The 142,613-nt window shown below is 40.8% G+C and overlaps 9 protein-coding genes across 21 annotated transcripts in view; 5 read left to right on the forward strand and 4 right to left on the reverse strand.

Annotated features, from left to right (window-relative positions):
• rab4a (RAB4a, member RAS oncogene family) overlaps positions 1 to 95 on the forward strand; it is a 2,917-nt gene extending 2,822 nt beyond the window's left edge. Inside the window, exon 7 of the mRNA XM_003969467.3 lies at positions 1 to 95. This exon is cut by the window's left edge and continues 787 nt beyond it. The gene's annotated coding sequence lies outside the window, so the exon portion shown is untranslated.
• ccsapb (centriole, cilia and spindle-associated protein b) lies at positions 96 to 4,689 on the reverse strand. Of its 6 annotated transcripts, none has more exons than XM_011609608.2 (6): positions 2,617 to 3,258; positions 1,996 to 2,057; positions 1,852 to 1,919; positions 1,653 to 1,766; positions 998 to 1,059; positions 96 to 290 (listed from the first exon to the last, which is right to left on the reverse strand). In XM_011609608.2, exons 1-6 carry the CDS (start codon positions 3,029 to 3,031, stop codon positions 214 to 216), a joined length of 798 nt encoding a protein of 265 aa, XP_011607910.1. In that variant the 5' UTR covers positions 3,032 to 3,258; the 3' UTR covers positions 96 to 213. The 6 variants fall into 6 exon arrangements, 5 of the variants coding, with proteins under 5 accessions (XP_011607910.1, XP_011607908.1, XP_011607909.1 ...); XR_003890479.1 differs by having other exon boundaries at positions 275 to 290; positions 1,599 to 1,766; positions 2,617 to 3,254; XM_011609606.2 differs by having other exon boundaries at positions 1,599 to 1,766; positions 1,852 to 2,057; positions 2,617 to 3,255.
• Positions 4,690 to 4,968: 279 nt separating this feature from the next.
• acta1b (actin alpha 1, skeletal muscle b) lies at positions 4,969 to 8,222 on the reverse strand. Its single transcript, XM_011609611.2, has 7 exons — positions 8,066 to 8,222; positions 7,342 to 7,478; positions 6,621 to 6,945; positions 6,083 to 6,244; positions 5,814 to 6,005; positions 5,543 to 5,724; positions 4,969 to 5,458 (listed from the first exon to the last, which is right to left on the reverse strand). The coding sequence occupies exons 2-7, from the start codon at positions 7,468 to 7,470 to the stop codon at positions 5,315 to 5,317; spliced, it is 1,134 nt and encodes a 377-aa protein (XP_011607913.1). The 5' UTR covers positions 7,471 to 7,478; positions 8,066 to 8,222; the 3' UTR covers positions 4,969 to 5,314.
• Positions 8,223 to 11,135: 2,913 nt separating this feature from the next.
• Positions 11,136 to 16,786, reverse strand: abcb10 (ATP-binding cassette, sub-family B (MDR/TAP), member 10). Its single transcript, XM_003969491.3, has 14 exons — positions 16,083 to 16,786; positions 15,789 to 15,995; positions 15,302 to 15,504; positions 14,837 to 14,971; positions 14,420 to 14,566; positions 14,040 to 14,175; positions 13,857 to 13,952; positions 13,359 to 13,568; positions 13,214 to 13,293; positions 12,928 to 13,108; positions 12,703 to 12,746; positions 12,581 to 12,615; positions 12,436 to 12,494; positions 11,136 to 12,344 (listed from the first exon to the last, which is right to left on the reverse strand). Exons 1-14 carry the CDS (start codon positions 16,489 to 16,491, stop codon positions 12,151 to 12,153), a joined length of 2,136 nt encoding a protein of 711 aa, XP_003969540.2. The 5' UTR covers positions 16,492 to 16,786; the 3' UTR covers positions 11,136 to 12,150.
• A 1,172-nt stretch (positions 16,787 to 17,958) lies between these two features.
• urb2 (URB2 ribosome biogenesis homolog) lies at positions 17,959 to 33,448 on the forward strand. 4 transcript variants are annotated; one of them, XM_029845661.1, is made up of 13 exons: positions 17,964 to 18,198; positions 18,574 to 18,727; positions 19,131 to 19,307; positions 20,914 to 22,031; positions 22,125 to 22,263; positions 22,373 to 24,818; positions 24,998 to 25,158; positions 25,623 to 25,733; positions 26,386 to 26,628; positions 27,594 to 27,690; positions 30,154 to 30,246; positions 30,324 to 30,457; positions 32,274 to 33,448. In XM_029845661.1, exons 2-13 carry the CDS (start codon positions 18,602 to 18,604, stop codon positions 32,469 to 32,471), a joined length of 5,043 nt encoding a protein of 1,680 aa, XP_029701521.1. In that variant the 5' UTR covers positions 17,964 to 18,198; positions 18,574 to 18,601; the 3' UTR covers positions 32,472 to 33,448. The 4 variants fall into 4 exon arrangements, with proteins under 4 accessions (XP_029701522.1, XP_029701521.1, XP_029701520.1 ...); XM_029845660.1 differs by having other exon boundaries at positions 17,964 to 18,179; XM_011609613.2 differs by lacking the exon at positions 30,154 to 30,246 and having other exon boundaries at positions 17,966 to 18,179.
• A 1,713-nt stretch (positions 33,449 to 35,161) lies between these two features.
• On the forward strand, positions 35,162 to 71,354 carry galnt2 (UDP-N-acetyl-alpha-D-galactosamine:polypeptide N-acetylgalactosaminyltransferase 2). The gene is made up of 16 exons (XM_003969493.3): positions 35,162 to 35,412; positions 59,117 to 59,201; positions 61,050 to 61,203; positions 63,525 to 63,623; positions 63,708 to 63,775; positions 63,862 to 63,927; positions 64,010 to 64,131; positions 64,700 to 64,787; positions 65,046 to 65,133; positions 65,227 to 65,330; positions 66,013 to 66,139; positions 66,734 to 66,826; positions 67,352 to 67,435; positions 67,599 to 67,725; positions 67,967 to 68,086; positions 68,210 to 71,354. The coding sequence occupies exons 1-16, from the start codon at positions 35,317 to 35,319 to the stop codon at positions 68,363 to 68,365; spliced, it is 1,677 nt and encodes a 558-aa protein (XP_003969542.1). The 5' UTR covers positions 35,162 to 35,316; the 3' UTR covers positions 68,366 to 71,354.
• A 3,766-nt stretch (positions 71,355 to 75,120) lies between these two features.
• Positions 75,121 to 81,149, forward strand: smyd2a (SET and MYND domain containing 2a; the record flags this gene model as incomplete). Its single annotated transcript, NM_001280051.1, is given in 11 exon segments — positions 75,121 to 75,312; positions 76,250 to 76,313; positions 76,447 to 76,557; positions 76,715 to 76,775; positions 77,598 to 77,725; positions 78,588 to 78,655; positions 78,801 to 78,903; positions 79,018 to 79,128; positions 79,353 to 79,470; positions 80,961 to 81,138; positions 81,140 to 81,149. Coding segments are annotated over 11 exon segments (1,125 nt in total), but the record flags the coding sequence as incomplete, so codon positions are not given.
• A 3,896-nt stretch (positions 81,150 to 85,045) lies between these two features.
• Positions 85,046 to 100,809, forward strand: cenpf (centromere protein F). 5 transcript variants are annotated; one of them, XM_011609618.2, is made up of 37 exons: positions 85,046 to 85,150; positions 85,779 to 85,950; positions 86,056 to 86,181; positions 86,391 to 86,461; positions 86,615 to 86,745; positions 86,881 to 86,972; positions 87,038 to 87,299; positions 87,452 to 87,633; positions 87,741 to 87,866; positions 87,953 to 88,081; positions 88,378 to 88,500; positions 88,652 to 88,787; positions 88,906 to 89,035; positions 89,121 to 89,400; positions 89,680 to 89,886; positions 90,040 to 90,248; positions 90,364 to 90,493; positions 90,695 to 90,961; positions 91,047 to 91,634; positions 91,794 to 91,967; positions 92,124 to 93,010; positions 93,093 to 93,304; positions 93,381 to 93,504; positions 93,576 to 93,775; positions 94,224 to 94,483; positions 95,282 to 95,390; positions 95,481 to 95,686; positions 95,774 to 95,992; positions 96,076 to 96,219; positions 96,306 to 96,495; positions 96,558 to 96,655; positions 96,776 to 96,817; positions 96,969 to 97,943; positions 98,040 to 98,169; positions 98,480 to 99,154; positions 99,347 to 99,462; positions 99,721 to 100,809. In XM_011609618.2, exons 2-37 carry the CDS (start codon positions 85,789 to 85,791, stop codon positions 99,862 to 99,864), a joined length of 8,256 nt encoding a protein of 2,751 aa, XP_011607920.1. In that variant the 5' UTR covers positions 85,046 to 85,150; positions 85,779 to 85,788; the 3' UTR covers positions 99,865 to 100,809. The 5 variants fall into 5 exon arrangements, with proteins under 5 accessions (XP_011607920.1, XP_029702005.1, XP_011607922.1 ...); XM_029846145.1 differs by having other exon boundaries at positions 96,561 to 96,655; XM_011609620.2 differs by having other exon boundaries at positions 93,384 to 93,504.
• A 3,938-nt stretch (positions 100,810 to 104,747) lies between these two features.
• kcnk2a (potassium channel, subfamily K, member 2a) lies at positions 104,748 to 112,109 on the reverse strand. Its single transcript, XM_029846146.1, has 8 exons — positions 112,008 to 112,109; positions 111,741 to 111,853; positions 111,294 to 111,384; positions 109,473 to 109,590; positions 109,049 to 109,209; positions 107,592 to 107,778; positions 107,371 to 107,510; positions 104,748 to 106,584 (listed from the first exon to the last, which is right to left on the reverse strand). The coding sequence occupies exons 2-8, from the start codon at positions 111,836 to 111,838 to the stop codon at positions 106,261 to 106,263; spliced, it is 1,119 nt and encodes a 372-aa protein (XP_029702006.1). The 5' UTR covers positions 111,839 to 111,853; positions 112,008 to 112,109; the 3' UTR covers positions 104,748 to 106,260.
• Positions 112,110 to 142,613: the final 30,504 nt, after the last annotated feature.

Consider the following 142,613-nt stretch of genomic DNA (forward strand, 5'->3'; position numbering starts at 1 on the left):
GTATATCAGTTTCTGTCTTAATTACTAACATGGATTTTTAGGTTATCGTGTATGATAAAAGCATATGTTTTTAAAATAAAGAAGAATACATACAGCAGCTTCTTCAAACATGTTTGTGTAAGGTGTGATACAGTTTTTACAGTCAGAGATTTAACAGTTAAAACACACTATGATGTTTAACCTCTTTCCTCCGCTGTTACACCTGTTAAACCATCAGTACAGGTGACTAAAGCAGCACACTTGAAACAACCCTAATGTGTCTTTTTGCTGATGCTTTTGTCCAAAGCGACCTACAGTGAGACAGCACAGTTTAATGAGAGGTAGGCAGAGAGACTTTCAATTAATGATTGGTATCAGTTACTGAAAAAATATTAAAGAATGAGTTCACAGATCACTATAGTTCCACCATGGTAACTTTTCAAATTTTAAGAGTAATATTGCACATTAATTCACATCCACGGACTGAACTGTTGAAACAATCAGAAATCAGTTTTAATTCTGAAATAAAAGGCCAAGTTGGAACATTAAAAAAAAGAAATAAGTCATTAAATAAAATTTCATTTAGGAAAAACAGTATATAAACACCAAAAACTCATTGTGGTACACATGTAGTTAGAAGTGGAACTAATAAAAGCCTGATTGATCTATAGCATGAGTGAAATTCAGACTAGTGAAACAAAAGCACCATTTATGTTCACATAAATTACACAGGAACTGTTGAACATTAAGCCTCATGTTGCATAATCAGCTTTAACCAAAAAGCTTAAACCACAGTTCAGCAAAATAAGCACAGATCCCAAGTTAGTATGATGGAAAAATATTGAAAAGTGCCCCTAAAATGTAAATCTTCACAGTCAAAATCACACCTTTTCACTAATTTCACACATTCATATCACCAGAATGATGAATGATGGCAAACACACACAGCAATGATAAATGTGGTGACTTCTCTACTTTAAGCCAATAATACATAAAAGTATTTAAGGTGAAAACATACCGTAGTTTGTACAGATTTTCCCTGTTGGTGTAAACCTCACTTCAGTGTTGCAGTCCTCCACCCTTAAAAACAGATGCTTACATAAACATTTAAACAGGATTCCAGACGCTAAATTGGCTAAAAAGCCTCTCAATTTCACAAAGGGCATCGATGAACGTTATCAACAAAAGTTGTGATCATTTCCTGTTAAATATATGAGCAAACTGCACTGCTCAGTGTTCATATTTGGTCATTATTAATCAGAATTGCCCATAAGAAAACAGCTACATGTATTCACACATGCTATTCTGTATTGTGGGATTCCATGGTGACTTAGTGTGAATACATGTTACATTCCATGTGGCCTCTCTTTAAAGGGACAATGTTGGTTCCATTACACTTTATTCACATTTATTTTCTCTATCCCGTAAAATGAGTATTCATGTGGTTAAAGTTTTTTTTTTTGTCAGTTAATGTGTTGAATGAGAGAATGATGCACAGTTGGAGCACAAGGCTGTACTCCATACCAGCACCTTCTGTGTTTTACAGAAAATGATGGCTTAACCTTTACATTTTTAAACAGTAAACCTGCTTCTGTGTTTGTGTCCTAACGAGAACGTACAGAGAAGCAGCGCATGTACTCCGTCAGCCAGGGGTTAAATTCTGGCTGCACCACCTTTCTTGCTTTGACCAGATCAGCAGATTTGGCTCTCCGGCACTCCGCCCTCTGAATTTGGATCTGACGTTCCACTTCCCGTCTGGTCTTGGCACGAAGAGCAGATTCGTGGATCTACCAGGGGGAGAAGGAGATGAATAACCATAAGATTCAGCCACAACGCCACTTTGTCACACAGTGGTACGCCCAGGGAGCTTACCTCGCGGGTTGAAGCTGCAGGGCAAACGTTATGTGTCTTTCTACCTGCCATGCTTGCGTCCTTCTCCCCTGAACCATAGAGAGCAAAAGGATGTCTTCTGTGCATACTCTCCTCCCTGCGCTGCTGTGTGGATGCAGCACTTACCCGCCAGGAGCGCTTTGAGAACTTTGAGGGTTGAGTCTGTTTGGTTTGACCTGCTTCTTTTTCTACAATGAGAACAGATAAAATACTAAAATTTTCTGCTGTTGCATTTCCCTGTGTGGGACAAATAAAGGAATCTGAATCTGAAAATATCAAAATTAAATCGAAACTCTGCATGATGGAAAGATGATTAAAATATCAATTTAAATGAAAATGGGATTTTACTTTGTCATTTTGAAAGTTTATAGGATTTGATAAAGCACAAGTTTGGAAAACATTTAAGTCCTTAAATGTAAATGATGCATCCTATTTCTTTTTTTTCCAGAATTATTTGGGCTTTGTTTTGGTTTATCCTTGAGTTCAGGTCCATATTCAAATTTCAACTGAGAAATTCTGAGATAAAAAATATATATCTGCATACACATTTATATACCCTCAATAACTCTCTTTTCATTTGCAGAAAATAATGGAGAAAAAAAACAATACAGTAATCTTTCAATTACCTTATAAAAACAAAATATCTGTCAAAATTGTAATGCAGGAAATTTCTGGTGGCATAAAAACAAAATTTCTTAAAAACTACATCAGAAGCTCTAAATAAATGTGTAGAATTTCTGGAATTACCTTTTTGATTTTTAGTCATCGTTAACTGTTTGCCTCCGTTGCAGACTCTCTCCTCTTGCGCTTGTGTCCCTCTGGCACCGGTTTCACCATTAATTACCAAATGGGGAGCTGACATTTGGACCTCTTCTAACTCATCTTGAAGGGGAAGCCTTGGTACCATTGGGTCAGGCCCCAGTCGGTCGCCACACGCCTCCGTGTGGGCCTCTGGTCTCACTTTCGAGAGAGACAGGGGGCTTCTTCCTCCGGAATCTGAGTCAGTATCGGAGCCTCTCCAGAACCAGGGGTTGTGGGTTTGCTCAAGCAGCCTGCGGGTCAGTCTGTATTTCAACGTATCCTCATAACACTTGTTGTAGGTCTCCCATTTGGGGTCTTTAAATTTCTTCATGTACTCCGAACGGAGTCTTCTGGTAACCATGTTGTCGCCTAATCAGAAAAAAACGGTTAGGAATGTACCGTAAAAGGCCACGTTGCTAAGCACAATAACTGGTAGGTGAACAGGTCATCAATTTTTGGTTTTAATCGTCTTTTAGACAAATATAAGGCATAAGATCATCTCAAAAAATTGGTTGTTATCGCCGCCAGATATTTAAATATAACGTAAAAGAGTTTGGACCAATGGAACATCTGGGGGCGTCGCCCTCCAACCAGGACACTTCCACTTCCGCTTTACTTCAACCAATAACATCCGGTTAGCTTAGTCTGGCTTCTGAGCGCCGAGCTTGACGAAAAAAAATCGCCGTTTGTCTGACTGAACGCAGAACTTCATTAACTCTAAATCAAAACAACAATTTTCTGTTGAATTTCAGAACGGTTTATTGACTCGTGAACAGCAGAAACTTCACGAGAATGTTGACACTGACATCTCGTCATCTGATAGGTTCTCGCGATGTAAACGTCCGTTTACTACCACTACAAAATAAAGGTCGGCTATAATGCATTAAAAGAGTAACTGTTTGTTGGCTGCAAATAACCAACCCACCATTATATTAACATATTACTCCAAAACATGGCCTACCCACAGGTGCATTTGAATGTCCGTACAATTAACGTAGGCTATCAAACGTAGGCATCGTATTATATTACAAAAACCCGACTGGCTACTAAATCGAAAACTGTTCCTGTGTTGTGCAGAATCATTGTAAAATTTGTTGTACCATTTAATTCATAAATGTTTATCATCGTGAACTTATGTAATATTAAGAATCGCCGGTCGGTATTGGCTAATATAAACCACAGCCTTAAAGTCTCTCTGACAATCAATCAAATTCTGGCAGCACTAGACAACCCCTCTAAGAATCTAAATTTAAATACAGTAAATATACTTACTCTGGGATCGTATTACACCCGAAGCTGGTGCTGAACAGATGGCAATCGAGTTGCTGCCTTACACGCTGGTTACGTCATTTAGCTCCGCCCACTTGGAGAAGCAGTCAGTAATACGGTCAGCGTGATGATGAACTTTAGGTTGCAAATAACCACGTAAATAAAGAAATTGTAAGTGCTTTCTTGTATACGAGACAGACAATAGGCTAAATTGCATGATACGTTCTTCTTGTGGAAGGCAATCTTCACATTTGTTTCGTACAACTGATCCACCTCAAACGTCACATTGATTGACACATTGCGGCATTCTTGTATCTGGGTTCGACAAACTTAAATGCATCACATGTGTCCTTGTAAAAATATCCAAGGTTATTCATTATAGCCACATGACAGTTCAGTCCGCTCTGAATGATCTGGAACGGCGCTTCTCGACGCACGCTGCAGGCGCATGGATCTTCTGCAACTCAAATGCAAACTCAAATCCGACAACTTGCTGTGTCTCTATGCATATAAGGCTGTGCTGCGGAGATGCCCCCTGGGTCTGGTTTTGTCCAAAGATGGTCTGCGGGCCGGTCTTACATTCATAGACGCGCAGCGGTATACAGAGCCAGGTGTCGGATGTCGCAAGTGACAGATTTGATGGGTCTAAAGCGGGGTTGCTGTTGCTCGAACACATTCTCGGTAAGTCAAATTGCTGGACCTTGACGGCATGCCTAACCCTGTCATCAAGCAGCCTCCAATCAACAGACCGATCAAGAATCCCATCTCAAACTCATCCTGCACGAACGTCGAGAGGGGGGGGGGGGGGGGGGGGGGGGTGTAGCCGATTCTTTGGTCCGGCACTGACCAGGTCCACAACCACTCAGGGCTCTTCTCGTAAATGCTTTATGAGTAGAAATGTGTCGAAGAAATTATTACTTTTGTATATTGATTATTTTATATTTACATATCTAGAATTCTTTGCTCGTCGTCACAGTCATTTCTAGATCAGCTGATACCCTTCCTTTGATAGAAAACAGGGCCAGGGGCTGATATACCAAATAATGGACTTTAATTAATTAGTAATATGTATATACAGTTATACATTACCATGTGTTGGGCAACATGTTGTTGTTATTTTTTTTATTTATTTTTTGTGGTGTATGCATGGTTCAGTTTTGGTTTTTCACAGCCTCTCTCTGTACAACACAGTCAACAGACAGCTACAAAATATGCACATTTTAAAGGATAAGAATGCATATGAATGTCAATAGCAGAGACAAAAAGTCCATTAAGAGCAGAGTGTTGCTGTGCCGCATAGGTTGATCCTTCTCGACTGGTCTCAAGACAGCTGGTGGTGCAAAAGATGAAGAAGCTGGACAAGAAGGTGGGGGATTTAGAAGCACTTCCTGTGGACAATGCTGGGGCCTGCCTCGTCGTACTCCTGCTTGGAGATCCACATCTGCTGGAAGGTGGACAGGGAAGCCAGGATAGAGCCACCGATCCAGACGGAGTACTTCCTCTCGGGAGGGGCAATGATCTAAGTGAGAGATAATGAGGAAAATCCGTCAATATTCCCGCGGTTTTAATTTACTTTAGTTTATTTTTGTATCTTAATTTTGACCTTGATCTTCATGGTGCTGGGGGCCAGAGCAGTGATTTCCTTCTGCATACGGTCAGCAATACCAGGGTACATGGTGGTACCACCGGAGAGCACATTGTTGGCGTACAGATCCTTACGGATATCGATGTCGCACTTCATGATGCTGTTGTAGGCGGTCTCGTGGATACCAGCGGACTCCATACCTGATCAGGTAAAATAACTGCCGTTAACACGAGGACAGGTAACCGGGACTGATCGGTATTTATCGTGGTCTAAATTCACAGGCAATTACCAATGAAGGATGGCTGGAAGAGGGTCTCGGGGCAACGGAACCTCTCGTTACCGATGGTGATGACCTGCCCGTCGGGAAGCTCGTAGCTCTTCTCGAGGGAGGAGGAGGAGGCAGCGGTGGCCATCTCGTTCTCAAAGTCCAGAGCCACGTAGCACAGCTTCTCCTTGATGTCACGCACGATCTCACGCTCGGCTGTAAAGGGGCAAATTGATCAGAGAATATTCAAGGCTCAAAGCGCAGTGTATTGTGGGCGGCGTTAAAATTTTTACCAGTGGTCACGAAGGAGTAGCCACGCTCAGTCAGGATCTTCATCAGGTAGTCGGTCAGATCGCGACCAGCCAGGTCCAGACGCATGATGGCGTGGGGCAGAGCGTAACCCTCATAGACTGGGACATTGTGGGTCACACCATCACCAGCATCCAGCACAATACCTTAATGAGGGCAGCCGATTGTTTAGTCAACTCACCCTTACACCAGATCCACACATCGATTTTGAGCGTAAATATGTGAAACACGAATGAAATGGAATCATAAATATGCACATAAGCTGAGAGTACAAGGGATAAGCTTAACACGGCCCTAAAGCGCTGGCCGTTCGTGCGTAAAAGCTATGCGCAAAAAGGCCACAATGACCTAATGGGAATTATTTGCTCAGTCAGTGCGTTTCTACAAGTTGATCTGATCTATTTGTAACGGTTTAGAATTTAATTGTAATAATGAAGCCAGGTGTGTTTTGTTTACTGCGTGTAATAGTTCGTGTCTCTGTTATAACGCTGATATGCAGCAGTATGCAGCTGTCAGTCTTACCAGTAGTACGGCCGGAAGCGTACAGGGACAGCACAGCCTGGATGGCCACATACATGGCGGGGACGTTGAAGGTCTCAAACATGATCTGGGTCATCTTCTCCCTGTTAGCCTTGGGGTTCAGGGGGGCCTCTGTGAGCAGGGTGGGGTGCTCCTCGGGGGCCACTCTCAGCTCGTTGTAGAAGGTGTGGTGCCAGATCTTCTCCATGTCGTCCCAGTTGGTGATGATGCCATGCTCAATGGGGTACTTCAGAGTCAGAATACCTCTCTTGCTCTGAGCCTCGTCGCCGACGTAGGAATCCTTTTGACCCATACCGACCATGACACCCTGAAGGGAGAGGAAAATAGGAGGTGACGGAAACGTTAGAGCGACGTTAAAAATAGCCAAAACGTCATATCATTTGCCTGTCCCAAATTGCGTAAAAAGCCCCAATCACTAATGCGCCAATTCCTAGCAGGAGTGTAGGGATTGTTTCTCTTCGTCTAAAGGTTGCTGATAAAAATATATACCAAAATGGCATGACTAGTGTCATATTATTGATTGTCCAATAATGTGACGAAAATGTTACTTTTGGGTTAGCTATATACATGTATTTTGTTTTCAAATGTATATGTTATGATACTCCCTTTACAAGCTATTGTGATTTTTTTTTTTTGCCCTCTTTCTTATTCACTGCATACAAGAAAATCTTCCAGTCAGCTATAAATATTGTCGGAGGTTTACCTGGTGACGGGGACGGCCGACGATAGAGGGGAACACGGCCCTGGGGGCATCGTCTCCGGCGAAGCCAGCCTTCACCAGCCCGGAGCCGTTGTCGCACACAAGGGCGGTAGTCTCATCGTCGTCACACATGGTGGCTTCTATAAAAGAGGGGAAGATGAAGAGTTCAGCCTAGTCACACAGAAATATTGTGTAAATGACACAAGTAATTTCCCCGATAAATCCTTATTTATCCTTAAGGTCACTCTTACCTGTCTACATATCAAGTTAGGTGTATTTATTGCATGTATTAACTAATAAAATAACTGCCATTGCTTGTGTACTGAACATTTTTAATATAACATGTCCTTCGCCCTAATTGCTTCCACGGCACATTTATGCGCAAGTCTTTACGCATGACGCTTGAGTTAAACATCCATTATAGGTGTAAAGAATACATTGATGATGATAAAAGTCACATCAGATTACCATACAATCTGACAATTTAGGTGCAAAATCACAAGTGAATTAAATATATGAAAACAGCACGTATCTAGTAAAGTAAAGTAAAAATCTCCGTCTGTCTCTCTCTCAACCCCCCCCCCCCCCCCCCCCTAAATAAGAAACTAAACCAATAACTAAACGGGAAAAAAAACCCCAAAACTAAACAGGAAAGCTCTGTTACGGCTCAGTCTGAGCTACCAGACTGGATGAGAAGCTTCAGAAGCGGGCTGTTCCAGGGTCTTACCTTAGGAGTGTTTCTGCGGCTCGGAGAGAAAGACCCAACCAGTGCTGCTGCTGAACCAGCTACGGCTCTTTGTGTTGCTGGTTCATCTTTTATACCCTACCTCCACCATTCACAAACCTCAGCACTGGACCCATCCCGGCCCTCTGCCATATTAGGACGCCACCCGGTCGGGGAATTGGGGGAGGAGAGGGGCGCAGCAAGAAGGAGGGAGGACGGGCAAGAGGGGTGCCATCCATCGAGATTCAGGGGATGTCCGTGAGTGACGGGGTGCGCCCCCGACGCAGAGAGAACAGGTGCCATAAATGGAACTGTCGTTCTGGCCTCCCATGGAGCCCCGCGGTCCCACCTCGAGGGCCGTATAAGGAGCGTGTTGGCCACTGGAGGTTTCGAGGATAGACGCCAGTTGCTACCAACCAGGGTTGTAGATTTACAGTTAGTGGGACTCCACTGGCCTTAAAATGGAAAAATGCTGAGGTCATCAGATTTAGAAGAGAGTGTGCAGAAAACGATTGACTGACAGCTCAACCAGGGACTGGCCTCCAGCTGACAGTTCAATTTATTTTTATGTTCATAAATACCGATTGGAACGCTGTTCACCAATAACTAAACAATTCACACTAACAGAAGCATTATATTATCAATGCATTACATATTGTAATCTCTTTCGCCACCGTTTGCATGCCTGTAACATTTACATACTGACAGAATACAACAACTGACAATAAAAGTCACTTATCTGAAAAATGGTTATGCTGAAAATGGACATCTGATATTGAAAGAGGACTAGAAAAATAATTTAATTGCAATAAATGAAAGGAAATGAATGGAGATAGAAGCTTTGGGAATAGTTTAAAAGAAAAGCACTAATGTAGGTTTAATTTGTTGAATTGAATGAGGCTCAGAAGTCATCAAAAGACAGCTGAGGATTCCTGCTGAAAATAGCTAAAAGGTGCAGACATTGTACTGCACATGGCGAATGCATGCAAATAAGGCAATTGAACACATGGTTTTTTAATTTTCTAGCTTTATAAACTTTACTTTGAATGACATATTTGGTGCTTTAAAGCTTGATTTATACAGTGGCAGTATTTGTGACTTGGATTATTAGAAGCCACAGAAGGCTTCAGTATGTATTTCAAATTCTGAGACATGACATGGGAAGGTGTGTGAGTGTACATAGTAATTTTCACAATCTGCTGTTATTTCTAGGTTTAACAACAATTTATGCACTTATAATCTATATTTCACTTTTTTTTATTAGTGTAATTAACTAAATGGGATCAACGCTAGGAGTGTATGTGTGTGGCTGTGCACGCATGCACACGCCCACGTGTTCATGACCAGGAGTCAGGTAGGGGAGGGGGCTGCAGTGAAGGTAGAGCTACTTTTATGCACTTGTGGTGAGGCATTTTGGAATTACACCTAAAATGTAAAAGGGACTGCAGTTGGCAGGGAGTGAGAGGAGGAGATTAGGGGACTGAGTAAGGAGGAGGAAGGGGAGGACCTGCAAGCGGTTGTCTCTTGTATGGACTCAAGGAAGGGGAGGAGATTGAAGAAGGTGAAAGGGTGTGTGGGGCAGGTGGCAGAAAAATGAATGCCGTTTGTTTCAATGTTTGTAGCCAAGCCAGCAGAAGGAAGAACTTTGGACAAGGGATTTTTTTTGTTTTAAAATTGTGAGTGTTTGCATGCTATTCTTTCAGCCAGAAAAATAAAAGTGGCACGAGTTCTTGGTCAGAGCATGATTGTTCAAGATGATTTCAAGTTTTCTTATCAATTCACTCACGTTTTAACTAAACTCTGCTTCTGTTTTTGACACAGAGGGTGAAAGTGTCAGAAAAAGTAAGATTAGTTCAAGTCTGGGCATTGATTCCCCAGAACAATATACCCAAGTGCCCTGCTTTTTACAGATTTGCTCTAGAGTAGATTTTAATGAGTTTCTCAGGTTAGGATCCGAGGCTCTCATTCTACTGAAAATATTGTGTTCACTTTAGTTAGCCTTCGACCATGCTGCATCGTATAAAAACATATATGATATTAATTACATATTGTTCTTTACCTGAAAACATGACTGTACTCATTAAAATATTCTTTTATGAAAAACAGCAGATCATGTCTCTCTTGAATTCCTCCAATCAGCCATGTCAGAGTAAAAATGAGATTCAAACAAAACCCTTGAATTGAAAGAACGATTCTATTTTTGCCACCCGTTCTCATGAACCTCAGTTCCACTAGTTCCTCAAATAGCCCAGGGTCAATACATAGAAAAGTGAGAGGAGCTGAGGCACACGGAGCTGATATTAGAAACCCATAGTTAGCCAACTATATTAGCCAGCTGAGAAACCCTCTACACACAACAACTGCTGCCTCTGTTGGAGGGGTTAATTTAAACTCACACATGTCTTCACTGCTTATACAAACATTAGGAGCAACCATCTATTAGCATGTCCAAACATTTTATCATTTCAGTGTTATTTCCAACACAACTGCCTCCCGAGACTGTACCTTTTACAAAATTCAACACCAGAAAATGCAACTTTTTTTGTTGATTCAGTTGGTATAAATGTAATCATAAAAGACTTTATAAACCGGCAACAAGGATCGATCATAGATCGATCACATGTTCTGCTCTGATTACCATTAGGTTTTCTGTGGGTATAATGATCTGGATTGATATGAAACTTAGTAAAGACCTATGCAGCAGTCCCACGAATAGAGAGGCAATCTCATTACCTGTTGATTCCATAATGCACTGCATCCATTTATATCAAATACCCGGGAAATTTAAGAAAAAGAAATGTTCATGTTCATGTTAAGGTAGTAATCTATATTTTATTTGTATATTTTGTCTCATCTTTGTTAACTGTTGGTTTATTTTAACATGTAAAGTGTCCTTGAGTCATAGAAATGCACTTATTAAAAAAGGTTTATATAAGGCAATTTACCCAAGTGTAAAATAAGTTTTACGGACATATATAACAAAATAATTAAAACATTCCAATTTTATAAAATGCAGTGTGCATCTCAGCAGTATAAAGTCAGACAACTGTAAAGAAAAACTACCGTAATCATATTTTATTTAGAGAGAAATTTATTAATTTATTTACCACAAAAATATGTATGAATGTACATTACATATTCTGATCAGAGTATTTCTATCTCTTAACAAATACAAATCAAAACAATGGTAATAAAAAAAGAACAGATTTAAGGTTTGTTATGCTAAAACATCAAAATTTCTATGACCACGACTGATTTTGTGTGTAGAAAAATATGTCTGACATTTAGTGAAATATCTCTAAAAATTATAAAGAGATTTCAGTAAAACATTCAAGAAATGTTGATCTTGGGACAAAGAAGAGCTGATTAAATTTTGTTGACATTCTGGATTTTGATGGGACTTTAAACATTGATTTTCCATATATCAAAGCCAACGGGGTTTGATCATAAAGCAACCTGTGATATATATATACTAGTATCACCACTGCTGCTCTCTATATACTGTTCTATAGGTGTAGGTCACAATATGTGGGGAAATGACCTGCTCGGTGGAGGTCTGCACGCTCCAGGTAGCACCTCTGAAACCTTCAGCAAAACCTTGAGACATGTTTTAACAACACACACTGAAAACTCTGGCTTATTGAAAGTTAAATTACTCTAAAAAGGTTCTACAGACAAGTTTCAAGTTTAAAATAAATGTTGCATTGTGCCCGTCATACCAGAATGATGCTGTTTTAGTAATAAAAATGGTGGAACACTTTCGTGTCACTACAACTTGATCCTGTCACAGCCAATAGTGAAGCCAATAGTGAAGCCTCTTACACCAGTGATTAAAACAAAACATTCTCTTTTCCAATATCCACTTGGCAACTTTCAGAACAATTTTTCATATTTTCCATGAATTTCCAATCAAGTGTCTTCATTGTTAATCTATTATCCTATGATTATTTCTGCTCTTCTTAACCATTTGTCAGCCATCTCTACTTTCATAACTGTCTAAATTGGCATACTTCTTTTCTACCAGCCACTGACCTCATCACATAATCTCACTTTTATCATTGTAGGAACTACTACTAGAACCACACCTCTCAGCGAAGTGCCTGTTTCTGTTCTTCTTGAAGGAATGCCTGTTTCTCCATTAGTTTTCTGAACAGGCCTTGTCTGTTGGCCAGCAGCTCTCTGTGCTGCCCTACCTCTGCTATATGCTGCTGGTCCAGCACAGCAACAGCATGAGCATTCTGGATTGTGGTCAGGCGGTGAGCAATAACCATAACTGTTCTTCCTGAGGGTATAAGAAATAGCAAACATGTGAACAATAAACTCAAAAGACTTTTCAGAGCAAATCAAACAAAAGCTGTCATAAAATAATTTACCATCCATCAGACGCTCCAAGGCTTCCTGCACCAGTAGCTCATTCTCAGCATCCAGAGCACTGAGGATTGATGAACGGTCAAACAAATCTGCTTAACTGTACTATGTAGTTCTAGTTACTGAATTCTGAAACAATTCCTTAATCACCTGGTAGCTTCATCTAAAAGCAAGATCCTGGGATTCTGAAGAGATAACAGAGGAGAACATTATTTCACAAACAGTTCAAATCCAAGATTTGATGAGCTTCCAGAACCAGCATGTTATGTTACCTTGAGTAGCGCTCTGGCTATGGCTATCCTCTGCTTCTGACCACCTGAAAAGTAAAGTACAAGTAACAATGGTAACAGAATTTCAACACCAGTTTTGCTCTTTAACCAACAATTTCAACATGAATGCTACAATCTTCCCTGAATAAAAATATTTTACAGCAAAACGAGTAAAGGGAGGTAAAAGATGTTCTTGCTGGTAAATCAGGTGTGATCGTAATGTCTAACCTGAAAGCAGCACTCCTTTCTCCCCCACCACAGTGTCAAAGCCCTTTGGGAAAGCCTGAATGAAGTTGTAAGCATTGGCCACTCTGGCTGCTCTGAAGATGTCCTCATTGCTCACAGCTTCTGGGTCTACGGCACCATATGCTATGTTATCTCTGATAGAGCAGGAAAACAGCACCGGCTCCTGGGAGAAAATCAAGGAAAGCCACAAAAATTGTTATTTAGAGGTCCTTAATGGTTCTATTCATGTGTGATGTCACATGGAAAATTCCAATTTATCATTTATCACCTGGCTCACAGTTCCAATCTGACTCCTGAGCCAATAGGGATTTAAATCCCTGATGTCATGACCATCAATAGTGATATAACCTGGAAAAAAGGCAAAACCATCACAGGCGATAACCCCCCCCCGAGCAAATCAATTTAAGTCTCACCAGCATCTGTGTCATAGAGTCTCAGTAGCAGGGAGACCAAAGTTGACTTTCCAGACCCACTGGATCCAACCACAGCCATAATAGTACCAGCTGGGACATTTAGATTGAGGTTCCGGAAAATGGGAGCGTCCTTGCGGGTTGGATAACTAAAAGAAACATTACAAAACTCTAGCTGACCCTTCAACTGCTCTGGAGGAAGCACCAAGCCTTCTGTGGAGGGACAGAAAAAAGGGGGCGAAAGAAATGAAAATGTTTTTAATAGTTCGTTTAAAACAGCATAGAAATTAGGAGAGAAATTACCCAGAAACAGCCTTAATTTTAAGGCCAGAGATATTTTATTTACAATACATCACATTAGTAAATAATGCATTTCTGGCAGTTATTGAAATGTATAATTATATGTATGTACTAAACAATATAAACAATTTATATACAGTATGAATATTACACAAATATGCCACAAAGGGGGAAAAGCTTTCCTTGTGTATGTGTACTAACCATTTAAGGGAAACTCTGGCTGTCTGTCCAGCAGCTCCCACAGTCGGGTACCTGCTCCAAACCCCTTCATCAGCTCAGAGTAGAAAGAACTCAGACCTGCAAAATACCAACCTATGAATCTGGTGTTGTCACAGTGATCGATATGGCACAGACATGAAGTGAAAATGAGCACCTACAGTTTACCTGCAATACTGATGCCAACCCAGAAGGTGTACATGAGAAATGATGAAAGCTCCCCAACACTCAAGTGCTGACTGGCCATCAGGAGGCCTCCTTTGTAGAGCACGGACAGGATCATGATGTTACCGCTGAGGCCAGTCTGAAGCACACACAACACACACCCCTATAAGGCACAGCTGTCATCTTTTGCATGCTTAGACATCATAATCCTTCATAATAACTTAAAAATGTCTTATAAAATGTCCATTCTTTTTTAAAGGATTTGCAAACAAATCAAATGTCTAAGAATAAAGGCTTCTGAACACAGCCTTGATGGTACGGTACACCAAAGGCAAGATTGTGATACTGTACTTTGTATCTACAATCAAATCACAAACACTCACCACACCATAGAAGCCAGCTCGTATTACAGCTTCCTTCTTGGCCAGAAAGAACACCTCGTCTGTCTTCTGTCTGTACGCTCTGACCTCTGACAACTCTTTGCCAAACGCTCTCACTGTCCGCATGTTGCTGATACGCTCCTCTGCCAACTTCCCCCAAACACACACGCTTCATTAACTGCAACTTTATCACTATCATATGTATAACAGGAATACTCAATAAAGATATTTTTATATAATACAAAAAAAATACTAATCATTTTATGAAGCTAACTTTTTCAATATCTAAATCACAGAAATAAATAAATACAGGCTCAACAGTTTTCAGTAGAAAAACCTGATTAGAACCTTTATCAGTTTAAAGGTTTGATTTGGGTATTTACCTTATCCATTACTGATATTGTTTGAGGCATTGTTTACCTGTGTGGTTCGTGCGAGTGCGTCCTGTGTGCATTTGGAGATGGAGCGTAGGTATCTACCGTAGACTATTGCAAGACCAGCCAAAGGAGGGACAATCAGTAGCACAAAGCTTGCTAAACTTGGGGAAACATAAAACTAAGAGAAAAGGGATGCAAATAAATAAATACACAAAAATTATGCTGAATTCATGTCAGAAATATAGACGTTATGACAGAAGAATTTCTCATGAAACCAATCTCTTTTTACTGATTACTCAGAAATTTTACTTTGTTTTTGCTAAAGTTTGCTAAAGTTGGTAATCACTTTTACTTACATGGTGAAGGTCACATATGTTACAAAAACTATAAATATATATGTTTACTATTTAAGTTGGTCATTTTAAACCTTGGATATAAATGTATCCTACAGCTGTGATGTATCATTACCCCATAATCTTAATAAACTTAACCTTGAGGTCAGACTCACCATCATACTGACACCAGCAACAGCCTGAGCAACAGCTCTCAGTCCATCGGACAGGTTGTCAGTGAGGGAGCGGCCTACTACTGCAGTGTCAACAGACAGACGGTTGATAAGTTCGCCCGTCCGTGTCTGGTCAAAAAAAGCCACTTCTTGTCTAAGGATAGAGGAGAAGACCAAGGCACGTAGATTACGAACAATCTTTTGACCTAAAGAAGAAGAAGAAGAAACAACTCGTGATGACAGTATTTTGACAAACGCGATTAGTATTAATCAAATTATGGCACATTATTTATTTGTTTCTATTATTCTGGTGATAATATAGTTCCTATGCACACAGTTTAGAAGTTCATGAGGTAAAATTGAAATGTTGCTGCACTCAGACTGTTTTTGCAATTGAAACAACACATATCAACAGATTCCAGCAGCAAATAACACACTCTAATTTACTCATCCTTAGTTTATCCTGTAAAGTATCAGTTGATGGCCTCACCTGAAATCTGCATGAGGTAGACTCTGGCAGCATTAGCTGCACTACCACACAGGAATACCCCCGTCAGCGTGATGCACAAAGAAGTTAGGGAGGCAGTCATTGTGTCTGTGTCTATTTCGCTGCCGTAAATGGTGTCAATCACTTTACCCAAGAAAAAAGGTGCTGACATAGTGATTGCACTGGATATGGTGAGGAATCCCACAGCAGCTGGGGTGACAAACAGAGAAAACTTTTGGTAAGACATCATCATCACATCTTTAAAAAGGCAATCTTTCAACAAGGAAACCCCATTACCTGCAAGTCTGCATCTTTCAGATTGCGCTAGTTTTAATATTCTTTTGACATCATCCAGGGGGACGGTTGTCGTTGGGACCGTCGGTGCCTTCAGTGATTCGGCCGGTGTTGGAGAAGAAGCGGCTGAAGAACTGGCAAAGGCACCGTGCGTGTTTGTGATTATTCGTGCTTGGTCGGCAGGGGTGTGTAACGCTCTATAGCGATTACATGGCAGCACGACAATGTCCTTCCCAGGTAAAGAGATGTAGGAAACAGGTGTTGCTCCAATGGTGGTCGCCGGTTTGAGCCTGTGAAAAGCAACGGACGAGGTCAGCCGCTGATCCAGCCATAGCATCCTGGGCTGTGTTAGCTTGAATTTGTTCATAAAGACACCACGAGTGCATCTTAGCACACGAATAAAAAGAAGCATCTTCCTGATTCTTGCCAAAAATTGAAACGAAGTTAAATAGCTTTACGCGGCTTCCTCATTCGGTTTCAGTGTTGGATGGTCTTAATTTGTCCGCCCGCAAAAGCATTTTTTTCTCCTTTAGCTGTGAAGTCAACGCACAGTATCCATAGTCGAGTCTTTGGCGCTTCTTCCTGCTACATTGTAGGATTGAAACCGTTATTGTTTGTTTTATCTGGTCCAGGCAGCACCCTAACTGGGCTTATCTGGTATCGATGGAAGGTAACACCCCGCCTGTCACTGTCATCTGTCGCAGAAAATATCGATGGCCGATGGCGGAAGTGAAGATACAAGATACCAATGACCGGGAAGAGCCCAAATGCTACGATGGACTAAAATAAAAAAATATACCGTAACTGAAAAGGGATAATGGGCCAGGACAGAATAGGTGACACCACTTAAGCTACCGTGTCCACACAGGTCTTCCGCAAACCACACACTAGAGTGTGTGTGTCCGAAACCACACACTCATTCCCTATTCACTACTCACTACATGGGGGACATGGATTGATTGGACTACGTAGTGCACTCAATTTAAAGTTAGTATTCGGACAACAACGTCATTTACGGCGCACGTAAAGTGACGTCATGGTGTCGCATAACAATTACGAACCGGTCGCCGGAAAAAGTGGCCAGGTCCATTTAATTATTTTAACCCATCAGAAATACATTCAGCGGTCATTTTATGAAAATGCAGTTTTTTTACCCGATAATTAAATTTATATAATAAAATGAAATATTAATGTCAATAATAATTACTTATTACCTAAAATAATTACTGTCCCTTGACATTTTCAAGCCAAGACGTGATGGCACATTCTCAAGTCATATTCCGCTGTAGTGAAAACATTTAATAAACCAATTTTTCATCAAAAAATGGATCCAGAGCTACTTTTCATCTTTGTAAATATTCTTTTACTGAGATTCTGTCGCCTGGTGAGGAACAGACGATTCCGAAGAACAATTTTAAGTGAGATTAAGTGAATTAAGTGATTAAGTGAGATCAGTGAAGATTGATTGATTTCTTTTTTACACATTTATGTTGTAATAATTTAAGATGATCATGTCGGACCCCTACTGAAAAAAAAAATCTCATTTCCAAAAATTTCATATATCAAACCGCACAGTAGAAATGACGATAAAAAAAATGTATCCAATCAGCGTGATACCGTCACGTGATACCGTAAAGGCTGATGAAATACATTTCCGAGTTAGGGTGCTCGCTTGTACACTACGTTTCGCAGTGCATTGTGGGATACATTGAGTGCACTACATAGGGTACAGCGATGCTCACTAACAATTCGGACACTATTTCAAAATGGCGTCCACACTATGGTATAGGGGGTGGTTTCGGAAACTCATTTACGCAAACTTTACAAGGCATAACCAAGCAAACCCAAATCGTTGCAAATTTTGAAAGTGTTTCAAGGTTCGACAATTTTTTATTTTATCTTTTACTCTCGGAATGTACGAAATATAAATATACATATATAAATATACATAGAATATAAATGATCTCCATCAATGTGGGGAAAATGCCACTATTTTTTGTCGAACTATCCTAAATCGAATTTCGATTGGTTTTGCCTTGACACTAAGGTGAAAGTTGAAAGTATCTCTGACAAGAGGAGACACGTGCGTGTGGAAATTAGGTAAAGTCTAATAAACTAGGTAAAACACATATACACATACAACATAACTGCTTAACGTTTAACACTCAGTTGTATATGATTTCATAGCGATTCAAGGATACACAGCTCTGCTGCTTGATTAAATGAGCTGTATCTGTTAAGTAGATGTTAGCTGCGATGCATGCCAGTTTTCTAAATCCGTGCAGGATCCATTTAGAAACGTTAAAGTAAATAAAAACGTACAGGAGTTGTTCTCAGTCTGACCTAATCTACAATGTGCTTGTTTTACATCAAAATCTGTTTCTAACTATGTTGATGGTTCGGATTATCTGTCCTACCTGGGTCATGGATGTTTTCTAGCACATAATAATTTAATGTCAGTCAGTTTCTTTTCTGTCTTTTCATTTGTTTTCAGCTGATCTTTGGCATCATCCGTTGCCTTGATGGCTGCTATGTACTCAGGGATTCATTTAAAGTTAAAGGGTCCTCACACGCCATGGGAGGATAAGTTAAAGCTTGCACGGTTTGCTTGGATCTCAACTCAGTGCCTTCTACCAAACAAAGAACAGGTAGTTCTAGTTGTGTTGCATAAATTCATCCTTTGTATGCGATTAAGACCTGTTAAATAAACCTATAACAAACTTATATTTAATGATTTATATTCCACTGTTGGATTACATAGTCTAGTCTAGAGCTAAAGAAAAGTCATTCCATAATGAATATTTTTATTTTTGTTTCTATTTACATTTATTGACCAATTACACAATACTTGTTTTTACATTTGTTGGTTAAAGCACATTCATATTATTACTCATTTCACACACGCACACACACACACTCACACTCACACGCACACACGTATGTATGTATAAAAATCACAGTACTGCTCTTCCGGGATAGTTTTAAATTAAAATACTGGAAAACTGCTTTCTGTACTGATACTATGTGTTAATTTCTTTTTTTTCCCCGTAGGTTTTGCTCGACTGGTGCACCCATGCGTTGACAGGCTGGTACAGTCGTAAAGTACAGTTTTCCCATAAAATTTTAGAAGGTCTGTGGCATTACCTAAATGACCTTCTTCACAGCAAGAAGCTCCACCTTCTTCTTAAGCAAGGAAAAACCATCAACTTGAGGCTCAACATGGCGCAGGTTGGTCATAATTAAAACCATTAACACTAGGGATGTTTGATACAACTTTTTTCAGACCACCACAACTCTACATACACACAGTGACACACACACACAAATACATTACTTTACTTAAATGTAATTAAATTGCTTTTTTGTAACAATACTGCATGTCACTGCCCGACAAACTGTCAAAGATTATAATAATAGTAGTGAAATACAGGTATCTGGTGTCGGTACTATCCCTAATCAACACAAACTAAAAATTAAACGTTGGTAAATTTGCGAACAGATTTACACATAATAGCCTACTCCACTAATAACCTACTCTGGATTCAGGAACACATGAAACTGTGTTCGGGAAACTCAGATCTGATCATAAACACGTTTGTAGATCATAAATACCAAATGATAGTAAATTGACAGCACGCTCCTGGTAATCATCTATTTGCATAAATCTCCACCCATGAATTGGCAATGAGCACCATAAAAGGAGGTGTTAATTGATGCGTCCGGCTTACCTGTCAGTCAAGCAAAATGAGAGAACTGAAGTTTTTGAACTTTCTGAAGCAGAACAAACTTTTTGAAGCAGAGATAGAGATTATTTTTAGTGAAGCTGAGTTAAAAAACACATTTTATTGTGGTCATTATTGATGGGACAGGCAAATCAAAAGCCTGGAATTAACAGCATCAATGTGGTCTCTGCTGTCCCCAGAACCATGTCTGAGGTCAAAAGAAAGTGGTTTGATATAAAAGCGGTGGCCAAAAAAGATATTCTGCATACAGAACAAATATATCTGACACAGGAGGAGGCTCACTGTCCAAATTGTCAAATACAGACGAGTGCATAGCAGGAATTATTTTGGAGAGTGCTTTGTCAGCAATTGTCCCGAATGGAGATAGCGACCCCAGATGGTAAGGTAATAAATTTTGTCACAATAGTCTACATTCTGAAAAATCACAGATACCTTAGTGATCAATTTAGTCTAGGTCGTACAGTGCCAAACAGTTTGGGCAATTTTCTCTCCAAATTGAAGTAGAAATGTGAAACCAGCAATGTTCTATTGTGCATAATTGATATAGTCTAATCTACATCCATGATAGCTGTCGAAATGTAGAGCTAATAACATTTAAAAAAAGTGAATACCTATAACAGCCCACAGAAGTTTTGTATGCAGAATTCGCATTCATCAACCTAATCTAGATCTTAAACCTACTGCCAATTAATTTAACTAACTACATGTCTTCTATTTCTAATCATTTGTCATGTTTACAATATGCCTATATCACGTTTTTCAAAGGCATCTGCTTAGTATTTACGTAACAGAGCGCAATATGAATTAAAATTGTAATTTACAATAGTGACAAGCACTATTTATATGTGTTCGTATGTTTCCACAAGCGCTACACATGGTTGAAAGCATGTGTAGATTTTGTTAGTAGCTATCTAAATTTACGTCCATGAACAGTTTACGCTCAAATTTTCTCTGCTCACATTTCATAAATGAGACCCAATGTTTGTAACGTGACAGTTAAACATTTTTTTTATTTGATCATAGATTACAACATTGACTGAAAGTGACTCAGTTGCTAACATTAACATCTCTTTACTTTTTCCTCTGATTAGTTGCTGCTTGAGCGTCTCTCTGAGGAGGAACGCATTGGTTCCAAGTCACCGGTGTGTCTCTCTACCATACTGAGTGTGTGTCAGGGACTCTTATCCTCCCCTGCTCTTTTATCTGTTTTCACCACCAAATATGAACTCATGGTCACTCTTGTGGCTACACTCTGCTCACTATGTTGTCGTAAACTTCAACAACCTGTTGATGACATGATGCTCGAGTGTCTCCAGAATCCACTTGACACTGATTTGGACACTTTACGAACTGAGCCAACCATGGAAAACTCTTCAGATCAGCAAGGATTTGATGAGAGTGTCTGTCCAACCAATCCAAAGAAAGCCCTCCAGTCAGCTAATTTGTTTGACATTTTACTTCAAGCATTGTCCTGTTATTTGTCAGTCCAACGACAACAAGCAAATCCTAATAGAGTTTTCATGATGGTAACCAACCAGCTCCTCCAGATTTTAGTCCTATTACGACACCTGCTAGCGTCTGGAGAGTTTGGACCTCGTCACATGCGTCTTCATCAGGACCTATGTAGAGACATCCGCAGCAAAATAGACTCCATTCTTAAATTGTCACTTTTTCCCACCGATCACTTGATTGCCTATAAAGAGGAGCTCCTTCCCTCTAAGAGTGATTCTGTGAAATGTTCTGGAGGGGCAAAAGGCTCTTTCAAGCCAGTCAATGCCATACTCTCAAAATTGTGTACTCGGGACTACTGTGAGGAACCGCTGCACTACGCAGTGAAGTCAACTACGCTCTCTCTGCTGTTCAAGTTCTTTCTGGAAAGCTACCGAAGTGGCGGAGGAAAATATGAGGAAGAACACTGCATGCTGTGTTTTCATTTCCTCACAAGATTGGTTTTGGATACAGGGCTTGATGGACACAAACTTGCCCTGGAAAAGGTTGATGAACCAATAGCTCTGTCGTCAGGAGAAAATTGTCCTCTGGTCCTTCCAGAGAGCTGGAGATTGACTCTGCTGGCTGTGGAGTCCCTGCTCAACCAGGCTCTTTCAGCTGATATTTATAACATAGCAGCAGACAAGATCCGACACGAAGAGGTCCAACTCAAGTTTTATAGATCTATTGGACAGATGCTCTTCAACCAGGCCCAGCCAAGGTAAAGTCAGATACAACTTTTCATAAATTTAAGTTTTAACTCTGCCCTTCGTCAAAATATGATTTATTTTTTCATTTTTTTATTCTTTCTTAGCATCCCAGCATGGTACCACTGTTTAAAAGTCCTTATGAGTCTCAACCATCTGATTGTTGAACCAGACCTGGACAAGCTGTTGTCCACCTCTTGGGTTAATTCTGAATGCGTGGCGGCACATGTGCAAAAGGCCAGAGAGGTCTCAACTTATTTCTCTTACATTATCAAAACATTAAATAGTTTCACAGAGTAAATGTTGAAAATTGTAAAATATCTTTGAGTAAGACCATATATCTATTTCCCAACAGGACATGATTTGTAGACTCCTACAAATCTATATGAAGCTTCGCCAGCTTCCGCGTCTTTTCTCAGAGATCGGGTCCGTGATCTGTCAGCCTGCTCTGGACCACCTACGACCACCTCTCTTATCTGAGATCTTTTTTTCTATCAGGACTTGTCTTCTGGACATTCCTTCTTCACAGGGTTTGGAGATCTGTTCTGTTATTTTGGAGACCATCAGGAAGAATGTACTACCTGATCTTGTGAAGGATAAAAGAGAGGTTGAAGATATGGTGATTGATAGTGAGAGAGGTGATAAAGAGATGATGCAGGACCAAGACAAAAACAATGCATCTTTAAAGCTCTTCTCCCTCTCTCAGCTCCTTCATGTTATTCTTTTTAACCTAAAGACTCTTGACAACACCTCTCCACTCTCCATAGTCAGGCAGGGTCAGGGACTGATGGAGGACATACAGCAGTTAGTCAGAGAGTTGATCCTTGTGCTGCCACTTGAAACTAAAGCTGCAAATACAAGTATGAGTTCAATTCAAAAGACCACAAAGAAAGGCAAAAGAAAACTGGAACAGAAGGATACAGGGACCACTGATTGCAAAGTAGAAGCACTGTGGGTCCAGAAGACCCAGGAGGCAGCTCTACTCCTTCAGTATACGTGGGTGGAGGTCAACATGTTCTTCCTTATCCGCTGCAGTAAATACACCTCTTTGGATGAAGGACCATCAGGAAGTAAAAATGGAGCAGGAGTTCCATTTTCAAATAATCTTGAGAGTTTTACATCTCTACAACTGACCTGCAGCCCCATGAGCTGTTTACTCAACAAACTCATCATTTTGCAGCAGATGAAGAAAGTGTTGTTGGATACTGCTTCAGTCTGTGAACCCAGCACCGCTGCCCTGCTGCATAGTACTGCTCACTCTATTCTTGCTGAAACCCAGTTTATGTTGAGTCTGGATGAAGAACAGGTATGGAACAGGCATATTGTGAGCGTGGAATCAAACTCCTACTTTGTGGCACACTGGTATATCATTGTGTCCAATTTGCCCTTAATTGTTCCCCACCTGAATGGAGAAGATGTGGGCTGTATAGCAGATGCTCTTGTCAGTTCATTGCTTAGCAAAAAGAGAGCTGAAGACAAGGACTGCCTGTCTGGCTATCTGACTACCTCACTCATCTTTTCTCAACTTCTCCAAAGCAGTCTTCTTGCTGAGTTACCTACATTGTTTTCTGCCACAGTCCATTCACTTAATCGGGGAATCATTTCCATCCTCAAGGAAGCACGTGTAACAAAGGTTAATCAGATGCTTTTTGAGTTTCCAGAAAAAGAAGGTAAATCTTTAAAGAAAGAAAGTCAGTCATGTTCCAAACTTTTTGAAAAAGAGGCTTTAGTTCAGGAAATATTGGCATCTTTAAAGATTGGAAAAGTGACAGCGTTTTTGAATAATGAACAGAGTAACAAACTAATAGACTTTCTTAACATTGTAACACATCTAAACCCAGACGGAATGAACTCTGAGGACATATCCTCTATTTTTTTACTCCTCCTCTTTGTCCTCACTTCTACTTCTGTCACTCCTGAATGTGGAGATGATTCAGTGGCTCTGGTGAAGCTGCTCAGGGCTATGATTTGTCTTGTGGAGGGTAGATCCTTTCAAACTATTTTGAAGCATATCCATGGAGGCACTCTGCTTCAGGCAGTGGTGACATGTCTCTTCTGGCACAGCGATAATGGAAGATTTCAAACTATGTGCGGCTCCCATTGGCTGGACATAATCAGTGCTACACAGGACCTGATTACATGCCTACTGCAGGTTATTATTAATAGGAACAGCAGTGTTCGACTCAACCTGGACCAGTTCAACTGCTATCTTATTAGTAAGGAAATGGCAAGAAGAGAAGATGTGACACCCGGCTCTGTTGTCACATCAGATGTAGAACTGGGAAGGTCCAGGTGTTCAGATCATCTCCTTCTGGCATCACTGGCTTCTTTGTCCCAGGCAGTGGTCTCTCATCTGGGCAGAAGTAAGTCAATGGATAAAACTTTAGCACAAATACTAATGAAAACAACTGCTTCTCTCGGACAAGCCGTCAAGTCTGTACTAAAGCCCAAGACTGGTAGTCAGTCAGGAAACCAGCCTGCCAGCATACTCAGTCAGGCTTATATCGTTGAAGTTGTTACCATCATGCTTCGGTGTGAGCTGTCCTCACTGTCTGTGGAGGAAGAGAACGAGCAGAGTCACATCAATCTCAGCCACATGATTCTGTATCAGGGCTTCTACCACCAGATCATCAAAGAAATATGTTCTGCACAAAGGCCAATGGAGTTCTTGGTTTCCTCTCTTCACTTCCTGTCGTTATTTTACCAAGTAATGAAGAAAACAGGAGAAAAAATGAAGAGAGACAAGGAGTTAGATGAGGTGTACGTGCACATCTTGCAGACTGTACACAGACTGATGTCAGGTATTTATGTTCTTGTACAACTCAATGAGTCAGTGTTGTATTAGAAATATAAAGTAACAGAATAAAAGTAGTTTGGTTCCATTAACAAAATGTCATAAAACTGAATGTGCTTTGTTTGTCTAATTTTGGTGGACAAGAGTTTATTACCTATACTAAACAGACTTTAAATCTGCTCACAGCTTCTTGGCTCTCTTCGACTAACCTTTGTGAACTGGAGGCAGCTGTGCAGGAGCTGCTGTGCCATCTGGTGGAGGAAAGCACCTCAGATCAGTTCAACCTGCTGCTGTTGATGATAAGAGAAGCATTAAATGCCAGCCATTGGAGGGTAGACAACTACAGGGTGAGGCAGTCACCACAATATTGTTTAGTGTCTAAAGGTGAAATATCACATTCCTAATAGCCTCTCTTTATAAATTTAAAAGATGGGTTCTAGATATTGCTTTTTTTCAGGTGAATCCTCATCTCTGTGTATTGGTTTGCAGTCTTCCATGAACTCTAAAATTTGAAATATGTTTAAAGTACTGTAAACTACTCTGACGAGTAGTTTATGGCTATCCGAAAGGAAACTGAAGCACTGTCATGCAAATAATTATTGATTGTGTTCAGCTTCACAAACAGAAGAACATAATGGCTCTATGTGACAGTGTTTTTCCCATTTCAAAAAGCTCACATTGATATTACAGCTTCTAATTTACATAACCAATTATCATAAAAAGATAATTGAGCATTATATAACTCAGTAATTGATAGATAATAATATAGCTACCTTCACATTAAATTATAAACTTGCTTTCTTTTTTCTAGAACGTGCTGTCTGCAGTCATCATCATTAAGCTTCTGTCCTGCTGTCAGTTACCTGAGTTGTGCTCTAAAGCTTGGTGGTTGCTTGCACCACAGATAATATCTGCTCTTATGGTGAGAAAAAGTAAACAGTCATTTGGACACACCTGAAAGAAATACCTAATGTACTGCACATGCATATTTATGTATGTTAGAGACTGTAAAAAGTTTTATGTGTTTGCTTTTTAGAATTATGAGTTGTTAGGACCACTATACATGAAATCATACTTGGTGTAGATTAAATGTTTAATATATTTAATAGCGCTCAAAATGTATTTTAAGATTCAAGACTTCTTTGTTCACTTCAATAGAATATTTAAAACAATTTTCCGTGGATATAGCTCATGACTCAAGCTTCATGTGGGGCACACAGCATGGTTAAAATGGACAGCTTTAATACCATAGTTAGAAGATATGAATATGACATTCTGAAGCCCTTTGTGTGTTTGATGTCTTATGTCTTGCACAAATCTTGCTTTTTAAGACAGGCGGAGTTATTTTAAGTGTCTGGCAGTGTGCTAGATGTGCATAGACAAATAGACTTATCTGCTGATTTCTGCCAGAATATTCACAGTTCAATCATATTTCATTGCCTTTATGGCATCCATATGTTTTTTATTTGGTTCTGCACAGTATTGATATTAATAGAAATGGCTGCAGTCTCAATGAAAAATTCCCACATTAGTTAATGTCATAATTTCATTTTATATGCCTTTTTAAATTACAGCTCTTCATAACATGGTCCAGTCAGGACCCATCTCTAATCCTCCCATTTACTGTCCCAACGGTCATGTCAGTAACGTTGCTGCTACGTCGGGGAGAGGGGCTCCTCACCAGTCCTCATTATGTGACAATGGTCCTTGGAGCCCTCCAGTCGGTGGCACTCGACCATTTGAGCCCACTGGTCTACCACTCAGTGTTTCTGGCTGTTCATGAGGCTTTATTTGCAATTATCCAGTGTCATCCTCAGGTATGAATGAAGAAACAGGCCATTGTTGTTTTTTATAATCGTGTCAAATTTAAAAAAAAAACATTTTCTAAACTCTGGAAATAAATACATTGACTTTGGAGATATTTAGTTGGATTTAAACTGTTATTAAATTAAAAGTATTCAGTTACAGATGTTTTTTCCATAATGATAACATTAACTAAACACCTTTAGGGTTTTTTGTATTAATATGTACTTAAGGGAATTGTAGGGAAACAACACCACCCCAAAAAGGTGTTGTATTCTAGAAGTTTAATCGCCAAGGCCAAGCTGTTCTGGTCATTCTGTCACCTCTTGATTGACAAAAAATAAAAAGAATAGTTTTGGTTAGTATACACCATGAACCTTGAACAATTTATGAGTATTCTCAGCTACATTCTTAGATTTGGGGAAAATAATTATGAACATTAGTATATATGTAATACAAATTATTATGTTAATATAATCCTATTGATATAATATATATTTACCATTAATATATAAGTAAGTATTTTAACAACAATGGTTTTTAACATGACCTCCAAATTAGAGAAAATTTGCCCTGAATCAATATGGTTCATTTAAATTCATGATTCAAAGACAATAGTTATTGAATACTGCACAATGAACCAAAGAACTTGCTAAATGTAAAAATCTGCAAATGTAGTGCTGTTAATGCTCAGCAGTAAAACTAATTTGAGAAAATTTAGTGAAAAGTGGATATTTAAAAAAAAAAACACAGTTAAATACTTAGGATTTATAACACTCATCCATCAAACTTGTACCATTTTACCCCTTAATGGGGTGGTGACTTGTGCTGGAGCCTATTCTAGTTGCTCGTGTCTTCACAATTTATAGTTAATCAGCCCAGCTGTTGAGTATTATTATGTTAAAAGTCATTTTTATACTGGAGAAAATCATCAGTCATTCTTCTCTAAGAGAGCTGTGAATTTCCTTATTCTTTCCAGGTAATGCTGAAAGCAGCTCCATCCTTCTTGAATGTTTTCTATCGCCTAGTGGTGTCTATCATGCAGGAGGGACGACAGCAAGGAGAAAGACACACAGGTAACAGCTTTGTCTTACCATAAACTGATATGGATACAGTATAGAGGATATAAAAATGTCTGCACACCGCTGTTAAAATGCCAGGCTAGTGAAGTAATAATGTAAGAGCCAGATAAGAAATATCAGATTTTGTTTTGTCTACCTTTAATTTGACCTATAGTGCAAAAAAATGCATTAAAAGATTGAAACTCTAACTACAAGAATTATCCAATCACATTCAAACTCCTGTTAGAATAGTAGATAGTACACACCTGCCATTATTTAACCTGACTTTGATTTGTTCAAAGAAAGCTGTCGTTCAGGAAAAGCCTACAAAATCATTTCAAAGACACTAGATATACCATAGAACACAGAAGATGGTTGCAGTAGAGAAAATATGGCGACAATAATAACTGCTGTCCCAGCAAAATTAATGAAAAGAGGTGGGAACCTCTTAAAAAAAGCCTCCCACGGTATCATAAACTGCTCAAATTTCTGGTCTGTATATTTAGGTCTGGGTGAGTGGTGGCAAGGGAGAAACCTTTCTCTATGGATAAAATCATCCAGCAAAATTTTGCAAAGACGCATGTCTCCCAGAATAATGATACCAAGGTTGAAACTAAAGAGAAGTATAAAAGCTTCATTTGCCAGAAAAACAACATTGCACATCACCCAAAGAACACAGTGCACACAGTGAAGCATGGTGGCACCAGCATCCTGCTCCAAGTCTCCAAGCTGGCAGCTTCATCTTCTAAAGATGGGGGAAATGGGAATTTTGCTTTTCAGCAGAACAATGCCCCAAAGCATACATCCAAATTTGCAAAAGAATGAATTCACTAGAAGAAGAAAAAAGTTTGAGATGAACCAGCAGTGCACCAGACCTCCAATCAATCAATCCATCAATCAATCAATCCATCAATCAATCTTTATTTATATAGCATCTGTTACAATCAAAATTGTTTCTAGGCGCTTTACAGAATCCCAGGGCCTGACCCCCAACAAGCAACAGTGGCAAGGAAAAACTCCCCTTTAACAGGAAGAAACCTTGAGCGGGACCAGGCTCATATAGGGGGACCCTCCTGCTGATGGCCGGCTGGGTAGAGAGGGAGGAGACGGGGGAGGAAGACAGGTAGAGGAGAGAATAGGCAGAGATAAAAATACATTAATTATAATAAACTGCAGTTAGAATTGAATTGAGAATTGGTGAGATGGCTGCCTGTGATCTGGAGGCACCCTCACAGCCTAGCTAATTTGAATTACTTATTTGAATTACTTTTGTAAAGCAGAGCCAAATTATGCTGATATACTCCAGGCCACCACTAAAATTGGATACCGTAATTAAATGAATTCAACAAAGTATTAGTTTAGGAATGTGCTTAATATATACAGCAGTATTTTAGTTTGTTCTCATTTAAATATATAGTGAAATTAATCTTTTTTAGATAGAAAGAATTAAAAATCTGCTATCTGAAGATCTAAAGGGGTAAGTTCATCTGGAGTTTAGCATGATGTCACACACCCTCTGTGTGTTGATCTTCAGCTATCTGTTTAAAAGCCAGTTCGGATGCGTGTTCATGTACATTCCTTTGAATTGCATGTCTCCTCCCTCTTCTCGGAGACCTTGGCCCTTCTGCGCTCCCTATAAAAGGCTACAGCCAGTGGGCTTTTTGTGAAGCGAAATGGCAGCGAGCAGAATGAAATGTTCACCTCAAGATGACCAGGATTCAAGATTACCTCTAAAGACTAATTTGGTGTGATGGAGGCAGAGAGCAGATTAAACAGAGGTGTGACTCATGACACACTTTTGGTCTACAGGCGGTGCACAACAGCCAAAGGTGGAAAAGTAGGGAGGCATATGTATTTTGTCTGGAACAGAAAAGACTTTGAGAATTCTATCACAGAGAGTTTATAAAAAGTACATCACCGTGTTTAGTCTATCTGTCCTAGTTGGCAGTTCACTTTAGTTTACTAGAAGCTGCATTAAGAGAGGAGGAAATTGGTCAACTTCTGCTTCTGAAGTGATTGTAAATGTTGGTGTTGGGGTCCAGGATTCCGGGTTGTTTGGTTTTTCCTGCAGGGGGTGTGGTGGAGCCATGCTCCTGCCACAGGCTTACACACCGCAGTCATTCAGCAATCTAGCCGCCTATTTAAGGACTCAACTCCTGCCTACCAGTGTCGGAGTATTTTGGTGTTTTTGGTGACTTTGTTGGATCTGGAATATTTTGGTGATTTTGGTCTTTTGTCTTTGGTGCGTTCCCCTGCCTGTTTGAGGTCTCCATGCCGTCTGGCTGGACTTCTGAAACGAGCAGAACCCGACTTCTGTGTTGGCTCCATGCTGGAGATCTCTGTGCGCCCCGGAGGTTTGAACTTGTGCTTCCCTGCAGTCCAGGAGGGCTGCTGTTTTTTGTGTAGGTTAAATAAAACCTATTTTTGGACTTTTCATCACTGCGTTCTTGCCTGCTTTCGGGTCCTGTCCAAACCCAGACTGTAACAATTGGTGCATTGCCTGGGCACATCGCCTTGGCAGCCCTTCAGCAACATTAGCGATGGAGGAACAGCTTCACCTAAAGCCTCCCTGTAGGTCAAAGTGGATCTTAGGATGATACAGAATCTTCAACATATGATTGAATTAACAATGATTATTGTTTTCAAAGGTCCAGACAGTCACGTGTATCTTGAGTGCTCCAGACTGGTGGAGAGAATGTACTCGCACATTGCAGCGACTGCAGAGAGCTTCACCACACTGTCGTCCTTCATGGTGGCACAATATGTCACGGAGCTGCAGAAGGTACATACACAAGCACACAGGTACACACACCTGGATGAGGCAGAATTCTTTGATCCCTTCCAGTGTGTCTGCTGGTTTTAGGCCATTAAAAACCAAATGGTTTTGCCAATTTAGCCAAGAGAAGTATTTCCATTAACCACATTGTGGATGTTCCTAAATAAAGGTTAATGGCTCCATGATAACTGTGGCACGTGATCGAGAATGAAGTCGGTGGCTAGACGTTCCCTGCTTTGTGAAGGACTGTATTTAACATAAACCAACCTGGTTTAGCTGGTCTCTGATGAGTATTTCTTGACAAAGGCATTGAAGAAATTTGGGATACTTTGAATTATACACCGGTCATTATCTTGAAATAGATTTACCGGTAAATAAGACTTCTCAGACAAAATGTTCTCTTTCTAAAGCAGCTGTCATTGTGGTGGCAGTGTTTCTCTTGTGTCATCAGCAGAAGCTTTTTTTAAAATCTAGGGTGCATCAGTTGGTGAGGTCTAGGTTCAGTAATATTGTGTGTCCATAAAATGTGGTCACGTAACTGAAAATGCTCAGTGACCAATGTTTCCATGAGTGCTTTTTCCTTTCCTAATGGCACAATTCATTAGACCTGAACTGTGAAAGACTGGTTTCACACGAATTGGCACTGCCCGACATGAACTCCAGAACCAAATGTCAAAATGTCTATCTAGGGATTGCATTTATGCCTACACAAGCAGTTGTACCATGTTTTTTTCTTCAGGCTCTTTGAGAAAAAAGTACAGGATTTTAATGTGGCTTAATTGTAGGTGGCTGACCTGAAATGTCTTATGTACACTCATATGTCATGAGTGTACAAACTGGTGGCCAAATAGAATTTCCTGTGAAATTGCAAGATTCCTGTTCTTGCAGAAAGTTGTGTCTGCTTTATGAAGGTGCATTTAGCGCAACTTAAATGTGACACAGCAGTTTTCAGCTGACCCTCCTAGAGAGAAGGATATACCGTAATTATACCCACCCATTCACACTGGCAAACAGTAATAATGTAAGGAGCTGTTTTGGACTCGGCGTACTACTTTCCCTGATATACATCTGCTCAATTTTGATCTGCAGAAAGCTCACAACGTTCTGTCCCCTTCAAAATGTCTGGCTTGTAATTAGAGGAGCTAGTTTTTCGCAGTGGTTAAAACTTACCGACATGGAGGTAATATACCGGTAAGCGAACATTTTTAAAAGTGTTTGTTTCTGTTTGTAGATACACCGTTAGGATGCATTTATCTGGTTATGTTGAGAATAATGTGTATATGTTTCATACCTGAGTTTTAGTGTGTACTTACAAATTATGCTGTGTTCATACATATCTGAATATTTTTTGTCATTCATTTTTTAATGTGGAGTTAATTGATCCCTGACATTTCCCTCTAATCATGCTATAAGTAATTAAATATGAATTTAAATGTAACTTGATGATGCCACTAAAGTTGAAGTCCAGGGGGGTGAAGGTATGGAAGCAGGAGTTGCCACCCTCAAGCTGGCCCTCTGCTAGAATATAGATGTGCAGTATCATATTTCGATTAAATAATTTCCAAATGAGGAAAATCTGCCATTTTTGTCTTTGAGTAACAAATGAAGGAAAAGGAAATTGGTGAAATGAAACATCAAATCAACACTTACTAATTTCCTGTCCTGTATTGTACTTTTTTTCTGCATCGTAAATGAGGCTTGCCTTGGTGCATGTGCAAGTAAATAAAGGGAATGAATGAATAAATTTTACCGCAAAGATATGACTCGTGTATAGATATGCAAATTGTTTAACCCCATTTTCTTTTCATGACTCCCTCTCCAGGTTACTCTGCGGACAGACATTAAGCTGCATTTAACAGAAGGCATTTATCGAATTTTGGATCTGTGCGTGGAGCAGGATATCAAGTTTCTCGCAGCTGGGTTGCAGCTGGGAGTCAGAGAGGTGTTCAATGAGCTCTACAGCAGCTACACCGTCTACCACAAAGCTCAGAGGCAAGGAGAGGACAAATATACTGTTTAAGCCACCACAACAAACTCAACCTCCATTAGGTTTTAAATAACTTAAACCAGTCTTTAAGACATTCTTTTTTTAAGATCCAATCTGCATATGTGGACAGCATGTGATGTTGACATTGTGTCTGAGATGTTTGCAGTTAATTTGATAATTGTGGTGAATCTCTGAATCGATAGCCCGTTTAAATATTTGCATGAGCTGGAGGGAAAAAAAGCAGGAAGAAATTCTATCTCCAAATTGGCCTACCATGTATGAAGAAAAAAAATGGAGATACGTGGATTAGTTGGGTTAAATCCTGCACTGTCACCACAGAAATGTCTCAACTGTGAAAGGGTTTCCTCCTTCCGCTCTCTGTCTAAAGATTATTACAGAAAGATTCCAGTTATTTGAAGTGTTTTTATATGTTTTTTTCTATATTCAGTTTTAATTACTGTCAGCCTGTCTCACACCGCTTCATTTGCTGGTGTATTTTCAGGAGAATGAAGCATATTAAAAACTATTGATGCCTAACTATAACACAAGTGAACAGTGAAATTGCATAATGACAGTGATGTTGCTGTATTGAAAAGGAAATTGGTCAAATCGGCACAAAGCGCGTGTCTTGGTAAGCATATCTGAAGCAGAACTAGGATTATCTCCATTGTTGTATTGTTGTGGCTTACTCTGAATATTCAAAGTAAATCAGTTTTTTGATAAAATATTTCATTTTGTGATTATGGATAAAATTAAATATTGTCTCTTGTTTAGTGCGGTTGAACTGACAGTTGTTTAGTTTAGTTTAGTTTAGTGCCTTTTATGTTGATGGACTGAGCTGTTGATATAAAGGCTGTAAGTGCTTTCAAGCACTACATTGATTGTTCAAGATGGCTTTGTTCACAAAATCAATGCAAAACATTAAGTTAAGCTTTCTAAAAATGCAGTTACTATTGCCTTTGGTGCAGTTGAGATGTAATTAAAACACACTCATCACATTTGTAAAGTTATAATTTGGTATTTCATTTTTACTAGTTATGTTAAAGACAACATGAATATTTTAACTATCATCTTTAACTATAATGAATATATCTGCCTATAATGGAACACCTTCACATGAACACCTTCATAATAAAAGCCCACAACAATATGATAGTCTTCTGTTGTGGGCTTTTATTATTTTTAAAGCCTCTCAAGTGTTTATGTGAGAAGTCAGACAGGAAGCTGCTTGCAAACCTCGGTGGCCAAACTTTGTCTGACGTTCCCTGTTTTAAAAAGCAAAATACTTGTAGTTCTGAGATGTAAGGACTTATTTGGAAGACCTTGTAAGGATGTTATTTGCAGCTCAAAAAAACAAAAAGCCAACTATTACATGAAACAAAGATCAGACCAGTAGCACATTAGAGGTAAAACGTAGTGGAAACTAATGTGCACACCAATGTGTAAAATGGTAAACAGAAAACTAGGGATAGTCTTCTAGTGTTTGCTCCTACCTATTGTAAACCTGATTATTTTGACCTTAAGTACATGTTTAATTGTGGAAGTAAGTCTTCCAGGTCCAGAAGCTTTTTTTGGCCTTAAATAAGCACATCTGTAGTGTTATCAGGTTTCTTCTTTGACTTAAGAGCATTTATTTTATGCATTATGTTAAAAATAGCACTATGGCTTTTAACTTGACAAAAAGAATTAGAGGTAATACTAATTTGGTTTGAAATAATTTCATATTTATTTAGTTTAGTAGTTTAGAGACACAGTCTCCTGGAAAGACAGAACTCCTAACTGATTCATTTTGACCTAGAAATTGCAAATCCAACACAACAGCAAGTTCAAACCCAAGAGCCTGGTTTCCTCTCAAATTTAGTTCTGAAAGAGGTCTTGAAATTTAAAAGCCTTCTCTTCCGGGGAAACCTGATGATCTCCTAGCTGTAGAGCATTATGAAAAATGTGAGTCCTGTGGTCACTGTAAAAATTAAGAAACAGACATTAAGGATTAATGAGACCTTTGTAGCGTTTATGTCATTTATCTGTAGGAAACGTCTTGAAATCATGTCTCCATGTAAATTAAGTGCTTGCCAAAATCAGTGATTTAATTGATTGCATTGTACATTTGCACCAGAGTGCTATTCACTTGATTTTTGTGGTCAGAACCAGATACACACGATAGAATTAAAGGGTTCAATGGTCTGGTATCAGAGAAAACTGTTTGTTTTGGTTGATTTGAATTGGGGCCCCGTTGTTTAGAGTTTTTTTTTTTTTAACATAGTAAGTTTACTTAATTGGAATTTTTATGGAAGTATAGTCATAGCAATGTAGTTATACCATTGGATACATATGTGTCTCTCCCCTTTGTCACATGAACGTTTTCACCAGGAAAAAAAAAATCAAGAAATCTTTTACGATTTCGCCTCATTTGTTTCAGCCTCTCTGGTGCCCCTTGCGTCTCCTATAAGTAAACGCAGCTCCCGATAAATCTGGAATCACGTCACGCGATAATCGCCGTTCGGTTTTTTAAAAATAAAAATAAAAACCCCAACAACGACCTATCGCAGATAGAGGGTGGATTCTCCCTAACCGCGACTGCCCGACTGTGGCTCTTTGCCGAGGGGATCGGGTGGACTTGCTGCCTGCCCCAGCCCACCTCCGGGGCCGCGGAAGCTGCTGTTTGATTGGATTAGACTCCGCTAGCCTTTGCCCTCTAACCTCGTTGATGTCGGTTGGCTGCTTCCTGCTCCCTCCTTCCGTTCCCCCGGACCGACTGACGAAGCCTGCCGGATCCGTACGTCGCAACTCTACACGGATACTGCCAGCCGTGTGAAACAGACTGTTATAGCGGAACCGCAAACGAGAAAGACGGCTGAACCAAACCTACTCGGCAGCCATGCGGAGGAAATCCAGGATCCTGCTGTGTTTTGCCGTTTTGTGGGTGCTGGGGATAGCCTACTACTTCTACTCGGGGACATCGTTGAGTCGAAAGGTAGGTTTTCGATCCTGTTTCCCCTCCGATTCACGGTGCGCCGTCATGTTCGGGTGGATCTTTCCCCGCATAACAATGCGAAGATGGACCGGTCCAGTTCGGTGCCACGACATCTTTCCTTACTTTGGGGGTGCTGCGTTTTGCAACTGTGTCGATGCTGTGAGGAGTGTGATAAAAGGCCTGGGAGTGTGTGTGGGCATGCATTGATTTGGTGGGGATGAGTGCGGAGTAGTGCAGCGGCGCTGGCCGGTCGCCGTGCACGGACCTTCCTCTGGTCGGTGATCGCCTTACCATGGCGGCCAGAAGGAGGCACGACCAGCCCGGTGGCGCCTTAACCGTTTTAACATGACCAGACTGGTGACGTGAGAGGAGAAAGGATGGGAAAGCATGCAGAATTGGCTCCTAACACTGGGCTGCTAGCCTGATTTTTTTTGGGGGGGGGGGCGTCAGCACAAGCTGCAAAAATGAAGAGATCAGGAACGAATACAGCTTTATTACAGACACGACCAAACCGTTGAATTATATATTTTAACAAACGCGTTATAGGACAGCTTGGGTGCAATTCCGTGTAGCAGCAGTAATTAGTCCGTATAAAGACACCCTGCTTAATTAAATGAAAAACTGCAACACCCTGCAACAATTTCTCATTTATCTCTTTGTCTCGAATCTGTCACAGTACCTGTTTGAATTTACCCCCCCACCTACTCACTAACATTAAGTATAATGGAAAACATTGTTTGGAGTTGCTGATCTGACTTGACAAATTGCTAATTTCTTCTAAAGAAAATTGTTCAACCATCACCTCAACCATCTCTTTTGCAGTAAAAAAGCAGTCAGAGTCAAAGCAAGTCAAAGTGGCAGAAATACAGCAGTCTGTAATGCTCAAGTGAGGACATTAATTCCTCATTCCTCGTTAATTCCATTGGTGTCATTGAGCCACCCCTCATGTTTGCATCGCTACTGCCAACATGAGTGTCCCCCTTTTATTACATGAAGATGTTAGCTTAGTGTGTGTGTGTGTGTGTGTGTGCTGTGTGTACATATTGGATGATTGTCAAGCTTGGGTCAAAGTGACACTCCCGTGATAATCAACTTTCTCAGGGTTTGGATTTTAGCTAATGTTACCTTGCAGCCTGAAGGATTGCCTCCTCCTCATGGTTTTAACTAGTCCTGCATAAACAAACCCTCTGCTGGTCAGCTAAACTAATGTTTTCCATCACATCTTCAGACTCTTGAAAACACACTCAAACATTTCCATGAGCTATTTCCTCTTTTATTTCATGATAATTTAGAATTAATGTAAAAATGCTTACCAGGATGGATTTTTTTTCAGTCTGCAGAATTCAAAAATCTTGAATTTGGTTTGTTGTGGCACTGATTTATATAAAAGATTAGGGAACTATTTATGAGATGGGTTAAATTATTATTTGGTTGTCAAGCAGAATTATGGTGTGCTTACAGTGAAGTGCAAATTGAGCTGACTTGAGCGTCAACCTGGTGTGCTGTCAGTCCTTTCTTTGGTGCAAAATTTGGGATTTTTACAGTGACCTCCATATGCATGGATATAAGTTTTGCATGAATCTTCCACATGTCTGTGCCACATGTATGGATGCCGTGGGTGTGAACTGGCTTTGAAAGAATTGATGTACTTCTGGCTGAAAGAACCCCTGGCTTGATCATTATGTGCACTGTTCTGTACAGATGGTTTCTGTAAACACCGCATGGTGCTCCGTGTTACTTGTGATCATCGATGATGGCTGGCATTGTAGTGTTGCATTCAGAATCCAGTATCAGTGTGACTGTCCCCCTGAGCAGGATGCCCATTGACACCCATTTAAATATGCTTTTTGAACACGATATCTGTGTCTACATGCTGTCACATTCCTCGCGATGACTCTCAAATTCCAAGTGCCAATCAAAAGGAAAAAAAGACACCATGTCTCCAAACACTAGCAAACATTTTGTGCATTGTGTTCCTTCCAAGGTAGTTTTCTATGTCAACTGGACTGGGTTTCTTCTCTTGAAGACGTTTCGCCTTCTATCCAGAAGGCTTCTTCAGTTCTGAAATCGCTGGGCAGAGAGCTTGAAAATATATAGCCCCTGTGGACCACCTGCATGCTAATGATCTGGGTGGTCACCTGAGAGTCGTTAGCAGGGTTGTTGGTCGGGTCGTCTGCTGGATCACATGGTGGTGAGTCACTGGGTCTCCTGGAATGGTGTGAATGTTTGTTTTGCTGTTGGAAGGAGTGGAGGACTGCATTGTATGTGGGTGATAGGAAGTGCCTCAGGCCACCACCTCTGTTTAAGGATGGTTTTTCCAATTTGACATGGATAGCTTCCTTGACACCCCTTTCAAACCAGCGGTCTTCTCTGGCCAGTATCCGTACTTGGCTGTGGACTGCTGAATCCTGACCCGAAGAGGTGGCGCGTCTGTGTTGTGCCATTCTTCTGTGGAGAGGTTGTTTGGTTTCCCCAATGTACAGTTCCTTGCATTTCTCCTGGCACTGTATAGCATAAACAACATTACTTTGTTTGGGTCTTGGTGTCTTGTCCTTTGGGTGTACTAACCTCTGTCTGAGAGTGTTGCTGGGTTTGAACTGAAACTGTGTTCTTTGCATTCAATCTATTCATATTCTTGTGTTCTACCAGTAAATTTCAACAAGCTGAACGCTATTTGCCTGCCTACTGACAACAGGTGGAGGTATTTCAGTGATTCAGGAGAAGCGTAGTTGTGTGATCACAATCTGGAAAATTCAAATGGGAAATGTAGGAATATGTTATACTGATGATAAAATTAAACTGTCTGCATGTAACATGTAAAAATGTTACTGTATGTTGTGTTTGGTAGTTTGGAAATTATGTTTCCATTCACTGCTTTCTTTCATATGTGTGACTACACACAAATAGGACTAGATCTGTCTTCTCTCTATAAAGCTTTAAAGATATTTTTTTGCTCAGATACAATTTTCTTGTTTGTCTTTTCATATTTCCCTTTAATATGTGATTCCGTTGTAAACTGTTCACTGCTTTGAATGGAACTACATGTGCTGGAGAAAATAACATTAGCATTACCATCAGGACATGAGCATTGGAAGCCAGAAAATTTAAGTAGGTCCTGAGGAGGGCAAGAATAAGTGGTACTGTCGCTGCAAATTTGGTATCGTGACTGTTCTTTATTTTGAAAATAGGTTTTCCTCCCACCAACATACAGTTGTGAAAACTCTCGCTCTAGAAGACATCAGAGTCACATCCAATCCACCTTGGTTTTTCACATTTTGAAAAATCGGACCCGCATCTGATTCATTACCACGTATGATTCATTACCCTTACCCTAACTCATGAAGGGACAAACTTTGAGCACAAAATCTGATCTGGTTACACGATCCCTTCAAAAAAATGATTTGAGCCACTTTTTCCTGTAGTTTAAACATAGCCTAAAAGTGCTCTTGTACACAGGAGGATAATGTAGCAGACATAAACCTGGTGGTTCACCAGGGCGCCCCATAAAAGTCTTATGAGGTGGCCGGGTTGCTGGGCATTTTTGTCTGCCTGCTGTTAAAAAATGTATTTAAGTCTTCTTTTTTGCTAATCAGGAAGTATGTTAACAAACCATATGATACAGAATTTCTTCATGAACTTATAAAGGTGTTTAACCAAATCAGCAGAAGGGAACATTTGGAGCTACTTTTGGGGCTTGTGTTAGCATTTTACATTGAGTCAAACCTTCAAGGTAACATGTCTTTCTGTCAGCATCTTTCATTGATTGTTAACTGTATTTTGGATAATAAAAAAACACTGATTCAGGAGAAATAATATAATATAAATGATAACTACGTATATTATAGTATAAATTGTCCACTCAATGATTGTAACCACTGGCAGACTGTTCAGGAGTGAGATCAGTCCTGTTCTTTCAGAAAACCTTTATTAAATGCAAGTTACTTTGATCAACATTGGCTCTGAGAGCTTTTGGAACGGGTTTGTCAGGGGGGGTCAGAGCATCTTTTTGCTGTTGCAGCTGTCTGCATTTATCTGGCCATGCTGGTTGAAGGGTTTGGCTTTATCAGGACAACTGTCTGTCATTGCATATTGGCATATGGCATGTGCTTATCTCTGTGAGGGTGAAGGTAATAATACCGGTTTTTGTTTCTTTGATGCATATATCCAAATGGGCATTAAGCAGAATGAACTAAATATATACCAGCAGATTTGAGGACCATAAGTGTAGCTATATGTTTATATTGTAGTTACAAACCAAGAAGAAATTGATCATTACTAAATTTAGATTTTTCTGATTGATAAAGGTTTACAGTCAGTGTTACCCCTCAGATTACTGTATGTGTACTGTGTGTTTCTATGATTTTGAAATATTTCCTATTGATTCAGACTGTAAATAAGAGAAATATAACAAATTATTTTTTCTTTGAGAAGTTACCTCTTCTTTTGATATGAGCAGTTGCATACGATTAAAGGCCGTTAATAGGAAGCCATAATGTACATCTGCTCATCGCATATGTGTATTTTATATGTATGTACTTGTGGGTCAGAGTGATGTACAGGCATACAAATGCTTATATTTGCCAGCAGTTCATTTCTGTTTCAGAATGTGTATATTGTGACGGAATGTGCGGGAATGTGTGTACAATTAGTGAACAAGCAGTCTGTTCACAGCGATGGTCTATGTCATTATATTTCTGGGTGCAAGCTATGTTGTACAGGTCTGCATATGGAACCTAAGGATTGAAGCATGAAAGTATGATGTATTCTTGTATTCACATGTCATCATATGAACCTATATTTTGCATAAACTATGAAAAGCATACATTTCAAGTGTCTTGCTTTTTCCCGCTTTCACTCGATCTCCTCTCAAAAAGACTTGACTTCAGAACCAGAAATAAGTGGTGTGTATGCAGATATTTACTTGATGATTTACGCAATGGATAGAGAGGTCATAATTTTTGCTTTCTTCATATTCCACCCATCACAAACAGTTCAAAGCTAAAAACGAACCACTTTCTCCACTGTTTATACTCTCCACCCATACTGTTTAGTCTATAATAGTCCACCGGTTGTTCAAGAAAACTTTGTGGACTTTTGCAACAGCTATGAATCACAGCAAATATTTACTTTAACTTTACAGGATGTGGTTTGTGAAGATGAAGGAACAATGCAGGAAGAGTCAATGATGAGGTAACAAGGAAACAGTTGGAATGCTGAGCTCCCAAACGGGTTTTATTACAATGGAAGCTTTTCTATTTTTCACCAATCAAAACAAGTTAGTCCAGTTGTTGGGACTTAATACACAGAATGATGTGGAGGGAGAACTGTGCTTGTATCACCCAAAAAATACATAAAATAAGTGTTTTGAAGGAGCAGGAACAAAATGATGGCTCCAGAGAAGAGTGGTTATTTATCTCCCATTTATTTAATATTTATTAAGATAATGTGTGTTCACCGGAGCAACCACCTTTTATTCAATTTGTCACCGAGAAAGCTGCCACTGAGACCTGCAGTAATCTGTCTCTTGTTTCAAGTCTCAGCTATTCTTATGGACATTTTGTGCCCAATTTGTGAGATCCATGTGTGAGTACAGCAGGAGAGTGCCCAGAACAACAGTCACATCATTGAAAGAGTGTTGCTGACTGGTGCATAGATGACAAAAACCAAAATACCAGGGGATGAAGAACGGGGAGATCCAACAGGGAAGTTGAAACTGAAATAATCAGACAGATCCAGGACATGCAGCAATATTATATCATGTACATATCAAACCAAGGGTCAACTATATTTTTAGGAGTTTTAGGTTGTACCACCAAAGGCACAGCTCTCTCAAAAAAGCTTGAGCAGAGTCCAGTATGGGTACAATTTTGGAAAACTACACCCACTTATACTTACCAGTAGTATTAATTAATTAATTAATTAATTAATGTTAAGCCCATTCAAACACACAAACAGAGGCTATATTCACAAACCTTAAATTTAATTAAACCTGTGCATTTTAAACACAAAGCTACATTATCCGATATATTAACCTATTAACAGCACTTCTTTTGTGTCACTCTGAATCAGGCATTTGAAGTGAAATAATTAAGCGGCTTACCAGAAAAGTGCGCTGAGTTTGGATTTCAAAGTTAAAGACAGTGAAGCTTAATAACTGAGATTTGGGTGTAAATGTGGTATACTTTCCTTAAGCCGGAATTTAAAGAACAATATACAGTATATTACAATATTATATATATATACACACACACATATACTGTATATACACACATATATACACATATGATATTATATATATGTATAATGTGTACCAGAAACAGGAAAAAAAATTCCTTTGTGTTTTCAAAAGCACTCCTTGTTCACACAGAGTGTGAGAAAACAACGTGAGTTCACACGGATCCCTGATAACGACTGAAAACGCTGAAGCAAGTAAGCCAGGCTGTTAGCGATTGACAGTCTTTGGCCAATATAACAATTGGTCAGAGCATTGACAGAGCAAATCCACATTTTTGGAAGAGCGATAACAATTCTAGCACAGTCAGTATGTACACACACACATGTACACATGTACATTCAAATCAAATCAAATCAATCTTTATTTATACAGCGTCTTATACAATCAAAATTGTTTCAAGGCGCTTTCCAGAATCCCAGGGCCTGACCCCAGATGAGCAACAGTGGCAAGGAAAAACTCCCCTTTAACAGGAAGAAACCTTGAGCAGGACCAGGCTCATGTAGGGGGACCCTCCTGCTGATGGCCGGCTGGGTAAAGACAGAGGAGAAGGGGGAGGACAGGTAGAGGATAGAATAGAGAGGAGAGGAGAGGGGTAGAGGAGAGGGGAGGGGTAGAGGAGAGGGGAGGGGAGAAGTCGAGTGAAGGGGAGGTAGAGGAGAGGAGAAGGAGAAGGAGGAGGAGGGGAAAGAGGAGAGGGAGGGAGAGGAGAAGGAGGGGGAGAGGAGAGGAGAGGCACGGCACAGAGCACAGAAACACACACAAAAAATATGATATACAATCACTTCAGCGGGGCCAGAGGTCATTATGCAGCTCCGAGGGCGGCGATACCTGTAAATAAATAGAGGGGGGGCGGGAGAGAAGCAGAAAAACTACACAAGAATCAGCATAACTAGTCTGCTTGATGAGGAGAGGAAAGGAGAGGAGAGGAAACCATGACCCAGTGGAGTGACAGAGGCCTGTCAGGTGATCATGTTTCCGGACCCCGGCAGCCTTGGCCTATAACAGCATAACTAAGATGTGACCTAACGATTAGACGGCCCCTAAGTATGATAATTTGTCTGTCTATGATAGTAACTGGAACTACTGAATTGGTAACAATAAGCTTTTTCAAAGAGGTAGGTTTTAAGTCTGATCTTAAAAGTGGCGATGGAGTCAGCCTCCCGTACCTGGACAGGGAGCTGGTTCCACAGCAGGGGGGCCTGGTAGCTAAATGCTCAGGCCCCCATTCTACTCCTAGAAACTCTGGGAACCACAAGTAGACCAGCATTCTGAGAGCGGAGCGGTCTATTGGGCTGATAAGGTATCACTAGCTCCTCCAGGTAGGATGGAGCTAGGCCTCTGAGGACCTTGTAGGTCAGAAGAAGGGTTTTAAAAATTATTCTAAATTTAACGGGCAGCCAATGAAGCGATGCCAGTACAGGAGTTATGTGATCTCTTTTGTCAATACCTGTCAGAACTCTGGCTGCAGCATTTTGGATCAACTGGAGGCTTCTTAAAGAGTTGTTTGGACACCCTGATAATAAAGAATTACAATAGTCCAGCCTGGAAGTAACAAATGCATGGACTAACATTTCAGCATCATGCCGCGTCAGCAGCTTCCTGATCTTTGTGATGTTCCTCAAGTGAAAAAAGGCACTTCTAGAGACTAATTTAATGTGTGAGTTGAAGGAGAGATTTTGATCAAAGGTTACTCCTACATTCCTCACAGAGAGACTAGATGTTAGTGAGATGCCATCTAGAGTGATCATGTGATCTAATCTTTCCCTGAGAGGTTCAGGACCAAACACCATGACCTCAGTTTTTCCTGGGTTAAGGAGGAGGAAATTTGAAGACATCCAGGACTTTATGTCTTTAAGACAGGTCTGGAGCTTCACTAACTTCTCTGTCTCCTCGGGTTTCATGGATAAATAGAGCTGAGTGTCATCAGCATAACAATGAAAATGTATCCCATGCTGCCGAATAATGTTCCCTAAGGGAAGCATGTACAATGTGAAGAGGATTGGTCCAAGTACAGAAGCTTGAGGAACTCCATGGCTAACCCTACTGTATGAAGAGGGAACACCATGGACATGGGCAAACTGGTATCTATCAGATAAGTATGATCTAAACCAGTCTAGTGCTGTCCCTTTAATCCCAATCACATGTTCCAGTCTCTGTAACAAGATGCTGTGGTCAACTGTATCAAAAGCAGCACTGAGGTCCAGCAGAACCAGCATAGAGACCAGTCCATGATCGGAAGCTATGAGAAGATCATTAGTGACTTTAAGAAGTGCTGTTTCTGTGCTGTGGTGAGCTCTAAAGCCTGACTGAAACATCTCAAACAGGCTGTTCCTCTGCAGGTGCTCCAGTAACTGAGTCACCACCACCTTCTCTAGAACTTTAGAGATAAAAGGAAGGTTGGATATTGGCCTATAATTTGCTAAGACATCAGGATCCAGTGATGGTTTTTTAAGCAACGGCTTAATCACTGCCACCTTGTAGGACCGGGGTACATAACCTGACACTAAAGAACCATTGATCTGGTCCAGGATAGAACTGCCTATCAATGGTAAAACATCCTTCAACAGGTGTGTTGGGATGGGATCTAAAAGACACGTGGTGGTCTTGGATTTCTGAATTAGCGATGACGCCTCAGAAAAATATATAAGGCTGAAGGAGTTTAAGGGCTCGTTGGAGACCCTGTATGTTCCCACAGTCGGCACATCTGGTGATGGTCCAGTTGTTGGGATGGCCTGGTTAGCTTTCTCTCTGATAGCTAGAACTTTATCAGTGAAGAAGCTCATGAAGTCTTCACCACTAAGGGAAGAAGGGATACATGGATCTAAAACACTGTGACTCTTAGTTAATTTGGCCACAGTGCTGAAAAGAAACCTGGGGTTGCTCTTATTTTCCTCAATTAAAGAAGAAAAATAAGCTGTTCTAGCCTTGCGAAGGGCCTTTTTGTAAACTAATAGACAGTCTTTCCAGGCTACATGATAGCTGTCTATTTTACAAGAATGCCACTTCCTTTCCAGTCTTCGCACTTTCTGCTTGAGGGTCCTGATATGTGAATTATACCAGGGGGCACACCACCTCTGATTTACTATTTTCTTTTTCAGGGGGGCAACAGAATCAAGTGATTCTCAATGAGGCTGCTGCACCTTCAGCAATAGAGTCAACCTCAGCAGGGCTAAGATTATAATGATTGATCCCTGGGGAAACACACGGTGGTCCTGGGATCAGCACAGGGATCACTTCCTTAAACTTAGCTACAGCATTATCTGAAAGACATCTGCTATAGTAAGACTTTGTTCTGAGCATAGAAGAATCCTTAATCATAAATGTAAAAGTGATCAAAGAATGGTCTGACAGGACTGGGTTCTGAGGGAACACTGACACATGTTCTACCTCAACACCATAAGTCAGAACTAGATCTAAGGTGTGGTTGAAGCTATGAGTTGGTTGGTTTATCTGCTGGAGGAAACCAACTGACTCAAGTAATGAAATTAAGCCATTTCTAAAGCTGTCATTTATAACGTCTATATGGATATTAAAGTCTCCAATGATAATGACTTTTTCCGTTCTAAGGACCAAGTCAGATAAGAAATCAGAGAACTCAGACAGGAACTCTGAATGTGGACCAGCAGGGGGCCGATATGCAACTACAAACAGAAGTGGCTTTTCTGCCTTCCAGTTCAGATGAGTGATGCCAAGAGTCAGGCTTTCAAATGAACTGAAGCTATGTTTTGGTCTGGGATTAATTAATAACTTGGAGTGATAGATTGCTGCCACTCCCCCTCCTCGACCAGTAACACGTGGAATATGATAATTCAGATGGGTAGGAGGAGTAGATTCATTTAAGCTCACATACTCCTCCTCCTGAAGCCAGGTCTCAGTAAGACAAAATAAATCAATGTGATGATCCGCTATCAGGTCGTGCACTAACAGGGATTTACACAAAAGAGATCTAATATTTAACAGTCCACACTTAATTGTGATATTAGTTTCTCCAACTTGTGCTTCAGTATTAATTTTAATAAGATTTTGGTGATTGACCGCTCCCCTGCTCTGTGCTTGGTGAACTTTTAACTGTGGAACAGAGACTACCTCTATAGTGTTAAATATGTTATTGTTGGTGGATGAGGGTTCTAAGGAAGCAGCAGAGATGTGTGTAAGACTACAACTCTGCATCCTGGTCTGGACCCTGGATTGTCAGGTCACTTTGGGTCTAATAAAATTAGCCAGATTACTAGAAATGAGAGAAGCACCATCTCATGTGGGATGGACACCATCTCTCCTAATCAGACCAGGTTTTCCCCCAAAAAGTGCTCCAATTGTCTATAAAGGCCACCTGGTTTTCGGGGCACCACCGTGACAGCCAGCGACGAAATGCGGCTAAACATCTCATCGCTGGCCAGATTGGGGAGGGGACCAGAGAATGCTACGGAGTCCGACATCGTTTTTGCGTAGTTACACACCGACTCCAAGTTAATTTTGGTGACCTCCGACTGAGAAGCTGGGTGTCGTTGGCTCCGACGTGAATAATAACTTTACCAAATTTACGATTACGTCTCGCCAGCAGCGATAAATTTGCTTCTATGTCGCCCGCTCTGGCCCCCGGAATGCACTTAACTATCGTCGCTGGAGTCGGCTTCACGTAGCGCAAAACAGAGTCGCCAATTACCAGGGTTGGTTTCTCAGCGGGTGTGTCGCCGAGTGGGGAAAAGCGGTTAGCCACGGGAAGTGGTTGGTGGTGCACCGTGGGCCTTTGTTTTGGGCTACGCTTCCTACGAACCGTCACCCAGCCGCCCTGGCTAGCCGGCTGCTCGGCTGCTGCCGGGGGACCGCTAGCTGTAGCTACGCTAGGCGGCTCCGCAGCAGCTAGCTTATCCTGGCTACTTGACGCAACTCCAGCTAACTCCAAGCTGCGGAAGTCTAGCCTCCATAGCCATAAATAAACTACACTTTCTGCACCTATTCCCTTCACTAAGGGAGGCAGAGGAGTAACTAAACATTTCACACGCTGAACAGACAAAGACACCAGGTGAAACAGACGGTGAGGCCATGCTAACGCTAGTGATCGGCGAAGCCCTGTATTTGTTTAATATGGGTTGTTTCTCACTGTTGATATCAGGTGACTAGAATGTCCCAAGTGTTCAAAATTTTAAGTAAAGTGAATACAATACACCAAGTGTTCAATATTAAGTGAATACAGCACCCCGTGCACAATGCAACCAGCGAACGATTGAGAAGACAGGAAATGACGCAATACTCACACAAATTATGTGTGTGTGTATATATACACACATGTGTATATATATATATATAGACACACACACACATATATATATATATATATTACCCATGGTAAACCTGCATTTAAATCATTATTTTACATGTGCACATACTGTAACGGGCAAGTTTGTTTGAATTTCATGGAAGAGAGGTTCTGTGTGCTGTGATCTGTCGATAATTGACTCTTGCACTGGATCTTCCATCTGCTCCCCCTCTGGGTCTTTTTTGTTTGTTGCTACCCATTTGACATATAGGATGGAACATGTAAAAGCAACCTTGCCAGCCACTTCAGTCTTAAACATTCCCTGCAGATTTGCTTGTGTCTGTCAATTTGGGGTCACAGAATCCTGTTGCAGACATCGAGCATCAGCTTTAAACAAGAATAAAGTGATGATCTCTGTTAACACGGCCCTGAAATTTTTTTTTCTTCCTTGTATCGACAGCATAAATGTCCCAATATTTTACTAAGACATCGACCAATGTTGTGAATTGCTTCGTTTCAGTCTTTATTTCCAAGAGAACACTTTCGGAAAAGTTCTGAAAACGTTTTTTGTCCCAGTGCATACAGGAAGTGATGCTTCGGTGGCAAAGGTGCGCTGTGCATGCGCATTACTCTTTAAGATAAAGGTAGCACGTGCACCTTGGAACAATAGCTATCGCCGACGACCGAGCAACTCGCGTATGGCTGACTGTGCTAGAATTGTTATCGCTCTTCCAAAAATGTGGATTTGCTCTGTCAATGCTCTGACCAATTGTTATATTGGCCAAAGACTGTCAATCGCTAACAGCCTGGCTTACTTGCTTCAGCGTTTTCAGTCGTTATCAGGGATCCGTGTGAACTCACGTTGTTTTCTCACACTCTGTGTGAACAAGGAGCGCTTTTGAAAACACAAAGGAAAATTTTTTCCTGTTTCTGGTGTCAATGATGGTGTGTAAATGTGGCGTCAGCCTCCATTTGGAATAATTGAATAATTTTGTCTAGTATGGTCAGACACTGCTGGTTTTCATATCAGCAGAGCAATGGAGGATAAATATAATCAACATCTCCCCTGCAGACCAGAACTGCAATGGCTGCAGTGACTTGCACAATCTCACGCATGTTCTCTGGAAGTTACAGAAACTTCCAGCAATTCATAAGGAGCATAAAACACACACCAAAAGCCACAATAAAATACGGGAAAATTTTTCTTGCAATGTTGCGTGGCCCTTATTTGTGACAATTTTTCCTTCTGACTACTGCTTTAACTTTTTAAACACATTTATGCAAATTAATTATAAATATTTAACTGGGCTAACTGTGTTGCTACCCCCGAATAATAGAGAATTTTGTGGTGTCTTATGTCGAAATCATTCTTACAAATCAGAGGTACTCAGTCAGCTTTTTTCTTTACTTATTTTATCCCTTTTTTGTGTAGTAATGAGTGAATGTAACTGGTGTGTAGGCTGTTGGCAGAAGTTGCCTCTGAAATATAGGAGTCCAACTTATACTGTCTGTTAAAGCCTGTTTCAGAATGTGAAGACTTCCTGACGCAGTGGATAAATGTGGATCAAATGAAGAGTTTGTGGCGTCTTTGACCACATTCATTCCAGTTTGTTTTTCTTTTTTCTTCTTTGGGCATGTCTCTCCTGTCAGGGACATGTCAGCAGGTTCAGCGACATCTGTTTTTGCAACTATCATGTCTCTGTATACCGGGGGTCGGCAACCCAAAATGTTGAAAGAGCCATTTTGGACCAAAAAACAAATCTGTCTGGAGCCGCAAAAGATCAAACGCCTTATTATGAAGGCAACACATGCTCTAAGTGTCTGTATTAGCTATATTAGGCTACTTTCAAAATATTAAGTAGGCTACAAATACATAACGAGCATCCTGGAGAGAATGACACACCACATGACTACTGTGCTGTACGATGGTGCTTTAAGTTTAACTTACATTGTAATGAGATGTTGAAATTAAATATTTATTATACACATTTTTACAGCATTGGAAAACTTTAAGATTGTTTGTCATGTTTTTCTTCCTACAGAAATTATATTAAAACAAAATATATATTCACACCATCTTTTTCCATTTTCATATTTTTGAAAAACTAGGGCGGCGCTAAAGAGCCGCATGCGGCTCTCGAGCCGCGGGTTGCCGACCCCTGTTGTATACCAACTTGCTGAACACATGAGTGTTCTACCTTCTACTTTTCATTCTGTGTACAAGCTTTAAAGTTTAAAATTAGAAGCTTGTTGGACACTCTGTGTGTGTGTGTGTGTGTGTGTGTGTGTGCGTCAGGGATTCACAGCAGGTCAGGAAGTGTATGAGACAATGTACCATGGATAATGGTGTTTGAATTTACTACTGTTTATTGCCATGACAGATGGTTACCTGTATGTTACCTGGTTTTCTTTAAACAGGCCATATAGTATTCACTCACCTCTTTGTTTGATGCTAATATTCCACCTTGGTTATTTGTCATTTGCAGTGTTTTTGCTACCTTTCCAGATCAATATTTCTTCACCAATGCATGTCTGCTCTTTAGTGTTTTTCTTCCTTTTCTTTGGCTGTAGGACAGATATTCAATGGGTCACCCAGGGAGCCAAATATGAAACTGCAAAGCTGTTGTCATGTATCATTGTGCAAAAATGGGCTAAAAATGCCTGACTACCTCTAGGGATGGTTCGATGACTATTAGTTGAAGCAAATAAAAGATGAAGCAAAAAAAGTGCATCAAATGATAATTTTATGATCATCTCCCAACATTAGCACCAGGATTATCAATGCGAAGCATGTTTCTATTACGACGCCATTACGGACAGTAAAATGTCTCGTGTTATTATGTACTGATATCTAACAGTTAATCTGACCTGATTCATTCGCTCTGTGACCTCAGCTCTATGTTGGCTGGGTCCTGAATGAAAAAAAAACTGGTCTTATAGGGAAAAAATGGTGGATTAATTGTTAAAAAATATGCATTAGATGCAGTCTTAATTACCTCACTACTTAGTCTTTTTTCACCCTTCCGCTCTGTTATTGTGGTTTCTGAAGATGAGGCCAAAACAGACAGAATATAGGGGTTGAAATCTTAGGTTTAATATCTTCCAACCCAATTTACTTGGACTACCTATACATTTGGAATTAGATTGTGTATCTAGGTATTTGAAAATAAGAAAGCAATGAAAACTTCTGCAGGTGGTGAGGGATATTAGGCAAAACTACAAATGCAAATGTATTCCTTACCTACATTCCGTATTTTCTGGACTATATGTCGCTACGGAGTTTAAGTCACACTAGCCAAAAAATGCATAATAAAGAAGAAAAATAGATATATAAGTCGCACTGGACTATAAGTCGCATTTCGGGGGAAAATTTATTTGATAAAATCCGAGACCAAGAACATACATTCATCTTGAAAGGCAATTAGGGTTACGGTATGCTAACGTAACAAATTCAGCTACATGACCCACAACGAACTGAGTACGTGTCTGCTTTGTTAACGTAACATATTAACAGTTATTCAGATAACTATAGCATAAAGAACATCAGAGCAAGTTTACCAAACAATCAAGTCTAACTCCATAGATGAAGCACCGCTTCTTCTTCTGCATCGCTAAAGGAACTCGTTCCTCAGGTACACACGCCTAGAGCGCCTTCTTGTGGTTGTCAGTGTGAAAATGACGAACATGTGAAATTCTGTAATAATGTATTTATTTAAGTCACTCCAGAGTACAAGTCACACCCCCTGACAAACTATGAAAAAAAAGTGCGACTTATAGTCCGGAAAATACGGTATATCTGCTTCATGGGAGACGATGTACAAATACACAATGTGCCCCTAACGTGGGAGAAGTTTTATTGTAGAGACTAGAAAGAAGTGGTGTTGAGTCACACAGGAAGGTCAGTAATACCAGAGCATGTTGTGAGAATATGTTGAGGAGTTTCTCTACAGCTGTCTATTCAGACTTGCAGCACACATTACAAATGCTGCATTCTTGCAGGCTCATTTTGATATCTTCTTGTTATTTTGAGTTACACAGCTTTGGTACTCAGAAGACCATCCCAATTAAACCCGGTCCCGAACTGCAGCCCACATTAAGCGGACTGAATCCCAAATGAGGTAGGATTACGGCCACTGTGTAAAAGGGGGTTCGGGTTACTGTTCTGTTTTTTGTTTTTTAACACCAGTAGAGTGTTTTCACTGGTCAGGGCTCACAATCCCATCATGACTGTGAATAATGAATTTACCAGGCTTTAAATGAAGGGGTATATGGATTTGTTGCCATATACAGTATGTGGAGCACAGGCGGTAGTCACAGCTTACATGAACACAGCTGAACTGAATTACACTTAAATGTAGTCCTCATTGTTGTAGAGTGCGCTACCAGAGAATTTATATTCTGCCTCTTTCTACTGTATCTTTCTGCACATGGTGCTGAGCTTTCTCTACTTACCGGTAATTCTCTCTGTACCAGAAAAAGCAGGATCCTAGAAATTTAATCAAACTTGGTTAATGCTCTGCAGTTGGAATGTGACACTGAACGGAATTGCCTGCGTAGTCCGTGATTTGTTCTGTTTGCTGGATAACTAGATTTATTGCTGCAATTTGAAATTGGGGCAAACCATTCCTTCATAGATGCTTGCTCCCGTCTGACTTGAATCCTCTTGTAGGTTAGCACAGTTTAGGGAAATCTCAGCTGCAACAAGTGGAACAAAGCTGCATTTAACAGCGATTCTAATTTAATTTTACAAGGTGAAGCAATGGCACGTTTTTCTCTACATGAACAAGTGCAAAACAATGAACTTAATTAAAAAGGAAGCAAAATTAAATTGACATGGGCCCTGCATCAGTGAATTTTGAACACCCTATGTTTGTCTTTCTGTGTTTGCGGTGACTTGCAATGACTTAATACCAGCATTATCATGTTTGTGACAAGGATCAACACCACCATGGCAAAAGTCATAATAATTACAGGAACAGTAGAGGAATAGCTTTCGAAAAATGCCATTTCTTGTCTCTTTCCAGTTAAAATTCTTTGAATAACACATTTTGCCGTACACATTTTCATACATGAGACACAAGTGGATTTATTTTTCTGGTCATTCTTCTGATATGTTCAAAGGACTTTGAATTTTATTTTACATTCAATCAATCAATCAATCAATCTTTAATTATAGTCTGTAAAAATCGAAATTGTCTCTGGGGCTTTACAGAATCCCGGGCCTGACCCCCAACAAGCAACAGTGGCAAGGAAAAACTCCCCTTAGGAGTGTGTGTGTCTGTCTGTCTGTCTGTCTGTCTGTCTGGGGGGGGTTGCTTATGTCTGGCTGGGTAGAGATGGAGGAGAAGAAGGGGGGACTGGTAGAAAAGAGAATAGGAGTAGTTGAGTTAAGCATTGTTACTGTTGTCATTGTAAGAAAAGGGATAATGTTGATCAAAAGTGTTACAGTCAGTCTTAAACTGGAATAAACACTGTGCCATGTCTTTCTCTGGTGACTGAAAGGGTAGATCATGATTCATACTATGATTCATATGACACATACCTATCCTTGAGGAAACCTGCATGACGAGACAACAGTTTTGCATTTCCAACTGCTCTTACCCACCACAGAATAAAGAAATCTCTCTTTGTGCCAGAAATGTTGCCGAACCAGTTACAAGAGTTGATATATGTAAAAGCCTTGGACTGAAGGCTTATGGTTTCCCGCTTAACATAGTTGACATATGATTAACATATTTGGAAGCATTAAACAAGTTGAGACAGTCTTTTCTGTGTCCCTGTGTGCCATAACAGACACTGATATACATCACACAAAATGGTACGGTATGCTAACGTCCATTAGCATACATTCAGCTACATGACGCACAATGAACTCAGTAAGTGTCTGCTTTGTTAATGTAACATACGGTATTAACAGTCATTCAGATAACTATAACATAAAGAACATCCGAGCAAGTTTCCCAAACAATCAAGTCTCATTCCACGTCAGTAAATCCATTGAATTCTTCATCCTCGGTGTCACTTCTTAACAATTCCGCCAGGAGGTAGACGAAGCACCGCTTCCTGTTCTGCGTTGCTTTCGTCAGACCTGTCATCATTGCGGTTCCAATTATTCCGGCCTTTCTGAATCCCGACAGGATGGTTTCAGTTGTCATGGGCTTCACATGCTTTGTCGATCCATCCAATGACTTCCAGGAAAGTTGCATGGCGCATTCTCCCGGTTGCCGTGAAGCTGTGCTCTCCGTCCATCATCCACTGCTCCCACAGGTTACGCAAGGCTGCCTTAAAGCTCTGGTTCACGGAGCCTCCGGGGATGATGGCAGGCATGGAGTTGAAACCTTTTAATTCATCTTTGAACTGTGGCGTGATGTGCGCTCGCGTGCTGTCCATCACAAGCAGGGCTTTGCGCGTTCTAAAGAAGCCATCTGGACGTTTAGTGTAGCACTTCGTAAGCCATTCGTTCATCATTTTGTGATCCATCCACCCTTTTTCATTCACGGCGATGGCAACTGAAGGGAATTGGATTTTTGGCATGGTTTTCTGTTTGAAAATGACCATTGGTGGCAATTTTGATCCATCTCCACAACATGCCAGCACCACTGTGAAGTGTGAGTTCTCATGACCAGTTGTTCCTATATTCACACTCTTTGGCCCTTTTTCTGCAACACTTCGGCAGAAAAGTTGTGCTCAGTTAAGTACCTTTCAACGAACTCACGGAAACTGTCAGCCTTGGCTTGGAAGTCTGCTAGCAGTTTCTGTCACATCGGCTCTGGAGCCGCGTGTGGCTCTTTAGCGCCGCCCTAGTGGCTCCCTGGAGCTTTTTCAAAAATATAAAAATGTAAAAAGATGTGTGAATATATGTTTTGTTTTGATATAATTTCTGTAGGAGGAAAAACACAACAAACATTCTACAAGTTTTCCAATGCTGCAAAAATGTGTATAATAAGTATTTAATTTCAAGATCTCATTATAATGGAAGTTAAAGCACCATCGTGCAGCAGAGTGGTCACGTGGTGCGTCATTCTCTCCAGGATGCTGCAGGGAAAATAAACATTTAATCATGATTGCTCATTATGTATTTGTAGCCTACTGATTTTTTTTTTAATGGGCTAATATAGACACTTACAGCATGTGTTGACTTCATAATAAAGTTTTTATAAGGCTTTAATTTATTGCGGCTCCAGACAGATTTGGTTTTTGGTTTTTTTGGTCCAATGTGGCTCTTTCAACATTTTGGGTTGCCGACCCCTGATCTACACCAACAACCGTTGGTGTAACCCTGGCCATGTCTCTGTGAAGGCGGTTTTGTGTTGCCCAAATCTGGAACTGTTAGCCGTCAGCATGCGGCCATATTACCTGCCCAGGGAGTTCAGTCACGTGATCGCCCTGTGTGTGTACATTGCCCCCACGGCCAACGGAGCAACTGCGTGTGAGAAGATCCACAGCGTCGCTGCACGGCTGCAGACCAAGCACCCTGAGGCCCTCCTGATCATCTCTGGAGACTTCAATCATGTGACCCTGGACTCCACACTGGCTGCTCTCCACCGGGTTATTGACTGCCCCACAAGAAACAACAGGACGATCGACCTACTGTACACCAACGTCAAGGAGGCATACAGAGTCATCGCTCTCCCCCCACTGGGCAAGTCGGACCACAACCTGGTGTACGTGCAGCCCCAGTACACCCCACTGGTCCAAAGGCAGGCAGCCTCCACACGCTCCATCAGGAGATGGACTCCTGCAGCAGAGGAGGCTCTGAAGGACTGCTTCAACATCACGGACTGGGATGTACTGCTGGGGGAACATGAAGAGGACATAGATGGGATGACCGACCGTCTCACAGACTACCTCAATTTCTGTGTAGATGTGGTTGTCCCCACCAAGACTGTACAGTGTTATCCTAACAATAAGCCATGGGTAACACAGGAAGTCAAGGATGTCCTCAATAAGAAGAAAAAGGCCTTCAGAAATAAAGACAGGGAGGAGATGAAAGAAGCGCAGAGGGAGGTGAAACGCTGCCTGAAGGAGGCAAAGAACACCTACAGGAAGAAGGTGGAGAAGAAGCTGGCTGATAACAACATGCGGGACATCTGGGAAGGTGTCAGGACCATCACTGGTCACAAAGCCAAGACCAGCACGGAAGGGGGAGGAGTGGAGAGGGCAAACGACCTGAACCAATTCTTCAACAGGTTCAGTCAGCCCACTCCACTCCAATCCTCTGCCCCCCACCTCAGCAGCCCAGCTCCCCTCCACCCCTCCCCCCCTCCCCAGCAGCCGAGCCCCCCTCTACCCCCCCTCCCTCCAACCCGCCACCCACCACAACTTCCCCCAACCCCGCCTCCCCTCCTCCCTCCTCCACCTCCCCTTCCTCTACTGACCTCCCTCCTCCCACCCTTCCACCCTCTACCACCCCCATCCCCCTGCTCTCACCATCCCCACATCCTCCCTGCATCCCCCTGCTCTCACCATCCCCACATCCTCCCTGCTTCACGGCTGACCAGGTGAGGGGAGAACTGAGGAAGCTCCGGCCCCGAAAAGCAGCTGGACCAGATAGAGTCTGCCCCCGGCTCCTCAAGACCTGCGCTGCTGAACTCGGGGAGCCGCTACAACGGGTCTTCAACCTCAGCCTGGAGCTGGGGAAAGTGCCCACCTTATGGAAGACGTCCTGCATCATTCCTGTCCCCAAGAAGAACAGACCGAGTGAGCTGAACGACTTCCGGCCGGTGGCACTCACCTCACATCTGATGAAGACTCTGGAGCGGCTCTTCCTCAACCTCCTCAGGCCCCAGGTGCAGCACGCTGAGGACTCCTTACAGTTCGCCTACCGGGACAAGGTTGGTGTAGAGGACGCCATCGTCTACCTGCTGCACCGAGTCCACTCGCATCTGGACAAGGGGAGTGGCACAGCGAGAATCCTCTTTTTGGATTTCTCGAGTGCCTTCAACACGATCCAGCCCCTTGTCCTACAGGACAAGCTTCTACAGATGCGAGTGGACCCCTGCCTGGTTGCTTGGATCTCCAACTACCTCACCGACAGGCCGCAGTTCATCAGGATGAAGGACATCACGTCTGACACTGTGGTCAGCAGTATCGGTGCTCCACAGGGGACTGTGCTGTCCCCCATCCTCTTCACTCTGTACACCTCGGACTTCTGTTACAACTCTGAAATGTGTCACATTCAGAAGTTCGCTGATGACACAGCCATCGTTGGCTGTATCAGAGACGACGAAGAGGAGGAGTACCGGTGCCTGGTGAGGGACTTTGTTGCCTGGTGCCACAACAACGGCCTGCAGCTCAGACCCAGAGCAGGATGTACTTCCTGAGGAGACTCAGATCCTTCAACATCTGCAGGAAACTCCTCTGGATGTTCTACCAGTCTGTGGTCGCCAGCATCCTGTCCTACGCTGTGGTGTGCTGGGGGGGGAGTGTGACAAAAGCAGACCTCTCCAGGCTGGAGAAGCTGATCAGGCGGGCCAGCTCGGTGGTTGGGATGAAGCTGAAACCTCTGGTGACAGTGGCAGAGAGGAGAACTATAGACAAGCTGCGGAGCATCATGGACAATGTCCGCCACCCTCTGCACACTGTCATCCACAGCCAGAGAAGCCTGATCAGCCAGAGGCTGCGCCTCCCCAAGTACAGGACAAACAGACTGGGGAACTCATTCATCCCCCGAGCCATCAGACTGTTCAACTCCTCACTGGGGGGGAGGAGGGCCAACAGAAGGACTGGAACAACACTGCAATAACATAATACTGGGACATCCATTCATTCAGTTCATTTATTTACATTTCTATAGTTTTATATTATATTCTATTTTTAATTTATTCTATTTTATTTCTTATTTTATTCTATTTTTATTTTTATTATTTTTAATATTTTAAACAGTGCTGTACGTTTCTTTGGGGAGATGCTAATTTCCCTAATGGAGACCCCCTAAAGGGATCAATAAAGTACCCTGATTCTGATTCTGATGATTCTGAAGAGGAATTCGGGATGTTGGACATTGAAATTGCGCAGCTGTTTAATTCAGATACAGAAGATGAAAACTTTGATGGTTTTGTGGTGGGAGAATGAATAATTTGTTCAATAAATGTGTCGAAATTCACTGTCTTGCCCGTTGTCATTTTGTTACTGTATGTTTTAGCACGCGCCTAATAATACGGTGTGCCTTGTGTACATGTTAAATAGCACCCGTAACTGAGACTGTGACTTTTATTACAGTGCGCCTTATGGTCGTGAAAATGTGGTACTTATTTTAACCAGCATGGCTCTGACAGAGCAATTTCAGATTCCTTTTCGTTTTGCAAAGTTTTCAAACATTCTAAACTTAGATGGTATGGTGTATGATCAGTATTAGATGGTCAAATCCCAGTGTTCTTAGCATTCTGGCTTATTAACTGTGATTGTATTTGAAAAGCCTATTAGAACTCTACATGTCTAAAAACATTCCTTTTTGTGCCTTGCAGACAGGTCAGATTTTGTGCTGAGTCACTTTCTTATCAGTATTCAGTGCCTTGCTCTTGGACACTTCTGCAGCCTTCAGGGAAATGCAGCCTATCACGGGAGTGTGAACCTGAGCAGTACTCTCGAAGGACATTTGCCGTAATGGCTGACAGCTGTCCTGTCAGGCAGAGAGTGCATTTACAGCTTTTGGCACTTTTTCCATATTAATGGCCACTTACCCATAAATACAAGTTTGTCATTATTTTTGCATAATCCATTTTTTCATTGCATAATTAACTAAACTAACTAGTTAACTATGCAATAAAGACAGGTTGTAATTAGTTAATTATGTATTAATTTTTGGAGATGCTTAAACTTTTATTCCCCTTTCCTGGGGAATAATAAAAACCAAATGCCATTTTCATGCTCATTTATTCAGCCTTGGTAAACAACCCATGCATTAAAGAGACCAATGGAATTCAGTCAGGAGTTTGCATAATTATGTAGCAGCAGCAGCGTGTTTTATCTCGTGTCTTCCCCAACTGTGTGTCTTTTAAACTGTTGGTCCTTATCTAAGTCTATCAGTGGCTTATACTTGGACAATTTAAAGAAAGAGCGAGACTGGATCAAACACGCTCACACACAGACCTGTTCAACCAGAACAACGCTAATGCAGGTTAAGTCAAAATGTGCAAATTTGAGATTTCACATGTTAAAATCACACACACCCATGGCATGATATGGCTGGGGATTATCCCATTACCAGATGATTACTATATCGATTCTACAATTGGCAAACGTGGGTGCAGTAAGAACTGTCCACACATAATGAAGAATCCTCTCATTTTCATAGCTTGGCTGATATGAAAAGCTAATTTAAACCATAAAGTAGAAAGAAGTAGATTATATTTTCACCAGGTCCAAAAAGCACAGTGTACTAAAATGTTTTGATCTGACTTGTACAAGTTCTGTATCATCTGCTCTGGACTTAGCCTTTTAACTCTTTTAAGTCTTTTGGTTCAATCTGTCATATTTTTAGCAGTCATTGCTGATAAATCATGTGCAGTGGTCCATGAAGTCATGCATTGTTCTGATCATCTCTTAATGCTTCTGTCATAGTGCAGTCTATGATGAACTGCAGCACCCACAAATCTCAGGATTTGTCAGAGTGCTGATACAGCAGGAGCACTCAGAATTCTCCCCCAGCCACTTGTGGTTCAATTTTTATTCAAAAAGATTCCCGTACTCAGTTTTGTCCTTCTGTGCCCTGTTCCTCTCGCTCCCACTTTCAGTTAAAACAGCTAAAAGTGACCTATTATATCCAAAAGTGCACTCATAAGGGAAGCCTTTGGTAATTACAAGCAGTAAAACAGTAAAACATTTTGCACACTTTGGAGGTGAACAGAAACTCCAGAGAAAATAACACGTCACACCATGGTCGTCTGAATTCAAGGACAAAATTCTGGGTGGGAATGGATGGCACCTAGAGACGTGCCAACCAGCTGAGTGGTTTTAATGGTAACAGATGAGCCTGAGATACCAGGGCATCATTGTGACATCAGTTGGCTCATGAGTGACTGTAAAGAAACACACCTGCATTCATTTGACTTAATAGATCAGATCAGAGTAAAAAAGCTCCTTTGTGTTGGATAAGTTCTCTCTTTCTCTTTCTTATCTGTGCCCCTCTTGTCCTATGCTTCTTTCCAGATGAGCTTGTTTCATTCCTGCTCACTTGTGGTTTTGATGTATCAGTATTTGTTTAATTTCAGGACGAATGGGGATCCAGCGACTTGTCCAGCAGAAGTAAATCTCACAACTCTGACGACACCCACAATTTGGAGACTCTGCCACCAGGTAAGACACCAACTATCTGCTTCACAGTGATAATAATGTTGATCATATAAAACTGCATTTATATGTCTGAGAAGCACCCTTCATTTATATTGGTATATGCAGAAAATAGACCGTATCTCACTGTAACGTGGAACTTTAGATTTGGGGGGTGATACCCATGTGATTATGGTGGTAATGGGGTTGTTGATGTGTTCTTGGTTTGAACTATGCTTGAAAAGTAATGCAATAGCTTGATCAGCCAGAATGTGGACTTCATATCACATTGTTTTAATAGTAATGTAGTGAAAGTGGATGACCTAGGAGGACCATAAAGGTCAAGGTTTGGTGTTGTAACTCGTGTTATTGTAGTGCACAATTGTCAAAAGAGTAAAGCAATTGCATTCATTCAGAAATAAAATGTCCAATTATGAGCTAATTAAACAAATCATCTTATCTCTGACTATTCTGCTGGTCTTACTGTATAGAATTAGAGTAATTTCTCCCTTTGTATCAATACCGAAGGGCATTCCAGGGCATTACCTGTCATCGCTGATAGATGACGCAAATGTGCCTTCTACTTAAGTAGTGCTGTTCTAATGCAACAGTTTAGAATCAATAAAGTACATTTATAAATGTATCTATGAAGGCAACAAGCATTTTCTGAAGTGTGGGAGCAACAGCAGTTATGGCAGTGATAGTTTACTTTAGACAGTGTTCAACAGTTCAACAGACTGGGCTGTTGGGCTCCACAGAAGTGAAGCTGGACTGAAAACACAGGAAGATGGTCAAAATGGAAGCAAAATGTTACATTTAAGCAGGTGCTAGAACAGGACGGACTGGACGATGAAGACTGTATAGAGACTCAATAGGAGAAGCTGAAACATTAATTAATCACTACAATATCAACAAGGACATCACAGACTCTGATAGGAGCAGCAGCCTCTTAGACAGCATTATACAGTGATCCAAAACACAGTGAGTTATAGCACATTATCATGCCAGACACTTCCATGCGCTGTCAACACGGGCACAAATAGTCTCTCTGTGGGTTCTACGGCCTTGTCAGGCTTAGTTTTACTCTGTCTGACTGTCATATACACCATAGCTTAATATCTTGTTGCCATAGTATGTTAAACACAAGTCATTATCAAGGCATCTGCAACTGAGTTAATTAGTTGTTTGGTATATTTTAATATGCATGCATGTGTCTCAGCAATCCCTGGTAAACTGGCTCTCAGTAATCTGGCCAGACAGCTGCACTGCTCTCTGTTTGTCACAGTTGTTTAATTTAGGTTTTTATTTTGCTGTTGGATTAAATTTTTTTCATGTGGTAGATTTTTTTGCATTTTTCTAATGCTGGCAGTTTGACTTTTTTTCCTCAAACATTATTTTCCATTTTGCTGCATATGAGCATAAATCTCATGATGCTTTCCTCTGCATCATATCAATCTTTTGTCAAACAGCTTTCTGACAGCAAGGTTTCTCCCCCAACAGCTGTGACAGATTTTTGAATAAGCCATGCTGCTGCTTACATTTCATATTCCCCTGACATGTCATCCCATTCATTCCTCAGATGTTTTTCATTCATTTGCAAAGCACTGAGCTTTATCATTTCTTGATGTTTATAGTTTTGTATTTATTTCTTTATCTCTGCTTTAATTATTCATCTCACATGGTTGCTTTAAAGCAAAATGACAAATTTTGCAAGGAATGGGGATTTATCTTTGAGCTGCATCACCAAGAAGACAAGCTTAACTTTCTTCACCTTTGTTTACTTTTTATATAGACAAATTTAACAACATAAACTAAAAACCTGCCAGTTACAGTATGTCAGTGTGATGTTATCACATAAGTTGACTGTGTGTGCAGGTAAGGTGCGCTGGCAGGACTTTGACCAGGACCAGTATGTCGGAGCCACAGTCGTCCGACCAGGACAGGATCCCTATGCCAGGAACAAGTTCAACCAGGTGGAGAGTGATAAACTCCGTATGGACAGAGCAGTGCCCGACACAAGACACGACCAGTATGTCACTTTAATAATACAAACTATACCTAGATCTAATCACGCATTTAAACAGCACATCAGTTTAGTTGCAGGATTTGTGTGCACAGACTCTTTTACAGTCCGTGTTAATAAATGGTACAAGGTTAATAATCAAAGTATGTATCTTTTTGTGCCTTTTTAAAATTTATTTATCTGATGAATTCAGGAAGCAGCCAAAGTTTCTTCATGGCACAAACACCTTATAATCACTTTAGACTCTTATCTCAAAGCTCATAACTGCAGCAGCTTTAATGTCATTTTCTTGTGTTTTTCATCATGGTTTTGAAGATATAAAATTGTGGTGAGGAAATTAGGAAGAGGAAATATGAGCATCAATATCTTAATCTGGATTTATGTTGGTGTTATTTAGCCGGAGGCTCGGGGTGGTTATTGTGGCGAGAGCCTTTCATGGCTGTCTTTTGTATACTACTTCTACAGTATTTTCAAAGGATCAGAAAGGTGAAGCTACAGACTCTCCATCCACATATCTATAGAAAATCACAAGTTTTTTTCATCTATTGAAGCTTTGTAGAGCTGAAAGGAATTACAATTTCATACCGGTTGTGGATGCTGAACCAGCTCTATACCCTGCTTAGTGTGCTAGAAGCTTCATGGGACTTTCAACAACCAGTCAACATGTGGTTTGTTTATCTTGATTGTTGATGCATTCGATTGTGTCCCTTGTGATAGCATGTGGAGGGTGCTCCAAGAGTATAGGGTCCGGGGCCCTCTGCTAAGGGCTTTTCAGCCTCTGCACGACTGGGTCAGGAGCATGTTGGACTCCAGATGGGCCGTCCTTTGTCACTGGTTCTGTTCAGAATTGTTATGGACATCATCTCTGCCTTTTCTAAAAGATGTTGTCCCGTTGGCTTTATAAGGCTAGGACCTTAAGCCTCATGTAGAGGAGTTGAAGTATCTCGGGGCCTTGTTCTCCAGTGAGGGAAAGATAAGCGTAAGATTGACAGGTGGATTGGTGCGGCCTCTGGAGTTATGCGGACGGAAAGTGACGCTCTTAATTTATTGGTCAGTCTCCACTCCCACTCTCACCTATGGTTGTGAACTTTAGGCTAGGGACATAATCACAGATACAAGTGGCCAAAATTAATTTCCTCAGAAGTGTGGCTGGGCGCTCCCTTATTTATAGCGTGAGAAGCGTAGTCACTTGGGAGAAGCTCGGAGTAGACCTGCAGCTTCTTTGCATTGAGAGAAGCCAGCTGGGTGGCTTGGGCACCCATTTCGGATGCTGCCTGGATGTCTTCCTAAGGAGATATACTAGGCATGTGTCACTAGGAGGATCCCTTCAGGAAGACCCGGGGCACACTACGTGTCTCGGCTGGCCTGGGAGCACCTCGGAATCCTTCTGGAAGAGCTGGAGGAAGTGTCTGGGCATCTCTGCTTAGACTGACCCAGCCCCAGACAAAGCGGATGAAGAAGAGACAAGCCAAATTTTAATAGATGAAAACATGTTTTTGAATCTTGTAGCGTGAAATATTTTCCCCCTTTCAATTGAATTTTAAGAAATACATGCTGCTTACAAATGATAGGGGTAGCATTAAATAAAGTGCTGGGGGAACCCAGTCATTCACAATGAGTTTTAGGATGAATGCCACCACAATAATGAAGCAGGATTCATGATAGTAACACCAGTATTTTCCAGTTATCTACTTTACAAAATCATTTTTTGTGAAAAGTAAGAAAATGAAAATGACCCATCACCACAAATCTGTATGATTATTTTTTATGATAAATTGTGAAACAAAAAGATTCCTCCATCATATTCAGTCAGTCTTAAGTCAAATAAACCTTAAATGTGCGGTGATCCAGCCCCGCTGGTATATTGACATACGCTGCCACAGTTGAAAGCATCAGGCCTAAGAATAAGAGTATGTCCACTATTGAGCATGCATTGACCCAACATTGGCTGAGCATGGAGAAGCACTGAAGCTTGGATGGGAAAAACTGTCAGAGAGATATAAAGGAACTTTGGTGTTTATTAGACACACAGATGCGCACACACACACTTTTAGATAAAAGCAACTGTGCATCTGCTGTTTCCAAACTTAGACTTGCTGGTGTAGCAGAGGCATTGGACATTCAAACCATATGTAAGGACTGCATGTGCATGAGACATGTTTAAGAAATGCTAGCTTTGGCAATATTTTTTAAATAATTCTATCAATTGTTTTAATTTGAAAACAGTTTTTTATTTATGTGCTTATGTTCACCCTTGTTTATGTAGTCACTACTGGATGCTCTTTATTCAGGTTTTAGATCCTAATGTAAACTGTTTGTTTGTGCAGTTGCAGACATAAACAGTGGAAGTCAGACCTGCCAGCCTCCAGTGTCGTCATCACCTTCCACAATGAAGCTCGCTCGGCTCTGCTACGAACTGTGGTCAGGTAGGCCAAGAACATAGTGCTTAGTTTATGATTCCTTTTCTTTCATTTCCCCCTGTCTGTCTTTCTGTCTGTCTGTCTGTTCAGCGTCCTGAAGAAAAGCCCTCCTCACTTGGTCAAAGAGATCATTCTGGTGGACGACTACAGCGATAACCGTTAGTATTGACCCCAAACTGAATACGACCAGTGCATAAATATAGTGTCTGGGGTCTATTTGGGACAAACTTTGTGTTTCTTTCAGCGGAGGATGGAGCCTTGCTGGGGAAGATCGATAAGCTTCGCGTCCTGAGAAATGATCGTCGAGAGGGTAATCAGACCTTTATTGATTTGTTTGATGTTTGATGAAGCAATTGTGTACATTGCTGTTTTGGTACTGATGTTTCCCTTAGGACTGATGCGTTCAAGGGTCCGTGGTGCAGATGCAGCCACAGCACCAGTTCTCACCTTCTTAGACTCTCACTGTGAGTGTAATGACCACTGGCTAGAGCCATTACTGGAGAGAGTCGCTGAGGTACACACACACACACACACACACACGAATCAAACTCCAAGTTCCATTTCTTGATTTCTGATATAATGAAGAAATACTTCTATAACATTTTTTTTTTTAAAGTGATAACCTGGGAACAAATTGTAAACCGGCCAGAAGTAAATTCTTGGCTGAGGCATCAGGTTAATGGCCATCTTACAAAAATGTGACTGACCTCTTGAATTATTCTTTCAGAAACATACTAAACCTTAAAGTTGAACTGAAATTGTTCAGTAATATTTGGAATAATTTTAATCAAATGGAATTTTAGTGTGAAGTAGGTTACAGAGTAAATTGGAAGTCATTATTTAACTATTCATTCAATGTGTTAAGATGCAGTCTGATTCTGTATTTGAGCGTGAGGGTTTAATCCTCATGTACTAAATTAACACATCCAATCCAACAACATGTATAAAATAAAGAATTTTACACAATATTTGTTTTACTACAGCAATAACCTTTAAAATTAAATGAACACCAAAATTGCAAAAAAATATTAATTTCTGTTAAACCTTTGGACTCACTGACGTATTTTATTCTTTGTGTCCAGGACAAGACCAGGGTTGTTTCTCCTATTATTGATGTCATCAACATGGACAACTTTCAGTATGTCGGCGCCTCAGCTGATCTGAAAGGAGGTACACTAAGCAGAGTGATATAGTTGCTGTTAATGGTTTATGCTTTCTGAATTAACCGACTGCTTAGCAACACACAGCATATCTTCTTGTGGTTTCACTCAGTCTGAACACAACATAGTCACATTTACTATGGGTTTATTGTCATTCCCGTTGGGCTGTTTTGGAAGATTCCCATTCTTTTGGTTTAATATCCTTTTATAATCAACAGAAAGCACAGCATTAGTTTTAACTCAACTTTTTGTGTCTTCACATCATCAGGTTTTGACTGGAATCTGGTATTTAAATGGGACTACATGACTCTGGATCAGAGACGAGCCAGACAAGGCAACCCAATTGCTCCCATAAAGTAAGAGAGAACTTTCCGGTTTCTATCCACAGCTAACCTTATGCTTTCTTTGTCCATTTCATCATCTTGTGCTTTTTACCCCTACCTCTGCAGGACTCCGATGATAGCAGGAGGTCTATTTGTCATGGATAAGGAATACTTTGAGCAGTTGGGAAAATATGACATGATGATGGATGTGTGGGGAGGAGAAAACCTGGGTGAGTGCTGCCTCAGTGTACCTCGCAAAGAGGAACAGGAAGTTGGTGGAATCGCATTTGATGTGGCTTACAAATAATGTGTCAAGTGGCTTTTTCAGCTGTCAGGGAAAAAGTGGAGTTACAGAAAACAGTAATAAAAATGTGATTAAGAGTGAAACAATGGCTGGGAAACAAGTCTTATCCTAACCAATAAGAGGTTTTACCAGAGGCACGAACGTCCTTCAGGAGAGACTGATGTCTATCAAGTCAACCCTCAGGAGTTTATCTAGGGTTTCTATGCAAAAACATGATAAAGGGAACGTCCTTCCAAATGATATTAAGTTGAGTCTTTCAGGTGCCAGTTGATTTCAGAAAATTACAGAGTTAATGGGAAAGTCTTTATGGCCTTTACTGAGGGGAGAGAACCACATTGTACACAACAGACCTCATTTAAAAACGAGCACAATGAAAAAACATTTTTCTCTCCCCCATGCTTTGCTCTAAATGCAGCAGAGAGATTCTGGAGAATAAACAGAATCATTCACGCTTCTCTTGAGAAGACATAGTGACTCACAAGGGCATCGGCACTTGAGATACTTTATACATCCACCCATTGAGACAACATATATGCAGATATATAGAAATCTGACAGTAAATAATGTATGAGGTTCTGACCTTGAAATTGTTTTCCAAATATTTTTAGAGATCTCATTTCGGGTGTGGCAATGTGGTGGAAGTCTGGAGATCATTCCCTGCAGCAGAGTTGGACACGTCTTCAGAAAGCAGCATCCGTACACCTTTCCAGGAGGCAGCGGCACTGTATTTGCAAGGTGAAGTACCCAGGTTTTTAATGAGCCCGTTGCGGCATGACATGCAAAATTCATTTGTGTGTCCTCTTATATAGGCTATATGCTCATCAGCTCTCTGTCTAATCAGAATGAAGACCCAAACATCTTCTCCTTGGGGGAGCTGCCAGGCAGCACCTATTCTGTTTGTTTAGATGATTGTACCTAAGAGTTTGTCATTCTGATGCTGAAGAAGATTTACTTCTTGTTTCCTGTCATATATTTTCATTTGCTGGACTTTGAACCTTTCTGTTATTGAAATAGAGTGTGAGCCATGTTGTATTATTACAGCTGACACAGGAACTTGGCTGTGTCACATACACGTGTCTTTTCAAATTAGTTTAACTACCGCAAAGTTACTGGTTTACCCCAAGTGAACTCTGGCATCTGGTGGTTGTCACGCTGTTTGAAAAATTGTTGAGCGAGCAGAAAAAAGGGTTTGGGTCTGTTTGTGCCATAAATATCTATCAAACATACCCATAAACATTCCACACTTAGGTCCCACTTTAACCAGTTTCATGACTTCTCTTTATGATGTTTTCTCCCATAATTTACCTTTCATTACATGTTTTCTCTCAGGAACACAAGGAGAGCAGCAGAGGTTTGGATGGATGAATATAAAAACTTTTACTATGCTGCCGTCCCCTCTGCAAGAAACGTCCCTTATGGAAAGTAGGTGTGATAATGTATGGCCAACAGATGATGGCATTATAAAGGGAGGTGATGAATTGTTATTTTACGTGATTTCTGGGTTAGCATTATATCAGGCCAAACTCCTTAAATTGATGGGATATTAGGCATTAATGTAGCTTTAAACAGAGCATTGAATTTGAACACTGATCAAAAGGCTGATTAAGGCCTGATAATGATGGACATGTTGATGGACACATGTCGGACTGGGAGAATCAGATGAGAAGAATCAGTAAAAAAACAGCATAGGGATGTCCCAGTTTGCATTTATGGTTTTCAAAAGATAAATATTAATAAAAATGTATTATTGACACATTAATTTTTCTTTTTTCTTACACTATCGCAAATAAAATTCACATTATCATTCATTCTTTACATGGCTGGTTAATATATTGTCATTTACAAAAAAAAACTGGTATCCTGTCATCTATGTTTGGTGTCATTTTACCTTTACGGCAATATCTATACTTCCCAATTATAACACCCAAATCTTTGGTTCTTTCTCAGTATCCAGAGTCGTTTGGAGTTAAAGAAACGAGTAGGCTGTAAGCCATTTAAGTGGTACCTGGAAAATGTTTACCCTGAACTACGGTGAGAATTAATTTTCCAATATAGGACTGTCTAAATTGTATTTAATTTTTGTAGCTCTTCAAGTCGTTATCATATTTTTATGGGAGATATTTATGGAAATATTAATAATTGTTGAAGATATTTATGGAAATAACATAACGCTGCTTTTTTCCCTGCTACTCAGAGTCCCAGATCACCAGGATATAGCATTTGGGGCCCTGCAGCAGGGAGGAAACTGTCTGGATACTTTGGGTCATTTTGCTGATGGTGTTGTGGGCGTCTATGAATGCCACAATGCTGGAGGCAACCAGGTAGCGTTAAACAAACACACACAAGTCAGCTTGGTAGATTCCTACTCTAAAGAACTGGGTGACTTCTTTGGTGAAAGCATTGAGATATAGTATCCATCTCAATAACTCAAGACAAAGACTGCCTGGATTTTAGTGGCAAGAGATCAAAGGTCAAGCTGGAAGTCTAATAAATCTTTAGTCTTAGCCGCAGTGAGATTTCTGGGATCCTTTTACTAATGTTTCACTTCTTTATTCGTTTAAGGAATGGGCCCTGACTAAGGATAAGTCAGTCAAACACATGGACTTGTGTCTGACGGTAGTGGACAGAACAGCCAGTTCCCTCATAAAACTACAAGGCTGTCGAGAGAATGACAGCAGACAGGTAAAAGTTTGCATTCAAGGTCCTTTGGAGAGCTAATAGTTGCAAGTAGAATTACACAAATCCCTGCAGTTTGAAGAACAATTTTTTTTTTTTTTAATGACGTGAATCATTGTGTGTCAACAGAAATGGGAGCAAATTGAGTCCAACTCGAAGCTCCGCCATGTTGGCAGTAACCTCTGCCTGGACAGCCGCAGTGCCAGAATGGGTGGGCTTACTGTGGAGGTCTGCAGCCAGAGCCTCAGCCAGCAGTGGAAGTTCACCCTCAACCTGCAGTCATAGGGGCTGGTCCACATCCTCCCACGATTTGGAATGTGGAGAAACACACTGAATGAAGAGGACCAGATGAAGATGGACATGGACTTTAGAGGGACAGACCAAAATGATGTCCCCCCTCTCAGAGGTGCACCTGGTCCTGTCTATTCACCTCTCCCCCTCTTCAACACTCCAGAAAAACATTGGAGGAGGTGCTTGTAGACCCCAGTGGAATAAATGGGAAATAATTTGTTGAATTGGTGGTTACAGAGTTGACTATGAAGATAAAAGCAGCAAGAGGCTATCCATCCAAACTACATACCTCAGTGTTTTTCATTGATGGTTCAAATGATTAATTAAATATTTGTTCTTTTACTTTTTCGATGCCTGGATGTTAAGAACTGGTGGTTTTATTTTGCATTTACTTTATTTCATTATAAATCTGTTTATTTCTTATACTTAAATCTATACGGACAATAGCAAATCTTGTTTCTTTACTAAAAGCATCACATGGTGGTATTTGTCATAGTGGCTCAATTGCAGAGGTTGTGGTTTTTGTTGACGTTTAGGTGTTGGCTGATTTGAATGTCGGAAATCACCCCGATGCTTTTCTACTCTTCGTCTCTTCGCGGTTTACAGGATGGACACTGGTTTTTAAAAAAAATTGCAGATGAAAAAAGTGAAGCTGTGTGTTCCATTTTTTTATTATATATTTTTCCTGGAGACACTGTGCAGGAGGTACCACACCTGCGTTGGCTGCAAATCCAGCTCTAGAAACTGGGAAGTATCTTCAAGCCTGTCTACAAGATTTATTGTGCGTCTTTGGGCTGTGACAGCAACTGCTACATTATTGTCTGCATCATTATGTCTCCAAATTAGCAATCTGTCATTCTTCATTTTTGTTGACTCTTGTCTAAAAACATTTTTTGTCTTATAGGAAGAGAGGAGAGAGGGTTTTCAAGTTTTTAAAAGTTTTAGTTTGCTTGCAGTTTTACTGCTGCCATTGGTACAGAGCAGTTCTGAGCAGTTTCAGCAGTCATGTTGTTATAGCAATTACACCAAAATTGGATTTAAATTCTTTAAAGATGCAAAAATCAGATCAATCTCAAACTGACAGGTTGGTGGTGAAGATTTTTTTTTTGTCCATGAAAAGATGCAATAAGCGGCAGAAGGGAAAACCAGAGGCACTGGATGGATCTTCTTGGATTTGGTGTCTTCTTTGTTGACAAATTCAAATCTCGTTCATTTCAGCCCAGCAGCAGATGACAAATGGGCAATAAACACATTCAATGCTCCCATAGTTCCACAGTGATTTCTTTCTAAAGTCTATAAGATGGCTCTCACTTTTCTTTTTCTTGATGTCTCTGACTCTCAAGACTACTTGATTCCTATGGTTTAATGGCAATGTTCCTTTTCTCCAGTTTGTGAACACTGGCTTTATGATTGAGGCACTGCTGGTATTTCTTGTGTACCACAAATTTGTCAGATTCATCATGGTTTCACTTAACTGCTATACTCTCCTGTTCTGATGTACTTCACCGATGAGTAAAAATGCTGCAGTTTGGGACACAGGATGAAATTCAGTCACTCGCCACGCAAAACAACCTTACCACAAAACAGCATTGGACACTATACACTACCTGACAGAGCCAGGCTATTGAAATGGCCTGTTCTGTTTCTTAAGGTTGGAAAGAAGCTGCAGCCTGTTTTTTGTCCTGTGAGCTCCTTAGTATTTGTCTTGCAGATTTACATGTTGAGCACTCCTGATGGTTTGTTTTACCGGTTTACCGTAACTGGCCCAGACAGAGGGCTGCACTCACTCACACTCATTCTTCCTCTCAGTCTATGTGAACTTTGCTTCTGAAATGTGACTGGCACCAGTTTTTTGTTTTTGCCTTGCCTTTTAATGTTCATTCAACTGTAAAGAAAAGTGATTTAAGTCAGCAGCTGATTGAATAGCCTATCCTGAGACTTGACAGGTTGCTGCATTGTGCTGTGGGACATGAAAAACACAGACAAGGGGTTTATTTTGGTTTCATTATAGACGGGAGGTGGGGATTGCTGGGAAATGATAAAATATAAAGAATAGAATATTGCAAGTCAGTGATTGGAACATAAATTAATAGATCCACGTTTACTCTGGAGTCAAATTAAGCATCGTTGTGGGTGAAAATCTGCAACACTAGGATGTTTTTTTCATGCTCCTCAGAAATGCTTCCATTGTTCCTCATATACTTTTCTTATTGGATGATATTTGTTTGCTCCTTTAGTGCATTTGATATAGGTGCTGTCATTTTAATCCAGCACTCTTTTACGTTTACTGGACTAATTAGTAATTGTTAATGCCAAACTGTTGCTAATGGAGAAGAGAGATGGGCTTTGTCGCTACGGGTCATTTAATATTTTAACGGTGGTCTGGAGCCCTCTGGCGTCACTCTTGAGTATCAAAGCCTGAAAAGAGAACTAAAGGTTTTAAAGATGGAAACCTGAGGTTTACAATGCAAACCGGAGAGTTTCAAACTCTTCCCTCCTTATTTACACTTTACCCTTTTACGCTCTTTGGTTCCTCCTATTGTGACCAGACTTCCGTTTTAGATTTGCATCAGTTTTTTAGATTAACCTGCCATGTCAATATTGTTAACTAAAACACAATTGTTTTTAAACTAGTCTTATTAGCCTATTCCTCCAGATATTATATTTTATAATTATTTTTTTAATGTTGTACTTTGAGGAGAATAGTGAAACAGTTGTAGTCCAAGATTAAAGTTTCCACCTTTAGCACAGTGTGCCACAGTTCCCTTCTTGTTTTTAGAAGAATTGCAAAGAATGCGTCTAATCTTGGAAACGGGTTCGTTAACAGTATGGCACGTTTAACCTGTAAAATATGGGGACATGTCAGTTTTTCTTTTGTTTTAAATATGAATCAAATGTATGGATAACTGAATCTTAAGCTTACAGGGGTATTAATATGAGGACTATCTCAGTGTTTTTAATTTAAGATGGAATATCTAACTGAGCACCTAAAAACATCTTCCCCACAGAGCAAAAGCAACTTCATCCATATTCACTGTGTTTTGCATGGAAATAGGCAAATGTTTTCCATTACAAAAAGAGAATGTGTAAATCTTTGTTCCTAAATAGGAGGATCCATCACCTCACATCCTCTTTGATCATTTTTAAGAGCCTTTTCTGATGTGCATCATTCTGCTGAGACACCCAGCTGTATTTTACTACCATTTTCATGAAGGAACAATGACACTAAGCTGTCTTTTCGGTGGTCATTACCTAAAAAGAATTTGATTTTTAGGTAGCCTACTGTGGTTTGTACCACAGTGGTGTAATGAGGGGGGTCACACGTGTAAAAGTGTATATTTTTGTATATACCTACATCAGTGTGTTTGTACAGTATGTACATATAGACACAGTGTACTCGGCTACAGTTCCTAGTTTTGTTGTCAGACTGTACAGCACTTTGTTTTCCTGTTTTATAGATGCTACAGAAATTCAAGTTTGAATGTGGAGGTGATTAACTTAAATAAATGCATTTATATATAATCTAAACAGTGTCCAATATTTCACTTTACTTAAATGGTGAATCATGCATACACATTTTCTCATGGTCTTGCAGTTTTTATGCTAATTATCAGAAAATTGCTTTTGAAATGTTTTCCAAAATATTAAAACATAATATTAGCAATATAATGATAAGAGACGGGAATGTTTACCGGGAGCTTATGCTACAAGAGAAGCAGTCTTTTTATAAATTATTAATTTGCATTTGTCCTACAACAAAGTGTAACATTAAACGCTGTAGCAGATAGTCAAAATATTGGTCTGCACTGAGAGTGCCGACCAAATGTGCAGCATTTTTACATTTATATTTACAGCGAAAACAAAAGCTATGTAAAATCCTGGAGCCTAGTTGCTACATTTTGTCTGGACCAACAGGTGGACGATGGTAAAAAGCTACTTTGTAAACTTTTTCTGCCGTCAGTTCATAAGAGGGGGCTAAAACCAACACTGAAGACATCAACAGCAGAAATGCAGTTAAAAACACTTGATGTAATTCAAAGTACATCAATTAGATTATGCTTGGAAGCCATGAAAACATCACCAATATCAGCATGACAGGTAGAAATGGGGGTAATGCCACTTGAACCAAGAAGAATTTAAATTACGGTTTGCTGGGTTAAAGTTACCGGGGCAAGGAATCAATCATCCAGCAACATGGAAACAACAGAAAAGCAAGCAGAAATGTTTTGGATGGTGTGTGGAAAGGAAAGCTGAAAGGCTGGGGATGACAGCAAACACTCATGTCCTGTGATCATTCTACATCCAGAGGTACAGCAGGTGTATCATTACAGAAACAAATCAAGAGTTAAAGCCGCAAGTTCTGATTAGCTTTTGAAGAAAAGTGAAAAGCTTCACAATTTAATGTCACCCACGTGTTATTATAGAGCAATCCAAACATGAAGGCAATCTGATCAAACCTACAGGAAAATGTTGTTAAAATGTGGGACCTGAAAATGTCACTTAACATCTTCCTTCAATCAATTATCATTGTTGTTCATTTTACAGTAGAGCATCATCAAGGATTTGTTGACTCACCTGGTTTGAGGTGATCCAACAAGAACTCTAGAAGGAGTTTGTCAAAGTAAAAGGTCTGGGAATGAAAAATTTAGATCAAACTTGCATCTTCAATTCAAAACGGAGGACTTACTGTTTGACTTAGAACATAGTTCTATGAGACCTCTCTGAAAACTTGTACATAGGTGGCGCTGTAGATCCATTTTTGGATGCCTGTGCCCAGGACCCATGAAAGACGTAATTTTATTTTTTGTCATGTCACCCTGCTAGCCTTTTGTGCTTCTCCTCCTCCTCCTCCTCCTCCTTGTCTGTATCCTCCCCTCCCCTTCCTCCTCCTCTCTCTGTATCCATCTACATGTATTACTGACATCATAGCTGGGTGATGACCTGTCGACTTCTGACCACACTGACCTGCTTAGCTCTTATATTCATATATTAATGCAATTAATGTGTTTGAAGGCTTTATATCTATTCTCTCTTCTACCTGTCACCCCCTTCTCCTCTTCCTCCTCCTCTCCTGCCCAATTGGCCATCAGTGGGGCGGTCCCAATGAGCCTGGTTCCTGCTCAAGGTTTCTTCCTGTTAATGTGGAGTTTTTATTGCAACTGTTACTTGTTGGGGGTCAGGTCCTGGGTCTCTGTAAGGCACGTATCAAGACAATCTTGGTAGTAACAGACACAATACAAATAAACATGGATTGAATCTAACTGACTATAGTCGCACATATGATTCAGAGGTTTAAGGTCTATGGGACTGCAGCCAACCTCCATGGATGTGGCCAAAAGAGGAAAATGGATGACAAATTGAAGAGACAGATAATACAAATGGTAACCAAAGAGCCCAGAGGAACCTCTAAAGTGAACTCCAAAGTCAAGTTACAGCTTGGTCAGACAGTGCCATTAATTATCATTTGAGTCAAATTTGACTTCTGTAAAATGAAGTTTTAAGCCTACCAAGGCATTCTGGATAGAAATGTGCTGCCTGGTATCAGAAAGCTTCATCTCATTTTCAGGCCATAGGTCTTCCAGCAAGATCATGACCCAAAGCACACAGCTAAAAACACATAAGAATCTGAAGAGCAAAACATTGGACTATTCTTAAACGGATTTTAATGAGCTCTAATCTAAATCTTACTGGACATCTTTGAAGGTACTGAAATATTCCATCTGGAGAAGGCACCCTTCAAATCTGAGACAGCGGGAGCGGTTTCTAGTATTTTGGCTTATTTCTGTTGCAATACCTGTTGGGCCTTACATAAGTCTCACTGACAGTTACAGAAGTCTTTTGAGTGCAGCTATTGCTTCAAAAGGTTGTAAATAACAATTATGCTGAACCAAAATTCAAAAGCAATGTCTGCTTTTATTGCTACATTTTATTGTACAATTTTGTTAAACGTGATAACTTTATGTGCGTTCTTACTCATTGTGTCCTGCAGAGGGTAATGTTGTTCACGGTGCGTCATGGACGTGACGTCACTACCTATGTACCTATTCCGGTATAGTTGTGAAAGAGAGCGGCAGCTCATTGCATCTCCCCTGTCTGATTGATTAAATATGCCTAGAGGAGGCTAAAGATAATTCTGTTATTTGAGAGTTTGAATCTCCACCGCAAGGTACATAGGTAGTGACGTCACGTCCATGATGCACCGTGAACAACATTACCCTCTGCAGGACACAATGAGTAAGGACGCACATAAAGTTATCACGTTTAACAAAATTGTACAATAAAATGTAGCAATAAAAGCAGACATTGCTTTTGAATTTTGGGTCAGCATAATTGTTATTTACAACCTTTTGAAGCAATAGCTGCACTCAAAAGACTTCTGTAACTGTCAGTGAGACTTATGTAAGGCCCAACAGGTATTGCAACAGAAATAAGCCAAAATACTAGTTCAACAATTTTACCAATACTATTGTCAGTTTCAAGTTTTTTCGGGGACCATTCTGGCGTTTTCTTTAATGAACAGACGAATATCAAGAATAGTGTCATAGGCAAATAAGTTTGTAAGCCAGTGCAGTTATCACCACAGGCCACAGGGTGGCGGTCATATACCATACAATGGTTAGCCACCGCCGTAGACTGTAGAAGAAGAGGAACGCCGGAGTCGCCGATGCGAAGAAGAAGCAACGGCGAAGGCACAGGCTGGTTATAGTAGTATCAACAGATACAGGAAACCATCTATTGTGTGTCGGAGAGCCGCTCACAGAACAAAACATGACAAACGAAGGTATAGAAGGCACGGAAAGGTTCGTGAGCACGGATAAAGGTCGAGGCCTGCGGGCCGTGAGGCATTTCTCGGTCGGAGAGCTGGTGTTTGCCTGTCCTGCCTACTCCTACGTGTTGACAGTAAATGAGAGAGGAGCTTACTGTGAGCAGTGCTTCACCAGGTAACACCTGACCTCACTCCACCAACTAAAATTACGCGTCTCTCAAGAATCTAGACTGCTATTTGGTTTTGTAAAAATATTTCCTCAAAAGAGCACGTAAGGCTGATTGCTTAGGCCAAGTTAGCCGGTGAACCTGTGGAATTCAGCTTGTGCAGAAATAATTGGGTCAGTGCGGCGAGGCTCACTTGAGTGATTCTGGAGCCTGTGTTTGTACTACTGCAGAAGAGGGGACAATCATAAACAAACATTCAAATACAACAAGAACCAGAAGGGACTTTTCATTCCACAATTTGACTTTCCTCTCAGTGTTATAGTAAAGTATTTGCACAATAGGTGGCCTATTGTATAGTTATATGTGTGTATTTGTGTGTTGGTGTCCTGTGCAGTAGTTAAACTAGGGTTCACAGATGCTGTTAAAGGTTCATCCTTCTGTCCTACCTGCTGGTGTCAATAGACTTCCTTTCTCTTAATGTCACTCTTTCGTCCTCTCACACACTCCCTTTACTGCCATCGCATGTGCTCAAGGTTTGTAGAGCAGTAAAAGGTTAAGGTGCTAAATATAGTTGACCATGTGTCTCAGATGTGGAGGAGCCAGTAAATAAGAAGGCCATGGATTTATGTGTACATTCAGGGGGTAGAAATGTGGCTGTCTAATGCTTTAGTATTCATCAATGAATGATATTTCTATGAATGATGAGATTTTAATCTAAAATGACATTGCATAAAATGACATTGAAAATAAATTCAGATTTAAATAAACCATTTAGATTTTATTGTTTGCAAATAAAAACAATGAGGCATACAAGGTTTTTTTTTGTTTAATATTTCCAAAGTAAATAAAGACACCTGATGATTTAAAGGGGACATATATCCAGAATGTCTTCAAATGGTGACTGTTGCTCTGAGTTGGAAAAACATCTTGTCGTTTTTATTACAGGAGAGAAGACCTGTTTAAATGTGGTAAATGTAAGCAAGCATACTACTGCAATGTTGACTGTCAGGTAAGAGTGTTTCTGTTCTCGCTGCTTTTGCTTTGCTTATGCTTCTGAAAGTACATTCGTGAAAGTAAGTTTCTGAAAATGTGGGATAGCCTAAAATTACTTGATAATTCTCTTTTGCTGCTTGCTTTTCCAGAGAGGTGATTGGTCCATGCACAAGATGGAATGTTTAGCCATGTGTGCCTATGGCGAAAACTGGTGTCCATCAGAAACGGTCAGGCTGGTTGCAAGAATTATCTTGAAACAGGTGAACTTTTTTTTCCCTTGTAAGAACAATTTCATACAACCATGAGGTCTAAATAAAGCTTACTAACTCACTTGTTCAGATCAGTTCTGTTTGATTTGACAGATGTTTTTTGTTTCAACAAAAGGGATAAAAGTCTCAACTGTGCTTGATTTTGCAGAAGGTTACAACAGAGCAAACCCCCTCAGAGAGGCTCTTGCTGCTCAAAGACTTTGAATCCCGTAAGTGTGTGAATGAAAGTAGGCAGATATAGTTACATTTCAGTAGATGTGTAATTACAATCCATTCTCTATGTGTGGTAGATGAAGTGGTGTTATTAGTATTCCCTGCTGCGGCCTGCAGTCCCGCAAAGCACTGAGACATGAATCCAAAGCTATGGGTGCTATGATATCATGTTCTTCCTTTTTTTAAAGCACTGCATTAATCTGGAAGACTAAAAATACTTTCTTCTACGCCAGTAGATGTGTCACTCAAGCCATGTCTCATAAAGTCTGTTGGTAACAGTAACAATCTTATAACTATAACGATGATACACAAAGATAACTGTCAAAAAGCCAGTGAGTGGATTTTCAAAGTGGCCACAAGTCTATATTGACATTATCAATCAAAATGAGATGTTATCACAGGCTCATGCGTGTCAGCAGAAGGTTGTCACAGATTTAACCTTCACACCTGTTTCTTATGCACACAAAGCAAATTGATGGTGGGCAGCTGCCTGCTGCAATCAGACTCAGAAAATTTTGTATGAGTGACAACAACACAAGCCCACAACTGCTACAGTCTTATATGTCCACGACTTCCAAGCATTTGTCATTTGGTATCCTATTACGTAACTCCAAATTTGTATAAATTTGAATGAAAACATAATTTAAATATATATTTTAACCCTTATCTCTTACTCTCTTAATTCTTAGCTGTCAGACATTTTAAGGCCTCCTTTTGGAAGAAAACCTGATGCTTCCTCTGAAGAGAATGCATGAGTCTTAATGGATGGATTGAGAGTGTATTTGCTGGTGTTAAATGTTTCCTATACATTTTTTCAGATTTAGATAAGATGGACAGCATAAAGGATGAAATGAACCAAGCAGATATAGCAGCACTGCATCATTTCTACTCCAGATATATCAATGATATCCCTGATGACCAGTCTCTCACTGAGCTCTTTGCACAGGTACACAACACAATGGACCGTGCATTGTTTACATGATTCTCTAGTTGTATCTTCAGGAAAATGTAATACTAATGCACACCCTCTGTGCCAAAAAAGCCATTGCTGGTTTTAAAAGTAGTGGTGAAACTATTCCTTGAGTAATTTAAGTACAATTACAAATAAGTCGAGGAATTTTCTCTGTCTTAGGTAATCGTTTATTTAAATGTAAAGCTCAAAGCACAGTATTTTTCCACTGACTACTTTCAATGTGGCAATTAGCCACACAAACGACAAAGGATGAGGAAGGCAAAATGTTCAGTAGAGTTGAAGGAAAGGAGCAAAACTGGCAACATTTTCTGTTATCTTTTTAGATTTTCTCTGTAACCAAGCAAAAAATATGTTTTATCTCATTACTCAATTATTTCCATGAATTTTCAGCAGAATATCCAATTAATAGAATATTCGACAGTTGTAACCCTATTAAAAAGGTTTACACTCGCTTTGTGGAAATCCTGACTGAAAATGTTTGCTTCCTAAAGTGATTAGGGATCTGATATACAGAAAGGCTTGATGACACACTTGGAGGGATGATGGCTCTCCATTTCTCATGTCAACACTGGCATTTTTTATGGTCATACTCTGCTGCTTCATGGGCCTGGGGATGGAAGCATTCTTTACTATCACATAACTGTGAAATACATTCAGATTTTTATTGCATTTCCCCCTGCAATCTGTCGGTGCTCCACGTTCTTTTTTATCTTTGTAACAGCGTTTAATTTTTGGCATGAACTTGACTACCTCCTAAGGTGCTCCTGCACATAAAAGAAGGTACCACATTTGGCATTACTACATTTCTAACTCCTCTCTTTCTCGCCTCGTCCAGGTCAACTGTAATGGCTTTACCATTGAGGACGAAGAGCTCTCCCATCTAGGATCAGCTATATTTCCTGAGTAAATGTTGTAATTCCTGTTTACAGAAGACATTTTAATTAAGATCTCTGGAGTACATTTTCTTTAAAATACATAAAATCCTGACAACTGTAAGACATCAGTACTAATTCTGTAAATTTTTGTCAAACTCCTTTTGTTCTTGTAGTGTAGCACTGATGAACCACAGCTGTAATCCTAATGTCATTGTAACCTATAAAGGCACAGTGGCTGAAGTCAGGGCAGTTCAAGAATTAAACCCTGGAGATGAGGTAAGTCCACTCTAGCCACAAAGACGTGTTCAGCATTATGACGCCACTATACTGTACATACACATGTATGAAGGAACACATACTTTTTTTTTTCTTGCATCTCCCCTTTTGTAGATCCTTAACAGTTACATAGACCTGCTGTATCCCACAGAGGACAGGAAAGAGAGGCTGTTGGATTCCTACTTCTTCACATGCCTGTGTAGTGAGTGCTTCACTAAGTCCAAGGTAACAATATCCTGGAATTTAAACAAATAAAACAAACATGAAAACAATTTTGGACTATAATTAATGGGTCATTAGATAATTTAGTAATAGAGTAGTGTTGCAATTTTTTGAATGGATATTCAGGTTAAAACTGTTAATCCAAAATGTGTTTTTTGTTTTATGATCTGATTGTATCTGAATGTCTGTGTTTGGACATGTCTATTGCTTCTTTTTTGTGCTTCTAGGATAAAGAAAAAATTAAGATCAGAAAGAATATTCCTCCAGAGCCAGAGAAAATCCAGTCCATGATCTGTTATGCCAAAAATCTCATTGAAGAGTTCAGGAGAGCTAAACATTACAAGAATATCCTCTTACCTCCTGCTTTCAATTGATTCTTGTTTTGTGTTTGTTTTTTAATTTTGCCTTTCCTTTCTTCACCTGGCTTTTGTATACATTTAGGTCAAGACAACTTGCTGAATTTCAAACTGAGCATCAGAATGGGCAAGAAAAAGGATTTCAGTGACTTTGAATGTGGCCTGAAGATTCTTGAGAGAGTAGCTTGTGTGAATATTTCAGACACTGCTGATTTACTGGGGTTTTCATGCTCTGCCATCTCTAGGATTTACAACTGCCACTCTCTCATTATTTTCTTCTTTGAACATAATGAGAGAGTGGCAGTTGCGGATCAAAATTCCTTGTTGATGTGAGAGGTCAGAGGAGGATGGCCAGACTGGTTCAAGATGATAGAAACGCAACAGTGAGTCGAATTGCCACTTGTTACAACAAGGGAATGCAGAATGCCATCCTTGAATGCACAACATGTGGAAAGATTTTGCGACAACAGGATACCACACTGGATGCTGCTCCTCTCAACTAAGAACAGGAAAGTGATGCTACAATTTGCACCGGTTCACCATAATTGGACAATAGAATATAGGAAAAGTTTATTTCCTGGTCTGATGAGTCTTAATTTCAGTCACAGCATTCAGATAGTAGGGTCAGAAATTTCCTAACCAGCATGAAACCATGGATCCATCCTTTCTTGTATCAACAGTTCAGGCTGTTCTTGGTGTAATCTTATGTGGGATATTTTCATGCACACTTTGTTCCCCTTGGTACCAACAGAGCATTTTTTACTGAGCATTGTTGCTGACTATATCCCTTCCTTTATGACCATTAGGGTACCCATCTTCTGATAGCTACTTCCATATGACTACTCCAATGGCCTCAGTCACCAGATCTCAATACAACACAGCACCTTTGGGATATGGTAGAACAGGAGATTCACATTATAGAAGGCCAGTCGACAATTCTGCAGGAACTGCCTGATGCTGCCATGTCACCATGGACCAAAATCTCTCAAGAATTTTTACAAAACCTCGTTGAAAGTACTCTATGAAGAATTACATCAGAGAGTGCCAGTTAGAGCACCGGATCTATCTAGCACATCTATTTTCAGTAGCTGCCGTGGCAAGCGACGAGCCATACACTCTTATTTATGTTAATGCTTCACGCACTGGTCCATGCCTACATTAGGTTGAATAAAGTTAGCCAAGCTTAGCTGAATCTTCCCTGTCCAGGAGAAAATTAGCAGCTTTGGTGTCTCTCTTCAAATTCTTCTTTGCTTTCAGCCGTCTCCATCTTTCAAATGCACCTCCTATAGCGATCCTTTTTCCCTGACATTGTCAAGACGTATTCGGGAATGCCAATTCGGCCTTTTAGAGTCAGTCACATCACAAATTTGTGATCCAAATAACCTGGCCAGTGCTTATATTCCCCCGGGCCTTTTTTCTGAGGTCCCAGCCTGCTTTTCCTCCTCTGCACTGTTTTATTATTCTTTGACTCTGTGGCACCTCCAAGTGAGCTACTGGAGTTGTGCGAGCTGAGCCTGGATAAAATGGGAAGCATATTTGCAGACACCAACGTCTACATGCTGCACATGATGTACCAGGCCATGGGCGTGTGTCTGTACATGCAGGATTGGGAAGGAGCCATGCGCTATGGAGAGAAGATCATTCATCCATACAGGTTAAAATATGTGTATTTCAGCTCTTGCCTATAGACACTCCATCTATGAGTGTGTGTGTGTGTGTGTAATTTTTTTAATTTATTTGTTTTACAGTTTTCACTACCCAGCTTACTCTCTAAATGTAGCATCTATGTACTTGAAACTTGGTCATCTCTACTTGGGTCTGGAGAAGCGGACACAAGGAGTCAAAGCTCTCAAAAAGGTTTGTGTATGATAGTGGCCAAATTTGGATATTCAGTGCAGCAGACGTTTTATGAGCATAAAGGTATATTCCTAAATTCCCATGTTTTAGGCTCTGTAGTGACTTTATGCACTATTGTATGTTTTATTTGCTTTTTTTTTAATGTTTCTAGGCACTTTCCATCATGGAGGTGGCTCATGGAAAAGATCATTATTATGTTGCTGAAGTCAAACGAGAAATTGAAGAGCAAAAGTGAAAGAGGCACAGGAAGAGACTACTCCATAGCAGCTCCACACCACCACTGCATGCACTGCATCCTGTACCTCTGTATTTTCACATGTACACTTGCTTATAACACCCGACTTTAGGGACTATGGTTTCCTATGTGCATCATTTTCTTCTGGCCAAGGACTTATCTTATTTATTGTAGGTCCTGTTTCCACCTTTTTGATGTCTTTTACCAGCACTTATTACCAGGGCTGTTAACCTGAATTTGTATGAACAGGATTAGCTTCTAAACTGTTTATTTTCATCTATCTGTTGCATCAAATATGCAAACCAAAGTTATTGATCTGTTTGTAGGCTATGAGGAGACATCCCATATTAGATATGGGACTTTCAATATAAACAGATAAGAAAATCCACACAACCTTATTGTGACTGGTTGTCTGACAGGTTCTTTTTGCTTTTGCATGTTGTATGTTTTGCATGTGTCGTTCCCTTGTGTTTTCTCTTTTGTATTTTTATAAAACTGCTGTCATTGTCTGTTGACCAAATGGGATGCAGGTATAACTCAACAGGAACCAGCTGTGCATTCACAGTGTGTCCATAGGGGTGCTGAGCAAGGACAAGCTTAACTCTTTACTCAATGTGAAGACCTATAGTCTTATCACCTAATCAGTGACACTATCTGAGCCCCTTTCCTCTCAGGAAAATATATCGCTGCAGCAATGGTTTCCTTTAGTAAGAAGGTATATAATAGGGATTTATATGTGTTCACTTTATAGCAGTACGTCATTAACATTGACCGAATACTACTAGTACTAAAGGTATATCAAATGCATTATAATGCAATGCAGTTTCAGTGTATAGCTTGGTGAATTTGGACGCCATGTTAAAATTATTTGGAAAACCTACCTTGTTTATGGAAAAAGATGATTGCATGTGAGTGTGTTCGAAGTAGCCCACGGTCAACTGTTGCCTGTGGTTGAATTGTAGCAATTTCTGAAGAGGAGCTGCAGATATGCATCAAAATGATGCTGCCTTACAGCTTGTTCTATCTTTCATCTAAAAAAACAAAAAACACCAATCAGTACTTTTGAGTTTACATTTTTTTCAGAGAGACATCTATGAAACTTTTTTTTTTTTGACTGATTACACAAACACTTATGTTTAAGCATTTGTGACACTTGAACAGTAATATACATATCCTTTTTTTGTGATGTCATAAAAGATTGCACCATGCTGCTACATTAAACCAGAACAGACAGATGATGTTTTCTATCCTTTCTGTAACTGTTAATCAGACATAAATGCCCATTTTATTGAGATGACAGAGATACATGAGAGCATCAAAACGTCCGTATATAGTGATATTGGATAAATAAAACTAACATTGTTGTGAACTTTATCTCTGGGCACAACAACTTAAATGAGCACCTCACATGTATCTAATACGAGACCTATGGCAGAGGGGTTTTAAAAAAAAAAAGTAATTTCAAATTTCCAGAAAAGTCCCATTTTCACTATGAGATTGGATTTTAGTGTGTTATTCCAAAAGTACTTGGCAGTAGTCAACCATGTTGTGAATACAACGCTATATATTTGATACAGGATTATGGTAGAATTTTTTTATTTAATTTAAAATAACCAGAAAAGCCAGACTTTAATTATGAGATGAGGGGGGTTTTGCCCAAAAAGTAAAGAGTAAAAGTTCTTCATATTATAGGTGGTAAAGTAGTCGACATGCATCGAGTGATTGTAACAATTTGGGTTTGAAACGGGACACATGGCAGAGTTGTGGATTGTTTTGTTTTTTTAGAATTCAATTTCAAATATGACAGAAAAGTAACATTTTCAATCAGAGATGGATAATCTAACAGTTGATTTCTAAAAAAGTACAGTAATCTTTTATGTTAATTGTGGTAGTAGTTAATCGTGTACTAATTACAATATTGTATTCGGAACCATATGTTACAATATGTGATACAATATGTGAATCATGCCAGAAAGACTTTTTAATTCAATTTTAAATATTGCAGAAAAGCTACATTTTAAACACGAGATTGTTACGCGCTCCCTCTATCGCTCTCGCTCTCCGTTTCCGAAACCACACACTCGTTCCCTATTCACTACTCACTACATGGGGGACATGGATTGAGTGAACTACGTAGCGCACTCAATTTAAAGTTAGTATTCGGGCAACGGCGTCATTTACGGCGCACGTAAAGTGACGTCATGGTGTTGCATAATAATTACGAACCGGTCGCCGGGAAAAGTGGCCAGGTCCATTTAATTATTTTAACCCATCAGAAATACATTCAGCGGTCATTTTATGAAAATGCAATATTTTACCCTATAATTAACTTTACATAATAAAATGAAATATGAATGTCAATAATAATACAATAATAATGACTTATTACCTAAAATATTTAGTGTCCCTTGACATTTTCAAGTCAAGATGTGATGGCACATTCTCAAGTCATATTCCGCTGTAGTGAAAACATTTAATAAAGCATTTTTTCTTCAAAAAATGGATCCAGAGCTACTTTTCATCTTTGAAAATATTCTTTTACTGAGATTCTGTTGCCTGGTGAGGAACAGACGATTCCGAAGAACAATTTTAAGTGAGGGCCGGGGGGATCAGTGAAGGTTGATTGATTTTTTTTACACATTTATGTTGTAATATTTTAAGATGATCATATTGGACCCCTACTGAAAAAATATTCTTATTTCCAAAAATTTCATATATCAAACCGCACAGTAGAAATTACGTTAAAAAATATTCCGAGTTAGGTGCTCGCTTGTACGCTACTTTTCGCAGTGCATTGTGGGATACATTGAGTGCATTACACAGTGCACGTAAATTCGGACACTATTTCAAAATGGCGTCCACACTATTGAGTGCACTATGTAGGGTATAGAGCAGGGGTGGGCAAACATTTTGATTCGCGGGCCACAATGGGTTCTAACATTTGACAAAGGGGCCGGACCAGGAGCAGATGGATGGATGGAGTGCTTTGGTAACCTCACCTCATTGGAGAAAAAATACACATCTTGGGATATGGAGAAAACATGTGCTTTAATTTCAAATGAAAATGAAGAGAAGCATTACAACAAAATATCTGACTTTGGAATGAGTCTTAAAACACTTATAATCAAATGAATAAAATGTGCCTTTTTAAAAAAAAAAAAAAAACATTTCTATTTTAAAGCACTGAAAGTTCTGTTATCCTTCAGGATATCACCATCACTCTCCTCCTGACTGTCTTTTTTCTAGTGGGAAAACACCAGAATTGCAGTGAAAATTTAACATTAACAAGGTTTATTCATTTAATTTTTCAAGTTTGGCGGGCCGGATTAAAACGTTTAAAGGGCCGCGTCTGGCCCCCGGGCCTTAGTTTGCCCATGCCTGGTATAGAGGGTGGTTTCGGAAACAGCTCTTCCTCCGTCAGCTGACTAGAACAGGATGTGACGACAGATTCCTCGCGTCAGTGGGTGACGTCATTTGAAGCAGCAAATGGGCTCCTCACTGGGTGTTTCCGTCGGAGTTTGAATTTCTGCTTCGAGCAGAGCGACAGCACCGAGCAGGACACAGCATCGCGCCTGAAGTGAGTTCACTTTATTTAATGTCTGATTTCAGGTTTTCCACCTTCTTAATTCAGCACCGCCTTGTTTTCCCCACACATTTTTGGCTAATCGCTGGTTGACTTTACAGAAACAAAAAATCTCATGCTTTTGATGTTTATATGAATCAGAGCTAACTAAAATGTTGTTTCTGCTGAAAACTAATGTCAATTTAGTTGATGTTTGTATTTAAAACTAATGTGGTTGTTAACATGCAATTACTTAACATAGTTAGCTAGTATCTGCTAATGTCTCAGTGTTAAGAAACTTAAAAGATTGCCAATTGTTTAAACTAGTTAAAGGTGCAATAAAATACATTCAGAATGTATCTGAGCTCATCATGGTCCAGATACAACGAACAAATCTTTTGGCATTTAGTTTGGTTCACTAAAACATGTTATAAACAGCTAACCCTAATCACGCAACAGCCAGTTTTGTATTCCGTTATGCTTTTTTCCCCCCTCCAGTACTTGCTTTATATTATACCAATGCATGCAAATACATCTTTACCCGAATTAGTTGCATGTTAACAATTCACCCCATTATCAATTAGGTAAATAACTAAGTAATTAATAATATCGATATCTTTCATGACCGGAGCTGTTTATTTAGGGTTTAAACTATGAGCTGGGCAGTGGAAGAGTGGAAGGATGGACTTCCAGTTAAAGCTCTGCAAAAGATCCAAGAGATGGAAGTACATCTTGACAAGTTGAAGAAGGAGAGAACACAGAAACAGTTTAAGCTGGACTCCCTGGAAGCTGCCCTGCAAAAGCAGAAACAAAAAGTTAGTGTTCAAATACTAAATGGATTATACAACTATACACACAATGTTGGTTTCTGATGATAAATATATTCCTGTGCCGACATGAGTGAAATCTTGTTTTCAAAGGCGGACATTGAACGCACTGAGTCCTCTGCTTTAAAAAGAGAGAACCAGTCTTTAGTAGAGTCATGTGACTCACTGGAGAAATCCCGTCAAAAGCTTGCTCATGATCTTGGAATTAAAGAGCAACAGGTCAGTTCTTATGGTGTGTTTGTCTCATTATGGACTTAAAAAGTAGAATTAGATGAAAGGCTTGTTCCTGTGTATAATACAATAAAGATCCCAAAATCAGTACACAGTACACAGCAATTGATAGATGTTGCAAAGAGAAAAATAGAGCAGGTTTTAGGAAGAAATACTGAAATTTTCCCTTTTGTTCAACTGTATATTTGTGAACTAAGGTGAGTTACCTAGAGGGTCAGCTTAACTCCTGCAGGAAAACCACTGAATGCCTGGAACAAGAATTAAAAAAGTAAGTTATCTGTCTTTTGATCTTTCAAGAACAAAAAACTACAAATGCCAATCACGTGACTTATAACTGTGAATTGGCCACATCATTGTCCGTAATACTTAACTGTTTACACTTATATGAAAATGAATAATATTGTTCATGATATCTGTTTAGGTACAAAAATGAGCTAGAACGTTCTCAGTCTGCTGGCTCTTCCTTGTCATCCTCCTCTGAGCTCCAGCCCTATACTACCCCTCAAAAATCTATTCCTACACCACTTCCAGTCACAGCCAACAGACACCAGGGTATTTTGGATTTTAAATTTTGATGGTCCTTTTTCATCTCCACATGTCTCTTTAGGTTAAAGCCATCTACCTCAGTACCTGACTTGCAGGGTTTGACTATGCCCCCTATATGGTATTTGTACTGATTTTCTATAGATAACAGACTGGAAGGGCTTGAGGAGGAATATAACCTGGAAGTCAAAGAAAGAAAGAAGCTAGAGACAGAACTAAAAGTCCTACAAGTCAAAGTAAGTTTCATTACTATTGTTTCTCTTTACATTTCCTTGCAGTTGATTAATTTGTCTTCTTTTAGCTGGAGAATCAGTCTTCAGCTACTGTCAGCCACAAGGACTTTGTGGCTCGCCAAGCTGGCTCCTCTATTTTCCCATGGCAGCAGGATCAGGCCCACAGCTGGCAGATTCAGGATGCAGTGGAAACGCCTGTGAAGAGGCGAGGGACATCCCTGTGGGACGTTCATGAAGAAACTCCAATTAAACCCAGTCAACGCATGAGCTCTCTGCAGAGTCCTGCTCGATCTTGCCAGCAGATGGAGCAGCTAAAGACTCTCAATCAAGGTGGGAGGGTTTAACTTGCTTGTAATGTGTTTTTTAATCCTTGGAAATCTGTGAACATAAGGCCCTTTATTTTAATTATCCAGTTCCTTATTGATTATTTATCATTCCTCCTTAAGTAAAACATTGTAATCATGTGAAACATTTGCATGCAGAGTTGTGTGGCCGTGTGTCAGAGCTGGAGAGGATTCTGTCTACACAACAGAAAGACATTTGTAATCAAGCCTCAAAGCTGCAGGAACTACAAACCCTATTGGTCCAGGCTCGCAAAGAGCTGACTGAGCGGGACAGAGACCTGACCAAGACTAGTCATGACCTGAGCCAGGCTGAATCTAAGGCAGGTGTCCCCCAATGGCCGTTATAGAGATTTATTTCTGTTTTTTTCCCCCTATTCTTTTTGAAATTTTGAACAATGTGACTATTCAGTTCTCTTGTTGTTGTTAGTGTTCAATGGTTGAGGAAAAGCTCAAACAGATGGCCGAGGAGATGAGCTGTCAGAGGCACAACGCTGAGAGCTGCAGACGGGTCCTTGAGCAGAAGCTCAAGGACCAAGAACGAGCCAGTCAAGAGGTGCAGCAACCTGTAGTCATGATGACCTCAGTAGGATTTGTCAGACATAAATGAATATGCATGACGAAAATCTTTTTCTTATGTAGGAACTTGCGCAGCTGCAAGGTTCTCATCAGACTTTAGAGCAGCAGCTGGACCAGACCAGGACCAAGTTAACACAAGAGATCCAACAATCCAAAAAGGATTTAAATTTTCTGCAAGCAGATATGGAGAAGGTAAATTTTCTGCTCCGTCTAGATTTTCTTTCCTTCATTTCTTTTTATAATCACAAATGTATGTCTTGAATGTAACGCAGGGCTCAGAATGAGCTTGACAAACATATTATACTTTATACTGTGTGCTGCACCTTTGGTCCATACTTGTCACTGACTGACTAATATGGTACGTGTTTATGTCACGTCATATAGTGACGCTGAATTCTCAAATTGAGTAACTCTAACAATATGTTTAAGACTTGGATTAAGGATTAGAAATGTAAATATGAATGCTTCCTATCAAATCTTTGTTCCAGATGTGTTTTCAGAAGAATCAGATGATGAAGGAGTTGAAAGAGCAGAAACAGAAACTTCTGAGGTCAGAGCAGAACCTCCAGGCCTGCCAGAACAAAGAGCATGATGTCCAAAAGAAAATTGAGGTGGGCTTACCAAAATGTTAAATTGAAAAAGAAATGATACACAAATTACACATTTATTGTTTTTACTCTGTACTACCACAGTTAATTAAATTTGCATAAAACATGTAAAGAAAGATGTGTTTCTATTTAAATGTCTTTGCATTTGATTCAGGAGCTGCAAAAAGAGAAGAACAGTTTGACTGTTCAGCTGGACCAAAGCAGCAGATGTCTGACCCAGCTTGAGGAGGAGAAGAAAAAAACCGAGCAGCTCCTCAAATGTACACATGGGTTATTAGATGACCTTAAAGGTAAAATGGTTCAGGCTAGTAAGAGTGATTGAATGAAATATATTTGTTTTATTCTTTAGTGAACTGGTTTTAATCACTATATACCGGTGTGTGTGTATATATATATATATTTTTTTAGCAAAATCAGAAGGTCAGACAGAGGAACTGAACAGAATTAGGTCCAAATTAGAACATCAGACTCAAATGTCTGCGTCTGAGCTGCTGAACATGAATAAGGCACTTTGTGATGCAGAAACCAAAACTGAGAGGTAAGCATAATTGATTAGTCATGAAATTTTGATTTTGTGGACATTATTTTCTACTGATTCAATGTATGTCTTGAATGTAACGCAGGGCTCAGAATGAGCTTGACAAACATAAGCAGAAGGCGGAAAAGCTGGCAAACAGGTTGACATTGCTGGGGAATGAGAACCAGGAGCAGAAATCCAACATTACTGCAGGTCAGAAAGAGTGTGACCACCTGAAAAAAGAAATCCAAGCTCTGTTGGACTGGAAGAAAGAAAAGGAGACACTGATTAATTACACTGAGACAATCCAAAAAGAACTGAATGAAAAAATTGTCACCTTGGAAAAGAGTCTCATCTCTGCGAATGAAGTTACCGATCAGCTGAAGGTAAAAGACATTGCAGATGTTTGATCACATTCGTTAACAGTTTAAATTAGAAAAGTGAATGTTGTATATTCTAAAATTTTTGATTTATAAGAAATCTGACCAAATATCTGATTTCTAAAATACAGTTAGCTTTGAAATCCATATCAAATTGATAGTGTAAAACCAAAATAATGACTAATATTTCATATATATTATTATTGTATAGAAGCTTCATTTCTGGTTGTATCGATTTAGTTATTTTTTTTAATTGATTTATTTCTATATTTGTCCTTTCATTAGCTGCAGAATGTGAGCATAGAGGAAGATAAGGCCAGCTTGTCTGCTCATCTTCATGCTTTAAAAGGAGAACTCCTCAGCAAATGCACAAAGTTGGAGGAGAGGGACCATCAGTTCATGACGCTCCAAGCGGAGTTTTCAGAGACTGGACAGAAACACGCTAAAGACTTTGAAAATATTGCAGTGCAGGTGAAGCAGCTTGAGGCACAGGTATTGACAAACCATGTGATTTTTATCTAAAAATTTAATGAAATCATTTGTACATTGTGCAAGTTCAGAGTATATGTTATAATATAGTATATTTAACCTGTAGGTGTCGGAAGTTGATTACTTAATTACCAAGGTGGTTGTACTTCTGAACAGGTCAAAGAACTGGAGGTACAACTACAAGAAGAGGTAACTCGAGCAGGCCAAGCCAAAAGGATCAACTTAGAGCTGCGGGGTGAACATCAGGCTGCCTGTGATCTGGTTCAATCTAAAAACCGGCTGCTTGAGTTGGGTCAGGCTGAGATTATCCAGCTGAGAGAGAGCCTCAGTCAGGCAATTGCACAGCAGGAGGAGCAAGGAGCCAGGTGGGAAAGTAATCTGTGGCTTTGTTAAAGACCACCACTACTTTCAAACCAAAAATGTACCGTATACCCTCACTGATAACAAGAGACTAAATATACCTGATGTTGTTTAATATAGGCTGGCAGATGAGAGGGAAGCCTTGCTGACACAATGTGAAGAGACTGTCTCACTGAAGGTCGAGGGGATTGAACAGCTCAAATGGCAGCTAGAGGCAGCCCAGCAGGAACTGTTGCTTTTCAAAGACCAGGTTTGATTATCACAATAAACATCTTTATGGTCAACATTATGGTCACAATATCTTTGAGAAGAATTCTTTCACCAAGAATAATACGTGTGTGATACAGTAGCAGACTAAATACATGGGAACTTGCTGAATATATTGATCAATGACCTTGATCTTTGTGTAAAATTATTAAATCTGACCCCCAATTATCATGTATATGTTTAGGTCACTTCCATGGACCTGTGCAAGGAGGTTAAGGGGCAGCTGGAAGCAGAGCTGCAGAAACAGATTACAAAGCTCTTAGACCAAGAAGAAGAACATAGGAAGATATATGAGATTCAGTCAGAAGAAATCAGACAGTTAAAGGATGTGCTGAAAGAACTGCATTGCTGCTTGGAAGATGAGCAGAAGCTGCTCAGAGACTCTGAAGCTCAGATTTCCTCACTCAAGAAACAAAACACTAAGCTGGAAAATGCAGCTCAAGAGACTGAGGTAAGATTTCTATTTTTTTTTTCTTTTCAGGAAACATTTATTTGTTGTCTTCAATCAATTGCATAGTTGTTTTTTTTCCCTTTAGACCCTCCGGGAGGCTCAAGTTGGGGAGATCAACAGCCTCCTGGAACAGATCAGTTTCTTACAACAGGAGCTAACTGTAACCCAAGATGCTGTAAAGGGTCTCCAACTCCTGAATGATGAACTGGACATGGTCAACCATTCCCATGCTGAACTCAAAAAGTGTATGGAAGACCTAGGGAGAAGTCACTCCTCCACTTTAGAAATCAAATCAAATTTGGAAAACAACCTGACAGAAAAAAACAGTCTGATCATAACTTTGAAGGTTGAAGTCCAAAAGCTTAAAGAGCAGATGTGCCAGGATGCTGAGAGTCACACACAGCAGATTAACAACTGCCTCAACAAACAGAGATGGCTTCAAGAGCAGCTTGATGAAGCCAAAAAAATTGAAACTGCAACCAAAGCAGAATCAAAATCTCAAAGGGAGGAGATCAAGACCATGAAGACAACTCTGTCTGCAGCATCACAATGTTTAGAGGAGAGAGATGACCTGATTGAGAGTCTGAAGGAGAAACTCTGCAAAGCAGAAGAAGAGCAGGCCAAGACATCAGATCTCCTCAGGGAAAAAGTTGTTTCTATGAACAAAGTCAAGGTTGGCTGATGATGTATTTGATATGTTTTTGGTTAGAATAAAAAGACTAGTAAATGGATTTTACATTTGTAATAATCTGTTACATTTGTAATAAGTTAATTTCAAAATGAGCAGACATGTTTTTATTTTTAAGCTTTTATTCATTTTTTCTTAATTAAGGTACAAATGGAGATGTTGCAAATGGATCTAGAGGATAACGAGATGGCCATGAACACATTTAACAGTCAGGTGGAGGAACTAAAAGCAACCAGAGACACCTTGAATTCTCAGCTAGGTCAGAAGCAACTACAGATCTCAGATATGGAAGCAAAGCTGGAAGAATACAAAGCTCAGGTAAAGGTTCTGTTGTTGAAAATACATTGTCCGCTAAGTTAATCTTACTTAAGTAGATTTTAAGCGATTCAGCTATTCAGTCATGTCATGGCATTAATTATGTTACACTGGAGGAAAGAAAGCAACTGTATTTATTTCTGTTATATCTGTTCACAGGTCTCAGTGTTAGAAACCAGATTAGAAGAGGTCCAGTCTCAAAACTCTTTGTTAGAGATGCAGTATATCACCGCCAAAGAGGAGCTGACTGAGAGGAGCTGTGAAGTTACTTGTCTGGAAGAAGGTGCTGTCAAAATAAGCCAGCTGAATGAGACTGTTGCTGCTTTGCAGTTGAAACTTGGTCACATCACAGAGGAGAATAACAAGTTAGAAAAGCTGAGACAGATAATGGAGGGCAAAGACAGTGATATAAATCAGTTGCTACAGGATAAACACATTCTTGAGACTAAAGTAAAACAGTTGATTGATGAAAAAGAGCGAGTCGACGCTAACATTATTCAAGTAAATGCACAAAAGAACCACCTGGAAGCAAGTCTGAACACACTAACTGAAGAGAACCAAGAGCTGCAAAGCTGTATGAAGTGGATAACTGAAGAAAAAGACAAAATTGATGAAGTCGTCCTAGAAAAACTGGAAGCTAAGTCAAGCCTGAGGCAGGTCACTGAGGAGAAAACACAGCTAGCAGCGACCCTCAGTCTCCTTGACCAGGACAAAATCCAACTAGAAACTGAGGTGAAAGAGCTAGCAATCGAGGAGAGCAACACTGTGGCCAAATTAAATCAAGTGGTCGATGAAAAGCTTCAGCTGAGTTGTCAGTGTGATCAGCTGACTAAAGAGAACATTCATCTGCAGTCTAGTTTGCATAAACTAGCTGAGGACAAACTGTTGATGCAAGGAAGCATACAGAAGTTTGAGAAAGAGATGATTTCACTTGAGGACAAGAATAAATGCATCCAGAGTGCTCTCTTGTCCTCACAGCAAATGGTGGAGATATTGAAGGAGCAGCTGGAGACACAAGATAAGGGAGCTGAGGAGAGAAGAGAGCGGTACACTCCCACTTTATCTACTTTCCATTTATAGTGATATTATCTAAAACTTTTGCTCTGTGACTTTTGTATTGTGTCCCAGGAGCAAGCAGTTTGAGGTTCAGCAGGTAGCACTGCATCAGCAGTTGTTGGTTTTACAGATGGAACTGGCAGCGATGAGGCAGCTGTATGATTCGCTGCTGGAGCAGGTGAGCCAACAAAACGGCTTCATTCAACAGCTCTCGGACCTGCAGAAAACCCTGAAATCAGAGGATAACGTCAGCGGCAGAGAGTCTAAAAAAACAGAAACTGTTGGTGAGTGTAAATTTAGATGAGGACCAGCTGCTTGTTTGAGTTGAGTAGTGTAACATACCAGTATATGCTTCCCAAGCAGGGCAGATGAATGCAGACATGACAGAAGATACCAGCGTTGAGTCTCTTCCAGAGATGGAACAGCTGAGCTGCGAGGTAGCTGAGCTAAAGGAACATTCCCACCAGTCTGAAGAGGATTTCTGGTACGAGGGTGTTCTATATTATACAAAATGATAAATAAATAAATTTATATTATATTGTTTATCTATGACAGTGAAACTCAACTGGTTCACAAAGAGCACACTGGTGACAAGATGATGCAGGAATGCTTAGATGTGGCGAAGAATGTATGTGTGCCTGATCCACTAGAAACAGTGGAGGAGCAGCATCTTCAACAAACAGAGGCATTGAACACCTCACTCTCTGGACTGCCATCCTCTTCTCTTCCTGAGAGCAGTCAGTCAGAAATATCTGGTGGGTAATAAGATTGTGTTGATGTAGATGTGACAATCTGTCCTCAATTCGCAACAGGCTTTGTAATTTACCTTTGATTGTAGAAAATAACGGAGGCTCTTGATTTTAACAGTGAAAGTTGGCAGTGGTAGCTCAGTCTGTTAGGAACTGGGTTGAGAAGGAGAGGGTTCCCCGTTTAATCCCCAGTACAGACAAAACATGGTGTTCTGGTAGCAGGGGAAGGTGCCAGAACACCTTCAGAGCACTGTTGACGTGCCCTTGAGCAAGGTACCGAACTCGCAATTGCTCACATCGGGCCCTGTGATGAACTTGCCCATACGTACACCCTCCCTGTGATCCTGAAAGGAATAAAGCGGTTAAGAAGACGTGATGAGAAGTTTTAAAAGAAGGGTTAAAAATTGGTTGGTATTTAAATCAGTGTATATACTGTATATTTATTTTGTTTTAGAGAAAGCATCACCCCAGGTTCGAGATTACCTCAATAACTACAAGAACATAATTATCAGTCAAGAAAATCAACTCCAACAGCTGTATGCGGAGTTTGACCTGCTGAAGTCTGATCTCATGCTGAGGATGGAGCTCACATCTGAGCTGCAAGCTGAAGTTCAAAACTGGGAGAAGAAATTTCAGAGGGCAGAAGAGGAAAAGCTTGTTGCACTTCATAAACTCAACATCACTTTGGAAAACCACAAAGTCGTCACTGACCAGGTAGGAAAGAAATTCCAATGTTTCCCCTAAAATTTCACAGGATGGACCATCAATGAGTTCCCCTGCCAGGCCAAACAAATGTATATGCCAAAAATAAGTGATCCAATCCATTCATTCACACAGCAATAATCATGTCTGTTTAGGATCCTCTGTGCAGCACTGTTCTGCAGCCCAAGTCAGCCTGCTTCATTACTTAGAAACCATGCGAGTACCACTGCTGACCTGCAATAATATACTGGTTGCATTTGCGTCTCCTCTGTCAAACCACCCTGGCTGTGTCTTCAGTAAACAGCGCGGTGCGGCTCCAGCAGGGAGTGGTAGTGAAGGAATTCACTTACGATGATGTGATATTACTTTGTAGTGTACAAATGAGCCATTAGAAGATGTTATTCATAATTTTTCCCATTCAGAGCCGTGGCAGAGTCACTGCCAGTGTAGACACACACACACACACACACACACACACACACACACACACACACACACACACACACACACATCTGAATAGAAATGTATCCTTGCAAAACACAGAAATCATGAACAGACCATGGGACGTTTGTACCCAGCTATGGTGCAAAAAAGAAATAATGATTGTGGTGGACAGCTTTTTTCTGACAAATACTAGAGCCACGGAAAATACATCAATAAAAGTAAAATTTATGCTCTCCTTGTGATCCTGAATGTACAGTCTGGGTGAACAAAAATTTGAATGCAAACATAAATTGCAAACTGCTTGATACTCAACTGAATCAACAGTCTCAGAATATAAGTCATCCTAATAACATGTGCTCTTTTTAGTTGACTCGGCTCTCAGAGGAGAAGGAAACATTAGCTCTGCAGCTACAAACATCTAAATGTCAGCTGACTGATGTCATCGAGATGTTGGGCGGACTACAGATGACTAAAGGTCTACAGTGAAAGACATGACTGATGGAGGATACCTGTATTTTCTGTTTGCTCAAATTGATTCTAATCAGTTTTTGTCTTGGTATTGTAGGTGGATGGGATGATAAATTCCTTCAGCAGGAGAGTGAACTGAAGAGGGTTCGCTCTGAGAAAAGCAACCTTGAGCAGCACATCCTGGGTATGGAGTCTGATTTGGAGAACCTACAAGAGGAGAGGACCAAGCTGAAGACTGAGGTTGAAACCCAGAGGAAGGTGTGCTCAGGCATGGAGCAGGAGATAGACACACTCAGAACAGAAGTGAGTTAAAACAAAGTCTGCCATTAAGGGAAAACACCGAAAGGCCATTCAATCATGGTCTCATACCTTCTCTTTTTTCTTGTTCAGTTGACCCAGCTGAGAGCTGAACTTGTGTCCTGCTCTGAGGAGCGAGATGACCTAAATCAGTCTTTGGGCCAATGGAGAAACAAAGTTGACACTTTAGAGAGGACAAACTGTGACACCAGAAACCTAATTTCCATCCTTGAGGATGACATCAGAACAGGAAGGAGAGAGCATAAAGTCTTAAAAACCAGTATAGAGGAACTGGCATCAGAGAAACAACAGGTACATACAAAACATTTGAATTCAAATATAATCAATTGCCTCAGCTGGGTTCGTATACCATTTGTTGTCTCTTTCTTCTGAAGCTGCTGGAGCAGATCAAGACTCTGGAACTGGCAATATCTGAACAGAATGGAGAGAGGCAAGAGCTCATTGGGCAGCTTGATAAGATCACAGAAGACCACCTCTCAGCCCATCAGAACACTGAGACAATGGTTGGCAAGATCCAGGTGAGGATGATATCTAACATTCTGATCAAGTAAAAATCCTTCAATTCATCAGACTTTGGTGGAGCTACATCTGTTTGTTTTCTCAGGCTTTAGAGGGAGAAGTGTACCATCTATCACAGTCACTAGAAGCCTCTCTGGTGGAAAAGGGAGAGATTGCCTCTCGCCTGAACTCCACACAAGATGAGGTCCAGCAGATGAGGACTGATATTGAAAAGCTTTACATCCGTATAGAATCAGATGAGAGGAAGAAAAAGAAGATGAGAGAACTCCTCAAAGGTATTATTTTGTAATGTACTTCATGTGAGTTTGGCTTAAATGTGGCTGATTTGGCTCTTTAGCAGCCCAGAGGAAGTCTGACTCGTTACAAGACCACATTGATGCTCTGGTGCGAGAACATGCAGATATAGAGTCGAGTCTGGAGGAGGCTGTTCTTCAGGTATTCTTATTCTAATGAGCATCTGTACTTTTTCTATGTTCTCAGTTTATCGGGTTGTATCTGATAAAGTTTTTAATGATATGTTCAAAATAAAAGTTAATTGTTTTGCTCTTTCTTTAGGCTGAAACATCCAAAGAGGAGCTGGAGGAGGAAAGAAGAAAAGTACTTTTTTTAAAGTATTTGCAAACATGTTATGAAGAGACAAATGCTCTAATTTGTGTCCTCTCTGTCTCCTCTCTTTTTTGCCTTTGATTTTCTTCTCAAATTCTTTCTTGTACAAAATCCTTTTTTGATCTCTTATAACTCATTTAAGGTGGAAGAGGAGAAGATGGTGCTCAGCAACAAATTGTCAGAGTTCTCTATTGCTCTGCAACACTTGAGATCTGAGAAGAAACACGTGGAGCTGGAATTGAAGAACAGGGAGATAGAAGATCTGAAGGCTGCTAAGGAGGATATGGAGAGAGGGCTGGAGAGGGCAGAGGCTGGTAAAAGACAGAAAGAGGAGAGACAGAAACACAGGGTAGAGCAGTTAGAAAAAGAAGTGAAAGAGGATGCAGAGAGAATAACAAGACAGTTGGATGACCTCCGGGATCAACTGCAAGCCTGTCATCAAAGAGAGCTCTACCTTGAAGGAAAGAGTATCGAAACAGAAGCAGACAAAGAAAGGTTGAAGTCCCTGTTGGCTGATCTGGAAATGGATAAAAACCATCTGCAGACTTTGCTGGAGGAGCTGCAAACTGGAAGAGACAGTCTCTGTTCTCAAACAGCAGAGAGGAAGAGGGAGATACACAATCTGAAGACTGATATTAACACTTTGAAAGAAGAAAGAAATGATCTTAAAATAAAGATAAAGGCTAAAGAGGAAGAGAGAGAGAATCTGCAATGCTCACTAGTGTCCCTACAAGGAGAGAAAGAGAGAATTGAACAGGAATCTCAAGTGTTGGTTTTTGACAAAGAGAAGCTACAGTCCTATCTCTGCTTGATAGAGAAGGAAAAACAAGAAATGCAACAAATCTTATCTTCTCTTAAAGAAGAGAAGGATAGCATAGAGGAGGAGAGGAATGATTTGGCAGCTGAAAGAGAGGAATTATTGTCTTTGCTCTTTGTAGTCGAAAAGGAGAAAAATGACTTGTCTTCAATTACATCTTCACTTGAACAAGAGAATCAAAATGTTGAAGAGAAGAAGGAGAAACTGACGGGAGATCAGGGGCGACTTCAGTCTACAGTTGCATCTGTGCAGGAGCAACTTGAGATGTGCAAACCATCTGTGTCAAAGCGTCATGAACAGGTACACGCTGATACCATTTATATGAGGCAACAGTGATGAATGAGAAGTTTCTGTTCACGTGACTGAATTTGAGAATGTCCTGCTTACGTGTGACAGGTATCTGATCGGACCAATGTTGTCACTCGGCTGTCTAAAGAGAGAGACTCTGCGCTGAGCAAGATGAGTCGTTGCATGAAAACTTGCAAACAGCTGGAACAGGAGAAGGAAGTGATGTTGAATAGTATAGGTACGAGCATTGTGGTGTGTTCAAAAGCTCAAATGGAAGTCACTACACAGATATCAGTGTAGGCTAAACTAAGATAACTATGATGGTGGAAAAAAATCAGTATTTGTTATGCAGCTGTCATCGGATGGCTTATAATCATCTACAAAAACATATGCTGATGTCAGGTGGGGGGACGAGAGGAGACATTGTAGTTGTGGATATTTTCTTTACACATTTAGAAAGGCATTATGTACAAATGCATATGTCCTGTGCCTCAAATTCGCAGTTATCCCTCAAATAAGACTGAAATATCTTTCCTCTATTATTACAGATGAAGTAAAGAACAATGCAGCACAGATGGAGATTAGCCAGCTGCAACATGCAGAAAAGAGAAATATGGACATGGAAGATCTGAAAATGGTCCTGCAGCAGAAAAAGAATGAGGTAGAAGAGCAGACAAAGGAGGTTGATGAACTTAAGGCTGCTCTCATTGGGAGGGAGGAGGAGTTGATGGAGAGAAACGGGGAACTGCAGGAGCTGAAGAATGAGCTGACTAAATTAAAGAATATCCTTGAGGTGAAAAGTATGGAGGCTGATGAGAGCATGGATAAATACTGCAATCTCATGGTTCAAGTCCATAAACTAGAAGAGACGAACGCAGCGCTTACAACCAGGCTGGAGCAGCTGTCAGCTAGTCAGAATGCTAACAATGGAAAAGTTGTCAGTGACTGTGTTCAGCATCAACGGTTCACGAGGAAGTTGGCCATTAAACCTCGGGAAGAAAATCTTGCAGTTGGAAATGAAAACACGGCTCCTTCAACACCTCTGAGAATTCCGCAGGGTTCAAAACGAGGTCACAGTGATTTGAGTGAAAAAGCCAGGCACCTTCCTGACCTAGACCTGACCAAGAAAATAAAAACTAACTTGGTGAATGGAGCCCAAGAACAAACTGACCAGGAAGATGAAGACTTCAGACCAGAAGGACTCCCTGAGCTGGTGCAGAAAGGTGCCCTTGTGCATAACTATTAACTGATATCTACTGTGAAATTTACCATTTGAATGTTAAAGTTTCTTAGATGGCAAACATTTTTTAAGGAATACTACATACATACTAGATACATTGATCATCTGATTGGAGGTTCAGTTTTTGAATTGCATCACAAAGATATGAAAGTATCACAAGTTTACTCTTGTGCAGGGTTTGCTGATATACCAGTGGGGGAAGCCAGTCCGTTCATCATAAGAAGAACCACAGTGAAACACTACAGTTCACAGCTGGCTGGCAGACACAGTGTCCCTACACCTGTCTGCAAGGTGAGCAGCAACACACACATTAACACAAGAAAAAATACACTAAAGCAACTTACATGATGCTGATTCACCCCATGAACAAATAAATAACAGTCATATAAAATTATGATCTGATTGTCAGAAGGTGACAGAGGAGGAAGAACTATGAAGTTTATAAAGTGCATGGGATTTTTAGATGTGACCAGCAAACACCAGAGGTCTTCTATTGCATTTTCTACTTTAGTGCTAATGTTTCATCTGTTTCTTGTTGCTCTTCTCCAGGTTCTGGGGCCCGTATCTATCCATAACCCGTCCAAAGATAGCCACATGTGTCTCTCACCTAAGCAGCATCCTCAGAGTTTAGGCAGGACTCCAGAACAGAAAGAGAAACAAACACATCAAGGAGACAACTGTCATGTTCAGTAGATAAATATACTTACATACACACATTGCTCTTGTCACTGTCAGAACTTCTCACAACAAACAAAACATTACCATATTTTGTGTGTACACATTTACTATCCACCTAAACCCCATTTATCATTTGCACCTTCTTATTTTCTGGCTGTTTGTGTACATTTTTTTTCTTTTTTTATTGTTCTCATTCTCTGTTGCAGCAGAAAGCAGTAATGGTTATGGTTATCCAGATAAAAGGGAACGGGTGTGCAGAATAGAATACATATTTGCCTTCCAACAACTTCCTCCAACACTGGTTTAACCTCTTTTTTTTTTTTACCTCTTAACATGCTAAAGTTGACCAGATCTGTGTATTTCTTGCTTTTTTCTGTTTTTGTGACAGCACTGTTGTCTTTTTCTGTTTCCTCTTTTACTTGCAGCAGATTCTTTTTTTTAATTTAAATCTGACTTCTTCTTTTTTTTAACATCTTTTTTTTCTTCAAATGTTCGTAGTGTCTGTGAATTTTTTATGTAGACCTACACGTCTGATCGTCTGCAGCTATGATGTACTGCTTTTTCTGCGCTATCTTGATTATTATTCCTTTCGATATTTTCAGCAAGGAAATTAGATGATAATTAATTTCTTGCTCTTCTTTGCAATCTCAGAGCAGTGTTGATCATATGTAAATATTCTGTTCTCTACCTGACTAAACCTTTCAAACATTGACTCTAAAGTCCTTGTCTCATTGACATAACTGGGGTTCTTGTAGACTAAGAACGATGACACCACTGGGTGGCGAGCCTCAGCCATTAAAACAAAAAATCGTGATGGCTGAGTGGAGGAATATCCTTAAAAGCTCATCATTTTTCAGTTATAACATGTAAAATGAAATGACTCATGGATTCTGTTGTTTAAAAGGCTCAAATATTTGTATCTTGCCCTCAGTATCATTTTAATATCAAGGAATTTTGAATTTGAGCCATCATTTGGGTTGTCTTTAAATTCCTTCTCATCCTCACAATGAGCATATTCAGTGTTAAGGTCATTTTCTTGCTGACAAAGCACCTAATCAATTACAGGAATTATATATTAAAATAAATATTGGCAACAGGACAGAAAAACAAAATGAAATGGATAAAATTAGCACTTTCATTGTCCATTTTCTCCCTATAGCAAATATACCAATTGTTCTCTTGCACTTAATAATGAAGCACATGGAAATGTTCCCAGGAAATATTTTTTAAGAGAAAAATCATACTTGTAGATTTTTATAAAAATAGAAATTGAAAATGCGGCCATATGTTTTGGACACTGGTGAAGAGAGCTGATGGAAGTGGCCGGGGAGAGGGCTGTCTGTCCCTTCTGAAGCTGCAGCCCCCGCGACCCGGATTAGGATAAGCAGGAGAAGACGAGACGAGAAATTGAAAATATATCTTGTGGGGATGTTGCAATGTGGTTACAAGCATAACTATAGGTTTCCTTTTTGCACTCTTTGATCTGAAGATGCCAAATGAGATGTCATTGTTATTTAACATCAATAAACATGAATTAGATGGCAACACAAACATGGGAGAATCGTGGCTGATGGGAAATTTCAAAAGCAATTAGTTGTTTCTGAGGTGCGCTAGCTCTATATCATTGATCTTGTAATTTATTTATTTCTTCACCTGTTTCTCTGAGGTCTCATGAAGCTGTGACATATAGATGGTCATCTGTGTTTCTAAAGAGTGACTCTGTGGTTCTGCCTGGCAGAAGGCGTGCTGGGTTATGGGAACAGAGCGTAGGCGACACTGTCACACACACACACCACAGAGCGGATGCAGTCCTGCTCTGATGTCTCCAGCTGAAGCTGTTAGCGGAAGCTGCTGTGCCAGAACCAACTCTGGAAGAGGACATGGGTAATGAAGAGACGTGTCCACTGAGTCCTGTTTTCACTGGCACTGAGACTGGAGAGTGTGTGTTTGTGCATGCAAGTGTGTGTCTGTCTTTTATACCGACGGACGGACCGACTGACTGTCAATCCCCCTAACGTATGCATGATTTGTCCCATTCTTCCCTATGAAAGCAACATTTCTCAGGGCCAGAGGAAAGTCACTGACAGAAAGTGGTGACCAGTCTGGATTAACAGGACAAACGGAACACTAAAAAAGAGGTGGCACATTTCAGTTATTCTAACAGCACAATTATCCAATATGACAAAATCTAATTCAACCAGGGGGAGAAATAGATTAAACATTAAAATCTGCCTTGAATGTCGCTATTCAGTTGAAACAGTTGATTCTGATTTTGGCTCTGCTATGTGTAGTTCTCCTGGGTGTGTGTGTGTCGGGGGGGGGTGTCCTGTGGGATCCATAGTTCAGAAACATTCGCGATAGGTTTGAAGATCTAAATTGCCTCGGGGTGTGTGAGTAAATGAATGTTGTATGTGTGTCCTTTGATGGACTGGTGACCTGTCCAGGCTGTATTCCTACCTCTCACCCAGTGACTGCTGGGATAAATTCCTCAGAAAGTGGAATTTTCTTTTTTTTTCTCAAGTTGATTCAGTCAACTAATTATATCTGCATCCACAAACATTTTGAGTGAAATGATCAAACTCTAAAGTTCTATTTCAAGTTTGTAGAGGAGACTGCAGGTCCTCTCCACCACCCACATTCAGAAATGTGCTTTAATCCTAAAAACCTAACCTATACAAGCATGTTTATGTAGAACATTCTTAGAAAATACAAGATGACTTGGAGAACTTTAGACTGGAAGTAGCACTGGGATCATCTGTACATAGTTCAGCTGGAACACATGTTTTGGGCGTTATCATGATGGAGGTGTGCAGCCTTGATGTTTTGAGCTGATCACGTGTTGGTTCTGATGGTTTTTCAGCACGAGTGAACCCCTGGATGGACTGGTTCAGGAAGACAGATGTACAAGTGAAATGATCCAAACTGTCTCCAGGCTTTTTTCTAGCACCTTTGTCGCAAAGAATTGCCTCCACATGCACAGAGCCTAAAATAGAAGCCATTAGAATTAAATCAACAAAAAGGCTGTGGGATGCTTCAGTACATCTTATTTCCGTACTTAGAGTGTTTTGAAACATTGGCTTCCCTAAGGGACCTGATTTTGAAAGACCCATGTTGAATGAAGATGCAGAATGAAATAAAACGGAGCTCCGCTTTCTGAAGCTGCTTCTCAGAAATTACAGAGGTCATTAGACCTGATTGTTCCATTTTCTGAGGCCTTCTCTCATGCTCAATGCAAAAATATACAAACTTTTTATTTTTTACTGTGATCCATTCAGAGAAGGGAGACGTGATGATTACCGGTAATTGGTTCGTAGTGTTGAAGGTGAAGTGAGGCTGAGTTGGTATTTGTCGGTTACCTGGGATCCAGGATACACGCAGCAGCACCAACTAAAGATGAGACTTTACCAAACGTTGTCAATATACACCTAGCCCATTTGCAGAGGTCAAATGTTATTGGTAAAGTAACATCAGTATTATTTATATTATAATTACTTTTTAGATTAGTTGTCTTCAGTGTATTTTTGCAAAATATATGTTTTAACTTTTTAAAATTGACATCAAATACCACCAAAAAAGTATTTCAATGTCCCTACAAATTTTAGAAATCCTATATGCTAAAGTCCAAATGGAGCAATTTTTCTATATCTGCTGTATCAGGTTCATGAAGCACTTAAATGTACATTTTTCTCATTAGTGAACTCATTAAAAAATTGTTTAATTGTTTAATTATGACTTTATATAGGGGTGTTTACACTGTGAACAACATTCTACTGCATTTCTCTTGTTAATTTTGGATTTGGTAGGTTTCTGTCCAATGACAATGTTCAGATTGACATCTGATCCGTCTTTTTATTGGGTAAAAAGCAGTGAAATGACACATGCACAGAAACTACTACAGAAAATTTCAACAGAACATCAAGAATCACAGTATGATGTGCAGCAATGGGGCCAAGAGGGATCAGAGTTAGGATGCAGAAGGAACCATCAGTGAAGCCCATGTCAATGTGATGGACAGATTAAAACAAAGTGGGCAGCAGAAGAAGACTGGAAGTGGGGAGGACAGAATTTTAGCAACTCCTGGGTGATGCCAAACGGTGTCTTGCAACCCCTAAAACGTGAGTATATTGCCAAAATCAAGAGCGTTTGAGGGACACCCACACTAACAACCAGCCACCACTGTGGATGGGAAAAAAGGAAGGAAAGAGGTTCCTGAAGTGGAGAAGATTGGGTTCAAAGGAGCGAACAGTTTTTTTCCAGCTTCTCCACCAAGACCACACAGTGAAACTGAAATGAGAACTTTTTCCACCTTAGGTATTGAAGTTATACTTTAATTAGCTCGGCCACATAGTTAATTTGATGTTAGGTAAGTTGTAATACAGTTGCATGCTCAACTAACCAACTACCTAATATATACACACACACCTGTGTATTAGTACAACTTAAACAGAATGTATGTTTATCTTTACCATTGTTACTGTCGTGTAAATGTCGTTTAAAATTACCTGCTGTCTATTTGATGTCACACAAGAGCGAATTCAGACAACCTCTACACTGACAGCATCCCACAGCATATTGGGCCCAACTTTCGGAAAGATTTATGTTGATACATTGTTCATTGCTGCATTTGCAATGCTATTGGTGCCATTATTTACATAGGTACACACCACTGCAGACCAGGCTCAACAGTATACAGCATGCGTTCTGCTTTAGAACAAATAAAATAAATGCACAACTGTTCCCTTAAAATGTCCTCCTTAGATGGCTCAATGTTTTGTGTTTGCCTGCTTCTGAGCCACGTCAACACTGTAAATGAGAACCGGTTTGACCTGCCTGGTATCATAAAAGTTCAGTCAAACAAACAACTGTGAACTTTAAAACACACAGAAGAGAATGAGTAATTTTCAAGCTGCTTTAATGATCAACCAAGTTCAATCCTTCATTAATCTCAAATGTACATGCTGAAATGTTTGTAAAGTAAACAGCGCCTTTCCACTGATCATGTGACTTGTGGTCTACAAATGATGTCAGACATGTCAAAACAAACAGACAAGCAAATTAAATCTCATATGTGTTTTTAAGTTATATATTGTACATTAAAATCTTTAATACATTTTTTAGATAAAACTTAAAGACATTATCATTGCAATATGTTTTCTGCATACATTTGTATAGAAATGCACTACAGTTACAATATTACCATGTAGAAAAATACAGTTTTCTTGGTCGTCTTCATAGAAAGCATTGTCAACAAAACATTGTCATAAAATGACAGTAACAACAATCAGTCATTTGAAAAGTAAAGAGATGAAGGCAACCTGCAATGCACATGTTAATGAAAATGCTACTACCAACATGTTAGTGACTTAACTACAGAAAAGTTAAACCTCTATGTCCCACCTTTGGGAGCTTATCTCTCAAGGACTTACATCCGCTGAATTTTGATCAACCTACCAATCGTTTGCAGGAAACAATTTAAGGGTTAAATTGTCTTTGTTGGGTTGTAAACAGTTATCATAATGACATGAAACAGAATTAAAGCCTTCTGACTAGATGGATCCATCAGCTTCTGAGGATGTACTGTCTCGTTATGATCAATGGCTGTAAGTTAAAGTGCAAAGCCAGACATAAATGCACAAATCCATGTGTGAATCTTTTCAACCCAGGACAACTCAATAATGTAAACACGTTTTCTCTCCAAATTCTCAGTCACAAAAATTCAACTGAATAAACTAATGTTACATATTTGATGGTGACACACAGAAAATCTCAAAATGAATTAACTGCATTTAGAAAATGTGGTTGAGTTGAATTATCCCATTAAATGCGGGAGGGAAACTGGAGCGGCGGGTATGAGAGGGACTTCGCAGGGACTACTACTACTGCTACTACTACTACTACTACTAATAATAACTACTACTACTACTACTAATAATAATAATTTTCTAAAGACCCACCCAAATCTGCCGCCTCTCTCTGAACTGAGCAGATGCTTCATGTTTGAAAGGTTTCCATGATTCCATCTCCACCCTCCAGCTGCTCAAACATTTAAATGATATAAAGGAACCAAAAATGTTTTGAAGTTAGGAAGAGAAACGTGAACCTCCAGTTAATGTCCAACTGCAACTAAACATCCTGACCAGACTATCATTTCCTTTCAACCTCTGCATTGATTTAAGCTGGAAAGCTTTACATCCAAAATGTGGTAAAATATATAAAGTTTTGTATTTGATCTCTGTTGGAGCTTTGCTACAGAAATGTAGGAAATGTAGTTTCTTTCCTGTCTGTTTCTGTCTTTCTTTGAAGTAAGGCCTCCATTTCAGTGAAGGAACAAGGAATTTTTACTTGATCTCAACTAAAAAAAGTAAAAGATAATGCACAGAAAGGCTTTTAAAAAGGATTTTGACCTTCTTTCTACTTGAGGTGTTTGTTTATTGAGACAAATGTCTCAAAATCGTTCATAGCCAAATCACCATTGCGAACCAGAGGTATGGTCAGGCCCTGCTGCCCGCCATCCTTCTCCTCCTGTTCATTGCTGAAGTTGACAGAAAGAGTCCTCCTGGGCAGGGTGAGCTCAGGGGTGGGGCTGAATCCCAGCTCCGATGACAGTTTGCGTTTAATTGATGCGGCGCGTTGGAATTTATCGTAGAGCTCAACACTCATGCGTCGCCGAGTCTCTTTGAACTCTGCTGAGACATTTGCTGTCCACTCTGCAGCGTGTGCTCGGATCTCCCCCACCTGCAAGAACAACAGCAGACATGAAGTCTGGCAGGAAGTGATAGAGCAACATATGACCTCCACCTAAAACCCATGGGCCAAAGAGAATAACAAAAATTCAATTTGGAATATCTGTACAATGTATGCAATTTTAACGTTTTATTGATGCTTTTATGTTTTGTCTTCTGTGTCCCATCATATTTAATATAACTGAAAATATTCAACATTTTTTTCTAAACTAAGCAAACCATTATTTCAATCCTCATGTTTAGTTTCATGCCTTATTCTTCAACATGATGGTTAATAATAAAATTGTTAGACCCCATTAAGATGTTTCAACCTCAGAACGTGATAAAATCATCCAAATCCCACATGTGTAGACAAAAAAACACACACATTTGTAAAGTGTTGTCATTCATCTGATTGTGTAAGAGCCTCTTAGTTTCAGTAGTTTTGCATTGACTGTACAAATGCTCAATTCATACAAAGCTTCAGCCTTATTGCTCAGGATGGAAGCCTCCATTTTCTCCAGGACTTTCAAGTAACCTCAACAGCCCCTGTATCCATTTCTTGGTGTTCCTTTGAGCATAATAATAGGACACATGGTTGGATGATATGACTGTGAGACAGCCGAATTGTACATAAAACTGCCTTGTTGTTGACGTGAAGCTAACAGAGGTCTAGACTGAGGCGTCCTCAGCGTAATCCTTCAGCTTCTGTAATTAGTTTTTAACCCTGTGTGCTGATAATAAATATGAAAACAAGCTAAAATATGTAAAAGAGAGCCAATAAAGTAGGAAATACTACCTCTTCCTTTGTCCTCTTGGAGATGACCCTCAGCCAGTATCCTATCATGCTGAGGATGGCAGCAAAGTAAGCTAATCCCACCAGAATCCAGAACCATACAACTGGTTTATAGTATTCTAAGTACTCTATTTCCGAACCACCTAAACACAGAGACAGCAAATTCTCAAAAATCCTGCTGGTGTTGGCCTTTTTTTCCCTGTCTTTACAGTTTGTATTGGTACCTGCTACAAAATCTCCAAATCCTATAGTGGTAAGGGTGATGACCACAAAGTAAAGGGACTCCAGCGCAGACCACCCCTCGATGTTTTTAAAGATGGCTGCTGGCAGTGCAACGAAGAGCAGGCAGCCGAACAGCACGAACAGCAGGGTGGAGATGACACGGATCTTTGTCTGACTGATGTCCCAGTTCTGCAGGACACAGAGGCACGGACAAAGGAACACTTTGGTGAGGTTCAACCGTGACCAGGAGCTCATTGTTTGGTTAATTTGGTGAGTCAGGGGCTTGAAAGAGAAACTTAGTTACTAACATCATGCAGTATTATTAAGAATACACAATCTGTTGAGAACTGTGGGCATTAAGAGATCAAGCTCAGTAAATTCACTTGAGTTAATTTATTGGATTGGAGTTTCTTCAAAAATTGAAAAGATTATCTTTGAAAATGCACAAATATCAGAAATATCTGTTCTTTCAGACTGGAGGCCACCATTTCTAAAATAGTTAACCTAGTTAACCGTATAGTGTAGGCTCACACATTCAACACTTTTTAAGTTTTGAAGGAAAACAGATTAGGATATATATGATATGCCATTGCCATGGCCATTTAAACAATTTTAAATGATTTCTGAATTTACTGGATGTAAAAATACAGCCACTCATCTGTTCTATCAAATGAAGCACAAATCTAATTAATTGCAGCCCCTTTTGTTATTATTGACCAGCAGCTGTTAATAGAATTCAAGAATCCCTCAATGCTCATTTGTAACTTTTGTTATTACAATGGAATAAAGACTTGACCAGCAAAGTGGACTGGTGATCCAGCCAGATGTTGCCATCAGTAATGTTATTGTATAAACAGGTCCTGTGGGTGCAGTTAAAAAAAAGAGATGCAATGTGGACATGGAGGAATAGGGCTTCACCGAACATGGCCTAATCATAATGTTCATTTCTGAATCCTTTGGGTGCCCCAGTGCAGCGGGAGGGAAGACCTGATTTTCAAGTTTTAAACAGAAATCTCTGTTTGATTCATTGTTTCAACAATTAATGATTTACAGCAGAAACTTCAACTGTGCAAACTGAGGCCTTTTCCTTACACACACACACACACACACACACACACACACACACACACACACACACACACGTGCCTGTTCAGTGCTATTAACCCATTTCACCATGGCCACAATTTTATTTCATTTTATTTCATTATCAGAATTTAATTTCTAGAAGGGTAATTAATGCCAAAATTAGTTATTATCTGAATCCATGTCATTGTTTAAGCTTCTAAAAAAAAGCACAACCGTTAATTTTCTTTATTCGATCAGATATTTGTATCAGTAGTTGTAATTTCCATTCATACTAATACTTTTGGTATTGGTTACATATCAAATAATTATACAAGGATGTGCTCAAGCATAATCTGGTCTGTGATGATCAGAATCATCAAACATGCAGACTCACCACAAACATTTTCTCCACCCTGCCAATGCCTTTACCAAAGATAGTGCCCAGCTGATCGCCCACGCCTGCTAGCAGGAAGCCAAACAGAGGTATGCCCAGCAGCGCGTAAACAATGCAGAAGATCCTTCCTCCTTCAGTATGTGGAGAAATGTTTCCAAACCCTGAAAGAAAAGCAATAAACCTGAGACTTTAAACAAGATACCATTATCAAGCCACACTCGAGCATAATATATTCCCAATCCCACACTCTACCTAACCTCCACCTTTACCCAAAACCAAATTTTAAACCTAAAACACACTCTTACATTTGAAACAGACCTACCAAAATGTTGTTATATCACAAAACTCTCCCAACTTTGTGAGTGAGTGTGTTTTTGAGCTGTGCTTCCTCGTGTGTGTCTGTTTGGGGGTTTGTGTGTCTTACCAATTGTAGTGATTACAGTCCCAGCAAAGAAGAAAGCAGAGCTTAGATCCCACAGGCTGCTGTGGTTGATCAGTGTTCCTGCAGGGTTTACACCAGAGCGGATGGCAGACATGACTTGCTGGAGGGTGAAAGAGAGACATATTTAGTCTTTTGTTATTGTTGGGGGAAATCCTCGTTAAACTCATCTGTTGTATTACAGTTTGTGCTAACCACGAGCATCACATTCAGGGTTTCCCCTGGGTTTGCTGTGCATCTGTCTGTCAGTCTCTCTTTTGTTTGTTTGGTTCTTTATCTTTTTATGTTCATACCAAGATAATTTTTGTTAGTCGGTATAAATATACCATCATTTTAAAAAGATATTGTCTTCCTAACCCCTTTAACCCTTTGAGGGTCACGGCGAGGGTGGGCGTATGGGTGAAGGCAGGGTTTACTTCCGGATGAGTTGCCGTTTCATCACAGGGCTCAATGTGAGCATTTGTTTGTTCACTCAAGGGCACCTCAACAGTGCTCTGAAGGTGTTCTGGCACCTTCCCCTACTACTGGAACACCTTCCATGTTTTGTCTTCACTGTCTGCTTCTCAGCCCAGTCCCCAACACTGGGCTAAACCACCCACAAAACATGCATGATTATTATTTTACCATATCTCTAAATAAAAGTTTCATTTATTTTTATTTGCTACATCACTTGCTCTTACAGTGAACCTTAAATGCTATGGTTGTCTTCTGAGCCAAGTTTGACCTAACTTCTCCGTGAATAATGGAAACATTTCCTTGGTACATTTGCTTTATATACATTATTTCTATTCATTGTAATAAAAATTGCCCAACATTTAATTTCAATGTTACAGAACAATAAAGGGTCCGTATTCAGGATGATTTCTAAGGACGGCAACCCTAGTTGTAAAAGGAAGAATGTTAGCTGATGTTGGCTACAGCCAAGACATTTAATCGACAACCATGAACAATAATGTTATGTAACATTGCCTCACTCAGAAGAGACTATGATGCACTGAGAACATCAGCTATAGTCTATTCTTATTTCTTACAGTAGATGATTTGCCATTCTATTAAACAGTTCAGTAAAAGTTCCTTTCTTCCTTTCTTGGAAGAGTTGTCATTGCTTCTTTTATTATTCATTAACTGTAAGCTAATGAAGAAAAATCCCTATCTGAATCTCGGGGGGGGGGGGAAATCCCATTTCAGGTGAAGGAATGTCAGAAGGGAATTATGTCTGTAGCACCTATATCTGTGTTGATCAGTCACACACACCAAAAATCCTATGGCAGTTACTATGGTGTGTTTGGTGCTGAGCTTCACCATCAAACAGAAAGCGGAGAAGTTTAGATGCATGATGAAATGAAATATCCTTGCTAAAATTAGATCTGTAAAATTATTATTAAAAAAAAGAACATGGTTCAGATGTGTTCTATAGGAAAAGTGACCTGAAATAACTTTTGCTGTGATTTGGTGATATAAATGAAATGAAAATAACTTTTTTTCAGGTGGAGATAGGGTCCTCGTGTTCCCCATAATGATAGGGAAAACGCTGGTAATAATCATTAAATGGCAGCAGGTTGTGGGCTACGTTTCTTCTGCAGCTCTCTGTTTCTGTGTTTGTCTATTTAATGGATTAAATATTTTCATTTTGAGATTATTGTGGGTTAGAAAAAACACTGGTCTTTTTAAGTGATGCTAATAGATTAGTTTAGATCAGAATAATCCAGTCAAACCGAGGGAACTGTCCTTGGTACTGAAAACACTGCAACTCTGTTGAAAGCCAGACTGAAGGTGACCTCTTTCTTCACGGGACCTTGGTCTTACCTTCACCAGTTCCTCCAGCTGGCTCTGGTTGACACAGGCATGTTGGGACAGGAACTCCATCTTCTGGGACAGGATGGCTACACGCTGGGCACTGTGGCAGAGAAAGTCGAGTCAGATGTGACAGGTTGACACAGGTTTTCATGGTTGTGGTCTTCTACAGCTCCAAACCTTGAGGTTGGGAAACATTATTGTGAATTAATGAGTTTAAAGTGTTTATTAATTGTATCCTGTGCCACTCCACATAGTGATGCCTTTACCTCTGACATTGCCATTATAAGCACAAAGGATCGTTCAATATTCTGACCAACAGTATTTTAACCAAATAAAATGTAAAGACTCTACTGGTTGACTTTAAAACTGTTAAATGTGTTTTCTGTAGGTATGGACCAATACCTCATTGTCACAGTATCCAATTTGCACAAAATGGGGGGTTAGCATGTTTCCTACCTCTCATGAGGCTGCTCCAATGATCTGAAAACAGCAGCTCCCATCACCAGGTACAAAACCACCAAAAGAAAGATTGCTGTGACCGTCTTCCTTTTCATCACCGTGGCAACCACCTATGATACTTCAACTCATTAACCCAAAACTAAAGAGGAAATAAATGTTAAATGATCTCTAATGATGCCAAAAAGAAAGACACATAGGCTGATATTACCTGCCCTCTGCCAAGATTGCATGCAAAAACAAATCCTTTTCATTTTTGTCTCTCACCTCATTCTCTTCCCGGGGGTTCAGCGTTATTGGCTTTGTGGAGAACGAGAGGCAGGGCTTGGTGTTGTGAGTGGCGGATTTAGGGTCCAATAAGTCAGGAGCTGCCACTGTCAGGAAATACGAGAATGTAACGCTAATTTTTTTTCTCTTCCCTGTGTCTACTCTGAGGTAGAACACATGTAGCTTTTAGTTTTAGAAGTCCTCATTAATAAATCACAATGCCCTTTGAATTGCCTTAAAATCCTGACACTGGTCATTACACCAAATAGGAACAATCAATTAGTCCTCCAAAGTTTTTCTACATGCATGCCACAACAATTGAACACCTAACATTTGTTACTGCATGAATATTAATGGTGTTTTTGTGGAGATACGCAGCAATATGAGACAATGAGAAAAGTCAAAGCTTTAGAATTTTTTCCCCATATTGTGCACATAAAGGTCAGCAAAACCAACTGTTGAATATTGCTTTTACATACAGATTAGAAGAATTTAAAAAAAATTATTATTAGCTTCTGAACATCGTGACAGAGAATTTAAAATATTAACTCAGTCCTCAAACGTGCCAGTCAACAGTGATAAAGAAAAAATCTGAAAATCTTTGGTCAGCAGAACATTTGGAAAGAGGAAGTCAATAATGATAGAATGAAACATTGGGTGACCTCACTTTCACCATTGCACAAGACTTGTTACAAATGTGTGAGTCCATGTGTATGAGTGTGCTGGAAAGGCTTGGATAGAAGATTTGGGTGAAATCCCTCAATGCTCATTTGAGTAAAAAGTGTATCACTAGATTACATGAGGAAATTGGTTTCTTTTAGTTAGAGGAAAATTTTAAATTTAAAAGTTATGTATATTTACTGTTCACATTTTTTGGATGGTAATGAAAAACACTCAATTTACTGCCCATCTCCGATCAGCAGTATAGATTTTAATGTTACAAAATGCTAATCATCCTTCTAAATGATAGTTTGTTTTTGTTTTTAGGTAACACATGATTTTAATCAAAAGTAAGTGAGCATTACACTTAAAGTATGAAAATGAACATATATGCAGAGTGTAGCAGCTACACACTGCACTAATCCTTCAACCTGGTTTTCTGGTTTGGACAAGTGGACAGTGTCCTGAAAGTTGCATGGGATTAGGATTAATTTGAATTCTTGCTATCTGTACTTACTCCTCGTTGTTTCCTCTCCAATGCTCTCCTCTCTCCTCCTCTCTTCATCTCATGCTCTGAGTGCCTATAGAGAAATCTCTCCTCCTTTCCCCCCTTCTTTTATTTTCTTCTCTCACCCTCTTTCACCACTGATTTACTTGCTTTACTGTGCAGATGTCACAGAAATGTTTTTTCTCTTCCTCGCTCTCTGACTTCCATCCACTCTGCTCTGGCTGCACTCTCAATTTTGATCACACCACTGAAGTTGCTGGACAACACTGAGGGAAAGGAGGAGTAGAGGGGTGGAGAGAGCAGGGAGGGGTGGAGATGTGGGACAGTGGGAGATGGTCTGCAGGCTTGGATTCCCGACATAAATCAGAAGTGTTTCCACAGAGCAGATCAGGAAAAAGATTAATTCAGAATCAATATAAAAAAATAATAAAAAATACGGATATATCCTTTATGAGGAATATCATCACAAAGTAGTCAGAATTATTAATAACATTTACCTCTTAGCCTCTAAGGTCGAGAGGATGGTGTTTTAAGAGGTTATCAGTTTTTGGCAAATCCTCTTTAATTAGCATGTTTACGTCAGATATCTCTCTCTGTCTCTGTCTTAATGCTTCAGACCTCTTAAATTATATTGTATTTGTTAAAGTGATGTTGTTCCTTGTACTATTAGAGTGTTTATTCTGCAGTACAGGGCCAATGTGTTGACTCAGTATAGGTGCTGTAAACTCACTGAGTGGATGAAATGCTGCTTTATTATCACACGTTTTCCACTGCAATTGCACACACACACACACACACACACACACACACACACACACACACACACACACACACACACACACACACACACACACACACACACACGTGCCTGTTCAGTGCTATTGACCCATTTCACCATGGCCACAATTTTATTTCATGTTTTATGTGTTCTTCTGAAAAGATCAGAGAGATGAGCACCATCAAGTAGGGAAGAAGCAGCCATCTGTTCTTTCTGGACCCTGACCAGAAGCAGAAGTTACATCCTCTTCTTTCCTCTCCTCTATCTCACTGTTGTTGTGCTGTTTACTGTTTCTCACCTGAAACAGGCACACTCTTTCTCCTGCAGCAAATGCAGAAATTGCTGCTTTACATATGTTTGCTGTTGTTGAGTATAACTGTCAAATAAGCTTTCTGTTTACTGGTTTTAGTTTTTTGTCTTTGAAATGAAGAAAATCACCCAGGGTTGCAAATTTTTCCAGCAGCTACCTATTGGTCAGACCTCCACACTTCCCTGCAGACAAATGGGTTTCTGACAAATAGGTATTTCCAAATGTCAGAAGTAGGTGATTTTTAAGTCAAGTGTACCAGAAAAGCAGAAGCACGGAGGGATGTTTTTTTGTTTTTTTTTTACATCCATCCATCTGTAATTATTCTCCTCCTTTGCTCCTCACTCCTTCCCAGCCCCTGATGAGATCTTAGTAGCAGTTACTCCACCATACTCACCTGCCTCACGCCTGTTGCTCCATGGAGATGTAAGCACAGCATAAAGGGAGTATGTTAGCTGTATCTATTCTGATCAGTTTTAGTCTTAACAGAAACGAAGCTGAGGGTTTTTTAAATGAATGAAATAATCATAGTAGATCAGCATAAATTACCTCAACTCTCTAACCTCTTTATAATTGATCCACACTGATTTGCAGTTTGCATTACTAGAAATAACAAAGTCATATTATGATCTCAAGAAAATTCCAAAGAAAGCTTTTAATGAACGTTCCTTCCTGCTTCTGAGTCTCATATGTATGTGGCCTATGTGAATGAATTTTGTAAATGAACAGAAATTCAGTTTTGTATGCTACACTTTGTGCATGTAACAGTCTCATTCAGCAGGAATTCATTTGGAAATTAATTGATTAATGATGGTCCAAGTCTATTGTTGTGTTGTTGATGATTTACCAAGCAGTGGACAAAATTAGTGATTTCTGCACATTTTTAACATTTGCTTACTTGCCCTGCATTCTAAAACCAATAAACAAAACATCTTGTGCATCTTGGTGTCACTGAGTAGTTTCTGATTTACAATTTTAAGGTTTATGAATCCACAGGCATGCTATGTGCTCAGCTTGCAATAACTAAAATACTGAAGCCACACTGCAGCCTGAGACTGGAAACAGTTCAAAACAAGAAGGGGATGAATTTGGCAGGCAGAGCAGGAGACAGAGAAACAGAGGATAAGACCAAAAACAGGAATCCCCCCCAAAAAATCCACATCCATGGTCGTCTTTTAAAGATTAATTAAGAATAGTTACCTTGTACCAATACAGAATAGGTACCATGATGGGAATGAAGACAAATTTGTAGCATATGGAAGCATTAACCCCACAGTCAAATGCAGCATGGATTGATGAACCAATGAGATTCAGGTGTGTAAGCAGGGCATGCATCAATGAGTCAACAGCCATGCCCAGCTGGGAATGCCAGAAAACAAAGCAAAATAAACAAACAAAGCAAAAAAAAAGTCCTCTGTCTGGCCCCGCGCGAGTGGCAGCCAACAACACAGGGAACAGTTCTGGCTCCTTTCCTGTTCACCCTCTACACCGTGGACTTTTCACACAGTACATCTTCATGTCACCTCCAGAAGTTGCTGCTGTCGGCCTCATCACTGATGGGGACGATACGGAGTACAGGGAACTTATTCAGGACTTTGTGGACTGGAGCCTGCGGAACAACCTGGCAAAACCAAGGAGCTGGTGGTGGATTTCCGCAGGCGAAACAACCCCCCGCCTGCACCAGTGAACATCCTGGGAACGGATGTTGACGTGGTGGAGTCATACAAGTACCTGGGTGTTCACTTAAACAATAACCTGGACTGGACACACAACACAGATGCCCTTGTCAAGAAGGGCAATAGCAGACTGTTCCTGTTCCTCAGGAGGCTGAGGTCTTTTGGAGTGCAGGGACCACTCCTGAGGACTTTCTATGACTCTGTGGTGGGATCAGCCATCTTCTATGGGATTGTCTGCTGGTCCAGTAGCATCACGGACAGGGACAGGAAGAGGATGGACAGACTGGTAAGGAGGGCCAGCTCTGTCCTGGGATGTCCCCTGGACTCGGTAGAGGTGGTGGGAAACGGGAGGATGATGGCTAAGCTGTCATCCATGTTGAACAACACGTCCCACCCCCTACAGGACACCCTGACAGCACTGGGCAGCTCCTTCAGTGAGCGGCTGCTCCACCCTTGCTGTGCGAAGGAGAGGTATTGCAGATCTTTCCTGCCGGCTGCTGTCAGACTACACAATAAACATAATGCCCGCTAGCACAATCTGAATATTATATATTCTGATATGTATATTGTATTCACCCTCTGTACTATGTATGTACAGGTATACAGGGGCTGAGTATCCATTTACCTGGATTATTGTAAATATACATCCTCTTTGCATATTCCAAATTCTATTCTATTCGATTTTATCTTATTTTTCTCTGCGTGCTCTTGCTGTTGTTGCACTGTAAATTTCCCTGTGTGGGACAATAAAGGACCTGAATCTGAATCTGAATCTGAAAATGACAAAACCAGCACAGTCCAACAGAACCACCTCTCTTCATGGGAGCCTTTTGGTAACCCACCAAGCTTATCCTGGTGTTTTCAGCGACATTTGTATGTCAAACAGGGTCCAAAATTAAAGAGCAGGTAACCCAGGAATGTTCCTTGCGCCAATATCCCTCCCAGTCAAGGCACAGCAGCCCATGGCCCTCACACTGGACATCCAAGAGGCAGTGAACAGAGAAGTCTGGGTGTTTATTGATGAGATGGACAAGTGGTGGGAGGCTTGAATTGTGAAACATGGAAGGTAGGATGGATCTTCATGTTACTAGGTAGAATGGTTCCAATGGCATTGAGGACTTTCTCAATGGGCTTCAGTCTGAAGAATGTTCCTGGTGGCCAACCAAACCAACTGACCTGGTTGGTCAAGAGTGGCAGGATTCTTATGGATGGCAGCCATTCTCTGGTTGCACTCTGAAACATTAAGGACAGAGTACGTATCCTGCCAAACCTTCAAATGCCTACTGTGATCTTGCATGGAAAGAACCACAAATTTAGTAACAGTGGAGGCTGGTAGCCAGAGAGGCTTCAACTGGGTGTGGGTGTGCCAGTGGCAGAGCTGGGGAGATTGTTGTGTGGGTACTCTATTCAGGACAGATATTGTCTCCAGGAAATGGTGTTGATTTATGCAAAATACTGCAATGCAGGATCCAAGCCTTGGTTGGCCCATACAATCTGACCAGTTGGTTGAGGGTGGTATCCCAAGGAAAAGCTTTCGATGACTCCAAAGGCCTTACAGAAGTTTCCTCATAACTTGGAGACAAATTGTGGCCCCTGACCAACTATGTCCAAGGAAATGCCATCCGGATCACATGGTCAATCATCAGTTGGGCAAACTCAAATGCAGAAGGTAACTGGAATCAGTCACCAAAGCTGAGAATGACTCTTACCCTGAAAATTTAGGAGCCCTTTGACAAAATCCAGAGCCTCATGTGATTGGGGAGAAGATTGGCTGGAACTTGATGAGAAGCCTTGCTGGTGGGGCAAGTGGTACAAACTACTACTGGTACATATTACCGAGTATCCTGACACAGAAAGGGCCATCAAATGTGGAATAAACTATAATTTGGTGTGATACAGGGTGGCAAGCAAAATTGGAGGTATGAGTCCATTGTAGTACCTGTCAATAGATAGAATCAGCAACAAAAAAACACATGGCAGGATCGTTACCTGGGTCAGGTTCATATAGCTGAGCCTCCTGAGCTAAAAAGCAAAGCCCACTTAGCCAGAAGAGAGTTTCGCTTTTTGACGGACTGGATGTCACCTAGATTCTTGTTGTCCATCCAGATAGATAATGATAGTTCCGTCCCCTTGAGCCAGTGTCTCAGTAGAACGATGAAAAAACTAGCACAGGGGTGCAAACGTTTCTTCGGACCAACAAACAACAACAACACGGCTTGACCCCTGATCTGAAGCATGGGCTTCAGCAATGAACTCACGCAGATGTGAACAATCATTTCAGATGCACAAAGGCTTTGTCTGCCTTGGGGAACCAACAAAACATAATTTTGGAGGAAGTGAGTCTGGGGTTTGGATACACCTTCTCATTCAATGCATTTTCTTTATTTTCATGACTTTTTACAGTGTAGACCAGACATGGGCAAACTAAGGCCCGGGGGCCACACGCGGCCCGTTAAGCGTTTTAATCCGGCCCGCCAAACTTGAAAAATTAAATGAATAAACCTTGTTAATGTTAAATTTTCACTGCAATTCTGGTGTTTTCCCACTAGAAAAAAGACAGTCAGGAGGAGAGTGATGGTGATATCCTGAAGGATAACAGAACTGTCAGTGCTTTAAAATAGAAATGGTTTTTAATTTTTTTTAAAAAGGCACATTTTATTAATTTGATTTTAAGTGTTTTAAGACTCATTCCAAAGTCAGATATTTTGTTGTAATGCTTCTCTTCATTTTCATTTGAAATTAAAGCACATGTTTTCTCCATATCCCAAGATGTGTATTTTTTCTCCAATGAGGTGAGGTTACCAAAGCACTCCATCCATCCATCTGCTCCTGGTCCGGCCCCTTTGTCAAATGTTAGAACCCATTGTGGCCCGCGAATCAAAATGTTTGCCCACCCCTGGTGTAGACTCTCACTGAAGGCATAATAACGATGAATGAACACATGTGGAATTATGTACTTAACAAAAAAGTGCGAAATAACTGAAGAAATATATATTAGTTTCTTCAAAAAAGCAAAGGCTGGCTTTTGCTTTTTGATTGCGCTGCAAACCCTTGTTCTTTCAATGAGCCTTGTCAGGGTTACTTGGTTGAATTTCTTACCATATTAATGAGGTTGGGACCATCAGTTAGGTTATACAGAAGTCATGTTATTACACAGCTGACAGCCCTATTGGACAAATATTAGGATTCATATTATGGCAAACCAATCAGCTAAGTAAAGAAAAACACGGGGCCATCATTACTTTAAGAAATGAAGGTCAATCAGTCCGGAAAACACATTGATTTAGAAGGTGTGTTCAAACTTTTGGCTTGCACTGTATGCTGGCAAATCCCCTGAAGCACTGCAACCCCTTCTGAGCACTAGGTATTGGCCACAGATCCGCCATGACTCTCTCACCCTGAATTACAAAGGATCTAAACTGTCTCAAAATGGAACTCACATTTCTTAGCAAATGTGAGAAAACAGCTTGTTCTCAAGAGGGCAGGCGAATACTTGGCTGCTGTGAGAGATATGCTTCTTTTGTGACCTGGAAAGCAGGTCGGTGGCACAATCATAATGATGATTAGGAGGCAACAAAAGGGCTATTCTTTTGCTGATTTGTTATGGTTACCAGAAAAACAGGAGACAGAGGTAGCGTCCAATGGGTTACTTCATCCAAGGCCTTGCGTCCAAAGACAGTGCAGGTATGGGCTTGTCCTCAGCTTTCAGGGTGCACTCCAGTTGTCTTCCAAGGGCTTTGTTGGTCAGATTCCCCTCTGCAACTGAAGTAATCAGAGGTTACAAAGGCCAGCACGACATTACAAACACAGTGAGGCAGGAACAGGATGGGGACACTTCCAATGGAGCTTTATGGCCAGAACCCCCATGTTTAATGATGAACTGCCCCCTTTTGGGGGTACCGGACAGGCAGAGATGAAGTGACCTGATTGATCACAGTACATGACCATGAAGGGTAGGGAACAACAGTAAAACAAATGGAAAGAGACAGCATTTTTATCTTTATGGCAACAATTTCAATCATATGAATTTGTCAGCTGTTTACATGCACAAGTGCTTATTTCCCCAGGCAACTGGAAAATTTGACTGCCAGATTCCAGGAATCAGAAATGTTACAGACCAGGAAACTTTTGGGTTGGGTTGAAAACATATACTAAAATCTCTACATAGGCTAAAGGTGAACTATTCAACCTTTTCCAGACCCCCCATGACATGTTAATTAATATAATTACTTTAATTTCTGTGGATTGTTACACAACCGTATCCTCTGCTTGTCCACTGTGTCCATTTAAATGTATTCAAGCAGCAGTTTTGCTGATATGGGTAATTGTTTCTGACATCCTAGTATTACAGTTGCCCATCATTTCCTGCGAGGTGAAGTGACCCTGCTTTGTGGGTCCCCAGGACATCATGTTCTGCGCGCGCGTGAGTGTGTGCGCGGGGGGTGGGGGGGGCCGGGTCGGACTAGTGCTTCCTCTGGTTTTCCACTTGTAATGACCAGAGAGAAGTTAGATTGTGGAATGTGACAGCAACTATTTTAAACATAATGTGTGTGGACATGGAGCAGGGCAGAGAATGAGATAGATAGATAGATAGATAGATAGATAGATAGATAGATAGATAGATAGATAGATAGATAGATAGATAGATAGATAGATAGATAGATAGATAGATAGATAGATAGATAGATAGATAGATAGATAGATAGATAGATAGATAGATAGATAGATAGATAGATAGATAGATAGATAGATAGATAGATAGATAGATAGATAGATAGATAGATAGATAGATAGATAGATAGATAGATAGATAGATAGATAGATAGATAGATAGATAGATAGATAGATAGATAGATAGATAGATCGATAGATAGATAGATAGATAGATAGATAGATAGATAGATAAGATAGATAGATAGATAGATAGATAGATAGATAGATAGATAGATAGATAGATAGATAGATAGATAGATAGATAGATAGATAGATAGATAGATAGATAGATAGATAGATACGATAGATAGATAGATAGCTAGATAGATAGATAGATAGATAGATAGATAGATAGATAGATAGATAGATAGATAGATAGATAGATAGATAGATAGATAGATAGATAGATAGATAGATAGATAGATAGATAGATAGTAGATAGATAGATAGATAGATAGATAGATAGATAGATAGATAGATAGATAGATAGATAGATAGATAGATAGATAGATAGATAGATAGATAGATAGATAGATAGATAGATAGATAGATAGATAGATAGATAGATAGATAGATAGATAGATAGATAGATAGATAGATAGATAGAGAAAGAGCCATATGTAAAACTTATATGTGCTAATGCGTATAATGCACGGTAAGCTCCAAGAATTGAAAAAACAACATTGTGAGTGGTCTAAAAAATTTCTACAATTCTTCTTAAAGCTTGGATTCACCTAAGACATGAGACATAAGATAGTGCCTGTTAGAGCAATGAGAAGCCCCAGTGGTTATTAATGTTAAAATGGGCAAAGCAAATAGGCCCCTTTGACTCTTAATATTGTTATTATTACAGTAAGCATCTGTTGACTTTATATCGGGGTCTAGGGTTAAAAATAGCTCATTTAGTTTTGATTAATGGGGCCACAAAATAGTGGAACCTAATCCTTGTTACATAACCGAACAGCCAAAAAAGGCCTCTTGGTGTGTGTGTGTGTGTGTGTGTGTGTGTGTGTGTGTGTGTGTGTGTGTGTGTGTGTGTGTGTGTGTGTGCAAGTAAGCATGTGAATGCACTTGGGCTATGCTAAAGACAAACACAGCCATGTGGTTGCGTGACACGGTGCTAGGAAGAACGAACAACAACTGGAAAATCTAATTTGCTGTAAACAGCGTTTTTTGCTGTCTAGGTGCTGTGGAGCTGTCAGAAAGGGTTATTTTCTGGCCCTTCACTCAGATTGTGGAACAGCACCATTATTATTATAAATTCCAGTTCCCAAGTTAGTAATAACAACTTGTCTGACACAGTTCTCTCAGGATAGGATGTGAAAACATGTGACTGGGCCTGAATAACTAGAGATGAATTTTATTTTTTAAAGTAGATGACCCTGTAACATCTGTCATGATTTACAAAATAATTCTGTTGTTTAATTTAACATTATGACCCCATGATGATTATTTAAAGATCAAGTTTGAGTGAGGTGTCCAGAATTTTCTGTACAGTCCATTCAGGAAAATTTGTTGGAAGATCTGTCCCAGATGTCTGATTAAAAAAGATGTTGGAAACACTCAAAGATGGGCATTTCAGAGAAATCACTTTAAATTTAAATTTAAAAAAAGGGAGAGTGACATGTCCTTAAACACAGCGTGAAGTCAAGGGTACAATTTATCCTGAAATCTTAAAACCTAAACTGTAAACCCATCAAGTTCAGGCTCTATTATTTTTGCATGTTATTTTTGCAATCACCACGACCTCGATTTCTTCTTCTCATAACATATGCTTTTATGGATTCCCATAGCAGTAAACATGAGACTGGTTAAATAAAATCATCAGTTTTAGCTGCAATAAATTAATTGAACTTATCATCTTAACTAATGTTTGAATCTCCAATATGTTGAGTAATAGGTTTATAAGGAAAACTGGATATCTAAAGAAAGACTGGGCATGGTCAGAAATAACAGCACAGTGGTATTTAACAGTCGGTACTTTGATAATTAGTTTAGAATAAATAAAATAATAATCAGGCCAAGTAAAATGCTGACGTGTCTCTGACAAGAAGGAATATTCCTTGGTATGAGTGTTGTAAAATCTACAAGGATGAGTCCAAACATTCTTGGACATGAAATCTAAAAGTGATATCAACATTAATTATAGGGTAAAATTTCATGGGTTACTGCTGTCTTTTCACAATCATGAAAAATACTTATTATTTTACTATAGCTTATCTATAAAGTGTGGATCACTGAAAGTAGAAGTTTTATGTTCAATCAATCAATCAATCAATCACTCAATCAATTAATCACTCACTCACTCACTCACTCACTCACTCACTCACTCACTCACTCACTCACTCACTCACTCACTCACTCACTCACTCACTCACTCACTCACTCTATCTATCTATCTATCTATCTATCTATCTATCTATCTATCTATCTATCTATCTATCTATCTATCTATCTATCTATTTTTATTTATATTGCGTCTTTTACAATCAAAATTGTTTCTAGGCGCTTTATAGAATCCCAGGGCCTAACCCCAAACAAGCAACAGTGGCAAGGAAAAACTCCCCTTTAACAGGAAGAAACCTTGAGCAGGACTAGGCTCATGTAGGGGGACCCTCCTGCTGATGGCCGGCTGGGTAGAGAGAGGAGAGGACAGGAGAGGAGAGGGGGAGGACAGGTGGAGGAGAGAATAGGCATAGACTATTGTTGACTAATATGTTGACTAATAATATAGCAACATGGAACAGTGCAGTGTTTTTCATCCTTTTTTGAGCCATGGTAAAATTTTTGAGTGGAAATAACCACAAGGCACAGCACTAACCACAAATTTTAAAATATGACACTCTGTAGCCTAGTACAGTACATAGTGACAATAAAGTCTATTAATTTATTTACTCAGTGAGAAATCTGGGTCTGTTTGGATGAACACAGAGCTGATATCCTGTCATGCATTGCAGAAAGACATACACGCAGCGCTTCATCAACAGCTCTCAGTCTCTCTTTTTTTTTTATAGCAGTCAGGATTGAAAAGCTCACCTCATACAGAAACGTCGTGGAAAATGGAAGCAATGTCACAATAGCTTTGTTTGACAGGGTGCAGGGTGGGGGGTGGGGAACTCCTTGGCAGCAGTTAGCCAACAACTGTCCAAAGTTCGATCACCAAAACTTAGCTTTAAACCACACTTTTGTCTCAGTTCAGTTTGATCCTCCTGCTCCTGCAAAGTCATGTCCTTGAAGGCTAAAGAGAAATAAAAGGAGATCTTCTCCTCAAGAATGTTCACTTATTATCTTGCACATCTTGCAATTTCTTGGTGAGTGGGAGCCTGTCAAGGTTTCCACACGTTGCCAGTGGTACATCCATTTAATTTATCTGTACTTATAAGCAGGTTTTCATTTTGACCTTGCATTCGTGTGCTAAGTTCATTCAGATGATTAAAAATATCTGCCAGATCTGCCAGATCTTGCACACCACTCATCGCTTGCAAGCAGCTATGTGTAATCAGACCCTTCGTTGGTCAGAAACATTTGAAGTTCCTCCCGCATCTCATACACACAGGCCAGCACGTTGCCGTGCAACAACCACTGGACTTCCACATGCTTTACACCCTGCTCCCTTTTCCTCACACAAAGATGTGAAAATGTGACTTTTCACAGGTCTTCACAAAGTTTGCGCACAAAATCATCCAACACAGGAACAAGGTCCGCTAATAAAGTTTTGTCAAGAAGGCCCTCACGGTGTAAGAAACAGTGCTCAACAATCACATTTAAGTTTCTTTCCTGCACTCCTCACTCCTTCAAAGCCTTTGATGCCTCTGACCATGGCTGCATGGAAAATTATCCAATTTTCCCTAATTGGTTGAAAAAAAAAGCAAAGTTCATTTTCTTCAAATACCGGTAATAGTTCGTTTTTGAGCGTCTTTATCACTGGCAGAATAATTATCTATTACTCTTCAATATCAGCAGGTGGCAACAGGTAAGCTAATCGATACTGTAGTGTGTTGATTGATTGTACTTCAAGAGAAGAGAATTAGTGATGCAGGCATGCGACAGGTAGCACGACATTTTTGAAGTTTTTGAAAAGGAAAAACGTTAACTCCGAACTGGGCCCTTTGAATCAGTGCGGCCACTCCTGCAGTTTTCCCACTTAAGTCGTCCCTCTTCAGCATATTCTGATGTGACCCAAAAAACGTCCTCTCCTGTTGTTTTTTCTAGTAATGCCTTGGAAAATAGGAAGTTTTCATTGATGGCATCTCCCGCCACAGAATGTCTACTACCGGTAATATCCGTAGACTCATGAAGTTGCAATGAAAAGTTCTTAGTGAAGTGTATGACTCTGCTACAGCATGGGATTTTTAAAAAAAAATTACCTACAAGTTCAGCAACGTGGTAGCTAGCTTTAAGGGTTTGCTCATTTACCTTTGTGGTTGTTTTTATAAAAACAGCCTGTTTCAATATGAAAGGACAAACGTTCATGCAGGCCAACAAAATAATCTGCATTCTTGTTCTTAAGGGACAGGTGTTTCGTTTGGAGGTGGTGTTTACCCTTGCTTGGGACCATGACACTGTCGGACAGCTTTTCACCACATGTTCATATTGACTTGAGCTGTCAATGGAAAACTCTTTGTTTGTTTCTTTTGAACTCCTCTCCCACTATAGCATTCATCTTTGTTCGAATTTTTTCCAGTCCGGAGTTAACATTTTTCCTTTTCAAAAACTTCTCTATCACTCTCACTGTAGGTCAGGTTTCAGTATTTAGTTGTTAGTTATTTGGTTAGGAAAAGGTGCTTGTCTGAGAAGGTCCTAAAGAATATAGAAGTTTCACAGGTATCTACACAATCAATACCTTTGCCACAATTTTGCATTGCGTACTGTTATATCGGTGCGAGAACACTTTTCTAACATGTTACTGTAGCCCCAAACAAACATTTACACCATTTATTATTTATGTGGACAATAATTGTATATTTCAAGTTTCAGTTTCAAGGAACATTATTGTTTGTACCATGAGATTCACTCCTGTCACCTGATGTACCCCTTCTCCATGACTGCTCTTCTGTGCCCACTGGTGCAGACACACACCTTCATGCTTGACTTCATGCCTATCTCTGCAGATTCACAAGTTTTTATCATTTAATCATTTGTCTTTTCATATTGAAAAGGTATAATATTGATGTACTGTGGAGACTGAAGCTGTTTAAATTAAAGATTTGAATGCTATAATTTGTCTGCAGCTCTGACAATGGCAGATTTTGCCAGCATACCATATGTTCTTTGACATTGGATGGTTGCAATTGTTTAAATGCTGAGGTAATTCTAAATGGATGTCTTATGTCCTGCACTTTAGTTGCTTTCAGTAGTTATTGTCCACAGTGCATTGCTCATTGTGTAGACTACTGAACTGAATTAAAAATACCATTAAGGTTAAAGATTAATGATATGGTTTAGTCTGAAATTCCAAGAATTTCGACCCAATTCTCTTTGATGTTTGCTAAGAAGACCATTTGAAAATGAACGTGGACTCAACCCAAAGTGATGTGCTACCATGACACCTTGTGTTTAAACACTAGGACTACACGCAAGATACCAGAACATTTCTACTGTATTACATTATTGTTTTTACCCGCGTACATACACTCACGCTTATCACGACCTTTAATGTAGTTTTATAAAATAGGAGAGGAGAGGAGAGGAGAGGAGAGGAGAGGAGAGGAGAGGAGGGGGAAGAGGAGAAGGAGAGGAGAGGAGAGGAGAGGAGAGGAGAGGAGAGGCATAGAGCACAGAAACACACACAAAAATACACTATACAACGGGTCAGCGGGGCCGGAGGTCATCATGCAGCTCCGAAAGGCGGCGATACCTGTAAATAAACAGAGAGGGGAGGGGGGGTAGAAGCAGAAAAACTACACAGGAATCATCATAACTAGTCTGCTTGATGAGGAGGAGGAAAGGAGAGGAAAGGAGAGGAGAGGAAACCATGACCCAGTGGGGTGACAGAGGCCTGTCAGGTGATCATGTTTCCGGACCCCGGCAGCCTTGGCCTATAACAGCATAACTAAGATGTGACCTAATGATTAGACGACCCCCTAAGTATGATAATTTTTCTATCTATGATAGTAACTGGAACTACAAAATTAACAACAATAAGCTTTTTCAAAGAGGTAGGTTTTAAGTCTGATCTTAAAACTAGCAATGGAGTCAGCCTCCCGTACCTGGACAGGGAGCTGGTTCCATAGCAGGGGGGCCTGGTAGCTAAATGCTCGGCCCCCCATTCTACTCCTAGAAACTCTGGGAACCACAAGTAGACCAGCATTCTGAGAGCGGAGCGATTCGTTCTAAATTTAACGGGCAGCCAATGAAGGGATGCCATTACAGGAGTTATGTGATCTCTTTTGTCAATACCTGTCAGAACTCTGGCTGCAGCATTTTGGATCAGCTGGAGGCTTCTTAAAGAGTTGTTTGGACACCCTGATAATAAAGAATTACAATAGTCCAGCCTGGAAGTAACAAATGCATGGACTAACTTTTCAGCATCATGCCGCGTCAGTAGTTTCCTAATCCTTGCGATGTTCCTCAAATGAAAAAAGGCACTTCTAGAGACTAATTTAATGTATGAGTTAAAAGGACAGATTTTGGTCAAAAGTTACTCCAAGATTCCTCACAGAGAGACTAGATATTAATGAGATACCATCTCATGTGATCTAATCTATCCCTGAGAGGTTCAGGACCAAACATCATGACCTCAGTTTTTCCTGGGTTAAGGAGGAGGAAATTTGAAGACATCTAGGACTTAATGTCTTTAAGACAGGTCTGAAGCTTCACTAACTGCTCTGTCTCCTCTGGTTTCATGGATAAATAAAGCTGAGTGTCATCAGCATAACAATGAAAATTTATCCCATGCTGCCAAATAATGTTCCCTAAGGGAAGCATGTACAAGGTGAAGAGGCTTGGTCCAAGTACAGAACCTTGAGGAACTCCATAGCTAACCCTACTGTATGAAGAGGGAACACCATGGACATGAGCAAACTGGTATCTATCAGATAAATATGATCTAAACCAGTCTAGTGCTGTCCCTTTAATCCCAATCACATGTTCCAGTCTATGTAACAGGATGCTGTGATCAACTGTATCAAAAGCAGCACTGAGGTCCAGCAGAACCAGCATAGAGACCAGTCCATGATCTGAAGCTATAAGAAGATCATTAGTAACTTTAAGAAGTGCGGGGTACATAACCTGTCACTAAAGAACCATTGATCTGGTCCAGGATAGAACTGCCTATCAATGGTAAAACATCCTTCAACAGGTGTGTTGGGATGGGATCTAAAAGACACGTGGTGGACTTGGATTTCTGAATTAGCGATGACGCCCTAGAAAAATATATAGGGGTGAAGGAGTTTAAGGGCTCGTTGGAGAACCTGTTTGTTCCCACAGTCAGCACATCTGGTGATGGTCCAGTTGTTGGGACGGCCTGGTTAGCTTTTTCTCTGATGGCTAGAACTTTATCAGTGAAGAAGCTCATGAAGTCTTCACCACTAAGGGAAGAAGGGATACGTGGATCTAAAACACTGTGACTCTTGGTTAATTTGGCCACAGTGCTGAAAAGAAACCTGGGGTTGTTCTTATTATCCTCAATTAAAGAAGAAAAATAAGATGTTCTAGCCTTGCGGAGGGCCTTTTTGTAAACTGATAGGCTACATGATAGCTGTCTATTTTACAAGAATGCCACTTCCTTTCTAATCTTCGCACTTTCTGCTTGAGGGTCCTGATATGTGAATTATACCAGGGGGCACACCTCCTCTGATTTACTATTTTCTTTTTCAGGGGGGCAACAGAATCAAGCATGAGGTTGCTGCACCTTCAGCAATAGAGTCAACCTCAGCAGGACTAAGATTATAATGATTGATCCCTGGGGAAACACACAGTGGTCCTGGGATCAACGCAGGGATTGCTTCCTTAAACTTAGCTACAGCATTATCTGAAAGAAATCTGCTATAGTAAGACTGTGCTCTGACCATAGAAGAATCCTTAATCATAAACCTAAAAGTGATCAAAGAATGATCTGACAGGAGTGGCTTGGAACACTGACACATGTTCTACCTCAACACCATAAGTCAGAACTAGATCAAGGGTGTGGTTGAAGTTATGAGTTGGTTGGTTTATCTGCTGGAGGAAACCAACTGACTCAAGTAATGAAATGATACTACTAAATACTTTTGTTTGTAGTTGTATATCGGCCCCCTGCTGGACCACATTCAGAGTTCCTATCTGAGTTCTCTGACTTCTTATCTGACTTGGTCCTTAGAATTATCCCTCCAATTATTATTGGAGACTTTAATATCCATGTAGACGTTATAAATGACAGCTTCAGAAACGGCTTCATCTCATTACTTGAGTCAGTCAGTTTCCTCCAACCAACTCATAGCTTCAACCACACCCTTGATCTAGTTCTGACTTATGGTGTTGAGGTAGAACATGTGTCAGTGTTCCAAGCCACTCCTGTCAGATCATTCTTTGATCATTTTTAAGTTTATGATTAAGGATTCTTCTATGGTCAGAGCACAGTCTTACTATAGCAGATTTCTTTCAGATAATGCTGTAGCTAAGTTTAAGGAAACGATCCCTGTCCTAATCCCAGGACCACCGTGTGTTTCCCCAGGGATCAATCATTATAATCTTAGCTCTGCAGAGGTTGACTCTATTGCTGAAGGTACTGCAGCCTCACTGAGAATCATGATTGATTCTGTTGCCCCCCTGGAAAAGAAAATAGTAAATTAGAGGTGTGCCCCCTGGTATAATTCACACATTAGGACCCTCAAGCAGAAAGTGTGAAGACTAGAAAGGAAGTGGTATTCTTGTAAAATAGATAGCTACCATTTAGCCTGGAAAGACTGTCTGGTAGTTTACAAAATGGCCCTCCGTAAGGCTAGAACAGCTTATTTTTCTTCTTTAATTGAAGAAAACAAGAACAACCCCAGGTTTCTTTTCAGCACTGTGGCCAAATTAACCAAGAATCACAGTGTTTTAGATCCATGTATCCCTTCTTCCCTTAGTGTTGAAGACTTCATGAGCTTCTGCTGAAATGGAATTTGATTGTGAAATGTAAATTGTGTTACGAGCGGTTGTATCAGGACCCGAAAGCAGGCAGGACACAGTGGCGTATCGTTCCAAGAAGCTTTATTAAAGTTTATAGAACTCAAAAAGAGGCGTGGAGACCACGACTCGGTTCTTAATCAAAACAGGGAATGTAAACTTACGACAAAAATCCCGAGCGGGGCCGAAAGCAGTCCATGAAGGATTAAGAAAAAACAATCATCCGATAAACGGGTTCAAAAGTTGACTCTCACAAAAGTCCAGGAGGGTATAGCCGGGGTTTTCCGAAACAGACAAAACACGCCAACGCTGGCCAACCGTGAGAACAGTCCATAAATAGGTGGCTTGATTACGATAGTCTGCAGGTGCACCAGTCCCCGGCACCACCTGCGGCTGAGGCATGGCTCCACCACGCCCCCCGCAGGAGAAACCCTGCAAAAGAGTTCCCAGACACTGGGAACCTGACAAATTCTATACAAAAGGAGGAAATTGAAATGGCATTTTATTGTGAAATGTAAATTGAGTGCAAAAGGAAGGGTTGAAATGGAAATTTAGGAAGGGTGTAGTGGAGACTGGGAGAGCAGATGAGTCAGTTCGGTTCCTCATTCATTTACAAGGAAACAAAGGTTCAAAGAAGACGAGCGTCAAACGACTAAGGGGGGGAAACATTCTCAGTCATTCAACTTCTTGCGCCAGCCGGAACACATGCTGTGAAGGCACCAAACTCCTGTGGTGCATGCAGCGCGCACCTACTGTGAAGACGTCCTGTGTCCTCAGAGGCAGGCGTTTGACTATATAAGATCAGAACTGTGTACATTTAGTAGAGATCTCTCCGCATGCTTCCGTGTGTGTATCCTGACCGACTGACTGATCTCCTACGCAGTAACTTAGATTAATCGTTTTCTTCTCCAAACAGCTTAAAAATTCCGCGACACTGCACTGATAAAGCTCTAGCTATCAGAGAAAAAGCTAACCAGGCCATCCCAACAACTGGACCATCACCAGATGTGCTGACTATGGAAACATACAGGGTGTTCAACGAGCCCTTAAACTTCTTCATCCCTATATATTTTTCTGAGGCGTCTTCGCTAATTCAGAAAACCAAGTCCAGCACGTGTCTTTTAGATCCCATCCCAACACACCGGATGTTTTACCAATGATAGGCAGTTCTATCCTGGACTAGATCAATTGTTCTTTAGTGACAGGTCCTACAAGTGATTAACCCGTTGCCTAAAAAAAACATCATTGTATCCTGATGTGTTAGCAAATTATAGGCCTATATCCAACCTTCCTTTTATCTCTAAAATTCTTGAGAAGGTGGTGGTGACCCAGTTACTGGAGCACCTGCAGTCTGTTTGAGATGTTTCAGTCAGGCTTTAGAGCTCACCATAACACAGAAACATCTCTTATTAAAGTTATCATTGATCTTCTTATAGCTTCAGATCATGGACTGGTTTCTATGCTGGTTCTGCTGCAGTGCTGCTTTTGATACAGTTGATCACAGCATCCTGTTACAGAGACTGGAGCATGTGATTGGGATTAAAGGGACAGCACTAGACTGATTTAGATCGTATTTATCAGATCGATAACAGTTTGCTCATGTCCATGGTGTTCCTTCTGCATAATGTAGGGTTAGCCATGGAGTTCCACAAGGTTCTGTACTTGGACCAATCCTTTTCACCTTATACATGCTCCCCTTAGGAAACATTATTTGGCAGCATGGGATAAATTGTCATTGTTATGCTGATGACACTCAGCTTTATTTATCCATGAAACCAGAGGACACAGAGCAGTTAGTGAAGCTTCAGACCTGTCTTAAAGACATTAAGTCCTGGATCTCTTCAAATTTCCTCCTCCTTAACCCAGGAAAAACTGAGGTCATGATGTTTGGTCCTGAACCTCTCAGGGATAGATTAGATCACATGAACACTCTAGATGGTATCTCATTAATATCTAGTCTCTCTGTGAGGAATCTTGGAGTAACTTTTGACCAAAATCTGTCCTTTTAACTCATACATTAAATTAGTCTCTAGAAGTGCCTTTTTTCATTTGAGGAACATCGCAAGGATTAGGAAACTACTGACGCGGCATGATGCTAAAAAGTTAGTCCATGCATTTGTTACTTCAGGCTGGACTATTGTAATTCTTTATTATCAGTGTCCAAACATCTCTTTAAGAAGCCTCCCCCCCTGCTATGGAACCAGCTCCCTGTCCAGGTACGGGGGGCTGACTCCATCTCTACTTTTAAGATTAGGCTTAAAACCTACCTCTTTGAAAAAGCTTATTGTTACTAATTCTGTAGTTCCAGTTATTATCATAGACAGACAAATTATCATACTTAAGGGGTCGTCTAATCATCAGGTTAACATCTTAGCTATGCTGCTATAGGCCGAGGCTGCCGGGGTCCAGAAACATGATCACCTGACATGCGTCTGTCACCCCACTGGGTCATGGTTTCCTCTCCCCTCCCCTCCCCTCCCCTCCTCCCCTCTCCTCTCCTCTCCTCTCCTCTCCTCTCCTCTCCTCTCCTCTCCTCTCCTCTCCTCTCCTCCCTATTTTATCCTCTACCTGTCCTTCCCCCTCTTCTCCCTCTCTATCCAGCTGGCTATCAGCAGGAGGGTCCCCCTTCATGAGCCTGGTTCAGCTCAAGGTTTCTTCCTGTTAAAGGGGAGTTTTTCCTTGCCACTGTTGCTTGTCTGGGGTTAGGCCCTGGGATTCTGTAAAGCACCTTGAAACAATTTTGATTGTAAAAGACGCTATATAAATAAAGATTGATTGATTGATTGGTTGATTGATTGATTGATTGATTGGTTGATTGATTGATTGGTTGATTGGTTGATTGGTTGATTGATTGATTGATTGATTGATTGATTGAAATTTCCTCCTCAGGAAAAACTGAGGTCATGATGTTTGGTCCTGAACCTCTCAGGGATAGATTAGATCACATTATCACTCTAGATGCTCTCCTTAGCATCTAGTCTCTCTGTGAGTAATCTTGGAGTAACTTTTGATCTTCCCTTTTTGATCCTTCTGGGGGCTCCCTCGTCCTCCTGGGTGACTTCAATGCTCACGGTGTTTTGTTACTGGACTTCTGTGCTCGTCTCAGATTGTCCATAACAAACACCTTGTTCAGACATAAAGGCGTCCACATGTGCACTTGGCACCAGGACGCCTTAGGCCGCAGATCGATGATTGACTTTGTGGTTGTGTCATCGGATTTGCGGCCGCATGTTCTGGACACTCGGGTGAAGAGAGGGGCGGAGCTGTCAACTGATCACCACCTGGTGGTGAGTTGGCTCCGATGGGGGGGGAGGATGCCGGACAGACCTGGCAGGCCCAAACGTGTTGTGAGGGTCTGCTGGGCACGCCTGGCAGAGTCCCCTGTCAGAAGGAGCTTCAACTCACGCCTCTGGGACAGCTTTGACCATGTCTCGGGGGAGGCGGGGGACATTGAGTCCGAGTGGACCATGTTCCGTGCCTCCATTGTTGAGGCGGCTGACCGGTGCTGTGGCCGCAAGGTGGTTGGTGCCTGTCGTGGCGGCAGTGCCCGAACCCGCTGGTGGACACCAGCGGTGAGGGATGCCGTCAAGCTGAAGAAGGAGTCGTATCGGGCCTTACTGGCCTTACTGGGACTCCTGAGGCAGCAGATGGTGTGAGAAGAATTATTGTTGTTGTTATCGTTTCAATGCTATAGTAAGTATAGTAAGTAGATTTAGAATGTTTAATCAAAAGGAATGTATGAGTGTTTGAACCAAGTGTTGATGCTGTTAGGTACCCAGCACTGAGAGGTACCATGTTCAAGGACACGGAGAAGTCGGAGAAGGAATCATGAGGTCAGATTGACATAAATGTTGTGTGCACCAAATAAAAGAGGAGAGCGAGCAGCAGACGGACGGAGTTGAGAGAGGAAGCTTGAACTGCTCGTCAGCTCTCCCTTGCAAGGCCTCCTGTTGTTTGTGTGGTTGATCTGAGTCTAGTAAACGAACAGCGCGGGTGACCAAACATCACCCTCACAAAAATTGGTCCTTCGAGCCGGATCCCAAGACCTGGAGAGGAGCGCCGTGGGACGACCGAACGCCGAAGTCTGCGCGCAGCCGGAGTCAAAAGGACGTCCGAAGTGAAAGACCTTTCATCACGAGTTGACGGAAGGCCGGTCTTCGTCCCTCCCAGGGCGACCATCTCCAGTGACGGGAAGAAGGCACTAAAACAACTCAGAGAGAAACCATAGCGACAACGGAGTGAGTATAAGACACAAAAAGCGCTACACAGAAAATACCGCGGTATTGCCTGCCTGGTCATCGGGAGAGAAGCAGAGGCAAGATACACCCGCCTCCTCGGAGGTAGAAGCCTGGTGTATACTCTCCTGATCGAGAACGATTGACTATAAGGCCACGGCAGGGGGGCTGAACTAGATATCCTGTATGGATTGAGGGTTGTTCAGTCGGGAGATCAGGCGTCTCCACTCAAGTACATAAAAACTGATGAAATAAAGTGCAAACATGGGCAACCAACATTCCACAAAAGGTGCTGAATTCGAAAACCCAGCATCATGTAAACACATGGAAGACAAATATCCAGGTTCATGCTCATATGTTCAGCTGTGGATGACTAAGTTCGATTGGGATGGTAACTTAGACAGGCCAGGCAATATTACAAAATTAAAAGAAGTTACCATACTAACGGTACTGAAACCCAGCAAGTCCTCATGTGCGTTAATGGCAAGAAATGGGGCACTGTTAGAGGAGATTGGGTCCCAGTGGATCCAGTCACTCAACAACCATGGCAGCCTGGCAGCCAAGAACTAAATGACAGACTTGACAGACTGAACGAGCGCATGCGAACTACTTTTACCAGACGAGCTGACTACAGCGCCATTACGGCCACGAGACAAAAGACTGACGAAAGTTTTGAAGACTATAGTATGAGAATGAAAGATGTGTTCCGAAAAAATAGTGGAATTCCGTATGCGGAAGAACCAGAAGGTCCCTACCAACAGCAGTTAAAGCAAGCTATACATGGGGGATCAAAATCAGAGATAAAAACCTGGGTAGAGAGACAATTAGTTGATTTCGGAACTAGTAACCTAAACCGCTATGAACAACATGCTATGCATGCTGAAAGACAATGCCAAAAAAGTAAGAACCAATCAACAGGCATGTTTTTCAATGCCAATCCTCTCCCAAGCCGAGGCCGAGGGCGTGGGCGAGGCCGAGGCGGAAGGGGAGGAGGAGGCAATTTCAGTGAAAAAGATCAGTGTCATTATTGTAAAAATTATGGACACTGGGAACGTGATTGCAGAAAGAAACAACGTGACCAGAGATACAATAGAGGACAGCAGCAAGGTTCTAATCCACCTCAGCTATGACTAGAACCGGAAAAAGATGTCACAAAAATTAAAACAAATCAGGGCACAAAATTTGACCAATTTGAAAAAGATGACTTAGAAGATGTTTTAGACTTAGAAACCATCTTCCTGTTTGCTGAAGGCAAACCAGAAATACAACTGACCGTGTTAGGTAATTCTTTAACATTCTTAGTAGACACGGGTGCAGGTAAATCAGTAATTAGAGATCCAATAGCCCTGGCACCAACTTCTACACAGATTTTTGTGAGATCAGCAAATGGTCTCATAACTAAAGAAAGAATGTCAATTCCTGTAGATGTTTGTGACCCTGTAAGTGGAATCACACTTAAAGCCCCTTTCGTGATCTCCACCACATGTCCCGTAAATCTGTTAGGAAGAGATCTTATCTCTCAGCTTTAGTTGATGATTCGTACCACAGCCGAAGGAATGTGGTCTGTAGATAGAATGGTTAATCTGTGGGTAAAAGAAGCAGATGATGTCATTCTTAGGACTTGTGAATTTTTGCAGATCATGGATCTTAGATTATGTGAAAATAACTGCCCCTTTACAAGCATTGATGTATGATAATCCCTTAGCAATGACTGATGTGTTAACTTGGACCCCTGAAGCTGAAGAAGCATTTACACACACAAAGCAGGCCCTTGTAGGTGCTGGAGTGTTAAAGCTGCCAGACTATCAGAAGCCTTTTGAGCAGGTCGTAGATTGCAAAGGTAATTTTATGACTTCAGTTTTGTTGCAAAAACACGGAGATAAGAGGCAGCCAGTGGCCTATTACTCCCACAAGCTAGATTCCGTAGTTTGTGCACTCCCACCATGCGTTAAAGCAGTTGTGGCAGCATCTGAGGCAGTAAAAGCCTCCGCAGGAGTGGTGCTATATCATGAGCTAACTTTGCTAGTTCCACATGCAGTGTCAATACTGCTGCTACAAAGTAAGATAGCATTCCTGTCGCCCGCACGTCATCTTTCCTGTATGGCAGTGTTGCTGTCTCAGCCGAATCTGACGATTCGACGCTGCACGACCTTAAACCCAGCGACGCTGCTACCCACCGCAGAAGAGGGACACCAGCACAACTGCCTGGATGAGGTCTCCACCAAGGTCCTGCCGCGACCAGATCTCAGTGATGTCGCGTTGACTACAGGACAGACACTCTTTGTGGATGGATCATCGAGAAAGGATGACTGTGGACGCACTAGAACCGCATATGCAGTAGTTACAGCAACCGAGGTGGTGGAGGCGAAATCACTTCCCTCCTCCTATTCTGCTCAAGCTGCAGAACTTGTCACACTCACACGTACCTGTGAACTAAGCAAAGGACAAGATGTTCCCATTTACACAGATAGTCAATATGCTTTTTCCACGCTGTTTGTGTTTGCTCAACAATGGAATTTAAGAGGGATGAAAACGTCGACCGGCAAACCGGTCATGCATGCAGAACTGTTAAAAAAGTTATTAGCTGCAGTACAGCAGCCACGTAAAATAGCTGTATGTAAATGCACTGCACATACTAACAACACAGACGCAGTCTCACAAGGCAATGCCTTTGCTGACAGAGCCGCAAAGGCTGCAGCAAATAACAACACACTTCTTGATAATGAGGAATCATTTACCTTAGAACCTGCAGATAATGATATTCTAAAAGAAATGCAACAAAGTGCTCCAGAAAAAGAAAAGGCCATGTGGAAGAAGCGAGGAGCCAAACTGGATGATAAAGGACTATTAACCATAGGAAACAAGCCAATCCTTCCCCGGAATATGCATAAATGGGCAGCATTAGTGAGCCATGGGCCATGCCATGTCTCAACAGGAGGGATGGTACAGATGGTTAATGAACATTATTATACTATAGGATTTCATACATACTCAAAAAAATTTTGTTCACAATGTGCTATTTGTGTAAAACACAGCCCACAGGGAGCCCTTAAGGCCCCTGCAGGCACTACACCATTACCAAATCATCCATTTCACACAGTTTTTCTAGATTTTATTCAGCTAACACCATGTGAAGGTAAATAATATTGTCTAGTAGTGTTAGATGGATTTACTAGGTGGGTAGAAATTTTCCCCACAGCAAAAGCAGATGCACTGACAGTAGCAAAAGTTTTATGTAGAGAGATCATTCCCAGGTTTGGCATCCCGAAGGTCATCTGGAGCGACAATGGAAGCCATTTTGTAAATGAGATAGTGAAAACTGTAGGAGTAACTTTGGACACTGATTTGAAGAATCACTGCGCATACCACCCTCAGAGTGCAGGGTTGGTTGAAAGAGTCAACGGTACTAGACTGAAAGAACAGACTGAAGAAATGTATGGACGAGACAGGAAAGAACTGGATGTTTTCGACCTGGTGAAATTATGGATTCACATAACACCACACAAGAAAACAGGCATCACACCCTTTGAAGCATTATATGGGCGGCCTTATTGCCTGCCATACTTTGCAACAACAAATGAGCTAAAACATGTTGAGGAAACAATAGCAGATTATCTGAAAAAAGTGTTACTTAACCGATGTGTGAATACAGTAAATGTTCTGCCTAGTCCTGTGTCTTCCACAGATTCCACCCCCCAGGAACCCATTCAACCGGGCGACTACGTGTGGGTGAAGAAGTTTGTGCGGAAGAGGTGGAACACGCCTAGATGGGAAGGTCCTTATCAAGTACAGCTGACCACAAAGACTGCAGTTCGAGTGGACGGAAAACTGTCGTGGATACACCTTTCACATTGTAAGAAACAGAAAATTCTTCCAGGTGAAGGCGAGGGAGCAGTGGCGGACTCTCCGTAAACGGCTGACGGCCTGTATAGGTCCAGCAACGGCTGAACCCCGTCGGAACCTGTGAAGAGGATCTAAAAGGAAATGAAGTTGTTCTTCCTAATTGTGGTGGGTGCTGTGACGGCAGGACTCGTGAGTTTTGGTCTTTGGAACTTCCGACAGGAGGGAGGTAATCAGGGACAGAAAGATGCTCTGAGACAGGATGAGAGCTACGCGCGCGCTAAACGCACCGTAGTTAGCCACTTAGAACATGCATGGTTAGAACAAAATCCAGAGTCCTCACACACTTACAGTTTGAATACATGGTGGCGCTATGCTAATTTCACAGCTCGGACACAGAATCATTCTCGTTGTTATGTTTGTTCTATGCTACCAGTTTCTGTGCATACACCGCAAGTAACTGCTGAACCAATGACAGGGAGTGTAGGACAGTGCTTTGTCCACATAGGGCTAAGCCGTGACACGAACTTCACACTCAAGTTGTTGGATGGAACGTGGTTCGCTCGCAGCAACTGCACCCAAGAGCCACTACGGACAATGACAGGGAAAGCCAATAGATTCAGATTCCCTGTGCTAGGTGCAATAAATCACACATACTGTTATGCATGCACGGAGTGGTGGTAGAGATTTGGGGTCGTTACACAAGGATGTCTGTAAAGTTGTTTATACTTCATGCGCACTGGGAGTCAATCGTGATGTGAGGTTTAACACTCCAACTGGTCGGCCTTATCGGAAAACGTGTCTACAGCAAAACAAAAGTTCCGAACAGTGTGAACAGGAGTGCATTGATGACCCCCGGCACTTATGTGGTTTATTTACCTTAGATGAAGCAACACAGAGGTGTCCAGAAGGTTATAACTGTACATGTAACTATCCCGCTTTCGCGCCAGGAGACAAAGGCACGCAATTAGTGAATAAGGGATGGTGGTTATGTGGACACAATGCGTATGCAGACCTACCAGCAAACTGGTCAGGAGTGTGTGCTCCAGTACATCTCAAGGATCACACAATCATAATTTATGCTGCTAATGCTAGCTCTGCACCACAGTTGCGTTCCAGGAGAGATTTGAATGACGAGTTCAAACCACACGACTCAGTGTGGGGCACAGATGTACCACGAGAGTTTAAGCATTGGTCAACCGGAAATAAAGTGATCATGACACTCTTTCCGTGGCTAGGAATAGGAAAGAACATATTGAGATTGGAAACAGTTGATTATAGGTTGAAAGTATTTACTAATTTGACAAAAGTTGCTCTCACAGGAGTCAAGGAAGAAATGACAGCGCTAAGACTGATGACCATGCAGAATAGGATGGCCTTAGATCTCATAACGGCCCCCCAGGGAGGAGTGTGTGCAATGGTAGGAGATTACTGTTGTACGTTCATCCCAGAGAATGATGCGGACGGTCACCTGATAGATAGCGCATAGAAAAATTTAACTACCGTAAACTACAGAGAGCTATGATTGATGATGGTAGTCCCCCACCAGACTGGCTTACAGGAATGTTGTCAAGGTGGAGGGAACTGTTGTTCAAGATAGGAATGATGATAGGGATAGTGCTGCTAGTATTAGCCATACTAGCTTGCTGTGTAGTACCTCTTGTTTCGGGGTTGCATTGGCCGGCTCGTGGGATCAGCTGTTACTAGTACTTCGCTGCAGGTGGAAGAACAATCTCTACTGGACAACGATGAAGAGGAATCAGAAGAAGAATGGACAAATGTGATGCAAGATGTAAATGAAATGTTTGAGATGTCTTAAGCTGTACCCATGTTGAACTCTGAGTGTAAGAAATGTGTTTCTAGGAAAATGACGTAATGCATTTAAATTTCACGAAATGAAAAGATGTAATACTGACAATGAGAATCTAGACGCATTTAACGATAAACAGAATTATTGTTGTTGTTATCGTTTCAATGCTATAGTAAGTATAGTAAGTAGATTTAGAATGTTTAATCAAAAGGAATGTATGAGTGTTTGAACCAAGTGTTGATGCTGTTAGGTACCCAGCACTGAGAGGTACCATGTTCAAGGACACGGAGAAGTCGGAGAAGGAATCATGAGGTCAGATTGACATAAATGTTGTGTGCACCAAATAAAAGAGGAGAGCGAGCAGCAGACGGACGGAGTTGAGAGAGGAAGCTTGAACTGCTCGTCAGCTCTCCCTTGCAAGGCCTCCTGTTGTTTGTGTGGTTGATCTGAGTCTAGTAAACGAACAGCGCGGGTGACCAAACATCACCCTCACAATGGGTACCAGCGTGCCAAGCAGAGTGCAGCTACGGCCGTTGCCGAGGCAAAGACCCGGGCGTGGGAAGAGTTCGGTGAGGCCATGGAGAACGACTTTCGGACGGCCTCGAAAAGGTTCTGGACCACCATCCGGCGTCTGAGGAAGGGGAAGCAGTGCACTGTCAACACTGTGTATAGTGGTGATTGTGTGCTGCTGACCTCAACTCAGGATGTTGTGGATCGGTGGAAGGAATACTTCGAGGACCTCCTCAATCCCACCAACACGCCTTCCAGTGAGGAAGTAGGGCCTGGGGACCTGGAGATGGGCTCTCATATCTCCGGGGCTGAAGTTGCCGAGGTAGTCAAAAAACTCCTCAGTGGCAAGGCCCCGGGGGTGGATGAGATCCGCCCGGAGTTCCTTAAGGCTCTGGATGTTGTAGGGCTGTCGTGGTTGACTCGACTCTGCAACATCGCGTGGACATCGGGGGCAGTGCCGCTGGATTGGCAGACCAGGGTGGTAGTCCCTCTTTTTAAGAAGGGGGACCGGAGGGTGTGTTCCAACTATAGGGGGATCACACTCCTCAGCCTCCCTGGTAAGGTCTATTCAGGGGTACTGGAGAGGAGGGTCCGCCGGACAGTCGAACCTCGGATTCAGGAGGAGCAATGTGGTTTTCGTCCTGGGCGTGGAACAGTGGACCAGCTCTACACCCTCAGCAGGGTCTTCGAGGGTGCATGGGAGTTTGCCCAACCAGTCCACATGTGTTTTGTGGACTTCAATCAATCAATCAATCTTTATTTATATAGCGCCTTATACAATCAAAATTGTTTCAAGGCGCTTTCCAGAATCCCAGGGCCTGACCCCAGACAAGCAACAGTGGCAAGGAAAAACTCCCCTTTAACAGGAAGAAACCTTCAGCAGGACCAGGCTCATGTAGGGGGACCCTCCTGCTGATGGCCGGCTGGGTAAAGAGAGAGGAGAAGGGGGAGGACAGGTAGAGGATAGGATAGGTAGGAGAGGAGAGGAGAGGGGTAGCGGAGAGGAGAAGTAGAGTGAAGGGGAGGTAGAGGAGAGGAGAAGGAGGAGGGGAAAGAGGAGAGGAAAGGAAAGGAGAGGAGAGGGAGAGGAAAAGGAGAAGGAGAAGGAGGAGGAGGGGAAAGAGGAGAGGAAAGGAGAGGAGAAGGAGAAGGAGGGGGAGAGGAGAGGAGAGGAGAGGAGAGGCACAGAGCACAGAAACACACACAAAAAATATGATGTACAATCACTTCAGCGGGGCCGGAGGTCATTATGCAGCTCCGAGGGCGGCGATACCTGTAAATAAATAGGGGGGGGGGGGAAGCAGAAAAACTACACAAGAATCAGCATAACTAGTCTGCTTGATGAGGAGAGGAAAGGAGAGGAGAGGAGAGGAAACCATGACCCAGTGGAGTGACAGAGGCCTGTCAGGTGATCATGTTTCCGGACCCCGGCAGCCTTGGCCTATAACAGCATAACTAAGATGTGACCTAATGATTAGACGACCCCCTAAGTATGATAATTTGTCTGTCTATGATAGTAACTGGAACTACTGAATTAGTAACAATAAGCTTTTTCAAAGAGGTAGGTTTTGAGTCTGATCTTAAAAGTAGCGATGGAGTCAGCCTCCCGTACCTGGACAGGGAGCTGGTTCCATAGCAGGGGGGCCTGGTAGCTAAATGCTCGGCCCCCCATTCTACTCCTGGAAACTCTGGGAACCACAAGTAGACCAGCATTCTGAGAGCGGAGCAGTCTATTGGGCTGATAAGGTATCACTAGCTCCTCTAGGTAGGATGGAGCTAGGCCTCTGAGGACCTTGTAGGTCAAAAGAAGGGTTTTAAAAATTATTCTAAATTTAACGGGCAGCCAATGAAGCGACGCCAATACAGGAGTAATGTGATCTCTTTTGTCAATACCTGTCAGAACTCTGGCTGCAGCATTTTGGATCAACTGGAGGCTTCTTAAAGAGTTGTTTGGACACCCTGATAATAAAGAGTTACAGTAGTCCAGCCTGGAAGTAACAAATGCATGGACTAACTTTTCAGCATCATGCCGCGTCAGCAGTTTCCTGATCTTTGTGATGTTCCTCAAGTGAAAAAAGGCACTTCTAGAGACTAATTTAATGTGTGAGTTGAAGGAGAGATTTTGATCAAAAGTTACTCCTAGATTCCTCACAGAGAGACTAGATGTTAATGAGATACCATCTAGAGTGATCATGTGATCTAATCTATCCCAGAGAGGTTCAGGACCAAACACCATGACCTCAGTTTTTCCTGGGTTAAGGAGGAGGAAATTTGAAGACATCCAGGACTTTATGTCTTTAAGACAGGTCTGGAGCTTCAATAACTTCTCTGTCTCCTCGGGTTTCATGGATAAATAGAGCTGAGTGTCATCAGCATAACAATGAAAATTTATCCCATGCTGCTGTGAGGGTGATGTTTTGGTCACCCGCGCTGTTCGTTCACTAGACTCAGATCAACCACGCAAACAACAGGAGGCCTTGCA

This window comes from Takifugu rubripes, chromosome 13 (assembly GCF_901000725.2).
Source record: "Takifugu rubripes chromosome 13, fTakRub1.2, whole genome shotgun sequence".
NCBI classification, from domain to species: Eukaryota; Metazoa; Chordata; class Actinopteri; order Tetraodontiformes; family Tetraodontidae; genus Takifugu; species Takifugu rubripes.

Bases quoted from the DNA above. Each gene is read 5' to 3' on its own strand.
- ccsapb (XM_011609606.2), bottom strand. From the start codon at position 3,031: ATGGTTACCAGAAGACTCCGTTCGGAGTACATGAAGAAATTTAAAGAC. The intron at 2,058-2,616 runs GTAATTCCAGAA...TTCTCATTGTAG, and splicing joins GATGACTAAAAATCAAAAAG to AAAAAGAAGCAGGTCAAACC. The intron at 1,767-1,851 runs GTAAGCTCCCTG...TCCCCCTGGTAG, and splicing joins CTGCAGCTTCAACCCGCGAG to ATCCACGAATCTGCTCTTCG.
- acta1b (XM_011609611.2), bottom strand. From the start codon at position 7,470: ATGTGTGACGACGATGAGACTACCGCCCTTGTGTGCGACAACGGCTCC. The intron at 6,006-6,082 runs GTAAAAATTTTA...GCCCCTTTACAG, and splicing joins CTACTCCTTCGTGACCACTG to CCGAGCGTGAGATCGTGCGT. The intron at 5,459-5,542 runs GTCAAAATTAAG...TCTCTCACTTAG, and splicing joins CCAGCACCATGAAGATCAAG to ATCATTGCCCCTCCCGAGAG.
- abcb10 (XM_003969491.3), bottom strand. From the start codon at position 16,491: ATGCTTCTTTTTATTCGTGTGCTAAGATGCACTCGTGGTGTCTTTATG. The intron at 13,953-14,039 runs GTAAACTGTAGG...GGTATTTTGCAG, and splicing joins GGTTGGCATCAGTATTGCAG to GTCTGAGTTCTTTCTACTCT. The intron at 13,109-13,213 runs GTGATAAATGAT...ATTTTCTCCCAG, and splicing joins AGATTGGAACTGTGAGCCAG to GAGCCGGTGCTGTTTTCCTG.
- urb2 (XM_029845661.1), top strand. From the start codon at position 18,602: ATGGCTGCTATGTACTCAGGGATTCATTTAAAGTTAAAGGGTCCTCAC. The intron at 18,728-19,130 runs GTAGTTCTAGTT...TTTTCCCCGTAG, and splicing joins TTCTACCAAACAAAGAACAG to GTTTTGCTCGACTGGTGCAC. The intron at 22,032-22,124 runs GTAAAGTCAGAT...ATTCTTTCTTAG, and splicing joins TTCAACCAGGCCCAGCCAAG to CATCCCAGCATGGTACCACT.
- galnt2 (XM_003969493.3), top strand. From the start codon at position 35,317: ATGCGGAGGAAATCCAGGATCCTGCTGTGTTTTGCCGTTTTGTGGGTG. The intron at 63,928-64,009 runs GTAATCAGACCT...TGTTTCCCTTAG, and splicing joins GAGAAATGATCGTCGAGAGG to GACTGATGCGTTCAAGGGTC. The intron at 66,140-66,733 runs GTGAAGTACCCA...GTTTTCTCTCAG, and splicing joins AGCGGCACTGTATTTGCAAG to GAACACAAGGAGAGCAGCAG.
- cenpf (XM_011609618.2), top strand. From the start codon at position 85,789: ATGAGCTGGGCAGTGGAAGAGTGGAAGGATGGACTTCCAGTTAAAGCT. The intron at 88,501-88,651 runs GTGGGCTTACCA...CATTTGATTCAG, and splicing joins ATGTCCAAAAGAAAATTGAG to GAGCTGCAAAAAGAGAAGAA. The intron at 90,962-91,046 runs GTAAGATTTCTA...TTTTCCCTTTAG, and splicing joins ATGCAGCTCAAGAGACTGAG to ACCCTCCGGGAGGCTCAAGT.
- kcnk2a (XM_029846146.1), bottom strand. From the start codon at position 111,838: ATGAAAAGGAAGACGGTCACAGCAATCTTTCTTTTGGTGGTTTTGTAC. The intron at 109,210-109,472 runs GTAAGACACACA...CTTTTCTTTCAG, and splicing joins GACTGTAATCACTACAATTG to GGTTTGGAAACATTTCTCCA. The intron at 106,585-107,370 runs GTAGTATTTCCT...TTGTTCTTGCAG, and splicing joins CCAAGAGGACAAAGGAAGAG to GTGGGGGAGATCCGAGCACA.